This window comes from Takifugu flavidus, chromosome 18 (assembly GCF_003711565.1).
Source record: "Takifugu flavidus isolate HTHZ2018 chromosome 18, ASM371156v2, whole genome shotgun sequence".
NCBI classification, from domain to species: domain Eukaryota; kingdom Metazoa; phylum Chordata; class Actinopteri; order Tetraodontiformes; family Tetraodontidae; genus Takifugu; species Takifugu flavidus.
Genome location: NC_079537.1, coordinates 2126046 through 2269428, shown reverse-complemented (window position 1 = coordinate 2269428; position 143383 = coordinate 2126046). Strand labels below are relative to the sequence as shown.

The following is a 143383-nucleotide window of genomic DNA, read 5'->3' as shown; positions in this document are numbered from 1 at the left end:
GGTGAACTGTACCTTTAAATCAGGACTAGTCAACCCAGTCAGACTGCACTGGGATGGAAATAAATCAACACACAAAGCAATCACAAATCTGACAGGACGGTTTGAAGACCACTCTGAGGTCTATCTTTAGGATCTGCTGTGAGATCATCAGCAGTTATAGTCCCGATGATAAAGATGATGGAGAGAGACGCTCGGCTCCAACCTCTGGAGGTTCTGATGTGTTCTTGGTGTACTCACGACCTCAGAGGCCCTCCTGTTTTCTACTTGAGAAAGATTGATAAAGGCCGTGATGGAGAAACATCTGAGAACAATCAGAAGGTTGGCAGGAAGGAAAAGACACAACATTCATGTCAATGTTGTCCACGCTGAGAGCCGCTTCAGCCATACACCTACTGATTCTGTACTAACGACATCACTGATAACAGTAAAATAATAAGTTCTATATTGTCTGTGTTTACATCAAGACCATAATGGTCTGGGGAAAAGAAAATCAGTGACTTCTCTAACGTAACACACTATAAAACACTAACCGGTGGAATAAGTTATGTGATACACAAAGACACTTCAAGAAATATTAAGAAGAATTTTAATTGCCTCTAATGTGTTGAAAGTGCAGGTTACTTTACCATTTATTTATAATGATTCACCAGCCCAAATGGTTTAATTCTCAGGATTGCTAGTTAGATACACATATTATACACGTGTGAAATATTGACTTCTCAATTCTTTGAGTAAGCATAATTTAATTGGGCTCAGGTTATCTCAGAACACCTGCCAAACTGCAATATGTCTCAACTTTCTCATCTTTCTTTTGGGAATTAAAAAAAACAAATGCCTACACACACACACACACACACACACACACACACACTACTCTGGCTCTTCTGAAAACACCAAAACACAAACACATTACTCTATCCCACAATGCTGCGTACTCGACTTTCATTATGGTACTTGCACGTCCGTGGGTTCCAAATGGCACCAAAGCTGGTCTGTGTTCCTGAAAAGGCTCTTTAATGTCTGCCTAAAAGACTTAAGGAGTCAAGTGTCACTGTACAAAAATTTCTTTCTCCACTAAAATGCATTAAGAAAAGAGGGATCCAAAAAACAAGCACACTGTAGTCTGTCTCGCTCCAGGTGGAGTTAAACTCTTTGCACCAGGCGGCGGATGTTTATTGTCTCTCATCAACCAGCATCTGCTTTGTTATACATAAACACACATGCACACACACACACCACACACACACACACACACCACACACACACACAGACTCACAAATACTTTGCACAAACTACATCTCTACATCTCTGTTCCTGTCCCTGTCCCTGTGTCTATCTCTGTCTCTGTCTCTGTCTCTGTCCCTGTCTCTCTCTCTCTCTCTCTCTCTCTCTCTCTCTCCTCTCTCTCTCTCTCTCTCTCTCTCACACACACACACACACACACACACACACACAAACACAGATACAGATACACACAAAGGCCTAAATCATGTCAAAAGCCTCCAGCTGACTCGTACACAGGAAGTCAGTTGAATTCGGACACTCATCCGTCTTCCACACTTTCTGGCGTCACACGCCCCATACACACCCAGATTCATTCAAACGCAGACACATGCAGTCTCTACATGCTGCTGGCAGAACACAAGCCAAAGCATCTGCCTTTCCTCTTTGTTCCATGTGCCAATAATTTGAAAGCAGGAAGTAACCCACTTTCATCACTACTCCAACAGAACATTTTTTCATCAATCCCAAACCTCTGAACCAGAAGGAAGCTGTTAAGTGGGTTGGAAGGAGCACGATTTTGCTTAATTACACCTCTAGATCATTAGAAAAAAAATTAATCATGATTTTTGTAGCATGTTGAGAAAAATCTGCATCCTGATGCTAACATATTTTTGTTTAAACTGTTCTTGCCTCTATGTTCTAGTTTTATCGGAATGTTTACTGCTATCAAACAAGCTAATCAGGAGTCGGACTCATGGAAAAAAATGGGATTACTAAGAACAGGGCAAGATCTATTCTCTTTGGATTCACTGTGCTGTCTCACATCAGAGTGCCACACCAAGACTTACCTTGGAAGAGTAATGAAAAGTGTTTCACGTGAACCTGACGTTTGTAAAATATTACCCTGCAAATGTCATGTAATTAAATGTACCAGTTTCTTTCAAGATCTTCACCCAGGTACTTTGCTGCTGTGACTTTGTATTGTTCTTTTATTTTAAAACTGTGTGATGTGTCAACATCAGGTTGATTGGAGACTCCATACTGTCCTTAGGTGTCAGCGTGTAAGTGAACTGTGTGTTTGTCCTCTGGACTGATGGACTGATGACCTCTCCAAGGTGTATTCCTGCCTCTCTAGCCTGACTGCTGGGGAAACCTCCAGCACTTCTTGACCCTAATTCGGAAACAGCGCAGCAAAATGTTTGATTGGACTATTATTGCTGGTCATTCCTGGAAAATATAATGTAAATTTAAATGATTATGAAACTTGTGGACTGCTTCCTCTGCTGTGATTGACCACATCATGGAGAGACATGGAGAGACACAACCACCTTACATAAATTTGCTATGATTAGGCTGGTCTAGAAACAAGTAGACAAAACGGAAAATATCACTTTACAGTTAGAAAATAGCTGAAAACTTGATCGCCGTCATCCAAACTAGTATCTGTTTTTTACACTCTTCCAAATATCCAGTCTTCATGTAACGAGGACTTCGAGGAAACGTCCATATCGAGTCCATCAGTGCGTAACTTAATTGCAAATGGCAGCTTCTTACTTCATAGTCTTCATATATTCCAAGGAATTGTTTAAATTGCCGGGCACAGATGTAACCCCTGACCTCAGCCGTGGCACGAATGAAGATTCATTTTTCATGCAAGTAATATTTCAGCATGGGAATGTGAGGAAATAGCCACGTTTCATAATTGGAAAACCATCTATCTACTGAAAAACAACTGACATTGAATCTCAGCGTGCTTCACCTCCGGCTAGCAAACAGAATAGACTCTGTGTTCGGGGTGAGTAGCATTGTCAGTTTGACCGCATGGCCCTGTGTGGGAGTACAACAGCCTGCTGTGTGTATGCGAGCCTCAGGCAGACAGCAGGAATGTGTCAGCCCGTTGATGAATGACGCCGAGGATGCAGAGGCCTGTGGACACTCTGCATCGCAGGGCTCACCTGCACCACGGGGCTCACCTGCCTCCGGGCAAATTCAAACTCCTACAAGACGTTCATGTCCTGCCGGCAGGGGTACTTGGCTTTAATGAGGAAGAAGGCGGCCAGAGAGCTCCTGAACGCTGATGTTTCCTCCGGCATCCAGCATGCAGCGCTGAATGGCTCAGTGTGAGGAGCAGCAGGCTATATTTGTCTGTTATTCAGCTGGAGCAACTGCTGTGCAGACATTCTCCCTCCACGAGAAGTTTTAGCACTCTCTCCCTCATCTCTCCGTCACCGTCTATCTACACAACTTTTCCGCTGACACCCCTCCTTGAGCGGACTCCGCCTCCTCCTCTCATCTCAGATAACCCAGATCATGGGGATGACAAGCTGACCCCTGCCTCCCTCTATCTCCCTCGCTCTTCCGTCGTCTCTCTTCTCAGATTTCCCGCCATGCCGTGCCGCAGACAAGATGCGGCGTCACCTCTGCGTGTCCCCTGAGCAACCCCTAACATCTCTGACCTATACTCACGCACTTCTTAGCACCAAAACTAACTGTATTTTACAAGAATGTAAAGGGTAAATTTCACATCCCAAACATGAGCTGTCTAAAGGACACAGACATCAGCTGTAATGGGCCATCAAAGGAATTCAGGATCAACTTTAGAATACACTTGCAATTTCTATATTTCAGGGAGACAGGTGCACAGAATCTACTGGTGTCCCAAAACAGGTCTGAGTTAAAAGCAAAGCATGAGGATTTTCTACTTCACATCCTCAAATCTTCAAAGACAGTTTGAAGAAAAATTCCTTGGTTTTATGATACCTTTTATGAAGGAAGCTGTCCTGCCTTTCAACTGTACTCCAAATCTCTGTATTCAGTAAGCAGAAGAAGATACGATGGTCTGGTATTACACATAGATGATTGCCATTTTCAAAGGTACTAAAAATAACGAGGGAGCAGAGCACGACTTGTTTTCTGTAAAGGTCCCAGCTGGGTCTGATACATGAGAGTCTGATGATTGGTTGTGATGACAAGAGTATGTCTTACAGTGAGATGGAGATAGAGATGTTGCGACTTTAACTTTAGCATTAAAAGGTGAACAGCGGCGAGGACAGGTGGGACCTTGTGTTTGATTTCACGTGGCTTTTATGTGTTAATTAGTGTTTAAAAAAAGTCACACTGTAATTCTAAAGTGTGTTTTTAACTCTGACCGGTCTATATACCGTTATGTAATTTGAACAATCAACAGTTAGTGGTAAATTAACATGTAGGTCCTGTTTTCCCAGGATCTCCTTACAAGATTTCTGCCTTGAAGACATTTAATCACAGTAACAGCAGTCCGAATAGTTCAAATCACCCATTTTTCAACCATTCATCCTATCAAAATCTTTGGAGTCTTTGTACTTTTATGCTCAAGTATGTATAATGGCAGCTTGGTCTTTGAGGAAGTGTCAATGTGCTTGGAAGTTAGCAGCAGCGTTAAATCCCAATAGTCAATCATCCTGGTGTAAATGTTCGCTCTTTGCCGTCCGACCTACACTCCACATAAAACTGTCTCCGCTGTCATCGCCCACCTTGGGCTAAACCTAACCTGCACGGCGCAAATTACTCCGAAATGAAGACTCGGTGGCACAGTGGGACCCACATATATAAACACACACTCACTCACACACTCCTGGTTGTGCGCAGGGTCAGGTGTTGAAGAGAGAAATGTCAAGCATCTCTTAGCCCAGCCTCAGCGTGACCCCAGCGCAGGTCAATACAGGTCAGCGAAATCTGACTCTGAGTAGGATATCTCTCTCACCCATACACACGGAACAGGACTGCAGTGTGTGTCACATGAGTGCTGCTATGCAAAATAAACCTTTCACACATTTTTATGACTCAGGTTTCAATATAGCAGCAATTCCACATTCAAATCTTTTGTAGGCCCTGGAAAAAACAGGTGCTCCTCTATAGCAGAAAGAGTGGGGTCGTTTTTAACTGCTTCTGATATCTTATCACCTTATAATCTAGATATTATGTTGTTAAGTCATTTAGGTCTAATTTCTGTCCCAAGAGCACGCCAACTGCATGAGAAGAGCACACCGTGGGGGGGTCACCAGCCCATCAGATACAGATACATACAGATGACTCGACGTTTAGAGTCTCTAATCAAACTAACATCCATGTTTTCCACTGAGGGTGAAAACCCTGGTAGACACAAACATCAATGCGTGGTCACAAACAAGAACATAAAATACAAATTATTTGAGCAATCTCTGTCTACACAGAAATTTACACATGTGGAACCTGGACTGCTGCGGTGACCCCAGAGCTCTGCAGGAGAAAGAGGGAAACCGGGTTGAATCAACATGTCTGACCTTGCTGATGTCTCTGAACCGTGTCAGTGCTAACAGTGAGGCGAGGAACACACTAAAGACAGAGCTCAGTCACAGGCAGCCATACACAAGGATGGACTACCGCAAACCCGCAGTTAACCAGTGACCCGGTGGCTGCACGGAGACTAATGGAATATTTTGCAGTAAGCAATAACAAATAAAGAGTTGAAACATTGTGAACTTTAGTGTTGGAGATGACAAGATAAGAAGACAAAAGGAGAAGCTCAGCGGTGACTCACAAACCAGGAAAAAAGACCCTGGAACCTTTAAACTGACCTGGTCGAGATCGAGATGCTGAGAGTAATGACAAAAAGCCTCAGTTGCGTCTCAGCTGAAGTCGTAAGGGGAATGACCAGCCTCAAACCTCAAAGATATCAGTTATGGCTGCAATGAAGCCGTTAAAGAAGGAAAATGTCTTCTCATCTGGCAACCTCTGCTCCGATAATGGCACCCCCCCCGCCACCGGCCAGTCTCTGCCGGTTATCTGTGGGCGAAGGTTTGCTGATTGATGGGATCTCACGGTCTCGGCCCCGTCGCTTGGCTTCAGAACATGGCACGGATTTTCCTTTACACCATGCCAATGGATCACAGGAGGATGGCCTTAAATCAAACAGGAGCTGGAGTATTTCTAAATATTTACAATGAAACATTATAGATTGTGATGAGTCAGTGAAGAGTCAAAGCACCAACAAGAAATTCTCATTGCCTGTGATCGATAAAGACATGGGCTATGACTGTAGACTGCTATATTTATGAAATCAGGACCCCAGAAACTTAATTTATTACATTTACTCAACTGCAGTGACTCAATAAATGTCCATTTTTTTTGCATTCATACCGAATACTCCAATAGGAATCTTTAGCAATTAAGTTATGATTCTTATTGTTTGTACCATCAGAGTAATGAGACTCTGGACTGTCTGTAACCCTTTTCACCGTTGGCTCGCGTGTTAAGAAATCCACTTTTAGCCATAAGATGAAATCTTATCATTTATTCAAGGTTTTCAATTGGTAAAAGAGACATTTACATTTTAGTCATTGATCAGATGTTTGTATTCAAAAAGACATCTCAAAAGTACATAAATGTCGAGGTGCGTGATTGCTACTATATGAAGACTGTTTTGTTTGCTTGGCACACTTAAAGTTGGAGCTGATAATACAATTTAATACCTTATTTATCTTAATGTACTATTGATATTACAACTAAATAATACTTAAGCTAGTTTATGTCCTTAAATTTCTATGGGTAAAGAAAAATAAGATACATACCATTGATATTCCTCAGATTAATGTATGTCTGAAGGTCATGTGTGGTGCATGCGGATGGCAACACCAGGTCCTGTCTTGCTCTTGACACAAAGATGGAGTCCTGCTGACACACATGGAGGTGTTTTTTACTCTTTTTGCCAAGCCTGAGGAAAGTGATGACTGTCCTGAAGATGGGATGAAGACCTGGTTTGGTTATTTTCCCTCAAAAGCCATCAACCCAAAACCAAATGTATTCCAGCCAACATGCAGTAGTGTGTTTAATGCAAACATACAGACACATCACATGTTTTTACAGTGCTGTGTTTGAAATCTGAATGAATTCTTTAGACAGTTTGTACTCATACAACTGCTCCCAGGATTGATTGTACCCCTGTGCATTTTTATGAGTGTCCACCAGATGCTGGTCCTAACAAAACCCTCTTTGGGCGGCCGTAGGGACGTGATGACGATAACCTCTGCCTCCATTTCTGCCCTTTTTGTGATGTGCTAATGATAACAGGCCACTTTGCTGTTTACTCAAGTTCTTGGTCAACATCAGAGTTTGCCTTGAATCATTTGCCTTGGTTTGACATAAACATTGTTCTTTGTCGCGTAGTTATTGTGTGTGCGTGTGCATGTGTGTTTTGTCACTGATGGATGTCAACCTTTCTTTTGCTCCAGCATTGGGGATATTTGATGAACTTTAGGTGTTCCTGCTTTTCCATCTCTCCAAAACACACACACACACACACACCACACACACACACACACACACACACACTCTCTCTCTCTCTCTCTCTCTCTCTCTCTCTCTCTCTCTAAAGCCTGGATAATGTGTTAGCTTGAGATAAACAAACCATTGTGCCAATTTCTTTCAGCACCTTCTGTGTGTTTGTATCTGTGTGTGCTAGTTACACAGTGTGGGTTAAGGTCTGTCCGCCACATAAACACACTATCCTCAAGAGGGGTAATATGTTGTTTGAAAGCCGTTAATATCTGTAAAAGTTAAAGTGGGTGAATTCTGGATGATAAAATGATGCTGATGCAGCTTTTCTCTTCTGGACTTTCTCATTGCTAAACTGACAGGAATGTCTGTCCTGATAACCTCCTGCTCCCTGTCCCCCCTCCTGTGACCTGTGATCCCAACATCACAGCCTGCTGACGAACGCAAAATGAAAAATTATTTAATAACAGCCCACTTATGGAACACCAATGATGGATCTTGTGGAAAGAATAGACTTTGTGAGTTGCGACGGGCACTGCTAATGTTAAAATACATCAAAAAAAGTTGCTTTTTTTAAAAAGCAACCTCCAAAATAAACACTCGTTTCCACCCAAAAGAACTATCTTCAATTCTCCAGTTCTCTAAAAGTCTGTTTAGAGCCTATGGATGCTCAGCATTTGAAATTCACTCATCCGTTAATCTTTAGGTAACTCTCTTTTGACTGTTGAGACGATTGGGAGCAAGCGATAAGGCTGAGGTGCATGTTGTTTAACTTTTAGGCTCCAGAGTTTGCAATCTTACATCCACAGGAATTAAAACAGGGATTTATTGACAATCCAGTGACCCCCAAAAAACAATCCGCTGTGATGAAACTGAAATGCAAAATGAAAATGAAATGATGGAATTTGTTTACTACAGAGCCCACAACTACACGCACTGAAGACGAGGCACCCAACCTCATATGTCACGGTGTGACATTGTGTCAGGTTGATGTTAAAAATGACAGGATTATCAATCTTGCCTTAAAATACAGACTTAAAACACGGGCTGGTTCATGCTTCTTTATCGATTTGGTTCCTCTGTGCTGAATACACAGCAGATCATGTCGGTTTCTGAAATGAATATAATCAGAGAACGTGATGCTCACCTATCTCGATCTAGATTTGGGAGAGTGCTAAGAGGTTTCTTTTGTAATCGGGACCCAACAGATCTGTTTTCTCCAGAGCTGCAGGCCTGGGTCAGTGGGGCGTGGCAGCAACTCAGCAGGACTGCAGAGATGGAGAGCTGCTGAACCCTGAGTGACCTGGAGCAGATGAAAACCCCTGCTAACACACACACACACACACACACACACACACACACACACACACACACACGCACACACACACACACACACACACCAAGATGGATCAATGCATTTTTACATGGCAATCTATAAAAATGTTTATTTTTAAATTGTTTTTACCTTCAAAATATTTTTAATCATGCTGCAGTTTTTTAATAGTATTTAAAATCCACCATCTTTCTGGTGTTTATAGCTTAACACAATACAAGAATCTGATGTGCTATTAACCAGTCATTTCGCTGTACAGGATACATGCGTTCAAAATGCAATTAAGAACACTTGATTTGATCATTATTCTGTTCTGTTATGTGATTAAGACATCTTTTTGATTGGCTGTCCAGCCTGTGTTATCAAACAAGCCCACACAGCACATCCTGGAACAGCCTCTACTGGCGTCCTTCCAGTTGATCGGAGTTTATACTGGTTGGCTGGGCTTGATTAAAATGAAGTCCACCCAGCCTTGGTCCTTAACTTAAAGAATGTCAGGATATTGGTGCTTATGCAGCAAACATACACAGGTAACCAGAACAAGAGCAGAAATAATTGGCTCTGTTCTCAGTTGTGTGTGTGTGTTTGTGTGTGTTTGTGTTTGTGTGTGTGCATACATTCACAATAAGCAATGAAAGATTGGTGTGGCTGCAGTTCAACAGTTCAGAGTCTCAATCAAACAGATGAGACTCTACACACACACACACACACACACACACACACACACACACCACACACACCACACACACACACACTCACACAGGAGGCAGCCTTGTGTTGAGGTTGAGATGAGTTATGGAAATGAAAACAGAAGTTGGGGGTCACACTGTATGAGGTCACCCTGAAGAAATTCCCACTTTCCTAGTGTTCTCTTTCTGTTATCATCCATTACTCCATTTTGTGTTGTATTTTTTTCTTCTGTTATTGTTTTCATATTCAGGCTTTTAGTATACGATCATTAAAAAAATATGTAAAAAAGTTTCTATTCATAATGTTTATCTTGTTCATCAACTTAGTTTTAAATGTGCATCTACCTTTGCCAAGTCACTGTCAAACAGAGTGGCAAATAAATACATATAAGTGTTAAATTATACAGTTAATGGGATCATAAAATAAAAGACTTAATGGGATCACTGTTTCTGCAATATTTTTGTGCACCTTGATGTCATGGCCTGTCGTGGCTACCACCAGCTGCATGGAGGAAGGAGGTTATTTTAAAAGTGGATGTGCAGAAGATGTGAGTGTGTGTGTGTGTGTGTGTGTGTGTGTGTGTGTGTGTGTGTGTGTGTGTGTGTGTGTGTGTGTGTGTGTGAGGTGAGGTGATGACTGAGTTTGCCACCCAGGTTCCAGGACAGGCTTTTTGAGACCAGCAGAGAGGAGAGGAAGATGAGGATGAGGAGTGTGTTTACATGTTTAGATATCCTAGAGGCTCTCTAAAGGTCAGCAAGTCAGCAAGCCACCCAGAAAGGGCTGCTACATTCCTCACTGTAGCCTGATGTGTGTGTGTGTGTGTGTGTGTGTGCGTGTGTGCGCATGTGTGTGTGCGCGTGTGTGTGTGTGTTGTAGGTCAGCCAGAGGCCAACAGCCATGTGAATGTGAGGGGACTCAGGACTTATTTAATCTGTGACAACAACTAGTTGGATTTCTTAATTTTTCCCCCCATGTCAGTTGGAACGGAAACACACATTTATGTTTTACGTTGTGTGTCTTTGTTGTATTAGCGTTTGAGAATGTTGCACCTGTTTTGCTGCAGCAACTAGAGTTTAATTGACTCCCTCATTTAAAAAAAGGCCTTAGAAATGTCATCATTAAGGTTTGTCATGCACACTTGTGGTGCAGCCCCCTCTCAGAGTGCTGCTAAAGGCCCCTAAACCTGTTATGAGACAATTTTTCTTGTGAATCCCCACCTTGGATAAAGAGGAACAGCAAACATGCAAGAACGACTTTAATGATTTGACTAATTACAAATATTTGTTGCTAACTGTCCCGAATCAAAATCAAATCCCATGTTTTTGTCCAGTTCAGTTAAGTTTGGTTCCGTTCACGGGGAGAACGTGACTCACTTGCATTTTAACGAACCAAGGAGCTACGTTCTCTGCTCATCTGCTTATCGCCATGAGTATTTGGCATTATTGACGTGCCACCTGATTGCATACACGTCGTCCTCTGTGTTCACGTCTTTACAGATTAAAAATTGTGAACAGATGTGAACACAGAGGACACATCTGTTCCTTCAGGCATTGTTCTCAGCACTTTCATCTGTCTCTTCAGCATGATATAGCTGCAGGACCACAAACTTGATCCATGCCTTATGTTCTTATAGTACCTCCTGAGTTTTATTAGAAAGACAGCCCACACTCCCTCTTCACTCCTGCTGTGAGATTCCTTCGTGGGACCATTTAAAACATGAAACTGAACCCTGCTACATTTTATAACCTTCAGTTGATCAGGTAAGTGACACAATATGGACTTATAATGTGGTTCCTAAATTATTTTTGTGCAGAGACAGAATATAACCGTGGCTACAGTAACCTAATATCTAGCACGGGGGGGATGTTGTCCCACTGTTTTCTGTTTTTCTATCTCACTGACCTAAAAACACTTATCAGGACAAATTGGTAACATCGTGACTTGGTCTGTTATTCAAAGTCTGACCACTAGGGGCGCTAATGTAAGATTCATTTCTTCCATTCAACCTATGAAATTCTATTTAGATGTACATTTGGATGAAACAAGTTGGACCGTAGTCTTTCTGGTGGAAATGTGCCAAGTAAAATACCGTATATTTCTGTTGAGAAAAAAAGCATCACAGTTATAGTAGAAAACAAATTTGGTTTAAAAAGAATCACTGGAACACTGACTAGATGTACGAAACTTTAATTGAGGTAGTTGAAAGTAGAAAAAGGAGTGACAGAACAATGATTGGAAGCATGTCTAAGGCATCAATACTAACAGTCTCTTGTCATTTATTCACAGCAGACAACACTGTAAAAAAATCTTCAGCAGGAACTGATATTTAACCTAACATCATTACATTAGAGATGGTGTTTCCAAGATCTAAAACTTCAGCGTGTCAGTGATGTTTGCAGATAAGTGCACTAGAACCTTGGCTAACACCTCGAAACTCACAATGAAGTGTTAGCCGTAATAAACCGCTGAGTGAAAACAGCCCTTACATGTAGAGGTTTAGCTATCAGCGCCGTTAAAATGCATCTGTTAAGTTATTCTAAACATGACAAGATGAAGTGAAGATGAGATAGGCTGGAAAATATGAATTCACTCAGCAGCAAACATGTGCTTCAGCTTTTTCTTAACAGTAGTTTTCACACATAAAAGTACATTCAAATGACCCCCTGAGTCCATAACCTGTCCGATACAAAATCCTCTCAACTGACCATAAAAGTACAGCTTTTAAATCCGGCTATTCCAGCTCAGAGCGCCCCTGGAAATGTTACCCTGTAGTCACATAGTGCAAAAGCTATAAATCTTTTGGAAAACACACCGAGCAGTGACACTTTCAATGGTCCAAAAGAGAAATGTAAAACAGATAGGGCAAGTTTGTGGCTTTTTTTTGTTTATTTGTTGTTTTTTTATGCCAAGAATGGCTCCCTGTATTTCTGATTAAAAGGGTCATTTAGTTGGGCTCAGACTGGATCATACAGGCATTTATTCCATTATAATTAGCAGTTTTGAGCTCTATCATCAATTGTGGGTTTATGACAGCTGCATAATAGAAGTGACGTCCTGTAACTATGATATAAAGTTGATCAAGTGCACCAAATCCTCATCACCATTGCTGTGAAATCACTCATCACCCTGTACCCTATCAGATCCCAAAAAGTCTTCAAATTAAAATCAGCTCCCAATTTCACTTTGAGAGGAAATGCTCCGCTACGTTTGCTCATGCGTGGGTTCAAAATCGACATCATCAGATCTCTGATTACACCATCAACCTTTCCACTCCCTCCCTCTACCTGCGTCAGTACACCAGTACAGTTCTCAGTGGAAACAGATTTCCACCTGTGGTGCTTAAATGCCCTAAATCTGTGATGGTTATCCACGTCATTCCAAATAGCCTGAACCTGCCTTACAGTCTCTCGCAGTTTGATTGACAGGCCTAAAGTTATCCTCTGCAAAAAGGCAGCAAATCACAGGTGAGGAAGTCAGGTTGAAGCACAGCGCTGAGAATCCTGGGAAAACACCTATTGGTCTGCTCTTCTCTCAGGCGGCTCTTTCAGACGACGTTTCCGAGCTCGGGGACGCGCCCGGTGAAGTAGACGTGGAGGAGTGGTCGGTGTCCTCCAGCTCCTTGTTAAACCCGGATGATGAGGATGTGCGCGGCGTGGCGCAGCCGCCCTCGCGCTCGCGCTTTTTCTGCTTCATGCGCCTGTTCTGGAACCAGATCTTCACCTGTGTCTCATTGAGCTCCAGCGTGGCGGCGATCTCGACGCGCCGCGCCCGCGTCAGGTACTTGCTGAAGTGGAACTCCTTCTCCAGCTCCGTCAGCTGACGAGTGCTGAAGTTGGTGCGTATGGCGCTGTTGTGCGCGCCGGCGAGGCCGAAATCCGACACTTTGACTGCATAAAATGAAGAGAGACAAAAAGGCTCTTTTAATACCACCCGTCACCCAGAAATATTCAAGTTATGAACACATATTAGGACTGATTTAGCCCGTGATTAAATTATTTTCCTTGCACGTTATCATGTTTCCGGTCTTTCTTTATTTTTTTAAAAGGATTTGTAAATGATTTCTACATGCACATGTGTAGTAGCTTATACAACTACAAGAGGGGATCCAAAGAAGGACTGGTGGGAACGGGGTCTGAAGCAGAGTAGGGGTTGCTTTAAAAGATAACAGAGCAGGACTGACTTCCCAGGGTGAAATAACTCGTCTGTTAAACCCATTAAGGGAGAGAGCGAGAGCGAGGAGGAGGAGGGGGGTTAGGAAGCGAGCGAGAGAACATATCAGACGTCTGAGGCCATTGTCAGACCCCAGCCAGGCCTGGCAAGCTATCAGTCCTAAGATATAAATGCAGTGACTATATACTAAAAACATTTTTCTTCTCTCTGCTTTATACTCCATGATCGGATTAATACGCGATAAGTCACATCGAAAAAGGCTAGATGGTGTTTCAATGCGCAGCTACATTTATTTAGTTAAATTAAAGAGGAAAAATAATCATTAAAAATAAATGGCTTGAATCACAATGGCGATAAAATAGGCCCAGTTAATATAACATTGAAACAATAAATCCCTACCAACCTGGAAGGATCTGGGAAAAGAGCTAAAACTAAAAACATTACCCTACCACATAGCGTGTAGTCGACCTTCGTTAAAATGCAGTTTTTTCCCTTAATTTGTTTCTGGTTTCTTTGGTGAAAGGAATTTATTATTAGCTAATAAGAAACAAAAGTCAATGCCGCATTTTGTAACACGAAGAACTCTAGCAAATGTCAGAATAAAAAAAAAAAGCAATCCTTTGTTTGATTAAAACGCTTCAGGAAATGCTTAACATTGAGTGTGTATTTCCTTTTTCCGTGGTCAGAAACGATTCGTCGTTGGGAAAAATAAGCTACCGCTCTCCGCCTTCTTGCTGCGGGCCCAACATTTCTCTTGACAGCCTGAATGATGAATGAAGAGGCCGGTGCCATCTTACAGAAAACCCACAAATCACTCCTTGAACAAGCAAAAACGCACCATTTGACTAACCTTCGGCCCACCCCTGTTATCAGCAGGATAATCACCTGCCTTCCCATACCTGTTTTAGGCGGGTTCCTCTTCACCTTCATCCAGTCAAAGGTTTGTCCCTGTCCGGCCTGCTGACCTTCTTCACCGCCTCTCTCTCGTTCCTGCGTAGTCTGTGGTTCCCCGTACCCCCCCTGTGGAAGTCCCAGGTAGCCCGCTGCGTCTAACCCCCCGACAAGCTGCTGCGGGTACTGTGAACCGGCCAGAGCGCCCTGGGGCCCGCAGTAGGCCCCGGCAAGGGCCCCATAGCTGGGCCCGACGGTGGGCGCCGTGCTGGTGAAGCTTGATTGATGATAATATGTCGAGGCCGCAGGCTCCTCCATGTAATAGTGCGAGTGGATTGTGTTGGTGGAAGCATATTCCGAGTTTCTAGCGCACGACTGGCCCGCGTACGCGCTGCTCCCGTGGTTATAATGACTCAGGGTTCCGCTTTGTAGGGTCTGGGTTTGAAGATGAGGATGACTATAGCCGTTCTGTTCAGGTTGTTGCTCTGGGAAATGATGAGGATGTTGGTGATGATGCTGGCTCGTTCCCGTAGCCCCGTGAGCTCCTTCCTCTCCAGCGGTCCCGTAGAGTCGCCCATCCGGATTATAAACCGCTCCTGCGGCGCTGCTGTCAGTTCTGGACCCGTTAACGGCCGCTGGAGAGGCGGCTAGTCCCGTGTGGAAGGAGCCCGTGGTTACGGGGAAGCCTTGATTCTGATCCAAAGGGTGATGGTGGTGATGCAGATGATGATGACTGTGATATCCAGATTTAGGCACAGAGTAAGCGCCGGTCGCCGGTCGGTTACAGATACTGTATTCCACAAACGAGTTCATGTTGTCCATGCAGAAAGGCTGCTCAGGAGACTGCAAGAAAACTAAAAAAAAATCAGAAAATCTAGCAAAAAAAATTCAAAAGAAGAACTGTCACATTGATTTATTTCCCAACTGCGTGATACGATGAAACAGCAGACGATAAATTACAATAAAACTGACCAAAACTATCGTTCCAAGAAAATATATTGCCTAGTCAAATTGTCTAGTAAAACACGAGATAAAAAGGCAGAAATAAAGATCCAGTGAGAGAGAAAATCTCTGCACAACCTCCGACACACACATGAGTAATGTGCCCTGCCGTGGTGCGTGTGGGTGTGTGCGTGCGCGAACGGAGGCCTCGTCCTGTCAGTGGCACAGCGCAACGTGTGTTTCCCCAAACGCGACACCGGGAAAACACCGCGAGAACACAGAAACGCGTCCAGTCACCTCTGCACAGGTTACACTCGGTCTCCCTCCATTCCGCTCTCCGAAAACCCAAATTATCGGCTTTTTCCTCTTCTCTCTCTCTCTCCCTCTCTCTTTCTCCACTCTCTCCCTCTTTCTTCCCAATCAGTTCTTTTCCTACCTCTCGCCTCGTCACGTGGGGCGACGTTACGTCGCTTGGTGACCGGAGGCCATGAGTTTGTCAGCCGGTCACAGAAACGGGGGGATATAGTGTGTGTATATGTGTGTGTGTGTGTGCGTGTGTGTGCATCGAGGGAGGGGACCTATTCGGTTTTAAAGTTGGCTGTGTGCGCGCGGCTGCCCGGACGCACGCGCCTCATCCATCAATCGCCGTGACATTAGCACGACAAAGAGACTTCAATCAAACGGGGCCATCAATCTGATATCAGCGCGGATCTGTCAGAGCAAAGAGAGGCTGAGAATAAAAGAGGAGCTGTGAGGAGGCCTGCTGTTGCTGCCAAATGCTCCCCGAACCAAACCTTCAGCGCACCGCATCGCCTTTACGCTGCGTCTGGCTAACAGCTACGCGCACACTGCAGGTCCTCCACATTTACACGCCTTGGCCCAAATCCAAGATAAATTCATTCAGAAGAAGACTGTTTCCAGGAGCCAACAGCCACCGAAAACTCTGATTCCAAATATCAATAATGTTCTGAGGTTTCCTTCCATAGCATGAAGGAAGGGAAACCTCATCTGTAGCCCAACCTGAAGAAGCTTCTATTTCCCCCCTTTGTTCTGTCAACAGAGCTTAAACAAAATCGGTTTAAACTCTAAAAGAGAATAAAAAGTGATCCACATTAACATATATCAGACTTAAAGACACAGCTACTAATGATAATGACAATAATAATCTGCCCATACATCTCATTCCAGCCATTTCTTCTGTTTTAGGTTGCATTGATTGAAAAAGCTCACGTAACAGATATAGGTGCAGATGGGGCCCTTATCAAACATTTATTCTCAGAGAGATTTCAGGACTGAGAGATGTGCTGTGAAAAGGAATGGACTGAAGTGTCCTGATTCTGATATATATGGCCTGCATATGTTTGACATTACAATGTAACAGCCAGGCAATAAAAAATACTACTGACAAAAAGAAACATGAGCAGGCCGAGATCCAAGACTTTTGATTATTTCAGCAATTTTTCAAAGTGAGATCATAAAGGGAAGAAGTTTCCTCTGACAAACTGTCAGGAGAAGGTGAGCAGACAGTGGTGATGGATGTTTAACATAAATGCCTTTTTTTGGTCCCTTAAATTAGTTTCCTGTGTTTTGGAAAATCACCCCAATATCTGGAAAACAGTTTGGAATAAAGGACAAATGTAAGGTATGAAGCGGGAGCCTTTAAAAGCAGATTCATTTGTGTTCATATCAGAGTTTTTGGAACAATAATAATGCTAACGTAAATCTTAGTGTTCAAACCTTGAAGTAACAAGTCGTTTGTCAATAGCAGGATCAAATCAGTGAGGCTTCCTTTTTTATTTTCCTCAAATTGGCTTCAGGCTCAATTGGCTCCCACATGATGACGGAAACTGTACGCATGCTGCTAACATGTTGTTTTAATGCACGTGCCAGCTGCTCCACACTGACATTTAAAAGTGTCAGCGTGCGGCTGATTGACTGACCTCCACTGTACCGCCGGCAGCACTGACGCCACATCAGCCTCTCTCCTCTGGTCCCATCAACGGCGTCAGACTTCCTCACCGATCATCTCGTTTAAAAATCATCAATCCGGCTGTGTTTGTTTCCTAGTTTTCTTTTCCTTGCAGGACTGAGGAAATCGTTCTGTGGGTTGGTCGTTGTATCGATCCCAGCGGCCGATCGCGCGCACTTTTGGGAATCGGTTTACTTTTTCAGCAATTGGATTGGGAAGGCTGCGGATTCGGCTGAGTGTGCACGTGGGAGAGTGTGTGTTTGTTAATTGAATGAATGAGATGATCTGTTATGGAAATGAAGTTAAAGCAGACAGGAGGCCTTCTGGCCAGCTAAACCAGCTGAGCAGGAAGCGCCACACAATGCTCTGCTGCTAGATGTGCATGCAAGCCAGTCAAACGTGCACAGAGGGATTATTTCCATTTTAATGTCCTGACAACGGAAAACTCTTAAAACTTACTCTTAAAACTTCAAGTGTCTCAGAGTTCTGATTTCCTCTTATTACTAATTAACCCACCCACACACGCGTTAGTGTTGCCTCCAATGAACCCACCATCCATTTTTCTCCCCTCTCGGGGCTCTGTGAGGGGCCTGACAGCAGACGTACCGCTGTCCCCGCCACCAGAAACAAGTTCGTGACGAGCGGCGTGGGCGTGCGACAAGTAGGGAGGTTAATGATCAGCGAGAGGCTGAAAGGAAGGAGAGCAAGAACGAGTGGGAAGGAAGTTGGCAGGAACAGGCGCAGGACAAGAAGAGGAAGATTTAATGACGCCCACGCGGCTGGTCCGAAGAGTGACGCAAAGGGGTCAGAGGTCAGAGCAACACATTTTGGAAGTTCAAAAAGTCATGGCAATGAAATATATATAATGCAACTTCCTTAAGGCCAAGATGATGTCATTGCAGTTATTGTGTCCTTCAACCATTTTCAGTGAGATTGTAAGAAATAATGGAGAAAAGTCATTAATCACACTTTTGCTTTTTGATTATTGTGTTATCACTAATTCCTGTCAACCAAACAGTGGATAATCACTGATATGTGAATATGTTCCAAAGTTTGACAGACTTTCTCAGCCTTTAAACAAAGAAAGCCAGCATGATGAATGCTGACGATATGATTAATCAGCCTGTTGCTATAATCTAAATCTTGAAAGTGAGAAAGACAAATTCCAGATTTGTGGCAGCTCAGAAAGTACTTTGAGATGTTGGGCTGCTTAAGGAATCATGACCGACGAGCTGGTTTTACTGGCCGATAAACTCTGAAGTACAAGGCTAAAAGAAACCTGCCGCTCGTTGCGCTTGGACAACAAATATGAGAAGATATTTGAATCCCCAGGGGAGTTCTACTGTTGTTAAACTTAGAAAGGTTTTAAGAGCTATTTGTTTCCGCAGGGACACGTTGCTGTACTCCTTCAATTAATTGAGATAAAACATATAGTCCCTCCAAACGGGGCAGAAACAGTTTTGATTTATGGAACGATGACTGTATTAACTGCTGATTAGCAAGTATTTTAGCAACAGCTGATGCTGCGTGCTGTTTGAAATGTGGGTTTACGTTATGACGTTTACATTTCAGAATGAGATGATCTTATTCAGTATTAAAGACAAAAAAACGATTGAATTGAGACAAATTGCGCTTCTCTCTAGCTCTGAGTCACTCAGTATGGTTATATGACACTGTAAAAAATGAATTTCAGGCTCATATGGCAGCGTGGGGATTGTGGCACATGTGCATGTGTTGCCTAGTTTACCTCAGATTACTGCGCACATTGATTTTAAATTGGATTATCTGTGTGTCTTAGTCAGATGTAGAGAGCGCCGATATCAGTTAAAGTCAGGTTGGGGCAATATTTTGTTTCAAGTGTCATTAAAATGCCTTGAGTGTCCACAGGAAAGGCCATAAAGAGACATAGTAAAAAGGACATAAAGAGACAGTTCTGGACAGGATGCAGTGTGTTTTATTTCATGCCGTATGTAGACCTTGCAGTATGCGATCCTACATAATTCAGTTCTTACCCACAATTCTCTCCACAGCAGGAGAAATACCACGATGGAAGGTCAAACATTTGGCAGCAGACTGATAAAGAAACCTCAGAAGACAGGCCGCTTTAACAGAGGACTGGATGTTTCCATTGCATTCACTGCATTTCACGATTCCTGTACTTTTATAAATGAGCAGACGGTAAAAAGGCTGTGCACGTCCACAGAGATATAAACGTCCCAGCAGTACAAATACAGAAAGTTCAACTGTCAAACTTTCTCATGAGCATGATTAATTGATTTTTATCTTTTCTTTATTTTTGCCATGTTGCACTATAGCTCCAACAATATTATAGGAGCAGTAGTGTAAAATATTAGCGCGTCTCAGATGTGTTAATACGAAATACCGAATATAGATGACGAATCAAAGTTCTACTGTATTTTTACTGTACACATTTCTAAGATAGTGAACGTTTCCAATATTTGTTGGAGGAGATGCCATGTGTGTCATTGATAATGAAGATTGCAACAAAAACTGATAGAGAACTTGGCAGTGGTGCAGTGGTTAGCACTCCAGAACAAGTAAAGGGTTGCAGGTTTGATTCTAGCTGGGGCTGTTCTCTGTGGTGTTTGCACCTTCTGGATTCCTCCCATGTTCCTGAGATTTATGCACTCAAACATTCACTTGATTGGAGAAATAAAGTGAGTGAATGCTCTGTGTGCCCTGTGATGGGCTGGCAACCTGTCCACCGTGTCCTGGTGGAACAGGCTGCAGCGCCCCCTGTGACCCTGACCAAGAAGAAACGCAGGTAAACACATTATGATACACTGGGAACTGAACTTTGTGTTCTTGTTTTGTCCTTGTAAAGAGACGAGAACACGTTGTGAGCATCTCAGAAGTCCACTTGAACAAATATAGAGCAAAATCTAAGTTTTAGGCTGATGTTCTCCCAGGAAATCTGTCTTCTGAGCTCCTGTACAGCCATTGAAAATGCTTCTGCAGCTAGTCCTCTAGGTAAAAACCCTTCTCTCCCTCTTGTTAGAACCTCTTGGAGAATGTCCATCTGGGTCCTTTCCAAACATTGCACCCTGTTTGACCTAGAATCTTATGTAAATTAAAGCCATTTCTTCTAGAACCTTCATAGTTCCAATTTCAGTTCAAGCTGTTCCACCTTAGTATGCAGATACTTGGTTACTAATGCCAGAAATCAATAAGGTCCGCCTAGATCCACTCTAATGGCTCCAAATAAGGCCCTTTTTCTTTTTCAAGGGTTCGTAGCCAGAACACAATAATTTCAATAATGTTTATTCATTTTTCAGATGTTCATACTTGCTCAGATTGTTCATGAAGCTTCCACAAACAACGTTTTTCAAAGGAAAAATTCTTGAGGGAATCCAAGCCCATCGAGGGAAACTTTTTGGGAACACTCGTTTCTTAGAATGTGGGGTTATGACCTGCAGCTTGGCTCAGTCTGGTTTCTGTCTTGTCTCAAGTCAGGAGTGGAATTTGAGAATCAGCAACACCTCAGACAGCCTGTTCCTGTTTCTGACTGTTGATCCAGGATGATCTACAGTCCCAAGCCAGGGATAAATTAGAGGCAAAGTTAGGAAACTGCCCGCTGATCAGATTGGCAGCGTCTGTATGCCTTTTGGACTTTCTCTGAGTCTCCTTTAACAGTCCAGTCAGACAGCTCGAATTGCTCCAGAACCAGGAAGTGGTGCTCCAGTGTTCCTGGAAAACGGCGAGGACGTGCGTTACGGGAGAGTGTTGGCGTGTGAGATAATTGGCATTTTTTGTAAATCATGAAAGATGATACATGAGAGAAAGTGAGAGAGAGACACTGAGAGTGTGAAAGAAAGAGAGGAGTTGTGCATCCGGACCAATGATGGCTGTTGTATTAGCTGAGAAACCTGAACCACAGACATGCAGACACATAACAGCGTTTATTAATAAGATTTACATGCATCTTCGCTCACGGAGAGTCTGGAGAAACCCGAGGCAGGGCTTGGATTTTTTAAATTGTCTTTGATGTTTTTAAGTGTCATTTTAAATTGAATAAATAGTAACATTGAACCGCAAACCTCTGAACATTATTCACTGATATTTAACCATTTTCCTTGAGTTTAGCAGTGCTGCTTACGAACAGGAATAAAACTTCAGTCTGACTTCAGTCTGAACCTGTCATAGACTTCCTGATATACAACAATCAGCCCCAACATCACAACCACAGCGCTGGCCACTTTGTTTTGTTCTGTTTTCGTGGACATTATGCTGTCAATTGATAATAATAGCTACCACATTAAACTTCACTTGCCATTTCCCTCCCAAATTCATTTTCCCACAGTGTTCTGGGACTTTCTTCAGCCAAAAGGCCGCATCCTGATCCAACCCCGAGCTCAGAAATGTGCAGACATCCACAACAAACATCCCAGTTTGATAAAGTCTAAAATCTTTGGTTTTGGTTTCAGCACATTTATTGTTGTGATTGATGTTAAATACAGCAATGTGCACACAGTTTTTTTCTCCTTTTACCTCAGTGGTATTTCCCAGTTCAGATACTTGCACCTGATGCAACAGGCCTCCTCCAGTACAGCCCTGTCACTCTGAAGCTGTTTTCCCTCCGAAAGCTCCCCAAGGCTGTCAGCAGCTCGAGGAAGTGCATTCGTATCCAACTAACCAGAAGGCTTTGTGTGCTGAGCTTATTTTCTGGTGTTTGTTTGGCTGTGAGGTTGATGAACGATCTCTGGGCTGAATGGAGAGCCTCCGCTGTTTTTAGCAAACATCTCTCCACTCCAGCTGATTGGAGGTCATTGTGCCGAGTTCCTGACCGATTTAGGTCGAGTTGGTGCAGATCTGGGTCAAACCAAATGTGTCTTTTCAAAGAATTGAGTTCAAAGAGTTCAAATATCATTCCCCAAACTGACGTTAAGCATTGAAGATGCTTTTGTGGATGAGACAGTGCCTGGCTATCTCTCTTCTACTTTAAATAAGGACAGAATTATTATAAGATGGTCTGTGCATTAGAAGTGAGCCTTTCCGTTGACTGAAATGCTGAAAGGCAACCTCTGGTGCTTCTTCAGGGCAGCATGGGCAACATCATGAAATGGGTACAGCCATAGCCTGGAGGAAGATTAGCTGTCAAACAGAATCCAGAGGGGAAAAGTTGGTCGACAAATCAGCTACATATAGGTTATGAAAGAAGAGCACACAGCAGGAGAAACGAATGGACATTGGATAGACTTTTCCCACCGCTTTGCCGCTATCGGCCGTCTCTGATAAGAGGCTGTCAGCTAGGGCATTCTTATCCGCACAGCACATTTACACCCAGACGAGGGTGGAGAGGAAAGGGCAAGAGCGGACCGAAGCTCTGGTGGAGAATGAATCACAGAATCATGAAATACTGAAAGATCTAGATCTCATAACCAAGTTCCAACCCCCAAACCACTTCTCTCAATGTCAGAAGAGCCCACCAGAAGAGCAAATCAAACGAGTGAAATGTGATTGTGGTTTCTGTGACTTTTTCTCTCTTAACCAACAGTCATGACTCATAATTCTGCGCAACTAAACACATCAGAATCCAACAGTGTGGATTCTAGCATAAAATCACAGAAGACTTACGAATGGATGTGGCTTTTTACTAGGCTGAAAATGCCCTCATTATGCATGCATCATGACCACAAACAGATTTATTGAAAATTCTAGTAATGGTGATGGGCGTTTAGAGATAAAGCTACGTAGGGCCACTGGCGGGGAATTGAAAAAGAGGCAAGACAATGATTCATTTGAAATGTATAAAACTGGCTGTTTGAGATTCTCAAATTTGTTCTTCACAGTATTTTTTAGCAATTGAAAATATCCTCAAGCTATAGCAATAAAGTATCCAGTTTACATTTGTGAGCTGTTTCGGGTCATTTTAGAGTATTCTAGCATCTGACACCTAGTGGTTGGAATTAAGAACTGCAGATTGAAGAAGCACTGACTCTGATCCAGAACTGCTTATTAGTCCTGAATGTCTGTCTAACAGATATTACAGTAGGAAAATAAAAATCTCTGCTGGAAAGTAATTCATTCTTTTTTTTACAAATTAGATTCTGAACTAGTTAGTATAGCCACATTTATTGTGACTTAAACTATTCTACGATTTCTAATTAAATGGCCTCAGAAGCCATGAATCTGAGAGAGAGTTCACCCTATAATCAAACATGCAACTATATATTTTTTCGTTGAACCTGTAATAACACTTCCTTGAGTTAAATATCACTGAAGCTCGGACAATAGAGTGTAGTGGGTTATTTTGAATCACAAGGTTACAATTGATGGATAACTGACTTTGAGCACCCCTACAAACATTACTTAGGGGGTGGTCTAATTACTAGGCTAACATCTTAGTTATGCTGCTATAGGCCGAGGCTGCTGGGGTCCAGAAACATGATCACCTGACGGGCCTCTGTCACCCCATTGGGTCATGGTTTCCTTTCCTTTCCTCTCCTCTCTCTCTCCTCTCCTCTCCTCTCCTCTCCTCTCCTCTCCTCTCCTCTCCCCTTTTCTCCTCCCTCTCTACCCAGCTCCCCCATCAGCAGGAGGGTCTCCCTACATGAGCCTGGTCCTGCTCAAGGTTTCTTCCTGTTAAAGGGGAGTTTTTCCTTGCCACTGTTGCTTGTTGGGGGTTAGGCCCTGGAAAGCGCCTAGAAACAATTTTGATTGTAACAGACGCTATATAAATAAAGATTGATTGATTGATTGATTGATTGATTGATTCCTTTGTATTCAAATCTTTTATACTTTTATTATTCAGGAATTACCGGTAATGTATTATTTTGAGTTAGTCAAACATCCCATCTGTGAGACATCTACACCACCAGTTGTAATTTTGCCTGAATTGAATAACGAAGACATTAATGATACATCAAGAGAACGCAGCTCTCCCTTCAGTAGATAACAGATCAATTATTAAAATGCTTTAGACAAAAAGATAAAGCCACAAGTGCAGCACATAAAGCCTATTTGGCCATAACTATAAGAACCAGACAAAGTGTTGCCCGGGTGAAGCAGGTATGCACCAACATGAGTAACCGTCATTTTCCCTTCTCTGTATTGTGTTTTGTATGTTCTTGTCAGCACTGGGGGATTTCACTGAAGGGTGTTGAAAAGGTTTGTATCAACAATCTCTTTACACTTCTGAAGGAAAAGTCTGTGCCAGGGAAATTCTGTGACTCATATCTGGCATGTCTTGAATGTGCATGTTTGTTTGTATAGTACCATCTCATCATGTCTTCTTACACTTTCGCCTCGTTGTGCTTGAACGACTGAAGATGTGATCTTAGTCATCTTGAATAAGGCGCTTTTTTATTAGTGTCAAAAATGAACTCCATCTGTTTTTCTTAATCATCATTTTAATTCTTGTTGAATAAACTCAGATCTTGTGGTAACAAAAACAGCACCAGTGCCAGGAACCGTTAAGATGGCATATCTATATAAAGAGCGTGCAACTATATCGTGTCACAACTTTGCTCAATCTGTTTAAAACGCCAGAACTGACTTAGCATTTGGTTACACCACCATTTCTTTTTGATTAGCAGTCTTAGCTGAACACTCAGCATTTATTCCTTCGCCGTTAATTGCCATGATTGAATTGACTGATGATTGTCTGTGGTCCCCAGGTAGATACCAGTAAATCCTGTGGAATGGCTCTTTATCGACCCATTAAAGAGGACCAGCAGGAGGACTTTGGTCCATCAAGATGCTCTACGCAGTGATTTGTCTGATTTCTCTAGGGCTCCTTACCTGACAATTCAATACACAGTTGTATAGTATGGGTGAACGCACACCCACCCACACCAACACACACCCACACCCACACACATACACACATTGCATCTGTGTATCGATGTTAAAATCATTGATCAGCTGCCTGTTTCTCACTTAAAGAATAGAAGATGACTCAAGCTAAGTGTGATGCTAATACATGCACACAAACATGCACACGCACACTCTAACTGGAGGGTAGGTGTGGAAATAGCTGCATCTGTCTGTCTATCCTGCTTGTATGTGTACTGACACGTGTTGCATCATCTGTGTGGCTGAACTGTGAGTGACTGTTATTTTGGCCATGACCCTGTGCTGCTCTTCATTATGTTCTCTTTAAACATGATCTCTCTCACAGTGGGCGACCATTTTGGCTCAGAGGGATTCGGTGAAAGCGTGCTTACAAATTATTCAATGCCTAAACCACCTGCAACAAATTATACTCATGGATTCAAAGGAGAATATCTGAGGATAGATATTTTGAGGAGTTAAACTCTATTGAAAGTAGCAATAATCCTGTAACATTTTTTGCCATGTTACAAAAATAACATACATACATAGAAGATATTTTATAAATGTAACATTAAATTGAACTATATACTTAAGATACACACCCAGAATATCTTTGCTAATAGCATTGCTAATTGACTATTTTTGCTGGTCTCGTTGAGACCCCCTAGTGGTCTCGTCTGAGGAAGCCCTCCTGCTTATGAGGTGATTAGTATGAACTGAAAGGTCAGATCTTGAGAATAAAAAAAGGATAATACAAAATACTTGTACAGTTGAATATAGCAGTGACCTCCTGCATCACCTGTATATGCTAACCCAGCCGCAGCAAACTAAAACTGTACCATGAATTAGAATAACCTCACTATTAATCCCACCACATTGGGGACTGACTGTGAAGGAAAGAGTTGCCTCTCGACAGCCACAATGATAAAAATCTTCTTCTCACACATTTCACCACTGCAACTAAGTGGGTGATCTATCATGCCTGTGTTATGCAATATCATACGTATACACACACATACACACACACGCACAGGGGCAGGAATCATAACAGTGATGGTGACGGTGATGCAAGAGATAAAGGAACGGTCCGCGTATTACAGCACGGCAGCAGGTCGACAGGTGGTGACAGCCAGGAGAGAGAGATTACTGGAACACACATGCACGCATTCTCTCGCTCTCACACATATACAGACACTCGGAAGGTGAGATATGTCTCCTAGCTGCAAGACATTCTCTTTTGTAATCTCTTTGTCTACAAGATACACTTGGATGGATTGTTATGGGACAGCCAAAGACAGAAAGGCCGCACATTTTCTAATCTTTAGTTTTGCAAACATAGATTAACTTTATGTGGGTGTAAAACAGTGTGAAGGTGTTAACTGAGATCCATCATGTTGTCGCATGGGGAGGATAACTCTCTAAAGATGAAAACAGTACCCAACATAAAGACCAAAAATAGCACATAGGCCAGGTCAAATCCCTAATATCATGTAGATTATGTCAAAATCGATTTTGATTTTGTCAATTTAAGCTAAAAGTGATTCATATTTTTAATAAACTGGTGTATTTAATCATGCAGAGTGACGACCACGTATCTGTATTTCATAATTTCACATATTCATACGGACAGATCAAAGCATGTGTCATTTTTACTTGTCCAGCTGGAGTGTGACTATCTGTTATCACAGACCTCCAACTTTTTACAATAGATGTGCTGTTAGTCTTCAGTTCAGCGGTTCCTTAATTGGTTATTTCTTGAAATAAAAGTAATAGTGGATTCAATTTTTGATAAATTCATGTGGGAGACTTTTCTAAGTTCAATATACGCATGATTGGAACTCAAAGAGTGTTTAAACCTGTTGTTCTTGGTTGAGTATTATCCTAAATATCAGACTGGTTAACAGTTTTCATTAGTATTTAGAGATACGGTTGTGGCAGGAAACTGGAAACACGCATAACATTGAAATGCTAAAAAGTGAAATATCAGTAACAGTTGTTTTTCTTGAAATTAGGTGTTGTTTTAGATTAATACGTGTAATGGTGAAGTCTGATTTCATTGATAGTTTTATCTGTGGAACTGTTGCGGTGAAGCAGAATCTTTTTCTGTTGTTTCACCAACTGCTTTCCTCACCTGCAGAATTGAATACTGTAATTAAATAGTGCCGTTAATACTGCTGTTTTGGATCATGAGAAAATTTCAAAGAGTTTCAATAATAATAATAATAATAATAATAATAATAATAATAATAATAATAAACAAAGATTGGTATTTTTTATATATGATAAATATTATTAGCAGTCACAGTGCTTACTAAGCTCCATTTGAGAGTCCTTCCTATCTCTCTCTCTCTCTCTCTCTCTCTCTCACACCACACACACACACCAACACACACACACACACACACACACACACACACACACACACACACACACACAGAGTGTCTGTCACAGAGATGCAGTCATCCTGTAATGGCTGCCACTGCTCATTGTTCACATCCTGCTTTGTCTCCAGCGCCATTTTGACTCTGCTGGGGCAGCAGCTAGTTAACGTAGCATCCAAGCAGCTATCTGCGTTAACTCGCTGCTAAACGCAGACTGTGAGGAAGACTACGCAGTGCAAAGTTAAATTTAGCGCCTCACCAACACTAGACAGGGAGAATCTTGCTTACACCTACAGTTGAACCATGCTAAACAAGCCATTAACTTCTGCTCGTAGCCTGCGAGTTAGCTGCGCTAAGCTAATGTATGACAAAGAGCAAAGACACTGAGATGTTCCCCTCCTGGCTGCTTCAGTGGGGAGGATGACTCGCTCATTTATTCAGCCTGATCTTTATATAAAGGCTGAAGGTGGAACTAGATTTTATCATCGTCTTTAAATTGAGAAATTGTAAAACTTTGTTTATCCAAACGTATCCTGAATTGTTTTTCATACGACCCAACTTTAATTAGCCCAAGAAATTGCCGAAAAATTAATTTTTATAAAATTATACCAATGTGTTTCTTATACATATATTTGTGGGCCTACTTTAAAAGATGCTGCAGGTGGAATATAAAATAAACCCATTGTTGGGTTTTCATTAACTATTGGAATGCAATTCATTATTTTTGTTTCAGTTATATTATTTATCAAATATATATAATTTTGAATACAAATAAAAATCTATTGCCTATTATAGTTTATTAGCCTATTATATAACTGTTTTTAGTGCGTTGGCCAGTTTTGGAAATTCGCTTTTAAAAGAAAATGACAGCGGCTAATAAATTGTCGTGTGTGTGTGTTTTTATTATATTTTATTCCACTATGAAAATATATGTACAATAAATAATTTGGATTTGCACTATTAAAGAATCTGAATAAATAAACTAGGGTCTAAAAGTCGGGTGATCAGCAGTACTTCTCGTCTTCAGTGAATTCATTCCTCCGTTGAAAGGATGAGAACAGTCCAGCTCTCTGCACCTTCAGACCCCGAGAACAGTTCCTGAGAAGTTTTTAAGGATCCACGAAGCTGCACCAGAAACATATCCACAAATAGTGTTAAGGGTAAACAAAAAAAAATCTTTAAAAAGGCAAATACCTGAAATTTGGACAAGAGATGAAAAAAATCCACCACGTTTCGATCGTGGAAAAAAAAGAAAAACAACTTCCCCTTTAATTTTTTTTTTTAAATATGCGCTTCTAAGTCTACATTATAACCAGCAAGAAGACGAAAATATATTGAAAGGAACATAATTGTAAGTGAGAATTGTTTTCAGGAATGTTGCAGAGAGGCTTTTTCAACCCCAGAATCAACTCCGGTCCACGATCGTTCCTCTCAGTCCTCTCAGTTTAAAGCGCCGTTGCGCTCTCAGAAGTTGAGGTGCTGCAAGTCTATAGTGCACAGTGTGCTTGTGAATAGATCAAAATCCTCTTCGGAGAAATCCACCGGGCTGTCCAGGGAGCTCTGCAGGCTGGGTGACAGGCAGGCGTCTGTCGCGAACAACGTCAGGTCTGGAAGCGCCGCGGTCGCGGAGGGGATGGAGGAGTCCCGCTGCTCGCTGAACGACGGCTCGGGCCCGGTCCGGTTGAGCTGCAGGGGGGCCTGGTTGTCGCTGGAGTTCGTTGCGGTGAGCGGGTGGAGGTGAGCGGCGGAGGAGCCGGACACAGCAGAAAGCGATTGGCGATCGGGGCAGCCCAGGAGGCCTCCCTCCTCCGCTGTGGACTGCGCATTGTCCCCGCTGTCACTAGCGTAGGCGGCCGAAGATGGATTAGAGCTGCCCTGCTCGCTCTCCGACTCCCCGGTGCCAGATGCTTCCAAAGGCTGGCTCGAGTACGGAGAGGAAGCATCGGCGCCTTCGAGCGGCTCGAAGCCGCCCGGCTCGTTGGAGTCGTTGCCTCCGCCGCTGCCATCCCGGTGGTGCGTCTGGCGTTTATGTTTCATCCGCCGATTCTGGAACCAAACTTTGACCTGACGCTCGGTCAAATCCAAAAGGGCGGCGATCTCAACCCTCCTGGGCCGACAAAGGTACTTGTTGAAGTGGAACTCCTTCTCCAGCTCCAGCAGCTGCGTGTTGGTGTAGGCGGTGCGCAGCCGACGGGACCCGGCTCCTCCAGCATCCAGACCCGCCTGGCTCTGATCTGAGGCGGGAAAGGAACATAAAATTGACGACACGGTGAAATTTATGTGCAGGGTCTATTTTTCTAGATATCAAAAATACGTTATATTCTATTTATCTCTCTTTTTTATTTCTAATGGGAGAGCTTTGTGTATTTGTTTTATTGCTTTGAAGACTTTTCCGTCAGAAAATAATCCAGAAATCCCCTCGGCTCTTGCGGCTGTAATAAAGCAAGTAATAAAACACAAAACCTGCAATAAAACAACTCCTTCAAATTACACAAGCGAGGCAACACATAAGACTGAACATTCAGCACTTAGAGGGAAATTATAACAAAGATTTTCCAGAGCAGATAAAGACAGATGACTTTCAAAGTAGGTTCAGTCATGGAGCCTCAGTGAGCCAGGACTAGCAGAGGATGGAGCATGTGATCAGAAGGAAAAGGGGAAATATAAATGTATCATGGGACGTGTAAAAGGAAATGTTGACTTGAAGCGAAAGTGTCAGAAAGCACAATATTCTCAATGGATTTACGCACGCCATCAGAGAAGGCAGGAAATGATGCCAGACAGGGGAAAATGAGAATGAAGGTGTACTTTAAAAAAACGAGAAAAGGGAGGGAAATGGCTGCATGTAAGGACAGAAATAACGCAAAGCAAAAGCCTAAATGGTCTAAAACAAGACCATATGCACTTTGTAACCAGTGTGGTTATACTTTACACTCCCCAACCCCCACCCTACGTGTTTTTCCTCCTGCCATTACCTCCATCCAACATGGCTACCCTCTCAGTTGTGTTATGAATATATAACGTGGGGGAGGTGATGCTGCATTGGTATCAAATCACAGCAACCAAGCAGCCAAATTACACAGGTTGCACCACGGATTATCTGCAGGATGGAGGAAATGAAATAAATGCCATTTGTCTGTCTTGATGTACAACAATTAATTCCACATCAGCATGCTTTTAAAAAATAAAAAAAAATATGTGGAAAAAGTCTGATCTGGAGGAATGAACGTGATCTTGAAACGAAAGTTCCCACTCCCTTGATGTGCACATTTAAATTCCTGATGGAGAGTGTGCAAAGCACTGCAGCATAATGCGGTGGTCTCGATGTGACATGCACTGAGCACGCGCGCGCACTCGCGCACCCAAACACAGCGCAATAAATGGCACACCATGTCGCGTTTAATGAAATGTAAGTTACATTTCGGGGAGAGATTAAACGAAAATGCAGACAGAAATTGAAGCACATGCTGCACAGCCATCACGCGCTCTTACGCATGCCAGCAAAGACTGACCTGTGGGCGACTCGATGGACGCCGAAGCGTACCCGGAGGCGGTGGGCGACGGGGAGGCTGAAGAAGGGGGCAGAATGGGTGCGCCACCGCCGGAGCTACTTCCAGGCTTGGAGGACTTTTTTGACGACTTCTTCTCTTTCATCCAGGGGAACTCGGGGGCCATCGGGCCGGCCGCCGTCGCCGTGGCAGGGGCCTGGCCGGGCGGGCAGGGCTGCTGGGCGGCTCGCTGGTGCGTCTGGATGCCATTTGTGTTGGAGTTTCTCCGGTTCTGTTGGTTCCTTGCAGTCGGTCTCGGCTGGCTGGCTGCACAGGGGCTGAGACTGGGGATGGTGTGCTCGAAGGGAGGCGGAATTACTGTCGACTCCTTGATTGATGAAGTTTGAAATGACTCCAGGACGGCGGGGAAGGACGTCAGGCACTCTGCTAGAGACGGCTGGCTGTTTATAAAACCGATCTCCCTCTCAAATTCAAAATTCATAGCTCTCTCCAACCGATTTCCTCCTCAAACGCCAAGACCCCAGAACAATCCCTACCCCAAAATAAAAAAAAAGCAAAACACATAAGCGCACGCACGCTCACGCATTCACATACACATAGCTCGGCATGGCTTCGGAGAAAATAAATAAATAAATAAATACACGCACGATCATCTGTCTCCCGACCGCAATGGCGTAAATGCGGTGCCTATATAATAATTGTGTATATTGGTGATATAGCGTATGGGGACCTGGGTAGGCTAAAATGAAGAACTATGGGGCGAAATTGCAGCCAATTCCTGGTCACGTGATCCAAACTCACCAATCGCGGGGCCCGGGCCTGGCGGCGGCGATGGCTGTGGGAAGCGGCATTATTATTTTTTTTAACCAAATGCTGTGGCAAGAAGAGGCTCCATTACAGGGGTAGCTGCTTTTGTTTTGTCCGAACGGGGGGTAAATTCAGGGGAGGAAAAAACGAGAAGGCGACCGGTCGCCATGTGCGCTGTGTGGGCGGCGGGCTGGCGCATCCAGGTCCAGTGTTACGCACAAACAAAAGAGCATCTTTGGATCGTTTCTTCCCTCCTTTGGGTGCACTGGGTGATGTAATGACAATTAGCATTAGGTGAACGGAACTGGCCAGCGCCGTTTACAATATGGCACCCCTTAAAATAGTGTTTACAGCATGTAACACATTAATCTTGAAGCAGTGAGTATGACAGAAGCCGAAATGCCCCATCTCAGACACAGACAATGTATTTTAGATGGTACAGGAGCGCAGGAGGAGAGGATGAATTCTACACAACACAGCCAGGAGAGCGTAGTCAGACACTCAGATATAACTGGGAGGGTGAGCCTGGTGGACTGTAAGTGCATTTTTGTATTTCATAGACTCTAAATGTGTTTGGAATTGTTACTAATATTAGGCGTGGAAGAAAGCAGGAGATAATCCTGAATCAACCCCATAGTTCTTATCACCATGTTTCTCTCACCCCCTTTTCAGTGTAACGTGTGTGTGTGTGTGTTTTAAAATGTTTGCACACAGAGAGGGAGAGTTCACTGCGAGGTCTCTTGGAAAAAGGGGGTGGAAGAGCGCATGCCTCCAGTACTTTCTAATATTGGAAATAATAAAGCACTCGCTGCTTCTGCGACTGTAGTAGTGTGAGTGTGCTGAGTGATTTTCAGAGCTAACCAGACGCTTATGTAGATTTTAGGATAGATCTAAAGTAGTTTAATAGAGGATAGCCTATTTTTGGGGAGGGCCCGAGGAGACCGGGTTAAAAAAAAGAAGTGCGGTGATCAATCTTTCTCTCCCTGCAAAGAGCCTGACAGCAGCCCCTCTCGCTCCATAAATAACAAGCTAACCTCCGGTCGTGCTCTCCCAGTCTTCCTCTCAGCTCCATTATTTGCCATGTTTTGATATTTTCAGTGCTATACACGCATATCACGCAGCAATCTGCACGCAAAAAAAAAAAGACCGGCGGCAAATGGATGCAATATTTGTTCTACGTCTTCCCCCACCGTCTACATTTCTTTCCCATGCCATTTGGGTTCGGCCCCCCTGGCTCTGAAAGAGAGGCTGAAAAAGCAGAAATTTGTGTGGGAGTTCGGGCCATTGAGCGCAGGCTGAGTGTGTAGGCCGAGTTTGCACGAGAGTACACACACACACACACACACACACACACAACACACACACACACACACACACACACACACACACATTTATAGACCCCCAAAACAGCACACAATCTGCTGACGGAGCTCCAGCGTAACAACACTTTTTTCCATCCCATTTTTATTTAGTCAAATGCTTTTATTGATGTGGACCTGGAAGCTTTTCATTCACCATTCACCTAAAACATTGGCCATTTTGATTTTGAGGAATTATTTTACTTCATTTCTTTGGCCGTCCGTTTTCTTTTGTGGTATAAAATGGTAGGGTAAACGATTTTCTTTCGCCATATATCTGTGCTGTTTAAAATTATTTGTAATGTAAATCTATTCTAGAAAATTGTCTAGACAAATATCGTTTTTTACTATTAATAGTAGTAGAACTAGTGTTGTCTTCTCTGTATTTATAAATATTAGACTTTATCCTCAAATGTCGCTAACTTATATCTCAGCATGTATCTTTAACGTCAGTTTTCAGGGTGAGTTTTTGACTGCGCTGCTCCGCGCTCCGACTGACTTATTGAAGCCAAGCTGCAGCTCTGTGTCTGTTTTTATGAGGCAATAAATTAGATCCAATCTCTGCTTATTGGTGTTTTTATTGTCTGTTAGTCTAACGGAGATGTAAAGGGGAAGCACGACCATTATTTATGGGAGTCTGATTTATGCCCTAAGTTTTTTTTCTTTTTTCCCCTGCTCTCTTTGGTCTGGGAGCACATGTGTGCAAAAGAGGGAAATAAATGGAGGGGGGGGGGGGGGGGGGGGACACGTGACTGCATCATGGCGCAGGCCTCAGGCTTTTTTTAAGTCATAAACATCAACACAAGAAACGAAAAAAGAGCAAAGTTGATATCTCTACATCTACAACTTTGCCTCTTCTGCCTTTTGGGGCTTTGGAGCCTTAAAACACATGCTTTACTGCCTTGACAACAGTAAAACTATTCATCTGACAGTAAAATAACTCTTCATCTACAAGTGCAGTCAATTTTATTTTTAAATTGTCAAACAGAGTGAAATAAAGAAAGAACCAGAGACAACCCCTGTTATCTGCTGGAAGGTCTGAATGGTTCCTAGCACTCTGTTTTTGATCATCAATCATGCAATGAAATAACTCTGACGTCAGTAAATCACTTTAAACGTCTTGTTCAGAGTTTTAAAGGCTATGGGATGCTTTAAAAGTCAGGAGGAGTTTCTTTTTTTACACAACTGCACATTAGAGTCGTTGTTCTGTCTGGCACACAAATGAGAATAAACAGTGACCAATTTTGGCTCTCCAGATGTGTTATTTCAGCATGAAAAATGTTCCCTGATCAGACGTAAACATGAGTTAATCAGCAGTTGCCTCTCTCAGACCCTCCGTATCATTCTCAGCTATCACGTCTGAAAGGCGTTAGTGAAGCCTTCAGACCTTCAGAGAGAAGAATTATGACCATCATCTCTGTGCTTTGGTGAAAAAATCTCCAAAATAATAATTCCAAAAAGTTCCCTCTGTTATTCGCACAGCACACGAGACACGGGAAGCATGTTTCCAATAGTCAGGGCGGCATATGGTTTTCTTTGTGCTTCAGACATGTTTCATGTCTGTAGGATTCAGATACAGTGATTTGTCAGAGTTTTAGCCCGAGGCACTGACCTGTAACCCAACACTGGTGTCAGCCCGGTCACCGTGAGCAGACAGAACATTTGATCACACTAACATGCATCACCACACACCTCGCTTCACACATTCCGGGGCCTTACATACAGTATGTCTATTTTATTTGATGAACTTTACCACAACTGGCACTCTGGAGGAGACCAGCAGTACCCTGGGTAGTTTGCGTGTTACCGTGGCAATCATGCTGGTAGATTTCCATGTGGGGAAATCTTTCTGACCATGACTGGTTATTAAGTGGTAGGAAACTGACGATAGCTCTGAATAACATAACACTTTTATTAAAGAATTGTTCAACAGACAACTCTCTCAACAATGAAAAGAAAAAGGAGCTACAAAGGACAAAAAAGGTGTTTTTTTTCTTCAAAAAGTCTCATTCTTTTTTTTCTCCAGCTAATAGTTTTTCTAAATTTTCCGGCTAAGCTCAGATGGGTCACCAATCCCCACCTTTGCCTTATTTTTCCCTGTACAAGCCAAAATATTTATGTACAAGGATCATAAGAACCAAAAAAACCTACGTATTTTCTTCTAAAGTACAAGAACTAAAAAAATGTAACGTCAGTACAATGGACAAGAAGAATCAATGCTGTTTTTTCTTTCATTACAGGTAAATACTAAAAAAGTACAGTATTTTTTCTATATATAAATACATGAAGGATAAATAATAATACAAAACAGAAAGTCTTTTTAAACTGGCTATAACAAATAAATATTTATATATGAATGTTCACTCGAACACACATTGGCGAAAGACACTTTGATTGGAGGGCCTTCCGTCTTCAAAATAAGATTTCATTATCATTATTTTCTTAACTTTAACCATCAAAATGTAAACTCTAAGTGCAACAATGATGCCCAGATGTGAAAAGCATATGTGTCGATCTGCCGTTTTAAAAACCACACAACGGGTTCCTAGTTCCAGAACAGCCCAGAGAGGGTGGTGGGGGTCAGCCGTGGCCAGGGTCTCCCCTGCCAGCTGACCCGGACTCCCCTCACTAACACTTCCTGCACACGAACCCAGTTGTTTTCAAAATGTGCGATACACATCAGCTCCGATTTCTGGGACATGCATTTTTGTTCAAATATATACCCTGTATCCACGTTAAAAGTCAAGAAAGGCGAAAAACAAAATACAAGATTAAAAATGTGGACATTTATGCATTGAAGTCCGTAATTGAAGTGAACTCTTCGAGAGAGAGAGAGAGAAAGAGAGAGAGAGAGAGAGAGAGAGAGAGAGAGCAAAGACTTACCCAAACTTAAATAAATAGTTTTCTCTGCTCTTATTACCCTGTGTCGATGATGTGCTAAAATAATAATATAAAAATGTTTTTTCCATGTCCTCTCGTGTGTTTATTTGAACATGTCAACAACCAGATTCAGCCGGCTGCAGATGTGTCAACAAAAACGGAGGTTAGCTTAGCATCGCTGTGGACATGGGTGTGTATGAAGCAGTGGCTAGCTCACACTGCCTATGTCTACTGGAGCCACGTTAGCGCGTAGCTTCTTAAACCCTGTTTTCTTCTGTGATTAAAGGATAGGTGAGCATGCGTGCGGTGATCAGTGTATGTGCATATGCGTGTGAATGTTGGGGGGGGTATTGAGATATATTGAGACCTTGTGCCACTTCAGAAGACATGTGCTGCTGCCACAGGCAGGGGTCATGACTGATGGAGACAGGCACCAGGCAGAAGGACATGGCGAAGTGAAGAGAGCCCAGTGGTTTTTAAAGACAGGAGTAGAGGAGGACAAGCGCTGCTGCAGCTCCCAACATTCATTTCTGCTCTCCCTCGCTTTTTCTGGCTGATGGAGGGGGAGAGCCACCACATAGCTTAGCTAGGCTGACAACAACATGTGTTGCCTGGAGGGGGAGAGAGCTCGGTGTCATAAATCTAAGCACCTCGTTAACTGCCCATTAAAATCGCAACTATTTCATTTTCCAGGCAGCAGAGCTCTTTGCAAGTCTGTTAGTCTTAGGGAAAGATGTCATTATCAAAGTAAATTTTACACCGCATGCTAGGTCAGAGAACTGGTTTTGCAGACCAAGCCAGATCAGATACGGAGTTTCTATCTGCTCACCAAAACTATGTGGTCTAGAATGGTGAGACAACTGATTTGAAAATCAGTCTTCTGATTTGTGTTGTTTTTCTTTTGATTGCAGCAGAGTCCTGATGATTTGACCTCTGTGGTGCATTTATCAATGGTTTAGAGATTATTTGTCTCGTTTGATAATGGGCAGATTCTTCACTTCTTTTAAATGAACCTAAATATACATTTGCAGTAATAGTAGAAGCTTTGGCCCTAATCAGATCAGATGGAGTTATTGTCAAGACTGAGGAAACAAGGTAGGGCTTTACAACCAACACTGTGGGTGTAAGGCAAACCACTGACCGCCTTCGGTCTGTCTCATTCTGCCTGTCCTGCCATCGCATTGCAGCCGTCCCCATATGTTAGTATGTCTGTTAGTTGTCTGTGTCTTCACTATGTCCTACATGGTTATTTAGTTTCCAAACCTGCTACAGGTGAGTGAGCTTGGGTGCTTCCTGGATTCTGCCCTGAGACGAGGTGTGGTGCGCCGACAGCTCGGTGTATGTGGGGTGTGTGGGTGGGTCGCAGGGACCTGGTGGACCCCCGCCGCCAACATGGTGCTGGTTGGTGGCTGACATTGGCCCAGCACCGTTGTAGTCCATGGTCTGATGGTGGGTTGGCGTGGGGCCAAGGTGGTTCAGTCCATACATAGAGGGGCCCGAGCCGGGCATGGGTTCCAAATAGCTGCCACCCCCTACGTAAACTGGACTGCCTTGCATGTTGGTGGGAGTCCCATAGCCAGCACTGTTTGCTTGGACAAGGCTGTGGTGGGGATGTGGGTCACCATAGTCCGGGTCAGGAGGACCATACTTCTGCTGGGGAGGACAGCCCTTCACTGGGACATTGGAGTAGGCAGTAGACATGGCATAAGACACCCCCTGGTGGGGCTTACCAAAGGATGGCGGAGAAGGGACATCATAGCCTCCACCCCCTCCCATTGGGTGCATGGAGTTGAGATAGCTCGCAGAAGACTGCATGGTCAGGGGAGGGGAACCAGTGGGTGAGGGTCCTCCAGAACTGGAACTCAAGCCCTTGGACTTCTGGTCCTTCTTATACTTCATGCGCCGGTTCTGGAACCAGATCTTGATCTGGCGTTCGGAAAGGTTGAGCAGGTTGGCCATTTCCACGCGGCGTGGCCGGCACAGGTACCTGTTGAAATGGAACTCCTTCTCCAGCTCCACCAGCTGAGCACTGGTGTACGCCGTGCGAGCCCGTTTGGAAGATGCAGAGGAGCCTCCAGTCGGACTCTTTTCCCCACTACTGCCGCTCTCCGCCCCTCCTGAAGCTGCAAAGGGAAACAATACGTTTAAATAAAGGTAAACAAGGATTGACAAATAGAAATGAAAGAGAAAATGTGACAGAAATACAAAAGAACACAGTGAGCATAAATAATAAATAATAATAATAATAAAGCATAAATGATCCAACTGCATGCTGGTAGCAAAACAATGGGGGGGTGCGGGGGGAGGGTGTCTGGCCGTGCTGGTTGAATTATCCCTTGATATTAGTTGTCAGCACTTCATAACAGTGGCAGTTATTAAGAGCCGAAGCCCAGCACTGGCCAAGGGCGGCTAAATTGCATCTCCATGAGGACGACGACCCCCCCCTAAAGCAAGAACAGCTGCAGCACACATGAGTGTCACATGAGTCAGTCGAAGGAGTAAAAGTTCTCAACACATTTATACGATATTTAGCCCAAAACCTAACAGGATGTTAGCGGAGACGTCCTGCTTCAGCGTAAACCCGCCTCATCTAGCAGTGAAACAGAGGACGTGATGAATGGAGCACAGCAATGTTTACAGTGTGTTATTGTCAGCTGTGTCTTCAAGTCAGATTATGCTAAACCTTAAATCCACCACCTGCCAATATTTCAGCAGAAAGAACACAGGAACTGAAGAACGCCAGTGGCGTAATACTGCATGATCATGCTCATTAGGCTCATTTGTTTTTCTCCGCAGCATGTTAAAAATGTTCTAATTTTCCGTCCACCCAAATTTTTTTCTTTTTGCTAATTGAGTTGTTTCAGGGTTCAGGTGTTCAGGGGAATTGTTTTGAATCCACGTATTAAGCTTTTGTCCAAATAGGGCTAATCCCTTTATGCAGCAATAGATCCTACAAATCAGATAGTTTTTATCTATATGAACCAGCAGGGGCCATCTCTGACCTGTTATAATAGCGTTAGCATGTGTCACAGCACTAGCTGATGATGCTTTCATATTAAAAATGACTGCAGAGAAGGTCAAATTCAACTTGGATTCTATCGGCCATCAGAATAAACATCCATTATTATGAATATACCAGAAATATGAAGCAGCGTATACAAGATTGAAAATTCTCTTCAATAAACTCTTTCATGACTACACAATGTGCCACTGAAAGGTTTTGGACACGCGACCCACGTTGTCGCGAGACGTATTTGCCCTCATTGATAAATAAATTGAAATAATACTTTGATCTGTTATCACATACGGAGTTTATTTTGAAGTGTATAATCCAGCAGGGCTTTTTTTTTTGCCTTCGGTTAATCTCCTTCCATTTCAAATGTCTTCTTGTCAGCCTCCCTGGCTCTAAAAATTGGCTAATCTGTTATTGTGCATGACACTGAATAGTCCTGTTAATATCCTCCTCTTTACAGGAGGTTAAACGAGCTTCATGTTTGTGGTAATTAGCTATTATTGACATAATGAAGTTTTGGGAAAAGAAAATGACCACGACTCTGACTGTTTTCTCTACTTTTGGATGATATTTGACAATACGCATCCCATTCTTAATAATCTGTATTATGTCTTGTCACAAAGAGTAATGTTTGATGCATCTGTGATCCTTTGTATGATTGTTTTTCCATATCACGACTGCTCTGTAAATCATATTCTGATTTTAAATTGCAAAGCAAAGCTCTCTGAAGTGGTTAGTGACGACATCTCTGGCCTTGTTCGTTCAATTGCTTGTAAGCTTCTCTATTTATGTGCTTTAGTATGCATTAGGTGAGTGATAACACACTTTCTCTGGGGTGAAGATCGCTAATTATGTAATCACCAACTTTAGATAGCTTTAAGTTGGATCCAACTATCTACCAATGCAAATGCTAGTCAGAAAGACTATTTTTCTGCTGCTCATTTCCCTGTCTGCACCAGTGCCTCGCGGAGACTTGATTTAGCATAATAGTCGGAGAAAACCTTGGAAGCCTCTGGGGATACGTGTCTTGAAAGCAGACAGTGATAAGACCGGCGAGGAAAAAGTGATGCGGTGATAGGATCGAGAAGGTGAGATAATAGGAACAAAGACGCTAATGAAAAAGGGAAATGGAGAGAGAAATAACGAGGAAGCGAAGGAGAGATGGGTGAGGGAGGAACACACGTGTGGAGGTGCTGCAAGGTGGGGAGGGGGGGAGATGAAGAGACAGAGACGGGCGTAATCGAACACACCGTTGCCAGAGTTGTTGCTGGGTGAACAGGTTTTCTGCTTGGTTGTCTGCCGGCACTCTTTCATCCAGGGAAAGATCTGCTTGGCCAAGGTCGGGTTAGGGGGCAGGGAGGAGGAAGACGACGATGTGGATGAGGATATAGAGGAGGAAGAAGTGGATGACTTATTAGAGCCTGACTTAGAGGAGGTCCCAGCACTGCCACCCGGCTGCTGAGCCCCGCTATTACCATTAGTGGGATTGGGGGGCAGTGGAGGGGACACTTGGGAGCTGGGGTGGTGCTCAGGCGGCAGGCTGGACCGCATGCAGCTGCCATTCAGCTCCTTGGTCTTGGCTAACTGCTGCTGCTGCTGGTGGCTGTTGGTGCTGCCCAGTGACTGTAACGAGCATGCAGAACGCTGATAGGAATCCACATCCAGATGGGTCGCCGACTGGAAGGCCGGCTGGTGGTGGGACACTGGGACTGGGGCATCATACCCCCCAAACCCATTGGCGGCTGCCGCTGCCGCTCCCTGCACCTGGTAGGATGAGTAGCCACCGAAAAGCGTCGAGGAGTTGTCGTAGTATGTTGTCTTCTGCATTTCTGAGAGAAGTGGCGGCGTCTTCTTGTGCTCCGGTCCTTGCTGAGAGCCACTGCCGGAAGACCATTTGGTACCGGGTGTCACGTGACTGTATCTCTCCAACGGTCCCCTGCAATCTGACCTGAAAGGTTAGGAGATGTAGAATAAAGAAATGAGAGAGATAAATCCATCTTCCAGCACTGAAAGGCAGCATGACATGAAAAGAAACCAGTGCTTTTCTTTTCTCCCTCTCCTCCCCTCCCCCTCGCTTCTGAGCCCATCCTGCAGATGCTCTCGTGAAGGGGGCACAAGGAGGGCAAACTGTGCTCCCTCACTACTGACGCACACTAAAACACATGTATCATTATTATTATAAACTTATATTGGAGGTATTTTCATATTACACTGCTATTATTTATATATTTGAAACTAAGTTTTCTCTAGAAAAACTGAAATGTAATGTGCAGGTGAATGCCTGTTCAAAACATATGTTGTTTAATATAGGTCGTTTTTTAGTATTAATTATAAATGTGTTTAAAGCTTTATTTTATTATTCATATTATTACTATTATTTATTATATGATCTCCACAAAAATACACTATTATGAGACACTTGCCTGCTATGAAAAACCGGCACTTTTATCATGTTATTGTGGCATGACACATTTTAATCCTAAAATAAAATGTTTAAATCCCGCTACTATTTTATTGCAACGTCAAATTTAATTATTGTTTTGGCTGTCCTATTTTGCGTGGTGTCATTCGGCCTGAACGTCACCGTTCCTGGTGTAACGGCGCTGCAGCCATGTGATATATATATATATATATATATATTTTGTCTGCAGCTGACTGATGTAGGTAGCCCATTTCTGTCAACCCACGCCTTCCAACTATGATTTACTGTCTGCGCGGCTGTTGCCTCAGTCATCCTCACTCATCGGAGTACAGCCATCACTGCGTGGGACTCTTACATCACAGTGCAGCGTGAAAAACAGGCAGTGGTCCATAAATACCTATTATTAAAACTAGTGTAGCTTTCCTTTTAACAGTAGGAAATGATCACCTCATAAAACACAGATGGTTGATTCTAACAAAATAAATAAATAAAGAATAATTACATTTTTTGCTGTGATTACATCCTGAACTTGTTCATTTTTTCAAAATGTTAAACTTGAAATTAAAGATACTACTGGCACGCGCGGGGATGGAAGGTTACTGAGGAAGAAGCTTTACGAGTCAGTGATTCATTAGGGCCCCGTGGCCACGGTGCTCTATCGTGGCCCCTTCAGGGAACCATGTGAGCTGGAGGAATCAGAGGAGCGGGTGTCCCCCTGGACTCCCTATCTAGCGCTCCTCGCTGGGGTGGGCGAGAGAGCACCTGGCATTCATTTGTCCTCTGGAGATAAAAGCTTTAACGGTGGAGACGTGACGGTGAGGCTGCGGGTGCGAAAGCTGCAGCTCCAAATCGCTGCCAATAAGCATTGCTCAAGGTTCAGATCCAAACACACGCGCGCGGATTATGGTCTCTTCTACGAATTCGTTGAGACGAAAATTATAGACAAAGATTCAATGACATTAGCCACCACCGAAAGACAAATACAGCTCAATTAGCAGGTTTCATGTGGGAAATGGGCCGTTTTAATTCCTGTTTACAGTACAGTTTATTTAAGCACATTAATTTTAAATGGTAAAACGAGCTAAATGTTAAAACGTGTTCTACCCATTATTCTGTTTTGCATAAATATTTCCTCAACGTGACCAAAGAGTGCTTAAAATACACACGAGGCCCCATTGGTCTCAGAATATTACCAAACTGTTCTACCATTCTTCTTTTTGGTGCTCCAGTCCAGCCCCACTTCTGCTCTCAGCACGTCACACATGTCACCCATTTATCTTTCTCGTAGACAAGCTGGAATCCTAATTATTTACTCTGAGGAATAGTCCCAAGGAGAGGGGGCAGCGGGAGTGGCGTCGGTGAGTGTAGGAGGAATATGTTATTAAATCATATCGCTGTTTCGCCATTAAACGGGACACGTAATGTCTCTGCCCCTGGCTTGTAGGGCCACATCTTAATACAATCACCAACTTCACTGTGACGCCTCCCTGAATAATCTACTTACACCGACCGAGAAACAGCCACCCCAACAAAAACAACAGAGAAGGAGGGAGAGAGAGAAAGAGTCGAGAGAGAAAGAGAGGTTGGCCTTGGTGTCCAGTGTGTCTGTGTTTTATCTTGGGATATAAAATTACAAATGGCGCCTGCCATAAGGAGCAATGCGGACAGGGAAGCACTGAGAGTGCATTAACTTGGACAATCCACGTATCCTCATCCCATTAACAGAGACATGGGGAGGGGGGGGGGCAATTATAGCTGAGCTCCGAAACAATAAAGGCCTGCTCTAAGCCATTGTTGCCACGATCGTAACCGGTGAAGTCTGCATGTGTGAATAACTAAGAGCTGGATCGTCCCATAGTTGTGAAATATAATTGCATTCATAATAATAATAAAAAAAAAGAAGATCCGCGGTGCAAGGATGTCTGGGACAGAACGAGCGGTTCACCCTCTGCTTTGTAAATAAATAAGAGTGAGGGTAAGGCATGGCAGAGGAAAAAAGGAAAAGAAAGAGGGAACAGAGATGGAAGGCCAAAAAGAAGGGGGCTGGTTGAGCAGCTCCGGCAGCATAGTGAACTCTTCTTGAACCGGGATGGGAGTCATACGGCCCATAAATCACTGAGCCAGCCACTCCGCCGCTCTCAAGCTGCACGCTGCGCTATCCTGCTTTTCCTGCTGGAGCTCGGAGGTGATGCTCCTTACCTTCTCTAGCACCGGTGGTCCCGGTCCAGCCCGGCACGGTCCAAACAGCAGCGCCGCATCGCGGTTTAATCCCCGCACGCGTCCACCGGTTAATCAATAACGGGGAGAAATAATTAAATAAAGAACGAATCCTCCACCTTCCACGCTCGGTTCCACCGTCCTTCTCCTCCTCCGCGTCCCCCCTCCTGGTGCGGCGCTGAGGCGTGCACGGCGACGCACCGCCACCACAACAACAACACCTCCGGGAGCCAGCGGCGGCGGCGGCGGCGGGGGCGCAGCGGCGGACCGGACACCGTGTGGCATGAACGGCCTGGAAGGAGAGCCGGACGGACTCAAGATGGTGGCTCGAAGTATCACCCAGGCAGGCTTGGTGTTAGGTGGCTGCGGGCATGTTAGCTAGCCGACGAGCTGGATGAGCCTTACCGGGAGCCTGCCTGCTGCTTGCTTGGCGCCCCCACCCCCTCCACCTCCACCCTCCGCCCCAGCACCAGCGCTGCCTGCACCGCTGCTTACCGTTAACAATGGCCTTAAAATTCTAGCTTCCACCGCGGCCACACGACAGAGGCAGAATGCGTTCGAGGAGAGAAAAATGAACTCCAACAAAATATTACCCCATCTTCTTAATATGGCTGCGAATCATCCATGATCATAATCCCATTCTCCCGTCCTCTCCGGCTCTCCTCCGCCTGCGATGGCGCTCTGTCTTGGGACTGGGGTTTGCGCTTGGCTACAGCTTCTGGAAGCCGATGTGTCCTAGGCTCAGTCCACAGGGCAGGCGGCCGCAGCAGCGGGCTAATATTTGGTTGAAGTTGTGATGATGGTATTCTGGTACTCCCCTTCTGTTGTTGACAGCCACAGCGGGCACCATGGAGCCAGGCAGGGGTGTAGCGGAGGAAATAGCGGGTCTTGATTTGCGGACGCGTTGATTCCCCCATCAAACAGTTCAGCGTCACTCACAAATTATGCTAATTTGAGAGGCTGGAAGTCCAAAACAGGCAGGGAGATGTGTTTTCCCTGCCAGGCAGATAGGTTGCTTTCATCCGTCCCTCATATTTATATTAAAGAGTTCCGAAGTCAACAGTGACTAATTAAAACAACTTGTTCATGTGGACTTATTAAAACAGCCCATTATTAAAGCAAATCTCGAAAAAAAGCGCCTTGGACGTCTGAAATCCGACTCTTAATAATAATATCAATAATATCTATAGCCATAACTTCGTAGTCAGAGTATATTTACGCACGCCTGTCACTGCGTAAAGGTACTGGCACATACTCGCAAATACATCAATGCTAAAAATCCCAAATGGATTGAGGTGCTAATACTTCAGTAATGTCCAAAAATGTTTTTTATTTATTTATTTATTTAAAAATTATGTTAAACGGAGAACATAGAACGGATCTATTTCACGTCACTTACATTAATTTATGTCAAATCAGCTGATTCTGAAGGTTTCGTGACATTTTGGGCACAAAATATATAAAGTTACAAAGTTTACTGCCCCCCCCCAGTCGTCTATTTCTGCAGAGACCCGGTTGTTGCTCTTTCAATGTCTGTGCAGAAACTGGACACTTAGTCTGTATTGTTGAGGTTTCAACACCTCACCCCCCGCTGCTGCTGCTGTTTATGCAAGGAAGAAAACGTTATAAACCAAGAAAATTCCTGACTGTGGAAGACAAGAGTATCACACACGCGCACCAAGGAAACTGATCGCAAAGTCTCATGACAGCAGTTGCTATAACATGAAGTAATTGTGTGTGTGTGTGTGGGGGGGGGGGGGGGTTGTGGAGGAAGGAAATAAGACTCAATAAAAGATGGTCGGAAGGAAGACCAAACTGTTCGGGTTATAGAGCAAAACCAGCTAAAAGCGGAAAAAACATTGATGAGAAATCTCAGGAGGGAACTTCAAACAGAGAGGTGAGACCAAAATGGAAATGAAAATATGGAGGTGTCCTCTACAGGTTTCACGCCCCCGCCAGCACCACACGCACACCTCCACATTCTCTCTCTGCCTCCTTCTATTTTTATTATTCAGGATGCTATACCCCTGTCGTTTATGGCTACGTAAGATTTATGAGATTTCTCGCACCCAGCAGCGTGCGTGCGTGCGTGTGTGTGTGTGTGTGTGTGTGTGTGTGTGTGTGTGTATGTGTGTGTGTGTGTGTGTGTGTGTGTGTGTGTGTAAACAGAGCAACTTTAAAACAGATAGCACTGGCTGTGGGCTGCTTAACTAAGAGGATGAGCTCGGTGTAGGTGGAAGGTGGGAGCCGAAGAATGTGTCCGTGTGCAGGTTTTCCTTCACTGCAGCCTTTGTGCGGAAGAAAAGGAGCCTCATTACACATTAACCTCTAAAACAGCTCATCAGCGCTTTTTTTGTTCGTCGTGCTTCTTTTTTCGGAGCTGTACAACGTGGGAATTGAAATGCAGGAACGAGCAGAGTGGATTATGCGTGCCTGACTTGTAAAAGCACGCCGGTGCTTGTAAAGGATGGCAGATATTCTCTATTTCCCTTGGATGGCAGACGCGCATGGATGGCTCCGTGTTTGGGATTGAGTCACGGATATTGGGTTTCACAACTGAAACTCTGCGCCTCGCGGCGCCATGGAAACCCTCTTTTCCATATTTTCTTTCCTTTCCCTCCAGGACCTCAGGCATAAAGTCCATAGAAACAAAAGACTTTTCTCTATTTTGAAGATAATGATTTACCTGTAAATGTGAGGATGGACTAAAAGTGTGACGAATCATTTAACTATATTGTTTTTTTCCTTTAGTGATCTCGACGATAACGAAAAAAACAAAACGGTGGCTTCTTGTGTGGACTTTCATAGTCACTGAGGTGATAACTTATTATCGGTGGTTTTAATAAGTGCCTTATTAAATGATAACCTGAAATATTTCCGGCTACATCTGTAACCCGCGGCCATTACACTGACCTTTACTCGCCCGGATTATATTACATTAGCACAAGTCATTATATTACAAAGTGTGCGCACTAAACATGCAGTCACCTGCACCTACTCATCAGTTTAGAAAATATATATATATTTATTCCTACTACTACTACTACTACTACTACTACTACTACTACTACTACTAATAATAATAATAATAATAATAATAATCGAAATAGACCTGTGGTCCAGATTATTTTTCAATATGTCCCGAATATTAAAACTCGAATTTTCAATGCGTCAATGATTTTATGTTAGAGCAGAAATTTAAATATTCTCAGTTGTGTTTTATCACAATTCGTAAAATCTGTTAACAAACAAATAAATAACAAACCAAACTGTTCAAAGATGTCACAATATAAAATAAAAGTTGCACTCACCGAGAGATTTCTCTTATTTTCTGATGTTTGGGTGGAAGAAAACAGCTCCCAGAAAGCTCCTAAGAACTGTTGGATACAAGAGGAAAGGGAGGGAGGGTAGATGGAGAGATAGAGAGGGACAGAAAGAGGGAAAAGAGATATACAATCAGAGAGGTCTTGGTAAAAATCCGATAAAGAGCGCAGACCTCTTGTAGGCTGATCGAACGCACGAGACAGCGGCGACCACTGACAACTAATGCTGATGGTAAAATATTCCAGGCCAAATCTCGGAATAAAAGTAGGCTAATAAGAGCAGGAAGAAGGATGAAGGCTGGGGTTAAAGTGACTCAGAAGTTATTGATTCCGCTTATCGCATTACACACTCTACTTTATTCCCCGGGTCTCTTTGCTGGGGTTTGTGCGCCGCTTCCAAGCAGCGAACTGCCGCGTTGAGCAGCTGAAATCTGCACCAAATAATTACACTTGAACGCAATTAAACACAATCTTTCATAAAAAAGAAGAAATAAATGAAATGCAACGAACAAGCCGAGAAGTAAATAGCCTAATTATATCAAATATGATTTATATAAATACCCCGAGAGCAAATTGTTGGTTCATTTTGAAGGAGACGGAGCTGGGACGGGACATCCTTGGAAAAAACAAAAAACTCCAAACAAAATAAAAAATCCCAAGACTCAAATAATAAAATAAGGATGCTTTTCAGCGAATCTGTAATTGTTGATGGACACCAAACGGCCCGACATGGAAACTAATGAAACGAATAAAAGGCAAACGGGAAGCAGGCCCCAGGGCGACCAGCTGCCTTTAAACGACTCTACATCCAAGAACGTTTCAAGAGAGGATTTCACGATCTTGCCCTCTTAGTCTTCATGTGGCTTCACAACATTCTGCGCGTGTATAATCGCGTAATAACATCCATGAATGCGGGACGAGAAGCTGTCCCGGGCTCTTCCGCGGCGGCTGTTGTGTGTTATTAAAGTGCTGGAATAAAATCCGTGGCCCGCGTTGCCTCTCTTTCTGCTCTTGACAGCTTTCTCCAAACACATAAATCAAAAGCGAGGATTCCCCCCGACCTCCAAATACCAGCCTGGGCGCCACCATCACCACCACTACGATACTACTACTACTACTACCACAACTGCTATAAAGTTTTTGTTGTTTTTGTTTTCCTAATCTTTTGGGTCCGTGCACTCACGCATAGTTCTGTCTGCCGTCCATCTGAGCACCAGCCGCCGTCTCCCAATATGCGCTCCCCCCACTTCAGCTCAGCGGGTCAGCAAGGAAATTAGGATCCACAGAACAGGAGTGGACTAGTCTAAAGTTACCCAGAAAGTGATGTAGGGGCCGACTAGCTTAGCCAGCTAGCCCATAGGCCGAGACAAAGGGAGGAGGCCGCCTCCAGACCCCACAAAACAGCTGATGAGCCAAATTTTAAGTATAGAGAGGAGGCAGAGGGACAGGGGGGATTTTCAACATGAAATCGGTGCCCTTCCATAGACCATATATCCAAATAAAAGTGAACACGGGTGTTGTTTCCTCAGGATGGATTCAGATTTTGAGGATGGGGCCAATGGAAGAGAGACACTGGCAGGAGCAACAAAAGGGCCTGCAGGCCTGCGCATAATTAAAAAGAAGACAGATTAAGTGAGTGAACATAAGGTTCAGACTCCTGGGAGCTGAAGGGACGCACAAAAAACTCTTGAATTTGGAATATTAGATGGTGCATATACTTCCTATGGTGCTTTGGTGGGGGTGGTTAAAGTGGGGTGAGGGTGCACGGTGCTGAGAGATGGATGGATGCTGTTGCTTTCTGCTTCACCTTCAGTCTAAAGTCTCACATGATTCGAACATTCTTTATCAGTCCATTCTTATCAGTGCCTGGTGCCGTCACCGCCCTGCCCCAGCCCACACACACACACACAGACACACACACACACATACACACTGACAAACAGTCACATACACATGCATAAAATCTAATTAAAGTATACATTATTTGCAGGAAATAAATAAGCACACTATTTCTTCCTTTATTTAAACACATCAAGGGGCTGAAAGACCCTCTACTTCCAGTGATAAACTGGTGGACTGCAGTGCGCCAAACGTGACCTTTGACCTGAAACAGCAATAGCTGGCTTCTGTAATGATCAATGCACTGGCAGAGGATTCCCAGAATTCCCCTTTTTTGTCCAAACCAAGTGTGTATTTTAACTGAAACTTCTTTGTTCCATATTACTAAACAGTGAAAACAGTGGCAGATGTTTGGGGCCGACAGGATGGGACCAGCTAGCTCTACAATGCTTAGACTCGCCTCTTAGACTGAGCTGAATGTTGCAGCTCGTGACCACTGAAGTTGGTTTCATTAACTATAAAATCAACTACATGTATCCGATTTCTTTATTTAAATTGTATTAATATACTGAAACCTTATATATTAGACTTCTTACTTTCCTCGCAAGTAATCTAGTTTAATTTATTTAATTACTGATTATCAGTATTTTTACAATTTAGCTTCATTTAAATGGACAAAAAGTCAAATTTATATTTTACTTTAATACTTCAGTCATTGTATATAATGAAATTCCTTTCAATTTATATTTAGGTGTGTTATAATATACCAACATGTTAGCCATGCTTTAAACTATCTACTTAAATCACACACAGTTGTGGTTCTTTCTACAATTTTCAACCTTTTTGGGCCACCAGAGCAGAGCATTACCAATAACCTCCCCACAAATCCATCAATATCGATACTTCCGTTGCCAAAAGGGCACTTTTCATCAAGTTCGTTTGACGCTTTTCTTAAAAGGTAATGAGGTTGAACGGTTGTGTAGCATCCTCGCTGACACTACAACAAAGCCACACCTAATGGACAAGTGATGACAAATGTGGGCTGCTATGCTTTTCGTCTCGTCTCTTTAAAAGTTTCGACACTGTTTAAGGTGAGAACGTTGACAGTTCTAACAAATGGAACGAAAACTCTGCACAGGTTTATCTAAACTCGGCTAACATTTAGTTATTCCCGTACAGTCACCTCAAATCAAACCTCTTCTAGTCACGCATCTCTTTGAAGCAGCACATACCCACAGAGTATCACAGGCTATTTGTGTCACAGACAGTATATGTTACGCTGCCGCCATGGATGTCCACGAGCAAATTGAAAAAGACCGACACGTCTCAGTTACATCTAATAGCTCTACATCTGTTGTACACCAGTGTGGGAATGGAGGCACGGGCATCGAATGATGTGCGGAGCTTCTTTTCATTCAGACCGGTAAAATCAGAACAAATCAGCTACTTACGAAGTGTGTTGCTCCTGGCTGCAGACATATTGCCAAAACACTGCGCTCATCCTGTTTACAAGAGGCCTATTTAAAGCCTTTTTAAGTCACGTGCGTCCGCTACAGTGAACCAATTTCCCAATTCGCGGTCTCCGAAGACTTTGCATAGATCACGCACGAATTTGCCCACATTTACAAACAGTGGAATATTACTGAGGCCGCAGATGCTGAAAATGGGTTTAAGCTTCATCCGCTTTGGAATTGAATTTGCTATTCAGTCACCTTTTTCCTAAAGCAGTGTTTGCTATTAGAGGCGCAACCAAAAGCAAACCTGCATCACAACTTTTCCCAAATCCACATTAGCCATGCTTTAGTCTCACATTATGACACTGCAGCCTGTCTTTTCCTCTCAGCCAACATGTTAGCCTAGCTTTGACCCTCCTCTGTTGCTGCAGGCCACACTTCTCTCTGAACAGCTTGCCCCCGTGTCACCAACCATCCTGCACCAGAAACTCCTGCCATCAGCGCCTTTCTTTGACTGAGAGTTAATCTTTATCAGAGATGGTAATCTTTAACCTCCAACTCAAAAAAAGCTCTGACGCAGAGAGAGAGAGAGAGAGGGAGGGAAGGAAAGAGAGAAGTGTGTTCACAGGATGATGGGTGTGGGGGTCAGATCGCCCTTTCTGCTTCTGGGCCATGAAAAGTGCCAAGCTCACCATCCTGGACAAGCAGGGTTGTGTGTGTGCTCAGAGACAGACACATGAAAGGAAAAGATTGTAAAAGATTCTTTCTTCCATGCACAAAAACAGAAAAAGGGTGATATTTTGGAGGACAAGAGGTGTGTAAAATCTCTAGAGTGTCAGCAGGATTTGTTATGAAATGCTGAAGCGTTGCAGAGCCGAATGCAAAATGGCGGCGTTGCCTTGGTCACACTTTCTGAACGTTGAGGCAACGTTTTCACGTTTGATACTGAAGCATATACTGTTCCTCGTTTGTACTTTAACTTCCTGTAATTACAGGAGGCCTTTCTGTTCCAAACAATAATTGGATTGAGGTATTTTTAGAATCTCCAGCCGCGGCTACCTTCTGGAACATTTCAGCCCAGTAGCTGAGTGTCCCTTCCAGGATTTTGTTATCACGACACGTGGCCTCAGGAAGCAGACGACTCCCTGCAGTCTGGGCTAACGATACATCAAGTCTTTAGGGACTGATACTTTTCTTAAAGATGGATTTTAACAAGCAGTTTACTTTGATGCCTTAATACACACAAGGCAACTGCACCGGTGCCGCAAGACTGCAGTCGTTTTTTCTGACATCAGGATCTTGGAGTGACACGGGACACGGTGAGAGAGTCAGCGACTGTAATACAATCAGGCCACTTGCTGTAGTAGCAAATAGGCCTGCTTTTAAGCCCGTTACAGTAGAAGAAAGTGCTCGTATGGATCTCAGCCAGCTCTGTCAGCCTTTATACACTGCGACAGCTTGCCCCCGCTGTTCTACTCTGATTGCTGTTTTGCCCATGCTTGTCAGTGATGTATGAAAAAATCAATTAAATAATGTTGGTATTGCAGCTACTGCGGGTTCTTCATTACCTTAACGTCTCTCTACCCGGAAGTGAATACAAACCACCAAGGTCAGCTGGGTACCAGCAGAGCTGTTCAGATATGATGGGATGTGACACACAGCAGAAGGTCTCACCAAACTGATCTGAGGGGTGTTACAGGTAAAGGTTGGTTGGGTTTTTTTTTACATCAACTGAATGACATCGTTGATGATTTGATGCATCTATGTTTTACTTTCCCGAATATAGACATAAAAACTCATTTTTGTATAAACCATCCACTGGGCTCACCCACTTTCATTTCCGCCAGGTTGCATAGATAGATATGGATAAACGGCACACGTTCACTGCAGCATTTGTGGTTTAAAATGGCAAAACAAATATACTTTTTTGGAGGGGGGGGAGGAATTAGCTCTCCTGGCCACATATAAATAACCACCCAAGCCTCCTGGAGACCAAATTAGTGAGAAAATAGATCTGCAATGAAAGAGAAGTGTTTCTTCCTTTATATCAAACACGTGATCCATGTGAACATCCTAACCTTGTTGTTTTTCTACAGAAATAAATTCCTCAAGTTACTTCCTCATAATCTCAAACAGTAAAACACAGAGTAAAAGTCAATTGGAACGGTGATGGGGAAGCAGATGAATATTCAGAACACACTGACAGGGAATATATCTGCTTTAGGAATCTTCCACTTGCCATTTATGGTTGTTTTGTTTTGGGTGAGAGGTGCTGGATGGTGGTGGTCATTGTGGTGGTGGTGGTGATGGGGGGGGGGGGGGGGGGTCTGGGAAGGACACAAAGAGATGACAATTTGTGGACAGGAGAGAAGGAAAGACAGAAAGGTGGTGGCTTCTTGAGTAAGCAATCTTTCACACCCCCATAAATCACAATGAGGCTCACATGCGTCTTTTTCTTCTTCTCACCTATCTGCCACCTACTATTCATTACACACACACACACACACACACACACACACACACAAACAGAGAGCGAGAGAGTATATGTGTGTGAGAGAGATAGCATGGCAAAGCGTCCTCTCGTCCCCAGCGATGTGGCGCCTGCACACACGCACAAACACACGCGCGCGCACTCATCACACACACACACACACACACACACACACCACACACACACACACACAACACACACACACACAAAAGTTTTTGGCTACCATGAGAGCATTCACGCGGGCACACCCCGAACCCGGACGCCTAAGTGACTCGGAGGAGACCCCATCACAGAAGAGATAATTAATGGCATGTCGGGAGAGGGAACGCGTGGGACGGGGATGCCTCCAGAGCGCACACCGGGACGCTGACCGAGAACCATCCCTGCAGACCTTACCTGCCACCACTGGATTTCTTCCTCCTTGGATCTCCCTCTGGCGATGTGAGTTATTTTCCCCTCTCCTGGATGCAGACGCGTTTTGGACACAGACGGAGACAACAGCTGGAGTAACCCAAGATTCCCTCCTCGGAAAAGAGAAATCGAACCCAATTTTTCACCGCCTGCTAATGCGTAATTGCGCACAGCTTTCTGAGAGTCTAGCCTTATTTTTCTAAGAAAGGTTGACACGCAAAATAGCCCTGTTACAACATTTACGGCAGTCTAACCAGTGGGCTAGTGTAGACTCTCGCATGCTGGTTGAATTTGGGTCAGGTAGAATCCTTTTAGGACCAAAACACGCGCTACACGTGTCCGTTTTATGGATGGCGTAAATATTGAGCCAGCGCGGCCATAAATCTCCAACAATGAAGCAACAGCACACAGGCTAGCAGGGTCTGTTCAGTCTGGGGATGGCGGTGCTATACTTTACCCGTCAGAAACACGCCGCGTGAACGCGCTCACCCCCCCACCCCCCTCCGCCTGTGCTGCAAAATTCCCTGTGTAGTTGATCTGTGCGTGCCTGGCCAGCGCCACGGTCTATTCCAAAGATATCCAACAGTACAAGAGAAAGAACGCTCGGCCAGCGCTGAGCTAGTTTCCAAAATAAATCAGTGCCCTCTGCCAGAGCTTTCCTGAACCGAGCGTGACGCCGCGTTCCCTCGACTCCCCTCCTCTGTCTCTCTCAAACTCTGTTATTCTCCCAATTTTCAGCAGACATGAGGGGATCCTTGCATACCCCTCACTTTCTCTGGCCTTAGCTCATCAGAACACACACCAGGTTGCATTTGCTGTCCATGATGACTTGCAGGATATTCTAGCTTGATATCAAAATGTGCAATAGCTTAGAAGCTACAGTTAACACCTCTCGCTCTTTATAAATACCGCGTTTGTCCCCTTTGTTGAACCTCGGGCTTGGTCCCCCTTCCTGGCTTTTTTGCGTGTGCGTTAAAGGTCAGAACCGACCTATGCAGGCTGACAGCCTCTCGGGCCACGGGGGGAACCGGGGAATCGTGCGGGAGAAGGTGGAGGTGAAAGGGGGGGTTCTGGTTCTTGTTCTTGTCCAATAGGGGGGAATGGCTGAGGTGCACCAAAGGGGAGAGCGGGGTTCAGCTTGACCTGGCTGTCCGTTCTGCTTGGCGAGGACCAGATGTTGGTTATTACATGGAGTCAAACTGAGAGCGATCAGAAGAGAGGAAAACTGGGAAAAGAGGGTGAGAGAGAAAGAGAGAGAGAGGAAGAGACGAAATTCCGCTGTGATTTGACCTGCACGGCCAGGCAGGGAAGTGTTTCCGCAGCGGTGTTTGGCTTGTCTTCACATCCAGTCGTAAAATAAAGTCTGGGCCTCGGTCAATTGTGTACAGTCACGATATCCTCTGAATTAACTGTGTGAACGCCTCGCCTTTAGGAATTGTTTTGCTGGCAGTGAATCAAACGTAATTTAAACGTATATGATCCAACTCCGGAAATAATTTGTCCGAATGAGCTTAACCGTTTTCTATAAAACGCTTTTTTTAGCCTGTATTACTGTTATTTAACTCTAGATCAGATCTACTCGGATTTGCTTTACAGCAATTCTCTGTTCTAGGTGAGTGTATGGATTGTTTGAATGGTTCTACCCACATATATACCTTCACTGACGCGCGCATCCCCGCACGCACGCAAGGAGCGAGAGAGATAAAGCGAGGGAGAGGCTGAAGATAGTGAGCGAGAAGTTCAAATTCGCCAAAGCGAACGCGTTTATTTTTAGTCTACAGCCGCCGTCATAAAAGCGAGGGGGGAATATGTGGAGGGGAACCCGCGGATGGTGCTCTCCCGGTGGGAGCGCTCTCTTATCACACCGGCATGCGCGTCTGGGTCGAGCGGGCGGGAGAGGCACCGCTCGCGGGCTCTGGATGTGGTTTCAGTCGCTCATTTTTCACGCGCTTTGAATCACTGCCCGTGTGCTGACTATTATAAATTAGAGGGAGAGTTTCTTATTGATTTATTTCCGAGACGGTAATCATCTCCACGCCAGGAAGAATCCCGGAATTACTCTGAAGCGCGAGATGGGAGATCTACTTTTTTTAACAGCTAAGGCATTTCTGGCAATAAAAAAAAAAAAATAAAATAATAATAATAATAATAATAATAATAATAATAATAATAATAATAATAATGAAATACTTTGGTGATTTGTTTCTGATAAGAAATCGCGATCTTTCCGTTATAAATATTCCCTCGTTAAGACAGATTTAAACACATGTTAGCTGTTGTGTTAACATTATTTTCGCCACACTTAAATCTTTTCGCTCGTTAACGTCCAGTGGCTCCAGATTTATGAGCCTGAGCGGACGTCTGATTTATGTCCGACTGTTTTAGAAGCAACTCCGCTCCGTTCCAATTTAAAAGAAACAGCCGATTCCTTTAGCGACCCAATTTCACTTAAAACGCTTTTGCGCCTTTCTGCAGTTGTAGAAATCACCGCAAAAATGTGAACAGTTTTGAATCATTTTGTCAATTTTGCTCCGTTTTGAAATTGCGGGAAATTCATCGGGACAACGGAAAACGATGATTTTTAAATGTTTCTTGCATCAATTGTATTGCGCTGTCCGTGTGTATGCTTTTCATGTTGTTCTTTCTGTTTTTCTTATTTTCCAGTAGCTTATTTGGCGCAATTTTCCGAATTTTCTTGAAGACAATTATCAGCTAAAGCTAATTTGTATTTATTTAAGTTACACGTGGCGCCCAAACGCTCACTGTCGGTTTAAATGTGTGATGAGTTCAGATAAAGGGCATTTTCCTCCATGGTGGAATGGTGGCTGGCCGCTGTATTTGCGTGGGATCAAGAGAAGAAGACAATATGGCTGCCAGTGAGTGGGAAGATGCGTCTTGTCTACAGCCGTGTCCACGTTCTTTCTGTCAAGCGTGGGTGTTTGTCTGACGCTGGGGCTTGTTCTGACCTTGCCTTTGACCATATTAATAAAAAAAAAAAAACAGAAAAAAATCCCAAATAGGAATATTTAGGGTTTCAATATTTTTGCTCCTTGGCGTCATATATGGACTTATAAATCGGACTTCTTTTGTTTAGGCGTTTTCAATTTTAGATTTAGTTTTAATTAAATAAAGCAAAACGTACTAAGCAGCCGTTTAGGAAGAAACCCTGACTTTTTCTATAGAATTTGCAGCTTTCGACAGGGAATCATTTAATGTGCATTACTTCTTTTCTGCTCATTGGAGGCTGCTACTATGCATCCGTGATCCGCAGAAATCATTGTCCACAGCAGATCCCGGCGTACAAATTCATCTCAAATGTTTGGGACTTAACAACAGGCTGCTGGTCGATTTGAAAGAGCACTAGAGATCACACATTAACGCACCACCAACGTTTGATCGGAACCGAGGATCGAGTCTCCGTTCGGATTAACATTCACCCGGATGCAGGGATAACAGAAGCAGAATTAAGGGGTAGTAATATTTTTTGTAAATATTTAAACACTGTGTTATGAGGGGGGAAAGACACGTGCAGGAGCAGACTCGAGGCATGGCAGAGATAGGATGGAGCCACCGCAGCTGCAGCAGCATTCACTTTACTCTCTTCATTTGTACGAGCCATCTAATGCAACAATGTCACACATTTCTAATCTGTTCATTTTAAATTTGAGTGTTTGCCCTCCACACAGGACTATCCAGACGGTTCGAAGGCAGGCGCCGTGAAAGGCGTCTCGAAATGTATCTTTAAACCTCTCCTGTCACATAAATCAGATATGTGGTTCGGATGCTCGGGAAAATATTTAAATATATATGAAAAAAGGAGGGAAAAAATGCTGTCACTGCCCCCCCCCCCCCCCCCCCCCCTTTCCGTCCAATGAAATGAGGCAGTTTATTGTTTTTGACACGGTGGCGGATGGCAGGAATACACATTTTGAAAATCGCTGCCTCTTGCTGCTACTGCCATTATTACGTGATGGGAAACCGTGGAGCCGCTCTAATTTGGTTACACTAAGGTTTACACTGTAGTGATGGCCGAGCTGGGAGGGAGACGAGGGAGAGGGGGAGTTACTTTGAAAATGTAATTGTAAAGCGATTCCATCCATCCATCCATCCATCCATCCATCCATCCATCCATCCATCCATGAGCTTTATACGTCAATTGGTGTGTAACAGCCTGTTAATCATTACCACACCACCTATTGTTACCACATTTTCCAAACTTCGCGTGCGACCAATAAAACATATTAAATGCTGAGTTCAGTGTTCTTTGTATTTACGGCACTTTACACACACCATTCTCTGTCCTAACAGCCAAACAACAACAGCGTTGTTTACTGCTGTGATTTATGGGATTATCCGATAGAATTATGTTACCACCCACCCCTTTTAATTTAATCTCACTTGCTGGATGCAATTAGATTGTCTTAAAATGGCACCACAGCTAACTGCGCTTGATTTTCCAGAGGCACGAGAAAATCTAAAACGTGAATCGAGCCACGTCATCGAAACTAACGAGTGTTGGCCCACGTGAATAAAACACACGGAAGGGGCAGCGCGCCGCTCCATTTCCAAAGGCACATTTAAAGAACAGGGCTTTTCAGTGAGGACTCTGAGCAAAGGCAGAGACTCTGAGTGCTGACATGAGTGATGGCGCTCCAGCAGACATTCAAATAAAACATATTGGGGGGGGGGGGGGTGCATGAAGAGGGAGAAGGAAAAGTCTGACCCGTCTACAGGCTGGTGGACAATTACTGCTGAGTGACCAATTCTGTGCTGAAAAGCACCCCGATACATTCGACGTGGTTTCCCGTTTTCTTCTTATTGTTTACTTTTAATGATGCATAAAAAGTTTCCAAAACGTGCTCATCCTGGAGCCGAGAGGCTAACTCTGCAAGCCGGTGTCATAAGCGTTCAGCGCTATACCGGGAGACTTGGTTTCACTCGCACCTCCCGGCCAGTCAGATAAGCTGTTCCTGGCAGGTATGTCCTTTTTATGAGCGTTCATGGCGGCAGAGGCGTGCCCCGTACACGATTTTTTTTTTTTTTTTACAAATCTCCCGTTAAGTGATCACCACAGTCATTCAAGACCTGGACCTACAGCCAGCCGCTGAGCACACGGAAAAAGAACCGGTAGAAATCAAATATAAATGGTGGCAGAGGGTGTGTTTGCGGGCATGAAAGTGAAGCGTATGGAGGAGGAGATAGATGAAAACCGGAACAGAAAGAGGAGAACTCTGAGTAGATCCTGCAGCGGCCGCAGCCAGATCCTGTTCCTCGTTCTGGTGTATCATCGGTACATCGGCCGTCATTTCTCCCCTCACCACCGTCTTCCCACGGCGGAGAAAAACATGATTTATCGTGGGCAGCATCATAAACAACAGCACTCCTTCACAAACACACAATGGCAGCCGCGGCCGCACGCTGACACACTGCCTCACCATAAATCAAGAGAAGTAGCTGGTCGGGGAGAAAAGAGGGGGAGTGAGAGGGAGAGAGAGAGAGGGATGGACAGAGAGTGTGGCAGATAGAGAGAGATGTAGAGGCAGACAGGAGGTGATGGGAGAAAGATAGAGGAGAATATCCAAGTGCTTCTTAAAATATAAACAGCCATCGGCTAACGTTGTGGTGATCCTTCTTTCCTCCCTCTCTCCCTCCCTCTCTCTCTGGCCGCTTTACAGGCTGCATCCGCTTCACCTATAAACAATGGCTGATGATGATGATGAGTAGGGGGCGATGTGTAAACAACGCCGCAGCAACATGCACGATGAGAGGGTAAAAGATGGGTATTGTTGGGGCATATTTACCACGCTGTTAAAATAGCCTGTAATTCACTGAGAGGATGCAGGCGAAGGCGGCGCAGCGGCGTACGAGATGACGAGGAAGAAGAAGCAGAAGAAGAGTGGTTTCCCCCCATGCAGTCCCCTTCCTTCCGCAATACTCACAGTGTCCACAGCGACAAGACGCACAAACGTCCAAATTTGTTTTATTGCAGCCTCCTTCACTCTTTTCTTTTTCCCTCTCTCTCTACCCCTCTCTCTCTCTCTCTTCGTGGCGTTCTTCGGTGTCTCCTCTTCTCCCCCTATCTTCCTCTCTCACTTTTTTCTATCTCACTCCCCCTCTCTTTCCTGCTATAGGGGGCTTGTAGTTGTTCTTTTTTAAAGGACAGTTGGATTTTCGACGTCAGACACACTGAAGCAGCACCATGTCTTACCGATATATTTCTGACGATAGACATCCATTCTGCAACCTCTGCATTAATTATTTAATGAATCACGTGACCATCTTGTCGGGGGGTGTGGTGTACGTGTGTTGTGGGGACGGGGTGGGAGTGGTGGTGGTGGTGAGTGTGGGGGTGATCCATGCGCCTCTCCGTTGGTGGGACCCATTCAAATCAGTGCGTGTGCGCAAAAGTGCTGTGTGATGGTTTAAAATAAATGAACATTTAAACAATGGGGAGCAACTTGTGTTCACCTCTCAGTTAAATATTTCAGTGACAGGAAACGTGCTCGCGTGCGTGCTGTAACGTAAAGCAGGTGCGGGCAGATGATAGATGCGCAGTGAAAACGATAAAATATGATTGTCACCAGCTATGTTCGTTTTTCAAAAATAGAAAAAAATGAGCGCACGCCTCAGACCTCTGTGTATTCCTCACTGTCACGTCTTTCTCAGGTCAGGAAAGAGGGGAAACTCCTTTTTGTCTTGTCTTATATCCTCGTGAATCAGTTTTCAGGCTATTTCAATATTGGCGGTGGGAAATTGCGGTCAGGCCGCGTGCGTATCATGAACGGCGCTTCATTTTCCACAAAATAACAAAACAATATTTAATATTTAGGTTGTAAATTTTTACATTGTACTGACTGATAGATGGTAAAATACAGGCTCAAGTGATCTATTTTCTGAGAATATGAATTACATCCAAATAATGAACCGTCCGAAGGCACATATTTTATTTTCATCACATTAACAAGTCTGTGGGCGAAGGGATTTATTCAGTGAGGTTTTTGGAAATTAATATCTTAGAATGTTGAGTATAAGAGACAGGTAGCAAAGAGGTGACACAAAGAGACAAAGATGCTTCTAGCAAGTGGACAGAGACAGACAATCGAAAAACCACTGGAGAGACAGAAGCCCCCGTTGCGAGGCCATGAAGGGCACCAACAATAGGGACGTTGGAATACTTTGGTGCTCGGTCTCCGGGTTTCTCTCAGCCAGGGTTCTATCTGAAAAAAGAACAATGGCCTTGGAGTCTGAAACAGCGTTTTGTCTGAGAGGCGAACCCTCTAGCTTCTCGTTGTTAACAAGTAAAAAAATACTTCAAGGTCAAACAATGACCTACAGGAGCTCGCTGTTCCGCCTGCCTTATACTAAAAAATAAACATACAAATATATTTTATGTACTTACAACAGGATTATCCATTAAAACTATTTGATTTAAATGTGTTTTAAATGGCCTGCTAATAACGTTTCATATAAATAGCAACTAGCCAAAACTGGTTGCTGAGATCAGGAGGGAGAGACAATTTCATAAAAACACACAATATGTCGAAGTCATCAAAAGACTAAGCAATAGCAAACACTTTATCAAACAGTTGGTGGTAATTTATTTATTCTGATTTGGTGTGGTGCAAATGCGCCCTTAAACTTCAAAATCCCAGCTCGGCGGCTATTCTCACAGATTTCTGCCCACAAGAAGATTGAAATCAAACATTTGCGGTGGTGATGATGGCGTCTGTAATGACGGCCATAAATTATAGTAGTCACAGTGTGAAACAACAGCAAAGATAAGTAGCATCAGAGACCTGCGCCGGCCGACAACAGAAGTGGAGAAAAACAGCTCTGTAAAACTGGCACAGCTGGAAGAGAAATGATTTCACTCTGAACCATTTCCATAGTCTAAACATCCGATTTCTGATGGCTGTGCGACGTAGAGCCGGTCAGGAAGAGACAGTTTTAACAGCAAGGATGTAAGGGTGAAGGTAAATCATTAGCGGGCTTTCTGCTTTAGCTCCCGCTGACAAAGGAAAGCAAATTATGCTGCGAAAATATTTTTTTGCAGTAATTTTCTTACCCAGAAAGGTCTGGTTTAATGTAAAATGCCTTATGACGAAGCATCATCGGAAATAAAAAACATATTTTTTACCCCATATTTACCCCATATTCAGACGTGGTATTTTAAAACAGTATAAAACTGTGATTTATGGCCCAGCCATAGTCTGCAGCGAGTCTAACGTTTAATAATGCGGGATAAAACTAACGCTGTCCGCTGAATAAAAGCCAATAATTGGAGAGATGTTGGAGTTCTATGAGATCTTGTGGGAATCTTGGGCCGTGATGGATTAAGACAGGTAGATTCTTCTTCCTCCGTAATGATTAACTAGACTCGGAATAAAAAGAACTAAACCTTAAATGCGCTTCTGTTACAATTGACAAGTTAACGTCCACGCCATTATTATTATTATTATTATTATTATTATTATTATTATATTATTATTATTATATAAGCATTGGAATTGCAACTCCAAAAAGAGTTGGAGAGCACATAGAGAGAAATGAGAGATTGATTTACTAAGCCTCGACATTTCGCCTTTTACTAACGCTCGTAAATCTGTCTCGCAGGCAGCGAGCGCACATTTTTTTCTCTTTTGAAATATATTCTTCCTCCGCCGAGGTCTTCCCTCTGTTGGATCTAGAACGGAGACATCCCCGACCGGTATCACAAGCTACATTCCTGAAAGAGAAGCTTGACTCCCCCCCGCTGCGGGCTCCAGTCATCTATTATATAGTTTTCATTGTTTTGATGTCTCAATCGGAATCGATATCTAATTAAACACGAGTCGTTTATTTAATTATACATCATTTGGACACTCGTGGGTTGGGAGGTAATATTTGTTGCTGGAATTAGGGTAAAGGATTAAGATATCTGAACCAGCGTAACTCCAACAATAGAGGTACAGTTCAATTGAATGAGCTGCTGTGACATGTTCTGTTGTCAGACATGACAGGATCAGTGACACTTGAACCGCTTCACTATTGTTGACTTTTTATAGTCTAACAGAGAGCCTTCCATTAGAGATCCGTTACATTTAATACGTCTAACATTTCAGCTCTTACTGCTGACCCTCTCAAGCACTGATTTTCTGCTTCATGTCCCAAATTGCAAACAATCTCAAGAACCTCTTGGACGTGCTCCAACACAAACTTAATCCTGATTAAAATTTTATTTGCGCTCTTGTTGTTTTTTTCTTTATCGCGTTGATGTTTTTTTATTTAGATTTAATTTTTATTCTTGCCCTCTCTCTTTATAATAACATTTCCTGATGCGACCCGCGACACATGGCGGCTACTTTGCGTCCTTGTCATTAGGATATTGATAAGTATAAAAGCTAAAGAGGGGCCAGCAGCGGCAGAAGGGTTGTTTGAGTATCAATATGCTCGCAGCAGCTTAATGTTCCGCCATTAGTCACACAGGCCACAGACGCCTATTTATCACTCACATCTAACGGATATGAGGGCTGCTGCAACAAACAACTGCCTGATCGCTGCACGGTGAGGGCTGTGTTGACACTAAATGTAGCATCAAAAAGCACCATCGCTACAGTAAAGAAAACTATATTTACAGTAATATTTGTATTCATAGGTGACGCTCAAAATAATGTCGAGATGGCGCTTCGGTGGTCGCTTAAAGCAGAATTTAGCAGGATGCCTAAGAGTTTACAGTTTCCAAGGATACTGCTTTGATGTAGGATTTGAACGATGGTAATTTCAAACACGCTGATAACCTTATGCAGATTGCTACTAAATTACACCAGATGAGGCTGAATTATGGAAATAAAGTGCATGAACATCTTGGCAGCCATTATCTGGCTTCCTCTTTTTAATACTCAATCCATGTCTACTTTTAAATGGCCCGCACGCTCTCTTTACAGCGCACACGCGTGCACAGTGCAGTGCAGTAGTAAAAGCCTGGCAGCCATATATCTCTCGTGACGACCTCCTCCTGCAGCTCGCGCGCCTGCACCGTGACCTCCTCTGCTCCTCGCGCTCTCCGGAATAATAAATTTTTCGGGCAGCGTTCCCATAACCAGCGCAAAAGCGAGGGAAGAAAATATTAGCGCGCAGGAGATTTGTCTGGTAATTAGTAAACCGCAGCGAGACTGTAGAAGCCAGAGAAGGCGAGGGAATTCATTGCTGCCTTCGTGCCAGACTGTTACGCGCGTTTGCAGATCATGTTCGCGAGTTATCTCGAAATTCTTGTTTGGAAGTCTGCAGCGTCCATTGCGAACTGCTGCTGAAACATCAGATGGAAAGTCTCCCCAAACCCCTGCAAAGACCATCATCTGCGCACACGCGCACGCACACACACACACACACACACACACACACACACACTGGAGGTCAGGGTGAAAGCTGGCTCACATCTGGCTGCCTGACCCTTCCTTAATGGTTTCATGCTTTTATTTCACTGTTATTTAACTACAACCCCCAGTGAGATTACAGAAAGACAATCTGGGGAGAGATACAACCAGAAAGGCTATGGGAGCTACTGATAAAGTAAAAACAATCCAGACGAAGATGCAGAAGCAACCTGGGCAGAAAGTCTGGGAAAAAACCTGAAAGTGGAGTTCAGCACAGACAGCAATGGGTCCTCTAATTTACTATATATATATATATTTATTAAAAATAGAATTTGTGAAAGAAATTTAGTCATTTTCCAGATATTCAGAGTAGTATATTCAAGTATTTTTTGTTAAACCCACCACAGCCGGTTATATAGTGACATTTTGACCACCTAGTGTATTCAGTATATAATTAATGAGATTTAAAAAACACACATCAGTTCTATTTTTCATATGCATCAGGTGGTGTGCACATCGATCTCAGTCATCGGATCTTCCGTCTCCCTTCACAAAGGTCAGGTCGCACCTGAATGAGAGTTATCACTGTTCACAGGATGTTAAATGTGAAGCAAATGGAGTATTATCATGTAGAACCAACTGTTTCTATTGGGCCATTCATAAAAGCAAGGAAACCTTTATTATTTTAGAGGTGCCGGAGATTCTGCCACACTTTTTATACAAATCTTTAAAAAGTGAGTTAATCTCTCTGCTAAACATATGGGGGGTTACACCTATTTGATGTGGAACCTCGAGGAAACAAAACAAAAGTATCACACAGGTACAGTAGGCTTTATATTAGGGACCATTATGATAAAAGGTTGTGTGACCACTGGCCAGATTTAAACACAACTCAGAAGCACTTCCTTCCTGTAGCATTCAGTGGAAGAAATATGGTTATTAATGGCCACAGGTGTGGCGTTCCATCAGCATGTAGTGAAAGATCTGAGACTATCAATGTGACCTGGACAATGACGAGAAACCCCAAAGCTTTTCAAGGAAACGTTTTGAAGGCATAAGCACAAGAACACTGTCCAATAGCATTTCCCCTTATCTCATTGTCCCTTTGAGTAATCAGCACACTCACATGCCCACACACACATGCACACACACAGGTCAGATTACCAGGCTGAAAAATGATCGCCAGCAAATAATGGTAGCAGCAGTTCGCTGAATTGCACACAATCCCTCTTCCACTGAAACAAGCAGTGTTGTATTTCATTTGATGCCCTGCATGGTGTGAATCCTTCCTTCCTAATGAATATGATCACATCAAATCATTCTCTTCATTGTACCATGCAAACTTGCCTGGAGTGGGCTAGCAGTCACTTTTTAGCAGCTTTTCATCCAGGCCATCATGAGGGGCAGGCTCTGTTTAGACTGGGGCTGTGCTGTCAACAACATGTCCATCATCAGGATACATATTTTGGGTGCCTCAGCCAGTTCGAGAGGCTCGGCTGACCCTCTAATCAAATCATGCCGTGTCTCAAGGCGCATTGTTAAACAACAGAAGTGTGTGACTCTTTGTTTGGTAGATAAATTGGTTAGTACAGTACAGTTAGCTTTGTTAAGTGACCTGCATCTGACCTCCTGGACCAGGTGGTTACCTTGTTTGTCTCATTGTCTGTCTGTCTGGGAGTAGAAAACCGAGATATCGCCACCATGTCCCCGGGTTACAGTGCCCTGAACTAGTTTGTTATGACTAAGTGCCCCGGAGGCTCCGGAGGTCTGGGAATGTCCGAGGGAGCGAAGAGTCCAGCAGCACTGCGAGGTCAAGGGGGACCAGTGCATGCTTGTGTGTATGTGTGTGCGGGAGGGGGTAACCACGGGTCAGCCTCTGGCTTCAGAGCCAGTGGACCTCATCGGTCAAAAAAAACATGTCCCCTAGTTGAACCCTCTCTGGCCGCAGCTTGGCCATTCTGCCCCTGTAGACCATCGATTTTTTTCCGCTTTTTTCTCCAATCTCTTTACATTTTCAATACCCACAGCTTATATTTTCCTCATCTGATTCTCTTACTTCTCCATGCATGGCATCACGCCGTGGCCTGCATCCCCCACGAGAGGCCGGAGCTCTTACAGCAGAACGGCTGCCCTTTTGTTTTTAATTGCGGCTAGATTGATTTCTGAAGGGGTCAAACAGGAGTGAGTGCGCTTCCTGAGGCCACTGCTGCTCGCCTCAGCAGATACCAGAGGCCTGGGCACGTATATGGCCATCGGCGATCGTTTCTCAGTTCATTTGGAAAGCTTCGTCGATCGTTTGTGACTGAGGCAAATTGTTTTGGAGAGCAACAGTGAGAATATTCATTAACCAGAGCTCTGCTGGTTCTTTTAATTTTTCTTCTTCACCCCTGCACTCCTCCCCCCTGTATCCTCCTCTCGGAGCGCGGACCATATAATCCATATTCATAGTGCGGTCTCGGTTGCCTCGTTGCACCTGGCCGACCAAAACGCGCACACAGAACAATATCTCATTAAATTCTGCAGCTCTTTATAACCACAGACCCAACAAGCACAACGGACTCAATGTGAAGTGGGAATTATTCGTAAGATCTACTCTGTCAAAAATTCCACAGCTTCTGAATTTCTGAGTTCTGTAATGTCTCGCCAGCCTGCCTATTATGTTAGCGAGGAAGAAAGTTGCAATATACAGGGTGATAAATCCCCCCCAAAAACCAAGACACACAACAGACATTTTACAAACTCCAGTACACATATTGCTCCTCACCCTAGTGACACGCTTCAAATGCGTAAAGCACATTTTGTGCACAGCGACAGATGCTGAGGAGCGGCAGGCCTCGTGAGTGGCATCCAGGCGCTGAAGTGACACCAGCATGGCAAAGAGGAATGGAAACAGTTGCACAAACGCAGCCCAGAGACACTCCAAAAAGACACTCTCCGTACTCTCCGCAGCAAACAAACACCTTCACAGACATACCTTTGGAAATCAAAGCCCGCAGATGCCCCCTTTGTCTGACCTCACCAAATGCACGGGGGCAATAAAACCATAAAAACGCCAGAGAGCCTGCAGGCAAATGTTACTTCAAGGTGGAGGGGGGAAAAGAAAGAAAAATCCAGAGCCTTTTACCTTAGATTGCAGGGACTGCAGAGCCATCTTGTTCACTGTCAGACTCTGGCGCAGTGCTGAGTTACCAAATTTCTTAGCGTGGACTTTCTTCTTCTTTCAAATGAGGAAGAAAAGTTTTTTTTCCCAAAGGGTTGGATACTTCTGGGTTGGAAAATATCTGATGGGTGGGAATTGGAGGTGCACCATGGGTGTGAGTGTGTAGATGTGCGCGCGCGCGTGCGTGAGACGAGCGGTGACAGCGGTGGCGGCGATGGTGTCAGAAGGGCGGGGGGTGTTCTTCCAAGTGTCTTCCAAGACGTCTTCCTTTTCTCCTGCTGTCTGTCGCTGTGCTCCTTGCCCTCTCTCCATCTCCTGGCAGAAGGGGTCTTGTGTGAGGCTGCCGGACAACAATAGAGAAGGAGAAGAAGTGTTTAAAGGAGTACACGTGATTAATGATTGGTCTTGTATAATTCTCGCATTTTTCTTGCGGTGCCTTCCCCCACTGTGAACTTTTTCAGGCGTGTGGAGGTGGCAATGGTGGAGGGGCGTCCTGACTAAAATCTGCTCCCATTCACATTAAAAGAAGCAGCAGAAGGCCCCACTGATAAAGGAGGCTAAAAAAAGAATAAAGATTCCTCAGTAGATTTTATTGTGTGCGGTGTCACCCTGCACGCAAATTCATTTATTTCAACCCAGGCTGCGAGTGCTCAGGGGGCTTTAGGGGTTATTGTGGAGGCACATATGTTTGTGCATGTGTGTGGATATTGTGGTGGGGGGTGTGCGCGGGTAGATGTTCCAATATAGGACAATTGGTGTGCAGTGAAAATTACAGCATTCTGACAAAAAAAATATTATCTTATGTGGGGAGAGGAATAGAGCCTGGGGGCCTGTGTGTGTGCAGAGGAAAGGGTAGGCTATTAAACCATAAGGTGTTCACCACAAAAGAAAGACACAACATATGGTTGGTCGGGAGCAACTGGAACAAATTAATACACAGGAAATGCGCCGGAGAAGTAGTCACCTTAGAGCGAAGCAGGATGATGTGCAAAATTAAAATAAAGGGATTTTTGGAAATTATTAATGTCAATGAAATGCTTTAAATGTAGCTTTACAAGCTTACACAAGTCACAGCTCGGTGCTACCGTTTTGGAGTCTATAGGTGTGCAGTTTGATAGCAGGGGAGCCCTTCATAAACAGGAAGAAAACAGATAAATGGGCAGTGGGAGACTCTGTGGCAAGGGGCCCAGGGAGAAATCAGCCAACGAGTAATAGAGAATCTTCTCTGGGCCGAGGAATACGAGCAGACCAATTTGGGGGGGCACACTTTTTTTGTTTAAAGTTCATCGGCAGAAATGCTATTTTCTCGCTCTCTCCCCTCTTGCTCTATATTTTTCGATACCTGCTCTAAGAAAAGAAAATGAAAATTAATACAGGAGCCGCGCCTTACAAAAGAAGCCATTCGTCTTGTTGATTATCTATTTGGTTGTCAGAGTTTGAGCTATGGCGCCGGCACGCTCCCTTTTTGTAATATATAAAAAAATAAAACACACATGCGCGCTCAACAGCGGTCCAGAAAACACCGATAGCAAGGGGAAAATCGTACGAAAATTAGTCATTAAAGCATTAAAAGAACATGAACCAAGAAACTATTTAATGCTTTTTCAGATATAAGGAACAGAGGAGGAAGGTGGGGGTTGTCCCATACTTTCTCTGACCGGTGGAGGCAAGTCTGAGCAGCCGTTAAATTAACAGGAGAACGAGAGTGAAACGGAGGGACGGTCTGTGATTTAAAACGAGATTACAGGACGTAATGTACCAAGATCACTCACGGCCGGCACAGATTAATCATCGCAGGGTGCTGATTTCTCAAGACGGGCTATAGACAAAACCAACATTGAAATTTAATGAAAATATTTGTGCGCACACGAAGGGGAGCCGGAGCGGACGATTTAAATGCCATTAAACCTCAACGAGAGAAGACATTCGCGCCATTGTCCAGTTCCAAAGTTGCAAACCATTCCGGATATTGCGTAGATCTTATTATGAAGTCCATAAATGAACTGAATCCGGATGACCGGGTGTTTTTTTTTTTAACCCGAAAAACTAGCGATAACCAAAGCAAAGCTTTTTGCCTTTTTAGCCGTTTATTTACATGTCTATGAAGTATTTACAAATAATAGGTAGACATTGTGGAGGCATAAGCAGACAGGAGTAACTCACAAACCGGAGGAACATATGGTCAACACTGTTTTTTTTTTTTTTTTTTATCATATTCATCTTCTAGAACGACAGAGACGCATCTTTGGAATGTACATAAAACAGCAATCAGTTTTAAGCCAAGTCACTTACAGAAAAGAATATCTAAGAAAGTGGCACAAAATGACAAAATAGAGAGAACAATAAAAGAAGTGCGCGCGATTCCATGGGCGAAAAATGAGGCGAGGAAAAAAAAACTGAAAATATATATATATAAAAAATAAATCAACACATTTCAGACATGCAATTAAAATGCTCCTTTTCACAATGTCCCAGCCCAGAACAACTATTTATAATTAAATTATTATATTTTCCACATTAAAAACGGATGACACTTTAGGTACGCAATAATTATTATCATAACTCATCACACAACTATAAAATATAAAACGCTTGGAAAGCTGTCACTTCATTGAACGTGAGGGAAATTATTAAGAGGATCAAAATAAAAATATATATATATCAGATATCAGTACAACTGAGGTAATAGGTAGTACATTGTGTAGTGCGGAGTTTATATTTGTGTTCACGAGATACTGGTAGCGGAATTTTGGTTTGAATATTAGAACCCTTTGTTTAGGCAGCTTTATAAACCCTTTTGGGACGCAAAAGAAAAATAGTTCATTTTTTTCACCCTGTCAGTCTGGTTCCCTGTATACAACATAAAAAAATAAAACTCAAACGGTCGACAAAAGAAAAAAAAAAAAAAGCTTCCTGCATTTTCAATAATAGCGTCATTTCTACAATCAATTCTGGATGAAAAATGAAAATGATTCATTTTAAAGACCTGTTTTACCATGAAACAATACCAAAATGGCATAAAAGACAATTGTTACATTAAAAGTGTCGTGACGGATCTGGAGGTTATATATATGAAAGGCGAACAGAGATAACAGCGCCTGTAGAGTCTGAAACTGAAAGAATACTTCTCTGCACAAAACCGAGCCTTCCATTTGCTTCATGTGCATGCGTGCCGGAGCAGGGTGGGAGGATGATGGCTCGGGGTTTGGGGAGAGGTAAGGGGCGAGGGGTAATGGGCAGAGCCGCGGTTCACCCCTCTGCTTTGTACCCGCAGAGTAAACATGACAAATGGGAGTCGAGTTTGGCATGATTAAAGATGAAAACGAGGATCCATCTTCACCCAAAAAGTCTGGCACAGGGGGGGGAGAAAAGGCTGATGGAAAGAAACATGCGCACGGGGGCACATTACCTTCGGCCTAGCGTTTTATGCGCTGTCATATATATAAGTGAGGGTGGGGTGTAAAAAGCCAGAAATATAAAAAAAAGAGACAGCGAGGGAGACACAGTGAGAGGCAGAAAGAGAGGGAGTCCAAGGAAAGAAGCTGCCGCAATATTTTCTTTCAGTTTCTGTCTTCTCTTTTGTTCATGTTGTTTTTTTTATGAGCGGGAAATCCCCTACCCCCACGCGCATTTCATATTGTGATATGGTATAGTCTGCAGTCTCAGCACAGATCGAGACCAAAGAGGCGGCCATGACATCCATCTTTTCCTCCAGAGCAAAGGCGTTATTCCGGTCCAAAGTGCAGGCTCGGGTGGTCAGAAGCATGGCTGCCGCTGCGGCGTTCGGTCTCGCAATCAGGGACCGCAAGGGACGGGGCATAAATCATACAAGTGTCACGGCCGGCTATAGGGGTCCAGTGCGGTTTTGGGAACCAGTCAGAACCTGGGAGTTTGTGTTGGTTGACCCGGAGCGGACCTTGGTGTTGGGGAGCTTGTGATCCTTCTTCCATTTCATCCTCCGGTTCTGGAACCAGATTTTGATCTGGCGCTCTGACAGACAGAGCGTGTGCGCGATCTCCACCCTGCGCCTGCGTGTCAGGTAGCGGTTGTAGTGGAACTCCTTCTCCAGCTCCAGGACCTGCTGGCGGGTGTAGGCCGTCCGCGAACGCTTGGGCTCGCCGCCTGTGTAGTTGGAGCTCACTGTGTGAGAACAATGAGAACAGATGTTCATCAGACCTTCCTTAAACACAACAGTGCACACAATAAAATCGAATTTGCTTCACCTGACTGTGCTAATTCTTGCATGTAAAGAATACGAAAATGCATAATAACGATGTTTTTATATTTATGAATCGGAGCCCGGGAACATCGTCTCGCGCTAAATTTACACTAACCCTGAATTATATTTTATTCAGCTATTTACAATGAAACCATTAAGCTATAAATCCAATGTCACAGCAGGAATAAAAAGAAAGAAATGATCACTTTATCTACTATAATGAAAATAACGTTGCGTCACGATGATAACGCTCTTTTATGACGCGGCGTATCTGAAAACAGGATTTTTTTTTGTTTTCATTGCGGTGTTTGTCATAAATACATTGTCAAAAGTCATTTTTAGGCCTGGTGGCGGTGGAAATCCCCGCAGTGCTGCCGGTGTGACCCCGGTGTCCTAATGTTGTGATATAAGAGGAAACCGAGTCCGCGTTTGCGCTTCAAGGCGTAAAACTGCAGCTGTTCTGACACGTCCGCGCACGCAAGAGGAATCCCGGAAAATATCAACAGACGACAGTAGCAACGAGACAGCAATACATAGAAAAGTGCAGGTCGTTTTCCCTGATAGTGATCTTATGCCGGCTTGTCACGGTCTAAAAATCAGGGTGGGAGAATTGTCTATCTTGCATAAACTGCTTGTGGGGGTGCAGCTGTTGCACGACGGAGCCGAATTGCCGAATGGGTAATGATTCAAACGCAGAATACAGCAAGAGAACTGCACCTCGGCTGCAGGGTAGCTCAAACAGAGGAACGTATAAAATTGAAGTCGATTGCTCGGTATAGAGACGTACATGTTGGCTGCTAACGTGCTGCTCGCTCGCTGCGCGAAAATGCGCTTCGGTTACGCCAGAGCGCAATAGGCTGCGCGTCCGCAGCACTACAGAGGAGCCATAACAAACTTGAGCTTTACGGTTTCACATTAGTATTTTACGACTGCCTCTATAAACATGAATATTTCAGCTGCCATAAAACTTCGCCTCTGCTGGAACCACGAAGGCTCCGCAAAGTAAAGTACACCGTTTATACAACCCGACCACTTAAAATCAAATTACCAGAGCATAAAAGCTAACTTATGGGTTCGGTTGGAGTTGTCATAAGGCGAGGAATTAAGAGTAGATGAGCCCGAGATAGGACTTCAAAAGGCACCTCAGCGAAGAGGTGTAATAAAAATTTATGGAGGGTGTAATTATATTGGCCTTGCAAACAGACGATCGTAAATCTTGACCCACAGGCTACTCATCTACTTGTAAGAGAAAACAGGGAGGTTAAGCCGTAGATTTTAACGGTGGACACCTTGAAGAGTGCATGGCGAACAGCAGCATGCAGTACAAAGGCGCAGCGAACGAGAGAGAGAGGGGAGAGAGAGGAAGAAGTTTGCCTGTGGCACTTACCGATGTTCACATGGACTTTCTTCATCCACGGATAAACCACGGGGTCTTTACGGGTGCTGGCGGGAGACGACGCGCCCTGACTGTGGGGCGTTTGGCCGCAAGACGGCGGCGGAGGCGGGCTGGGTGTCACCGACTCGCAGCGGTGACTTTGCTCCGGCACTGGAGTGGTCTGGAGTCCGGACGGGGGTAGGACATGACCCCGCGGGGACATGACTACGGAGGCGGGCTGCCCTGCGCGCTGGCACTGCGTGTAAGGCGGCTCGGCTCGCTGCTGGTGCTGTGGGTGGTGTGGGTGGTGGTGGTAGAGAGAGTCCGGCTGGAAAGCAGCAGGCTCCTGCCTCTGGGAGCTGTAATAGTCCGGAGAGTGGTTGGGCAGATAGTCGCTCTGTGAGTATTCCTCGCACGGTGGGAACTTCGGGTCCACATAGTTGGAGTTGATCAAATAGGAGCTCATGGCCATTAATTTCAGTCTTTTTGTGGAATTGCACCTACTCGGAAAATATATAACTAAAATTTATATCTCATCCCTTTACTCTTCGCTTATTCCTGTTCCGTTGAACCCTCCTACTTTTCTGTCAAGTGAACAAAGTTAAGAAGCCACGTGACGAGGACTAGCCAATGGCGTGGCTCCTAAACGGTCCCCGGATAAGGAAATGGGATTAAGCGTATACACACGGCCCCCGCACGCGCATCATCATATGGCCACAGTCTGAGGGTGTTCATGGTTTTACAATACACTTCCCCCTACACACACACACACACACACACACACACACACACACACACACACACACACACACACACACACACACACACACATACATGCACACACAAATGACCACTCCCTCTATCTTTACTATTTGGATACACATGTATTCTGCGATAGAAACAGGTAAAACTAGAACAAAGTTACAAGAACGCGCTCAGACACGCACGAGCAGCAGAGTACAGTGCAGATGACAAGTGCTCTTTCATTGCTAACGAACCCTTTACCGTGACTGGAACTTCAAATAAAAAAGTCGAGATACAAGAACAAGAGAAAACGGTGCTCGGGGGGATTTAAAGTGGCGCCTGCGCCACCCTTTGCGTATATATTTGGGTGTGTGCGCAGACGTGCTTGCCAAAGCCCTCTTTCTTTTTTCTTTTTCTTAAATCGCTAATAACGGGGAGTGGAGAAGTGGCCTGTTGGGCTGCCACCCAGCAGCAGCAGCAGCAGCAGCATGTCAGAGATAAATCTGCCTTGTTTAGGATCGATAGAAAATTCATCAACTAATTCAGGTTGCACGGCCTCCTAAATCACCAGCAGGTCTTTGCATTAAAATCCCAGCACCACTTCTCCTTCTCCTCGCTAAACCCTGTTGCTCCGACACGCGCCTGTTCCATATTCAGCTCGTTTTGCATAGTAATACACCCTCAGGTAGACCTTCATTTGCTGTGCATGAACAAACAGGCTATGCCTGGTTTTGCCATTATTTAGCCATGGTGGGACCATATGTCCGATCCATATTGCGTGACTGGTTTTGCCCTTGAGCTGTACATTACTGCACCGAGTGACGCTCTTTGTTTTCTACCAACAGAGGCTTCTTCACCTTTATGCAGCCCCCACATATGTAAAGGCTGCTTTTTTTGCTTTGTTTTTTCCCCAAATATCGACATAATAGTACAGTTTCCATATATTCCAATATTTTATCTTTTTAAATAAACATAACAAAAACGAATTTCTATAGCACACATGAATGTTTATAATAATCCCTTAAATAATACGCTTATACAGCAGTTTTTCAATTTTAATTTAGGCCCCAAACCCCACAAACGTGCAAACATGTGCACGTCCCTGCATTAAAGGTGCGCGCACACGGACCAGACAAGTTGATGGAGATATCCGAGGCCTTTGTTTCCAGAAAATTGACCGTCTATAAATCGACCTTCCACCCCCCCCTCTCCTCCCCACCCCCCAGTGCGCCTTCTTGGATGAAGAGTAAAGTCGGCCGCATCATTTTTCATCAAGACAAATAATAAATAAAAGACTCCAATTCAACCTGGGCTTGGCCTTTAAAACTGCTGCGACTGTGACGATCGAAAAAATAAATTGCAGCAAACTTGAAATGAGTTTCCTTCACTTCAGCGATGAAACACACACCAGCAGTATTTTTTTCCCTTTCAAACATGAGCCGCGGCATCGAATAACCATCAATAAAGTGCACAAATAGACGCCATTTGTTCTATGTTTAAGAAAAAAACAATTATTTTCTTTGATGAATCACATTTTTTTTACCTACTATTAATAAATTTATAACAAAAACTACAACAAATAAAGGTGTGACGTAGAGGAAATTAAAAAAAATTCCCTTCTACCTTGGTTCCATCGCTGCCGTCGTGTATAAATCCACTATATACTCCCCTAGAAGCGAATTTGTGATTGCTTTAATGATTTTTACACAAATCCGGATCTACAGGGTAGATATAGAAGACAGTGGCTCTCTGGAGGGACGCGTTTACACCGTCGATGGATATTATTGCCACCATAAACTCCCCGCGGCAGCCACACTGGAATATCCATCTTTACAGTCTCTGACCCCTCACCTCTGCACTGCAGGTGGGGGATCTGGGAAATAAAGTTAAAATGCGGTGACACTTCCGGGAAGTCAGGGGCGACTGTTGCGTTGATTTCACGTAAACAAAATAACGGTATTGAATTATTAAATATTATTACATTTTTATTTCTTAAAAGTGATGCAATCCCTAAAACGACGACGTGCTGGTGGAGCTGAAGCGGCAACAAACTGCGCGAGAAGAAAAGAGAAAGGAATAAATTCCAATAAATCATATTTGTAAAAATAAGGCCTAATTAAATGGCTGTGTGCATTAAACTGGTAATTCTTTATTTGACCGGTAAACGTGATTTAAATAAACTAGCGATTCCGAAATGTGATAATTTGTTCGATAATATTTGATCTAATCTTTTCAACTATAACAAGTGTTTCATTTCTGTAATTCGTTTTAAGAAGCATGGAAATAAATGCTACTATTTTATTTCATAAATTCAAAACGAAATATTATTAAAGTTTTTTTTATATGCCAAATAAGCACACGAATTTGAACTTCAATTATAGAAGTAATACAATTAAAAAGAAAAAAACAAAAGGGGGGAACTTGGCAAGACCAAGCGTATACCTTTCTGAGAGAACGAGCAGAATTTAATGAAAGAAAAGACAAATGGTTTGGCAGGAGAAACACGGTCCTATTAAAATGTTCTGAATGATTGGAGTGAAAAATGGATGGAGCAATGAATAAATGAATAAGCGTCCCTTCACTGTGGCAAATGACTCAAAGTCTCTCCTAAAACTCTGGTTTAAGTTCATTTTTAAAAAGTCTTTCTCAGAGATGCATACACACATACTTGAAATTTTTTTTTAACAATAAATATTCTACACATTTCTCTGCCTGAGCTTGTTACAACAAACAAACACGTAAAGTACAAATTTGTGTGTGTGTTTTATATATATTCATCTTGGGGATTTTTAGACACTAATTGTATTTTGTTGTTTTAGATATTGTCCCTTTTTTCCTGTGTTTAGCTGCAAGAATCATCCCAAAACGGTCTGACTCCTGCAACATTCTATGCACAAGTCTGGGCGTATACGTGTCACCTTGACCTATGCTTTGCCACAGGTCACCCAGGTATCGATCAAGGTGTGTTGAGTCTGACTGCTGCACTTCCCCTCCCTCTGTCAAGTTTGTCAGCAGCAGCCATTCACGGCACCCTCAGCTCATTGTGTTTCTGGCTGCCGTAAAGGTCAACGCGCCAAACAAAGAGCTGCGCAAACTCAGGTGTAATCAGATAAAAGCAGACTAAATTATCCCCTCCAATGTGTGCTGAAATATAATATCGACAAAGCTAAAAAGGCATCTGAAAAGACCTATTTAAAAAAAGATATTTTTACCAACGGAATCCCTTTCTACGGCACGGTGTTCATTTAGTCAAACATCATGAATTCTCGCCTCTCAGGAGGCGAAGGACCACTGTGGTAACTGTAGAACACACACACACACACACACATACACACACAGTCTAAAGAATGCAATCTGATACTGATGTGGATGTAAACATATGGTTTTTATTACGGGTCAATTTGGTTTACAGCACAAACACTAACGAGCTCAAGCTTCCCTGCCAGGCTGAAAGGTTTGCTTTTAAAACAGAGCAGGGTGGGAGAAAGTAAGTAAAGCAATAAAATATTCAGAGGGGCAGAGGGATGAGTAAATAAATAACTTCACAGTAGCTTCACTATTTAACAGGTTTGGCTCATCTGAGGCCCACAAATTTAGTTTGTTGTTCAAACTGCTGAAATTAACTGCATAAGTGTCTCTCTCTCTGCTTGGGATTACTTCTGAAATGTATCTCTCAAGTGGATTCATTAAAATATAACTAAAAAAGGACGGTGAGATTTCAGATTGCATCCGAAGACATTTAGAATCAAATTTAATGCAAAAAAGATGTGAAACATCATGTATTAGGAATAACCATCTGTCAGGTTGTCCTGGCTGCCTTTTGTGTTCATCATTTTAAAAGAACTGTATGTTATAATAGATATTTTAATAGCACCCTTATAGCCACAATAAGAAAATTAAAATGAACACGAAGGGTTAAACGGCCTCATTATCTGCAGCGACCGCACTTGTCATCGTCCTGAAATATGACCGAGGTGAAAAAGCCAATGTAGGACGAGATGAAAAATGTGGTTTTGCCCCTTTGTGCAGTTTGAAAAATACGTCAAGATCTATTCTCCTGGTGATTGTCATGCAAAGTGTGTAAGCGAGGGGGTGCAAATGAAGTGCTGCACAGGCCTCTCTCTCCGTGTGGCAAGCACTAGCCTAAATGTGTTTTCTGGAATACATTTTGTGGGGTTGTTGCTCTAACTATAGGACTGGTAGAACCATCTCGGTATGCAGGAGGCAGACTAGCAGCCTGCAGCTTGTCACGGTGCCCAGAAATAGAAGCAGCAGGGAGGTAACAGTTGAATAAAAAAGCTTTAGCTTTATGGCCAAAGCAATGTAAGTCAGGAATTTGATCTTCAAATGAAGGAAAAAGAGGTCAATTGTATTTTGCTTGTGACCAAATGTTTCAATTCTATTTGCTGAAATGAATTAGATCTTTATAGCCTATTTCAACAGGCCTCTGATCATAATCTGCGAAAAGATTAGCATGTGTTGAGCAGAGGAGCTGGACCCCGCAGCCACGCAAAGATGCTACATGCTCCCTGTGGAATGGAGCCTTTATTCTACAGCCATTTTTATTGGCAGACATGGGACACTGACAAAAGCAGAGAAAAAGAAACAGCCAAAATTACCGTGGCTCACGGTGACTCGTGTGTGTGTGTGTGGCCAACGAAAAGAAAATAAAGAAAAAAGGAAGCTGCATGAGGACGCAAACCACAACAAACACGCCCAAATTCTGATTTTAGTATGTGTTGAAAATCTTAGACAGACATTGAAACTTTAAAATAAAATATGGCAAAGCAATGGTTCTTTTTCCTAAGATATGAATATTGGTCTGAAATAGCTTAAAGGGTCTTGGGAGAAAGTTCTACAGCATGACCTTTAACCTTCCACAAGCTACAACCTTGCCTTCACCCACAACAGCAGCTCAAACATGTAGCTTTTGAATATAGCCCCCCTAAAAGTGATCAAAAATGGATTGAATGCACCAATTTCTATATAACAATAGTTTAATACACTATTTCGAATTGATAGGGGGAGAATTTTCAGCATTAAAATGAGAAGGGGTTACAAACACGACGGAAATAGCCCTTGAACAATAACATTTAAAACGTATTTAGCTATTATAAAAACGAAAACGTCAGAAATTGAGCAGGGAAGGAGGAGTGGGCTCTGCCGCAGCTCCTTTAACACGTGACTGTCTTCTTGCTCCCAGTATGGCCAAAGCACCTGCCACATACACACACGGTGCGCTGGGGAACGCGCACATACACACCACCAAACGCAAATCACCCATCTTCTTCCTCTACAAAGCCGTTTCAAGCTTCTTGAAAAAAAATTCAACTCACTTCTCTGTAGCTCGCGGATCCCTCATTTTTTGGCGTTACCGTAGTAACGACGACTCAGCCTTATTTTTTTCCTCCCCGCAGTTAGGCATTTTCTTCTCCGTTGATCTTCTCCTTCAGCTGTCGAACAAACCAACTGCTACTTTCCATTAGTCTCCGCAAAGGCAAGTCTCAGTTCATTCTGCGCCTTCAACGCCACAGGTTTTTTTTTTTTTTGAATTTGGTGACTTCTTCGTGACTCTTCGTGATATCTTGAGGGGAGAAAAAAAGTGTAGCTGTCATTTCCGCGGACGGCACGACTCACGTGCACACGCAGATGGACGCACACGCTCGCCGACGGTGCCAAAACTACTGGAGCAACAACCGGGTCGGGTTTGGAGAGAGGATCCAGCGAAAACACGCGTCATGTTCGCAGAGCTGCGGCGGCGGCGGCGGCGGCGGCGCGCTCCGTGCGTTCACCGCGTCCTCGACGTTACGCGTTTTAGGAACCCTTCGCCTGCGTCCCGGTGGTGTTTCCCGGGTGTTACAGCGAGTGGTTTGGGGCTTCTGGGAGACCGAGCAGGGCTGCTGGAGAGACTGTGGTCTCTTTAAGGCATTAAGTGTTGTGTGTGTATGTGTGTGTCTGTGTCTGCGTGTCTGTGTGTGTGTGCGTGGACTCAAGTTTTCAAATTAATCTGCCAGTTTGGCACACTCTTTGTTTAACGGGCGAGGCGTGTCACCCCCGCGTCCCCGGTACACATTTTAATATTGGTGAGACGCGCTGACCTCTCGTTCACCCCGCACACAGCCAAGCCCACCCCACCCCACCGTCCCCTCTCTTCCTCACCCACACCCCCTCCCTTCTCCACACCCTTTCATTCGGCCATTTCCACCTCTCCCGCACTGCCTTCTCTCACCATTCCCCCCCTTCTGTCATTTCTGTTGCTTTACCTCCCCTCTCTCTCTCTTTCTCTCCCTCCCTGTCATCCCAAATTGAGTTGGAGTCATTACTTTGAAGAAAAATGGTCAGTCGAATTCAGAGGAGGGGGGATTCTTCTATCTCTTGCTCGCTTGCTCTCATTTTTAACCTTTTCTTTCAGGATCATTTCTCTTTTTCTTTTTGTTGGATAAACACAAATGGCGTTGCTGTGCGCGCTGACGTGCAAACCCCTAACACGAACCATCGTTTTAAGGGGGAATATTTTATCACTGTGTGTTTTAACCGAACGTATCGTTTAACACGTAGAGATCACAAACAGGGAGACACAAACCTACCAGGTGCATTTGTGCTCACGATTTTCTGTCTGTGTCTTTGCTAATCGATTTTTGGGCCATCTGTCCACACTTAAAGCTCCCTCTTTTCTTACAATTAAGTTCAGAACACGTGAAACAGTTCGAGGATATTTATTTCCTTGACCGGAACAAAATGAACGTGCCTGACGTTTTACAACGGGCACGCACGTCTACAACACTCACGACCAATTAGAAACCAGGAGCCACGACTTGCAGGTCGCCAACAAAGATTGAATTAATATGGTGAACTGAAAATGAACCTTTGGAGGAAATCTTTAACGTCGTTATTTGCCCATCAGCTTTTCAGACAAATTCTCTAAGGATTCATTTATTATTATTATTGTTGTTTTATTTTTATTTTTTTTAAATGTATACTGCGCTTGCCATTACTCCTGCAGTGGACAAAATCAGATAAGGGGTCTATTATTTCACTGATGGTGAACGAGATATGAGTTTATTTTTGATGGAGTTAGTCATAAGTTTGTTGTTTTAAGAAGGCCTATAAATAGCAACCTGTTGTGGCTCTGAGCCACTAATGTCTGCACAGATTCCTTTAAAAATGCTTGCATTAGTGTGTTTACATCCATTGAGTTTATTGATGTATGTTGGTTTAACTATTTATGCTAATGTAGGATCACATTTCTTAAATAAGTTTTTTTACACTGTTTTGTGTATTGTTAAAAACCCATTATTTTGTCTACTATCTTCTAAATCTTTTCATTTGATTCGAGATTTCAAGTATAAATGAGTGTTTTTTCTTCCTCTATATCCTATTAAAACAAAAAAAAACATAAGCCAGTGTGAACAAAGCTGCCAAACACCTGCGCCCCACACAGGCCTCAGTCTCAATGTCACCAAATACCTTACGCCCTCCCACATTCACCTTCAACCCTTCCATTTTTCCTCTTTCTTCTTCCTTCATCCCTCACTCTGTACATGGCGGCGGCGGGAGGAGCTTTGCTTTTTGTTACCGTGGCAGGGAAGGGAAGGTCAGGCCTTCACCTCTCCTTTGCCTCCTGCTATCATTTCTCTCATCTATGCCCCCCTCCCTCCCTACCTCTGCTCCTATTTACTCCCCCACCTCTGTCTTCCTCCCTCTTTTTGCCTTTGACATACAGCAATCGGTCTGGAGCGGAGTGAAGTGAGGAAAGGCGAGGGCGGAACTCACGCACGACACTGAACTTCTGACCCTTCAACTCGGTGAACTTTCAGCTGCAGGCTGCCTATTAGCTCGGACACTCTTTTCCCTATATAACCCTGGTTTCTTTGCCTTTTCTCAGACAGGAACACAAGGGTTAAAGAAACAACGGTGAACCAGTTTTAATCGTTTGTCAATGCAGAAATCTGTCAAGTTTATGGTAGTGACACTTTAGCTGGTCACAGCTCCTCACTGTTAGCCTCCGCAAATAAAGATGCAGCTTCGTTGGCTCCCTTTGGCTCTCCGGAGCCTGCTTTACACGGAGCAACCTGGTTCTTTTTTTATCTGCTCTCTGGATATTAATCATGGAGAAAAGGACGGGGACAGCTATGACGCACTTGTATATTTTAAAAGGGAGGCAGACGCAGGAGCTTGTTAGAGGTTATCGCCAGTTTAGGCGGAAAAAAACATGTATCAGGGCAGCGCGTGCTGGTGGGAAGGTCGAGCAGTGGCGCAGGTCTCGTGGGCTGCTGCTCTTCCTATTGGTCTGAAGCGGGCTCTGGTGGTGGCACGAGAGAGCTGCATTCTCGGGGAAATAAAATGGCGCAAACCGAGACCACAGCTATAAACCATTTTTCTCTTTCGCCTCTATTAAGGGTGGCTTTACAAGAACAATATAAATAATTATCAATAAAAACTTCGACAGACTAAGCTATGGATGCTTGTACAAGCATAAAACCTGGAGCACCCATGGTATTATATCATTAAACCAGTCTGCGAAAAAATGATCCTCAAAAGACCTTTTTAATTTTTTCTAGCATTTAATTTGTAAATTACTTCATAATCACGGTGTTTATGGCATTTTCTTTTCCATCCCGTGGGAAATGCTATAATTTATCTATATCTACTTACAGATTTGGTTGTTTAGTCTTCCTTATATGTTTTTCTTTTGTTTCTTTATATGACATGTATACAGGTAACCATATACTATACAATATTTCCGGCAGATATTCTGTTTAAGTGTGCTTGTATTCTTTTGACAAAACAGTAGCGAGCTTATTTTTTCTTGAACAAACGCCTAACTATAGACTGCATATTTAAATGTGTTACGCAGTTTCACATAGCATGAGCCAGGGAGCTTGTAAAAACACCGCAGTCAGGTTCGTACAGGTATTTCATAATCATTGAACTACTAGTTGTATAACTTCATATAAGAATCATTGATAAGAATCATGTGCAATCGTGTGCATGAAACTGGTGACGCACACTGATTTAAAATACGCCTCTGCTGTTTTGACCTCGCATCCTGCTGACCAGCAGTTGCCTAACTAGTAGGTCAACAGATCTGTAAAAACAGATAGTTGTTAAGTACGTTTTCCCCGGATGTCAATACTAACAGGCAAACACGCAGTCACCTCGGGGGCCGTGTGCTGCTTGGATCCCCTCTGGTGCGCAGTCTCCTTGTTCAGTGCGTGTCTGCTGACCTCCCGATGACTCTTACTCCTGCATTATTCATGAGGCGTGCCGGTGCGGTTTACCCCTATCAGTATGCAGAAGACATTAGGGCTTTTCAAATGCCAGCTTAAATCTAAGGCCATCGCAGGAGATGCCTCGTGGAAAAAGAGGTGGAGAATATTGTAGTAACAGACACTGAGTGCGCGTATGGGCGACTTCGGTGCGATTTTTCTTTTTAAAATAGCCAATAGCTCAATTCGCTCCCCACAGTTGCTCTAATCAACGAAATGAGCCCACCAAATTGTCTAAAATGGACAAAATCTCATTCAAATGCGAAAGTTGAATTCCACGCTGATAAAGTAAGCGTACATATAAAATATTCCCATGCCCGGGTCAGTCACCTTTCTCTCTCCCTGTGCTTTCTCATGCCCTGCCAATAAACCCAACAAAACACACCCCACGCACTCCCACACAAAGCCAGCGACTCTCTCTCTCTTTCTCTCTCTCTCTCTCTCTCTCTCTCTCACACACACACCTTTGCAATGCAGTGACAGAAGAAAGACCAGTCGTATTATTTACTCACCCCACTCATCATCACCAACACACAGACTGTAAAGTCAAGCGCAGCGCCGTGTGACAGCCTCGACAGGTTCAAAGGAGCAGCAAGCCCGTGCACATAATGCATATAATGCACATAATGCACATAATACAGCGGGAGAAGCGGCTCTGCAGGCTGGAGCTGCCCTCTGTACATAAACGGGAAACAGATGACACACATAGGGCAAAAACAAAGGAGCCCATACAGAACTACTGCTGTGCCTTCCCATGTAGAAACCTCTTCCACTTATCCCTACAAGAAAAGGAACTATGTGTCACGCGTGTCATGTCACGTCCCTGTATTTAGGCCTGGATGTGTGTTGTGATGGTGGCGGTTCTGGTCCCGGCGGGGGAGTTCCCGTATCATCATTAAAAGCAGGAAGTTGATGAAAAATGATTTTTTTTTTCCGTTTTCCTGTTTACTGCATTGGAACTTCCTCTCATCCACGCACATATCCACCATTATCTTAAACCGGAAACACAAAAAGATATTTTTTAAGAGTATGGCGGAAAAAACCCACAGTGTTAAAAACGTATTTTTCGACAACATTCATTTTGGAAAATTGCATTTACATGCTAATCCCATCAAGCACATCGCACAGTAATAAAGAAAACTCCGGATTAAGAGCATATATATTTAATTGCGATAGCCGTGATTAACAAATGTGGCGTATTGCCTTTAAATTTGAATACATTTTAAACTATAATTAATCAAACATTCCAAAGTTCATAATATTCCCGTATATTTTTTTGTCGTTGATGTTGTTAATGTTGTCCATTAAAGTCGAAAGAATTTATGACAGGCATGATTACACAACAAGCTTGTGAATAATTATTGCAATGGCGGAGGGGAGCTTCAGGAGGCTCAATATGGGGGGAGGCCGGTTCCACATTTAAAGTAGAGATAATAAATGAGAGTTTAAGAGCATATAGAGGGACTTCCGAAAGCAGAATCCTCCTCTCCTATTAGCGGAGTGCGGAGGATACGGGATTCACTAGTGCGTGTGGTCTTGTCCGGTGTTACACGCTCACGCGTAAAGCGTCTGTAATCATTGGATGAGCGGTTTCAGTTTATCTGAAATAAATAAATGAAGATGCGGTGGCATTGAACCAAACAGACAGATAAGAAAGAAGGTTGACTCATAGGAGTTGGGCCTACTTTTAAAACCACTGAGCAGAGATTTGCATGCTTGTAAATGATGTGACAAGAAAAAGATTGATCCCAAACGTAGGAAAATATTCTAACATTTATTCAATATTTCAATTCAGTTAAAAGGTCTGTAAATGTGGACGTTTTTGTGGACAGTTTATCCAATGTTTGAGCGACACTCACGTTCGTGGCGTTCTGATTGCTCATTTTAGAAAAGTTTGTGCGTCTGAAAGAGACGTCACGGGTGGAAATCCGTGACACGCATCGTTAAGCTATTTGCATGAAGGGTAAAGTCAGTAAGAGCCAGCGTGGAGAAGATGTCGCTGCGCGACACGGTAGCGGCTCTGTTTGACAGTTTTAGACATCAGACGCTGACAGTGGGGATGTAGTAGCCGAAAGATTTACTGGGTGAGATGATACGGTGCAGATACCGACGACATCTCCACCTTCTCTGGTTTTATCTACGGCGGAGTCTTTACAACTTTCATTATTATTTTATAACGTTACATTAAACTGCTGGTTTCTTAAACAGCTTGGATTTATTGATCCAACCTGTGTGTGTGTGCGCGCGCGCGTGAGTGTAACTGTGTTACTATTGACAGAAAACGATAATCTTATTTGAAATAAGGTTTCTCATAGTGCCACAAACTCGGACTTTCTTTAGCCCCGAGGCCATTAAGACGTCACAGAATTTCTATATCAGATAACTTGATATAATACGAAGAACCTAACCTTGATCTAAACTTCTGTGTTTAGTCTGAATGTGTTTCATTTGCTAAGATGTAAATATTTATTGCCTCAAATGGTTTCTATGGCAATATACACCGATTGTATAAAGATGGCACAGTAGCAGTTTCGCACCTTAGCGTTAAAACAATATTACCATGAACTATACATATGTATATATACTCTCTCTCTCTCTGTCTCTCTCTCTCTCCTGGGTCTGTTATACTACCACCCACATCCATTTTCCGACTCTATCATATACTTAAAGCAGTTCGCACATTCCACAGTTTGAATTTAGGCACAATACAGTGATTGAAAATTCAGCATAGCTGTCGCCCGATATTTAGCTTAGCCAAAGATCTCAATTTTCTAAAATCTGTTTTCCTGGACCTTATATCACTTCTGTGAATCCACCAAGTTCAATCCGCTGTATAAACCGGGCAAATGTCAGCCATTCGCTGTCAGCTTCCAGCAGGGAGAACCGCGTCAGCTTCCTATCTTTAGGTGCCTGCGCGCTGTCGTTGCGCATGTATTATCCAAATTTACAGGGGGCTACAGAAATGTCCGCGCAGCTGCGCGCCTTAGCTCACATTCCATCTGTGACGCCAACATCATCGGACCAGCCGAACTAGCCACAACAACCAATCTCAAGTATATAGAATACAGCAGAGCTTAGCAGCACAGCGACAGGGCGATTAGAGACACACTACAGAGTGAGTGAGTGACATGATAATTACACAGCTCCCTCCCCCACCGAATTCAGACACTACTTACTGTGCGCATGAGTTTCCTTCCCTCGGCTTGCTTTTCCCAGTATCCGGAGCCGCACGGCCAGGAGCTCGCCGGGCTCTTTGTGTAAACCGGAGTAGGAAAAGTGGCCGGTATAGTGGCCTGCGCTCTCTCACTAACAAAAACGCACATTCCCTCCCTCTGCTGCTCTGTCTCTACTTTACTGACCCCTTTAGGATCCCCGCGAAGCCGTTAAACCGTCACTTGCTTTCTAGAATGTGAAATATATAGTACATTGTCAACTCCCCAAAACCATAAAACTAACTTTATGGACCCCACGTGACAAGCGGAGAGCCAGTGAGAGGTATCATTTTGAGGCCTTGGCTGATCTTTACGAGCCAACTTGGAGATAAAAAAAAAAAAAAAAACCTTCATCCGTTTGACATGTAAATGTCAAAGCTCCCTTCTTTTTTATATAATGGCTCAAAGCAGAAGGGGTTCACTTTAAAAAAATATCTCAACACACATACACACACAGGAGACAGGAGACTTCGTGTCCAGATGAAGCTCGGAGCAAGACCTCTTGTCCCCCCCTCATCATGTCCTTTATTAAGCGGGAGCTGCTAGCGTATTGACCGGTGAGTTGGAAACTTCACTAGGTTGGTAACTAGGAAATGGTAACCTAATTTTGCAGGGCTTGGCCTCCGAAAAATAACTGTTGCTCAGTAAAAAGCCAACAGTTTGTCTGCTGCCATGAGGTTTTTGTCGTGTCAGACAGCAGATATGAAAATTGTCCTGTGTATGGGTGTGTGCATGCGTGTGCGTGTGTGGTTATTGTTTCGCTGTGACAGGAGAATTAGGAGGCTGTCGCCTTGGAAATGTGGCGTTCAGGGTTAGATGAAGGCCTGGAAGACAGAAACACAGGCCTCCAGAGCGTAGACGACGCAGTTTGGCTGCGTTAATTTCAATCGTTCGCGGGGACGAAAATGGACCATTCCATAACAAAATATCACTTCAAAAATGTCAGACAAACTTGATGTTTGCCACGATGATAAAAGAAAATCAAAAAGCTTATGAAATTTGTCCAATAAGGGAGTTCAAGCAAATGCGTTTCTTTTTTTTCTTTTCTTTTTTTTTAGAAAAATCCATCATCCAGGTTAATTGGAATCCACCCTTATACAACAGCAGTGTTCCGTTGTGCGCATCCAATGATAGCGTGGGAAATCAGTTGGCATTTTAGATACATGCTTTATATGAAAGCAATAATCGAATTGGGGAAAAATGACGGTCTATCGGTGCCATCGCTGTCTGAGCAATAACGCTGAGTCCTATAAAACTTTTTTGGCTTGTCGTGGTTTGGAAAACTCAGTATGCCCGTTTGAGCGCCAAATTGGAACTCCCCCAACAGCAGCTGGGTTTGATGAGTATGAGAGACTTTATTGTTGCTTTTTTTCTTACTCCAAGATACAAACAAATATAAAAAGCTTAACGCTGACGGGCCTCACACAAGGAGCCGTTTCCTCTTTACACATGGCAAGCGCGCACACGAACACGCTCACACCACAGGTAGCCAAATGGTCACATTGAAAAATGACATTATATATATATATATATCTATATACATCATTTCTAAACAACGAATTCAAATATTACAATAATAATAAAAAACAATAACAATTATTTTGAATAGTAGCGCTATACACGAGTGAATACGCAGATGAGAAGCAGTGCACACGCACACGTGCACTCATATACACCACACACATACTGTACACACAAACACACACATACACACAAACACACACTACTCATAGAGCTACAAGGATATACACATATTATTGGCTGTAAATAACTTATCATAAGAGCTCACATGCTAACTTCTCTAGAAAGCACTTGGTCACTTACAAAACATCGCATTACTTGACACAAACGATATTTAGACAATAACAAGTAGGTAGTACGGTTGTAAATCTAGGTAGAAAGGTAGGTAGGTAGGTAGTATTATCCATACTCTCCTTGTTTGAACTGCCCTCTTTACAGAAAGACTACAGCATACAGGAACATGACGTTTTTTGATTGTGTTTTCTATACAAGAAGCAAGTACCACTGTCAATATCTTATAGGCTACACTGCTTTTAAAACATCGAACATGCCGAACAAAAGTGCTGCGCTGCTGTCTCTAAACTTGGAATTGTGTGTGTTTTTCTTCATCTCCGTTTGTCCACGTCTTCGGTCTACTTTTTTCAAGTTTTCAGTAGGTCTTCCCCACTCTTTACTTTCCTTCCGGGCCGCCTTCACGTGTACTTGACAGCTTTACAAAGAGATGGACGGATATTTTCGAATAGTTTACTCTTTTTTACGGTTGGAAGGCGCTGCCAGGGGTGGCGAGGCTCATGCTTTTCAGTTTGTTGTCTTTCTTCCACTTCATCCTCCGGTTCTGGAACCAGATTTTGATCTGGCGCTCCGTGAGGCAGAGAGCGTGCGCGATTTCGATCCGCCGCCTCCGCGTCAGGTACCGGTTGAAGTGGAACTCCTTCTCCAGTTCAAGCGTCTGGTAACGCGTGTACGCCGTGCGCGCACGTTTCCCATCCGGACCTGTCATATCTACATATTTGGAACCAACAGAACGGGTGTTAGGAGTCGTGACTGAACACACAACATGTAAAATAATTGTGTGGTGTTTTACGCACAATCAGTAAAAGCCCAAGACGTGAAATCAAGTCCCTAGTGGATTATTAGCAACATTATTTACCATAAAAAGTGCCATCTTTATTCCGTTATTGTCTATATACCTATGACTTTAGCTTCGAATGACTGTTCCCAGTTCCTTTCCACCTCACGCACTACAAACGTAGACACCTTCCATCCTGCATGGCGTTACCAAAATAGCCCTATGTACAGACATAGCTGCATGGATCAAGCTCCTTTTTTCTGACAGCAGTCCTACATGACACATTTGATTTCTGCCATTTCCACAGCCTGTTCTTAAAGATCTGCTTTTATTTGTCACATTACTGTTTTTTTAACCAGCTCTCCTCAGCAGCACGCACTTTATCGCACCCCTTTTCATTCCCTCTTGCTCCCTTCAGGGTTTTATTGCCCCGTCCTCTCTCTCACCTCCCTAATAAAGTTCCCACACGTAATAAAGCTTCACTTTCAAAGGCGCAACAGCCTGCAAAGCCTCCCCGACCTTTTCCTTTTTTCCTCTCTCCTTTTTTTCTTTTCCCACCCGGCTCTGTCTGCGCTCATCAGCCTGTTGGGCTTTGCTTCAGGGCTTGCCTCTGCCTTGACAGATTTATGAAGCTTTGTGGAATTTACCAAAATAAAAAAAAAGGGGGAGATAGACGGGGGAGGCAAGTGTCCGGCGTCACTGGACTCTACGGGAGGGAAATGCAAAACGAATTACGTTCAGAAAATGCGCAATCTCGGTCTATGTACAACATCGTTACCTGCCCTTCGACTGAGTTCATGTTGAATAAATTCGCTCACAGGCACAGAGCCTCCCAAATTATGCGTGGAAGAGACATAATCAAGATTCAGAAATGTCGACATAGACTGTCCCTACGTCAGTCAGTGGGATTTTTTTAATTGACCAGGAATAGTGTTTTTAGGTGTTGCAGAACCCCCCCAACACACACACACACACACACACACACACACACACACACACACACACACACACACACACACGAGGAACACTGTCTAAATGATATTATCCGGCTATCGTCATAAGCTCGAATATAGGAATTTATGATTCAGTGGAGCCTATAGCATATATTTAAAGAGACGCACCGCAGCGTGGTTCCCTTATCCGTTTGTAAAATCACTAAATTGTCACCAATCCCATGTGCCCAAACAATCTATCTGATCGGCACGATGACTATTGTAGCACTATGAATATTGGCGCTCTAGAACTTGCACGATACAGAGCTAATAAGCTATAAAGACATGAGCAGCAGAATGTACCATGGCTAATGTGCAGCTTTCTCATCCAGGGGAATATCTGAGGCGGCTGTCCCTCGCTGCCAACGGTGTTGCCCGCGGCTGCCCCCGCCGGGCCGCCCTCCTGTTTCTGCACGCCGTGTGAGTGACCTGTCCTGGGAACCGGGTTGCCGCCATGGCCGTTGTCTCGTCGCAATTCCTCGCTTTCGGTAGACGCGTCATCCAACTCCGTGAAGCGTTGCACCGTGCCGCCGCCACCGCCGCCGCCGCCGCCGGAGGAGGAAATGTTGGTGCCGGACGACAGGTTTGTGGAGCTGAGATTACCGCTTCCTGATTGCTCCGAACGCGGAGACGAGCTCCGTGCGCCTAGGCTGGTGTCTCCACTGCCGGGCGACAACAGTGATTCTGCTGCAGAAGCAAGGGAGCAACTGGAGGGTTGTCTGAAACTCCTTTCCGTTGTTGGAGAGCCGAATCCCAAAGCGTCCCCGACGAGCGAGCCGCCCCCGAAGTGTCCGCTGGTTACCGCGTCGTCACCGCTCCCCCCTCTCCGGTTGTTGACGGTCAGGTCCATACCATTGTAGGTGTACCCGTAAGAACCCGTCGCATGGTGCATGGTGGCGGTGGAGGAGTCCCTGTACGTCCCGCCGTTCAGAGCGCCGCTGCTGGCTCCATAATTTAGCAGTTGATAGTCGGGGCCATTTGGGTAGCGCCCCGAGAACGAGTTTACAAAGTAAGAGCTCATTTAGGTTGTTTTAGAGAGTTGCAGGCTTACAGTTGAGTACTAAGGGGCGCTTGATTTGTTAGATTTCTCTCGGTCGTTACAACGCTGGTACTTTCAACGATTTATGATGTATTAGTGAATTATGGCGTTGCACTGTACTTCGTTTTTAGCTTTGTATGCGCCCTCCAAATATGGGGGTGGGGTGGTGTGTGTGAGTTTGTCGGACCGAGGCGTGTGTGTATGTGTGTGTGCGTGTGTGTGTCGTGGGGGAGGTGAGGGGGTGAGGTGAGGGAGGAGAGACAGAGAGAGGGAGGAGGTGGTCACGTGCTTTTGTTGACCAGTCGTAAATTCTCGCCGATGGCTTCGGAGAGGTAATTCATGCTCTGAGGTTTAATGATGAAGGGGTGGGCGGAGGAAACTCTCTCTCTCTTTCTCTTTCTCTCTCTCTCTCCCTCACACACACACGCACACCATTTGCCTGTCGTTTGGAGATGCCGGTGAGCTCTGAGCGCCACCTACTGCAGATATGACTTATTGCACAAAAAAAACGTGAAATTGAGTGAGAACAACTAGACACGTCCTTTAAATATAGATATTAAAATCTGGCAGCTGTATTTTTTACTCTTCCCTCCTCCCTGTTAGTAGTTGCTTCCATCATCATTCAGGCCTGTTAATTGACCTTTACTGTGGCAGAAATGGGAAGATGCTGACCATAAACCATAAATAATACCCTTCCTTCCATACAATTACTGAAGTCCACTGAATCTACAGCCTCTTCTTTTTCTTTGGAGTAGCACTAGTAATAGTAGTAGCAGTGGTGGTAAACAATTATAACAAAAAAAGCAAAATGCAAAACTCTGAACAGCCATAACAGAGATTATAGTGATACATTCACTGATCACATTTATTAGAGGGAAAAATGATCACTTTTGATGCAATCACTATTAATATGCTATTAATATGCTATTATGCTCAGTATTTATCACATTTATCACAAACATTTAAATGCAACAGTTGCAGCTGCAGAGCACAAATGTTCTTTCTTTCTTTCTTCTTTCTTTCTTTCTTTCTTTCTTTCTTTTTTCTTTCTTTCTTTCTTTCTTTCTTTCTTTCTTTCTTTCTTTCTTTCTTTCTACACTTCTAAACTTCTAAACTTCTAAACTTCTACACTTCTACACTTCTACACTTCTTCACTGCCCTACATCCAGCTGCAAGAGAGGAATGTTAAACCTGATCTGTGGATGGAAATCTGCTGATTTATGATTTGTTGATTCCCAGGATGGGATGCATTTCAGCCCCGTGTGTCAGTGTATGTGTTTGCAGAAGGCCTCAGTGCGAGCTGCATGCTTCACTGTAACTCTGACACACACACACACACAACACACACACACACACACACAACACACACACACACACACCACACACACACACACACACACACACACACACACACACACACACACACACACACACACACACAGCCGACATGCCAACATGGGACAGATGAAGTACTCCAGATTTTCGTGTGTGAAATGATACAAATGATTTGATTGTGTGGGGGAGTGTTTGTACGAATCTGTGCCTGCATTTGTGCGTATGTGTGAGCAGCTTTAGTCCACATTTTCCACAAGCAGCTGCTTACACACTGAGCATCGCTGCTGCTTGCTCAGAAAAACACTCTGAATATTATAAAAGTTAACCAGCAGACTGAAACAGCTGTAGGAACCCACGGGGGCTAGAACGTATAAAACAGATACTGTCCACCCATCAACATGAATTCTCTATATTTTTGTCTGGAAAACAAAACAGGGAGTTTTAAAAAAATACAGTCCAGAACTTAGAGTGCGCCAGGAATGGCCAGTCTTTAACAGGGCGGAGGATGAAGAGGCACTGACCCAGTTGGCACACACTTCTGAACACACTCCCCCTGGATTTGCACAGTCACGTTTGATATTTGAACTGCTGAAGAGCTCAGTATGGCCTTTTTGGGAAGAAAAAAAAATACAGTTAGTGAAGACAAAAAATTGGTTTTGTTTCCTATAGCTGGTTGCCTTATATGTATTTAGTGTTCCTTTTCTTCACCATTCTTTCTTGTGTATTTGTTACACCAAAAGTTCTGGAAATAGAACATTTCATGACTATTTCTTATTCATTCAATATAAATGTAATTCTACAAATTGCCGGAGGAAAAGTGTAATAGTATTCAATGAGTTGCTGCAAATGCACATGCAGTGGGCTATAAATAAGAATTGATATGGAATTGTTGCATGGCTGCTATAATAACCACAGCATTATCATATATGTCATTTTATACGTTCAGAGCATTTGTTTTGGAAAATATACATTATTTTCATACGCTACTGTATGCATTTTTGTATAACACAAGAGCAAGGTATTGATGATACTGTTGTTGGAAACGCGCCTTTTGCATTTCGGTACGAATCACGCGATTTATTTAAATCAGAGGCGTGAATGAAAAGTTAAGTTAATCGGAATGAGGTGCCGATGCTCGTGCATGACCGCAAACCAAGCTCCCGAGAGATGGGACCCGCGCGCCGGTCATTCAGGGGACACACAGAGTTCATGGGGTCATAAGGACATTGTCCACTTTGTCTGGTTGAAGTGCGTGTGTGTGTATGTGACGTGTCGGGCCGGCTGGCTTGAGGACAGGTCAACTTTCTCTCACTCCAACTGGTCATTAATTAGTTGCAGCTCGCCATCGGCAGAGCTGGGTCCTGTCCCCACAAACCTCCCGCAGGCCAGGGCTAGGGTGCGTGCACGTTTCAAACACGCAGGTTTGGGAACAGTGGCTAAATTGTTTTGCGTCAAAGCCGCGTTGTTTGTCCAAAATCCAAGTGTGATCCAACATTAATTTGAAAATAAAATAAAAAAAACGTTCGCTTGTTAACAGTTTATTGAACATTTCTTATAGGTAGTATGCGTAATTACTTGACAAAAAGACACATAACATAAACACTGTAAAAAGTCATAAAATATACACTTTTCCTGAACGTTTTAGGTAGTTTGGAGAATAATTCAGTAGGTTAACAACCCCTCCCATGCGTCCCAATCCTATCAAAAAATTAAAAGAGCTGGAAATCTTAAATTACCCCCCACACGCACGCACGCACACCTACCCGCAAACACAATATTCGCACCATGCAAGGTGTTTTTTTAGCCAGCTCATTTCTATACAGTTTAAATATGGACAAAGTGTGACTTATATACACATTCAAACATCTTTCCTTCCCAGCTTGGTTGCGTTTGAAGGTAACGCACAACAAGAAGACGGAAAATAAAACAGACTACCAGGAGCAGAAAACAGCCCCAGTCGAGTTTTTATACTTCATCAACACGCCTGCTGGGAAATGATACAAATAAAAGACAAAAGCCGTGGAAAAATAAGTACTTTATGATTGGAATGCAACAGGAAGTCGTGTCTTCAAAATGCGTCACCGTCCTCCCATCGTTTCTATTACTTGCTATTTATTTGTTGCATTACATTGTTTTTCTTCAATCTTCTTCCTTCCGAGGGTCACACCTTTTTTTAGACCACAAACGGAGAATTTAATGTGGTGGGATGCATTTGTTTGTGGCTGGCGATGATTGAAGCATCAAACAATGAGCGACCCCTGATCCTGGTTTTAAAACAGTTCCAGAGCCTTCACATCGGACCCGTGTCTGGACCGCTGGAGACAAATCCACGTCTCTCTTAATATTACACCATCAGTTTGTATCTTCCCTTTCACTCCGTCTGCTTCTCCTCTTCCTCTGTGCCGTTCACGGTGGACGAAGAGGAGGAGGACGAAGAGGAGTTAATCAACTTGTTCTCTTTCTTCCACTTCATCCTCCGGTTCTGGAACCAGATCTTGATTTGCCGCTCGGTGAGGCAGAGCGCGTGCGCGATTTCGATCCGCCGTCTTCGCGTCAGGTACCGGTTAAAGTGGAACTCCTTCTCCAGTTCCAGAGTCTGGTAACGCGTGTAGGTCTGACGGCCGCGTCTCCCGGGGCTGCCGAAAGTCCCTGAGAAAGAAGCAAAACACAGGGAAAGTTACAGTTTAACCAGAGTCATGCGCGTAAACGCCAGGAAGAGTAAGTCAGAAAGGGCTGAAATTATTCCTGACATTTAAAAACCTTGAGAGGGTGCATAATAATATGATTCAGGTCTGATACTAGACTTATTCTGCCTCCTAATCAAAGAGTTTATTATGTCCTGGCTCAGCTGATAAATGCTGCTTAGGCAATATCAACCAACTTGCTTCATAGACCTGTTTAGTAGCAGCTGAAATGTTATTAGTTATCCTTTAAATTATCACATAGGACAATTTCGGGATAGTAACTACCTATGTAGTTGTGACTATATTAGCTTAAGCTTTAGAATGATTAGGCGTTAATTATTTTCAAACGATACATTTTAATCTATAGCGTATAGCATGGTCCAAAAAACGGGTCAACAAAAATAACACTTATATTAATATTAATACTACTAACGTGTTTCGTTAATGGGCCCAAAATAATAATAATAATAATAATAATAATAATAATAATATAATAATAATAATAGGTTAAAAGTCTTCGTGTGGAGTCAGTGGATCAGGTGTCTAAGCTCTAGACCTGTATTTTGGTAAACAACAGGCCATGTTGTCAGTCCAGCAGCTACTGCTTCTGTATCGATCCACAGAGCAGAGCATTGATGAAAACCCGCACGCCGCTCAGGGCACTAAATATCCATAAATAAAAACGCATTCAAGGCGGATTACGGAGGAACAGTCATTGGTCTTGGGTAATTCTTTACTCTCTATCTCTCTCCGCCTCCTCTCTTTCAGTCCAGCCGTCATTTACATCACCGATTGTCATTAAAAGCCCGAGTTGCCTTTTCTTCCCTATATAATTCTTTGCAGCAGTGCCTGTTCCCACCTCATTTGTCATAACTCGGCGAGTCCTGCGGGGTTTTGCACAACAGACGCAGCATCTATAACTCAATATCAACAGGCTTCTTTTCTTCCCTGTTGAAAAAAGACGCTTTTGCTTAATGTTACAAGTGAAGTTGCAAAAGGAGGCGTGCTGCGGAATATTTATGTAATAAAAACATGCGTAGATTCTTCAAACTGACTTTCAAAGGCAACGTGGCCATTTAAATAAATCCTACATGAAAGGATTATCTAATCTGTTCAGATAGGTTAACACTACAATAAGATGATATAGAACAAGGTTGCTGAGGACAGAAGCGAGAGGTTTCTATTAGGGAAACACGAAAAAGTAAAACTAATGAATTTTAAAATTATTTTATCTAAAGGCAAAAATAGAATATATATATAAAGAACAATACAGCGGGGTAGATAATCGATCTAACTCGTGTTTCCTGTCTTTCTGTCACGGTTATCTTACTATCTGTGACTTGTTTTCACCCACAACACTGTCTGACAGGCTTTTCCTCTCGACTCCCCGGTAGCAGCGTCGGTCAGCAGGTCACATACAGTAACTGGAGCTACAGCCCAAACAAACCCGGTTTATGACGGACAATAAAAGCGCGCACGGCTGACTGACAGCCCAACAAACGGGGATCATAAAGCAGCTACTGGGAGAGGTGGAGGAGGAGGAAAAGAGCAGGGAGAAGACAGCGGAGGGGCTGACAGAGGAAACAAACGTCAGTTTTATGACGGGGATCATAAAATATGCAAGAGAGCAGCAGGAAAAGGAAGAAGACGACACTCACCGTTGCACGCGTTCATCCGCTGCATCCACGGATAAATTGGCACCGAAGACTGCTTGTCGTCCATCGGATCACCGAACAGACCCTTCCCGCCTAGCCCCGCGCACTCCGCTTTACGGTGCATGCCGTCCTGACCTAACGCCAGCTGATGCTCCTCCAGGCTACACTGGTGCTCCTTGTCCCGGTAGAAGCTCGTAGCCGCCGCCGCCGCGGCCGCTGCGGCCGCCGCAGTGGCGTAGTCACAGGGGCCAGCCCCGGTGGTGCCCCCGACACCGACCCCCGCCGCCCGGTGACCGCCGTACGCGCCGTTCGCCGTCTGCTGGTAATATGACGCTGTGTAGGGTTTGTCCTGGTGCACTCCGGTGGTGCCGGCGCCGTACGCCACGGCTGCGGCGGTCGGGTAGTGCCTGAGCGGGTGGTCCGCCGCGTAACCGGACGAGTAGAGCGGGATCTGACCCAAGAACGACTCCGCCGCCGCCTGCCCACCTCCTCCACCCGGTCCCGGCAGCGTCACCGGGAAAGAGGAGTTGACAAAATAGGAACTCATTTGGGGAAAGCCGGTGAAAAGGATGAGGAGAAAAGAGGAAAAGGAGAGGGGAAGGACAGGAGGACACAAACACAACAACAACGATGAAAAAGAAGGAGGAGTAGAAGGAGGCTAACGGCTAATGGCTAACGGTTCTCCCTCCCGTCCTCCTTCCTCTGCCTTCCCTTGCCTGCACTTTATGATTTGTTGTGTTTTATAGCCGACAGTCCGACGGGCTGCTGCTGCTGCCGCTATCACTTAGTTTATCGCAGATTGGAAGGAGGAGGGGTGAGGAGGGTGAGAGGAGGGTGAGAGAGGGGAAGGGGTATCTGGGTGGCTGAGTGCCAGTGTTGGACTTAGAGAGAGAGAGAGAGAGAAAGCGGTGGGGGGGCAAGAGAATCTGTGTGTGCGCGTTAATGGAACCGGGTGAAGAAGGGGAAGGCAGAGACCAGCTGACCCCAGGTTGCCCAATGAGAAGCTTCCGTGCTTTTCCTTTTCTTGGAGGGAGGAAAAAGATGAGGAAGGGGGAGATGGGGAGACGGGGCTGCTGAAAGCTGTACGGTGACCCCCCCCCCCCCACACACACACACACACACAGTATTTCTTCTTTGCCTTTTTCTACCTTCGACACCGCGCCCCCCCCCCCCCCCTTCTTTTTTTAATCTCTCCGTCTAATTGTCATTCAGCCTCGACACGATCTCGCCCCGGTTCCCCGGTGAGGATTGCGCAATCACACCGGAATCCTCGACGCGTTAAATTGACTCGCTCTCTTTCCACGTGCGTGGCCCTCCGTCTGTTACTGGATCTATAAAAAGCGCGTGCGCAAGCACACACACGCACGCACACACGCGCGCGCACTGCCCCATCAGAGGCAAGCAAATAATAAAACATATTCCCGGCGCTTCCCTGATAATAACACCGAGCGCAATTGAATGCGTTTAGCGTGCGTAAATCACAAGTGCGCGCGCGTAGGCCCAGAATTCTAATTGAGCTGTCGGTACATTCATAATTGGCGTGTTTGCCTCCATCCCGGTGGATGTGAGCCGGTTATTTTGTAACAGCCACTGAATGATAATCTGGGAGGGATTTCTGGATCTAATCTGAGAGCCGCTGCGTCGGTGATGAAATCCATCGTCTCCCCGAATGTATGTCTCTTGTTCTGCTGTTTAAAGTGTTCCAGGTGTGTTGTGTAGCAGTCGGTTTGATCTATGAGCGCAATGATTTCTTATTTTCTTCGGCGGCGACACTGATTAGGTCGACATGTACAAGTAGAAGAAGGAAGAAAGCAGGCCCTTCGGCTGTTTTGTGGTATGTTAACACCCGGTACAACATCGGGCAGGCGGTCAGACACAGCATATACAAAATACATTTAGCTACATGTAAACATAACCATATTTGTTGTTTTCCTGAGCAAATAGAAGAGTGACTGGAAATAAATTAATCAGATTTAAGTTGCTTGTCTTTTAAATACACTAAATTCAAAGTAAAAACCAACATTAACGATATTAGGCAGTAATTAGCTGTAATCATTTTAAGTGATTTCGGCATTTGTACGTCAATTAGGGGTCTTTATTTATGTAAACACAAGTTGTGATGTTTGTGATTGCATTTGCTGATAACCTTAGCAAGAACAGCAAAAACAATCAGTCATAATATGTTAACAAAGACGCATTTAGTAAAGATAAGTACAATCGTGTTTACTTCCTCCTTTCAGAGTTATGTCTCGTTTTTCCTCTATAAAGGAAGATAAAAAAAGAGGAAAACCCGCTTTTCAGTGCTTTTCATTCGCGCTTCAAAACGGAATATGTGTCGCTGAGGTCGTAAAATAGCCACAGCCATAAATAAGTCCGTGCGCGCGCACGCGTGTGTTTCTCTGTGCGTTACAGGCTGAGGCTTGCCTGTAGACAGTCTACTGACAAATAGAGACAAAGAATCTATTTTTACTTTTTTCTCTAGCCTCCTATCCTTGCTAGTTCCCCGCACGTCCCCGGGCCTGTTTCAGCCCCTGCTCTGAGACGCATGAACGCGCTCCCTCGGACCTTTTCTTCCTGGACAGGATCACGCAGACACACAGATAATCTCGCTCATTTTCTAAACTTTCTTCTTGGCCTCCCACTCACGCCCTTCTCCACTCTCTCTCCTGGCAGGACGCTGCATTTCCTTCTGCTTTGTGGGAACGGGAAGCAGCGGCATTGTGTTGTGGCTGACTGTGGTTTAATCATTAATGAGCAGCGGAGACTTAACCCGGGACACACAACACGGTAATGTTATTAACGCCCACGAATGCGTCTGTTGGTGTTTTCTGTCGGTGCATGTTGTCGCTGCGGGTTTAGTTCTAACTCCTCCTCAGGATCGGGAGTAATTATGACTTCCTAAGGATACAGTGACATGTTTGGACTCATCCAATGTGGCAGTAAAACCCGAGCTCGGTGTGGAAAAGCATTGATAAGCGCATTTACCATGTGTGGAATTAAATGGTATCACACAGAGTAAATTAATGACAGCCCAGGGCGGCTGGGTTTTATCACTATGCCATATTATGAAGTTTTGTCAGCACTTAATTCGAGGCCGCTTGCTTCCTGGTAGCTTGTCCATTGTAACCCAAGCGCCAATATGAGTGTGTTTACAGCTTTCCATTCTGGAATTAGTTTGCAAACTCGTATTAATTCATTACTAAGGCAGCGGCCATTAAAAAGGTCTTTAAAGTCTTCATATGGGGTGTAATTGTTGAATTGTATAGGAAATAAGCTGTCGGACAAAGATTTCATGACCCTAGCTTTAGCTTGAGAGCTAATGGAAATATATTGGAGTGTAAGTGTCCTAAAATTTGACTTCATTAAAACTCGAAGCAACAATGTGATTGTTATAGGAGGCACATTTGAAACACACATTTAGCTATAATTTGCAATTATATTGTCTGCGAATTTATAGAGCGACGTTGTTTGTCATTGCAGGTGGTTGGTGGTTGAAGATGGTTGAAGAGAATAGTAAGAGAAAGTCAACCCAAAGGTTTTGATGTTTTTATTTTATTTCCACATCCATTTTGTGGCAACTGGGAGCAACTCTTCAGGAAAGAGAAATGCATGGATCAGGATTTCTACATTTACGAGAAGTCCTTAAGTATATGAACTGTGTGCTTTTACGTTTTCCTTTAAAGTTTTTTGCTTTTAAATTAATGAGCAATATGATGGTCCGTGTTAATGTACGTCATTTTATAATGTATGCACAACATCATTTAAATTTACGTGATCCGAAGTTTCACTAAATACTGTCAAACGTACAATTATAGTTTAAAATCTCTGGAATTCGGGAAATCAACAAATGTTATTGTATTTAAAGCACATGTTTTAACACATTCTTAATTTTTTCCCGTAATTGATACGCTGCGTTATGGGCTCTCTGTTCCAAAATCAGATTGGTGCAGCTGTGATTGAACGGTGGCGTGAACAGATAGGAGCTGTTGGAACTCCAGGAATCTGAGTCATTTCAGAGATTATCGACAATTAAAGCTGACGGAGTCACACTGCTGCTTTTTATAGCTTTATTACTTTATTTTCACCACGTGTGCCGTGTGTGTGCGTACGTGCGTGTGTGTGCGTGCGTGCGTGTGTGTGTAGAAGAAAGCCAGAGACATCGGGACTTTTATGACTTTATGACCGTTTATGACTCCTTGTAAAAGTCCAAGGAATGGCGGCGAACTAAACAAAACAGCCCACAGCAAAGAGGAGAAATGTGCTGCGCTGCACATAAGAAACGCGCGCTCACACACACACACACACACACACACACACACACACACACACACACACACACACACACACACACACACACATGCACACACAGCAGGCTATTATTAACAGGGCTCATGAAATAATTAACAGTCTATAAAATTAAATATTTTCTACTTCTTTTATTTATTAGTATTTTATTTTTACCAAATAGTTTATATATATATAATACGTTACTATGACTTTATATGTATGTTTTTTAAAACCTGGCCATTTCAAATTCACGAATTAATCCACTATAAACCCTCTCAATATTTGCTGATATGGCTGTAAAGTGGCATCAGTAGTTAATAAATATGGACTGTAAGCCAGGACCAGAGCAGAGATCGGCCTCCACCGGCACCGAGACCCACTCACGGTCTGCAACTTCAGTGAAAACGAAAAAGAAGCAGCGACCCCTCACACACGAGTTAATGACAAACTGAAATGAAGTACCTCACTTGGCTTTTTTCCTTGCAACGCATTCATCGTTTCCAAGCAGCGCCACTGCGCCCTTCACGGCACCGTGATTCTGTGCTGGGTCACTTCCCCGGACCTGCCGTCGACGAGAGAACCGGGCGAGTTAAAGAGTAACGGGCACGAAGGCGGCATGACTGAGAGGGACGCGAGCTTCTCTCCTTATATAATAATAATAATAATAATAATAATATAATAATAATAATAATAATAATAATAATAATAATAATAATAATGCTTATTCACATTCTGGTTGTTAAATTCATGATTTCTAACAGCAAGAATCTATGTGAAACCGTCAGATTGACGAGTAAATAGTAACCTCAATGCAATAGAATTGGCTGTAAATTCATTCTGAATGCTGGATTAATGCTGTGCGTGCGTGCGTGCGTGTGTGTGTGCGTGTGTGTGTGGTTGGGGGAGGGTCAGGATTTTAATGGCGGGTACATGATACATTTGTAGATGATCAATCAGACAAATAGATAAAATCGTACACGAGGGCCAGTTCCCTTCAGCTCCCTCTGACATGGTTGCTTCAAAAAGCCAGATCTGGTTCTCCCGCACGCACAGGCTTTAGTGCGTGCACTCCCTCCCCCCTTCCCCCCACGCTACGTTCGCTGCAGCAACAGCAGTCAGGACTGACCAATGGTCTCGCCACAAACCTGTCTTTGTCTTCACATTAACATCGAATCCGTAAGTAAAGAAGCAGCCAGTAAGGAGTGTGAGGCAATAAGACAAATGATCTATGTTTGCATGTTCTCTGATTTCCATGTGTTCAAAGAATGTAAAAAAAAGGGGAGGAAAAAGTCACAAACACATCATCAGTTTGTCAAGAGCCAATAAGACAGACCACCAACACACACTCACACACACACACAGATGTTAGCGGCGGCATATCACACCTTTCAGCGAGGACAGAAACACCTTCAGGCTCGGAGCCAGAGGGGAAGGAGGGGTGGGGATTTACCCAGAGAGATGGGACGTGTTTTGTGCCTGCCTGGTGCTGTTTCCTGCGCACCGCTAGATGGCACTAGAGCGTTTAGCTGCGGGCTGAAGGGGTCTGAAAGCGCGACGCTAAACAGGAGCCGGCGAGCAACAGCTTTCAGCCGTGCGTCACTGAGTCGTCCGCTCCTGCACTTGCACAGATCTTTGGCACTTTTAATTGATCATTGGTTCATTTTCAAGAAAAAGAAGTGTTACATTTAAGCAAAAAAATCTAATTTTACCGCATCTACCATATTTTGGTGTCAAAACGGGGAAGCAACGCACGTCTGCTCCAATTCCTCTTGTATTCAATCGTACACGAAATCTAGGTATAGTGACAATGATGTTTTTGGGTTTATCTTGGTTAAACCGTCATACTTGGTTTGAACCCACAACCCATCTTGCAAATACACAGATATTGATAATTGGTTGACTGTTCCTTTATTTTGAACAAGTGCAAATAAAGACAAATAAATCTGAGATGATAAATAAGAAAGGATCAATAGCTCCACGTGCATTTTTGCACTTAATATACATGTTCAAAAAGGAGAGGGAAGAAGTAAATACACATCAGATAATAAATATAAATAAATATAGTCATAGCTCCATGTTCAAAGAAGCTGAACTTACGTTAGCCCAATAAGTGAAATAAGAACGATTATTTACGGAGAAATGAAATATTAACACATTATGACAGGATCAATAAATCGAGGTACTAGTGGCTCAAATTGAAAGGTTCGAAATCAGATAATATACGATCCAAAGTATTGTCATTTGAAAGATAGATTATTGTGTATTAATATTTATATAATTCTAAACGAATTATACTATGAGGGGAAATTCCGTTAAAGAGACCCGATCCTAAAATAGTAAAGCCACTATTGTTTCATTTTCACCAATACTCTGTAATAATAGTAACTAAAATATCAAAATTTAGATTACACTTCATTATTTTTACGCAGTATATTTAAGGGATATATTTTACAAACAAAGGCAATATTTCGGGGGAGGGCATGGAAAGAAAGCTGCAGAAATGAACTTCTGCATGGTGTGTGTGTGTGTGTGTGTGTGTGTGTGTGTGTGTGTGTGTGTGTGTGTGTGTGTGATCAGTTGTTTGATATTTGAGACAGCAACAAATTGGAGACCAAAAACAAGCCAGACGGACGGACGGACACACAAGAACTAAAAAAGTATGTGCGTGTGTGTGTGTGTGTGTGTGTGTGTGTGTGTGGTGTGTGTGTGTTGGGGGTAGCTGCGAGAAAAAACAACAGACAGGCTGCCGCAGGGAGGAAACGAGAAGGGAAATAAAGTCATAAAACAGGCTGGACAGACCGACAGAAAAACATTCCTTCGGCCCAACAGACGCAGACGCACAAACAGGCTGTCAGTCAGCTGAAGAACCTGGAAGCTCTTTCACCGACCTCTGGAAGTGAAACAATGACAAGAAGCAGAAACGCAGAGGGAATAAAATGAAAGATAGCAACACATAGTTCTCTTTCATTTCTTCAAAGAAAACACAAATTACGTGACTTTAAACTGGCTCTTTGATTAATCCAGCACACCTGCCCTCACTATTGGCCAAACATCTGCACCCTTTCATCCACACACTCACAAGGTGCAAAATGGAGCAGCAAAAAAAGTCTGCTAATCTTTCAGGTCTCAAATGGCCGACTTTTAACCGATGGAAGAGCTCTTGCAGCGGGTAATCCCAGCACTTAAGAGAGCTCATTCATCTGGATAACCTATCGTGGAGTCTAATCCAGCAGCAAAGAAAGGCTCTTTAATCTCAGCCTGGAAAGCAGCACCTCATTTATTACAGTAATGCATGGAGCAGACGCAGCAGAACCACGCGCAGCAGCTCTGCGGCTCCCATCAGCGTGCGCGCAAATCTGACCCAGTGAATGCAGCAGCGAGAGAGTAGGAGCAGGAGCAGCTCTTACCGGTTGTTGATAATCCGTCACGATCTCCGCACACCTGCTGCGGTTCACGTTAGTCGGGTCCCGTGTGCGCGCAGCCCCGCATCCCTGGAATGGTGCGAGACGGTCGCGTCTTGCACGGGCCATACCGGATTGATGATAATTGGATGGAAGGGCGGCGGCACCAGGAGGTGAGGATGAGGAGGAGGAATTGGAAAGGGGGTGTAGAGTGAGGGGGCGAGAGTCTTCAAAACAACTCCGTCCTCTTCATCCCAGCCTATATCTTCTTCATCATCAGCCACCACCACTCCCCAGGAGGGGAGAGGTTATCGGAAAGACAAGAGCGTACAATTAAAAAATATATGACGGTGTCCTGGATGGTTGTTCCGGGTCGCCTCATCCCTGCCCCCATATTAGTCCAACGATTCAGCCAAGACCAGACGGAGCAAGGAGCCATCACAGAAGAAGAAGAGCAGGAGGAGGAGGAAGAGAGGGAGAGAGGGAGAGACTGGAGGGGGTGGCGGGTTGGTTGGTAGCAACGCGTCCTCGTGCCGTTTTCCTCAGTTAAATCAAGCAAGCTCTTCTCATTAACTAGTCCGCTTAATTGTTGCCAAGGCGTTAATGCGCTCGGTGTCTCTGCGTTCGGCGCCGCGCGGAAACAGGACAGGAGAGACGGGGCTGCTCGAACCGGAGCGCGGCGCAGCAGCAATATAGCCACTTGGGAAATCATAAAAAGTTCATGTTCACGTTAAGCGCATCCACATGACCAAGCAGCCGGCCAATCCCCGCGCGCGGCCACTCATAAACTTGTATCACAAAGTTGTAAATTTTCATAAAACAACAAGGAATTTATTGCGTTTCTTCGTGGAGCGCCGACAGAGCGGGGCTGCTCAGTCTCTCCCTCTCTGCTGCGCCGCCATTTTCTTCAGCTCCTCTTTAAAACAACAAGCCAGCAGCTAACAAACCTCAGAGCAAAAATGGAGAATTGAGCTTATCGCCCAATCAGATAACAGTCCGGGATGGAACGCGTCCACAGGCGCAATTTCCCTTCAGAAAAAAACGCACTCTAGGTCAAAAATACACATATTTTTACAACTTTGTAAAATTTAATTTTAGGGACACCGTTTAGATTAAAACGTTTAAAAACAAAACACTGATACACACAATAGTCTGGACACCTATCTAGACTCGATCAAAGCCCGGTCAAAGACAAAGGTGTGCAGGGAGGAAGGCTTCTCAAAATTAAACAGTAAATGACCATAGCAAAACTTTAGGTAACATACTTTGACCTTTCTTAAAACCCATAAACAGGATAGGGCTGAAATTAGGTGTAAATTTCAAACACAACCAAATGTTTGTGGGGTACAACCGATGCTTGAAAATCCGTGCGTAAACGAGGTTTCGCAATGCGGCAACACGTATCAAATATGACGGCCTTCAGACCCACGCAGAGCCGCGGGATGTTGTACAACGGACGGCGATCTTTTCATTCCAATATTCTATATGGGACCCCATTTGTTGCGTTAGGCGATGACAAACAGCCCGACAATCAGTTGGATTATGTGGCGCACGCACCACATACACAATCTGTTTTCTGCTAACGCGTTTTTACTCTGTAGGCAGCATTAATGCCATATCATTTTAAAAGGATGTACTTCGCCCTTTGAATGGTTGGATTTCTTAAATCAACTGCAAACTACGTTTAACGAGACGCTTGAAAATTCCAGAAAAGCACAAATGTGGCAACGCACCATACCTCTTAAGGATTTTTTTTAGTTTTTTTTTTTAGCTTTAATCGTAAAAACTTGAAAGTAAACCATCAGTAACCGACAAATGACCTTTCCAAAGATGAGTCTGTCTGGTTTAAAAGAGACGTGGATCCCGCACTTCCTCCGTGTCGATGTTTTGAGTTAAAAATTAACAGAAAAAAGAGCAGCTATACAGAGGAGGCTCGTTCTTGTCCTGTTGCTGTCTTTGTGTGTTTGCTGCTTTTATTGGGGTTTTCCGGCCTTTTCATTGAGGCCATAAAAGCATTAGGACCTGCAATATCACCCTGCAACAGACACATGGCATACTATTAACGTGGTTTTGTCTTTTCTAGCAGTCGCTAGACTTCAGACTTCGACCAGCAACTGAGCCTGGATTTGTTTCGGATTTTGATGAAAGTTCGAGATCTGGGTTGAATTTGACCCACAAAAACAGCCAACGAGATCAGGTGCAGGTGAGGAAACTATCTGGAACCTTTTTTTTAAAAGTAGTGTATCAAAGGTGTGGTAAAACGTGAAATATTTTAAGCAGAAGATGATTCTGTACACAACCATTTAATTTGTCAATAAGAATACAGACCAATGTCTAACGCGCGTAGCGTGAATATATTCTGTTCTTGTTTTAATCTGACTTTAGAACGGTTCGAGGTAAAATCGTATATCCATGATGAGAATAGAAAGATAAAATCAAAACAGAAATATTTGCTATTGCTCTGGGCCGATCACTCGTCCATTCAAAAATCGGTTAAAAGGACTGTTAAACATTTCATGTACGAAACAGTCTGAGAATTTCTAAGATAAAAAAAACAGTTAACAAGGGTTAACTCATCTTTCCATATGGGAAAGATGACCTAAATTAGTTAATAAACAAGTCTGCCATTTACTTCGGTAGTTCTATATTTTATTTAATTTGTGGTTTATGAATATTGTTTTCTGGGGCGAAGGAGGAAGCTCAGTGTCAAGTAAAAACGAATAACAATAATTAATTTGAATAATTATGGTTCTAACTTGTTTCTTACAGTGTCAATATATTTGAAAATCAAAAATAATTAGAACTCTACTTCCGACTTTTTCCATCCAATAGATAAGTTCGGTCAAATAGGAAAGAGCTTCATGAGAATCACATCGTCACTTATATTTAAAATTACAATTAAAAGTAATAATTTTACTTCCGTGGATTTGCAGTAATCATTCATGTCAAAACATTCAATTGCTGTTTTTTTTTTTTGACATTTTAAGAAAGCTGGGGTTAGATTAACAGTTTACTCCTAAAAAAAAACAAACCCAAAAGACACTACTTTACTAAAGAAATCCTTTAATCTAAACCTGTTACTGGCATTTAATCTGACACAAATATAGCTACGATCTTCTAGACGTCCAAAATACACTGTTGAGTATTACTAACGAAATATATATATATATATATATATATATATAATATATATATATATATACACACACACACACACACATATACACATACATCAATATACAAATATATATACAAAAATATATGTATGTATATATACATATATTATGTATATGGAATATATATATTCTATGTACATTAAAATACAAATGTATTTATTGTGGATGTTAAGTAAATCGTACCCCAATATTTCACTCATGATCTCAGTTTGAGCTCTGAAATCAAATTCTTTAAATTGTCGCTAACTTTAAAGCAATTATTTGTAGTTTAAAGCAAACTTTTAGCTGAGTAAGCTAGCATTGGATAAATGTATTTCTGACGGGAAGGAAATTATAGTTATTTACTCAGAATATTTTTCAGTAAAATTATTCATATCAGTCATCTTCATCCTCCTCAGCAGGTCTCCAGCAGATCTGTTCTTTTTTTCTCCTCAACCTTTGGACCTGGTGGTACCGCATGGTTGGACCTCCTTCAGCCAGGGAGCCTACTACTGTACCGCTGCTGTTGCCTGTCCACATTCACTCTCTCTCTCTCGCTCTCTCTCTCTCACACACACACACACACACACACACACACCAGATTTTATTTCCCATGGATTTGCATTTATTGTTAAAATTGTCAGTTAAAACAGAGTTTAATGGAAAAATAAAGAAGAGAAATGTCACTAAAACTAACAATCAAAAGAAAATGTGAATAGATAATTAAATTTAACACACAAATAATAAAGGTATATGTACCATCTAACAGCAGCGTATCTATCATGGAACTGCATATAGAAATATTGACTCTGCACTTCAAAGCTCTTATTTAATGCCCAAAAAGAACTAGGTAAGCATGTTTGTTTTATAATAAATACTGCAACATCACCATTTTTACAGAAAAATAGTCTCACATTCTTGGCCTCTACTGTGAATTTGTTTATGTTCATAACACAGATAAACTTTTGACATATCTTGGTAAAGTACATGAAAATTGTAATATTAAGATGTGTAAGATGTACTCAACCTAATTATATAGACAGGGACTTACTCGTTTACCTTGTATATAAATGACCACATCATCCTAATTGTGTTGCTTGGTCTCAAGAGAGTCAGTAAACCTTGTAATCACAGTCCGAACCTTCACTCCCTGGCAAACATATTTGACTTGTGGCTTTGCAAACACTGCAAAGGAGTAACTCAATGATGTGGTTAAACTGTGGCTATGGCTCTTGCCTGCCTGGGCTGGGGTTCAATATTTACAGTCTACAATATCACTACATTAAAAACCTGCTTCAAAAATCCTTGCTGCCATACACTCTGTTGCAAGGTCCCTGGACACATGTCAGAATCAGATCCCTGATCTGATCAGTGCATATTGTGGGCTCATGTCACAGCATTGCTAATTTGATTAAAAAACAAAAGAGAAAAAGAAAGCAAGATCTATAGCTGCTCATGTGAAATGTGCATGAGTCAGTGCTGACTAAGGGCACAGAAAACGCCCTGACCTTCTGTCTTCATGGGGTCATGCAGAGCCTGAAGGTGAAAGAGAAAATGGGTCACATTTTTACAGCTCAGGGGTCGTTTGTGGGCCACGAAAACATGCGCAAAAACCGTATTTTGTCTTCTGATTTCTCCAAATCAAGGGGAAATTAATCTGGTTTCATTGGTAAATGTCAGGAAAAAAAGGTTTGGGATTGAGGTGTTAAAACTGCTTAATATTCCATGTTGGAAAGATCGAACCAAAGCCTTTGCTCTCCAAACGGACACACAGACTGTCGGTCATTTGAGAAGCAATAAAAGGCGGTAAGACTGTAAAGAATCAGCCTGGCTTTGCGACTGCCGTTCAGTCACGGCATTAGCTGGTGTTTGGTGAGGGCTCATAAACACTTGAGGGCAGGTCTTCTGTTAAAATTCTCACAGGATTGAGGAGCTCACAAGAGCAACAGTGATACAAACAGAGGAAATAGACAGGGTCAGCTGGACAATACAGTGTAAACACTGAGTAGTCACTGCAAGAAGAAATGCATTCTTTGAAATCACTTTTTCAAGATGGCGGGGGTGGGGGGGGGTCACTATCTTTGCACAACAGACAAATGATCTAAGATTTTGCAACATTAATCTCCACCCCAAGATTGTCTTTTTTCTGGATCTAAATGAGGTGGAGAGAGAAAATGCGTTTACTTTGATTTGATATTGATTTTTGAGCCATGTCGTGCAAGGAAGACAAGTTGTCCGTACAGGGGCTCTTCTTCTACACTAGATGCTGCAGGTAAGAGCTTTATTGCCACTGGGCTCCACAATAACAACACTGATCTCACAACATTTGGTTTATGAATTTGTCATTTACCATATTTAACATATTTATCCTCAGCATCAATCACTGCTTTTGATTGACAGCACCGATGCTGGATTTAAGTACAGTTTCTTATGTATTATTGTAACTGATGGAAACAGCTTGGAAATCAATGGATAATATGTCAAAATCATATTTACTCTAAATGCTAATTGGGAAAATTGTCTATTGTTGCAGTCAAGAGCTTTTAGGTGTACGCCTCTCCTCAGGTCATCAGGTTACTTCCAATGTCTGAGCACTATACTGTTCATTGAAGACAGCAGACAGCACGTGTGTGTGACTAAGTAACTGCCAGAGCTGTGGAAGTGTGTGTGATTAAATGGGTGCGTGGGAGATAAAGAGAGAGCTTAATCTGAGTTGTTAATATTTTTCCTCTTCGGTTCTGTGGGTCATTTTTTTTCCGTGACCACACACATTGACTGAAATGGCGAGCATGGCTATACATTTATAAAACGAATGTCAATGCGTTCGCACGTGAACAAAAGCACATCTGAGGATCTGCAACACCTTCTGTGAGGCGAGCTCAGGGCTTTGAGGCAAACAACCGGTGCCCCTCCCTCCAACTAAGCCCAGAGCCTGGACTGGAATAGAATTTAAATTAAAATCTATAAATTCATCAAAGAACAGACTAGCTGCTGTATCTTTCTACCTCTCTCTCTCTCTCACACACACACACACACACACGCACGCACACGCACGCACGCACACACACACACACACACACAATCCATACAGGGGCTGGACCATGTTCAGAACTTAATAAAGAGACGAGCGGCATTGACGAAACTGTCCCGTACCAGACAGAGCTAATGAGGAGAGACCTGACCCCTCCAAAGGTACTTCAGGAGGCCCTCGTTTATGTGTAGGTTTCAACAGTAAAGGTGAAATACAGATAAATATACATATTGTCTTTAGTAAGACCATCACGTTTTCCGCATTAACATTCCAAATCAATTCTTCACGTCCCACCATTTGCCTTTCAATATTTGAAGGCACAAAATAAAACGCTCTTTGTGTTATGTGTTTGTTGTAGTTCAAATCTCTGAGGCCCATTATCATTCAATATTCAGCCAGCTTGGAGGTGCACAATACCACTTTTACAATCGGGGGAAAGGCCAGGCATTCACAGATCAATCTCATCTCCTTATTTATAGTGTTGTTGGCATTGGCGGTTTGAAATGACAACAATGGAACAATGACCATGCAGTGATTGAACTATGCTCGGAGAAACACAAATATCGGTTTGTGCTGTCTGAGCCAAGCTGATTTTAGGCAGAGTGAGAAGACTCATTCCGGAGAGTTTCTTAATTTTCAAACTAAATTGGGAGAATTCTCCAGCTACACTGCGCTCCACTTCCCCTTCCATAAACAAACTGCTGCCTAATGAATATTCATGAAGCTTTAAATTGTGGTTTTATGGATATCCATAAAAGTTCTGTAAAGTAAAAAGGAGAAGAAAATAAAGAAATGTTGTAAAATGTGACAGACAAGCATAGTTCTGCTGCCAACCGTGGCCGCTGCGCAACGGGAGCGACGGTTTAAAGCCCGTTTAACGTATTTCACTTTGCCTCTCTCTCTCACACACACACACACACACGCACACGCACACGCACACACACGCACTTGCCACAGATATAACGACTCTCTTCTCTCACCTGAGCTTTTCATCCGAGGAGAGAGAAGCCTCTACTCCTACACCTGCTCATCGTTCGTCCTCTCCGTTTTGGCACCGAAAGGCCGGTTCAGGGAGCTCGGCAGTCACCAGACAGTAGCGCTGCTGCTCCAAAGCACATCCCCTCCCGACGCTAGGTGTGCGGTAAGCCTCTCCTGTGAACACTTCAGCGCTCTGGATGAATAGTCTCGCTTCTTGGTTTCAAAGCCGCGGCACAGCAGCCAGACTACGAGAAGGAGGGGGGGTGAGGTTCTCGTTGTAATCATGGAGTTCATATCCACAGGTATACACTTCAGGAGCAACGCATGAAGAGGAAACAGGAGAAGTTAGAGAGCCCTTGTGGTTCAGAGCTTTGGAACCAGTTTATGGAGACACCTTCGGGAACTCATATCTTAGCTGCAGTGATGTGAAGGTCCAGGGCTCTTTGCGACAACTTTTTTTTTTTTTTTTTTTTACGAGCCACATTATTTCGGTTTTACTGTCAACATTACATTAAAAAACAACTAACACACTGTTCTCCCATTGTCAAACCACGTGATCTTAAAAAACCATGTGACTTCTTTACCCAATAGATAATGCTTTTTATCATCCGAACGGTTATAGTAGAATAAAACCTCTGCAGCTCACACGCACTTGCAGCTTTAAATATAATGTATATCATACAATCAATATGTAGAGGTCAGCAGCAGCAGCAGCGCTCGGAGATTGAAGACATCAGGACGAAGGCTGACAAACAACCTGCTCGGGCTTCAATCTTTACTGTCCGACGTAGGGAGCTACAACTGGATCAAGAAGTGGAAAACTGTCAGATATTGATCGGATTCGGGATGGGATGGAGCTGGAAGTGTGTAAATTGTGCAAGCCTGAAAGAACAGATAGATTTCTCTCGTTTTCACAGACCAATCTCATATTTTGCAGAGACCACACATGCAGAAAAAAAATAAATGCATGCACAAAGAGAACAAAAAGAGCTGTTGTGCACACACACACACACACGCACGCACACACACACACACACAACACACACACACACACAACACACACACACACAATCATACACACACCGCTGTTGAGTGGTCACTACAGCCGGGAGGGATGTAGCACACAGACGTGAAAATTATTCGCACCAATAAGAGAGGTGTGTCAGTTCATGTTAGACGTTAATTTAACTGATAATCCAAACATAAAGGATCATAGGTTGATATTTCTTCGCACTGCGTCACAGTAGACCAGTAAGTAAACAGAAACCGGCGAGCTATGTGAGTTTATGTGTCAGCAGAAGAGGCATAACGACGTGCCCATTATAAATTTATACAAACAGACGGTGGAACTGATGAATGTGAGTGCGCTTGTCCAGCACTGCAGGCCAGTAAGATAAAAGACATTTCTCACCTTTGAATTCGGCTCCGATGACCGCTGCAAGGGAGAGGGGCCAGAACTTACCGGTGTGCAGGTCCCCATGGCCATAATGATAATGATCTTTCCTTGAAACGCAGCGCTGAGTTCCTTTGAGATAAAATCCCGTATTGAGTGCAATATTTAACAGAGAAAAGAAAGGTAGGTTTCCAGACTACGTGATTATGGTTCGACTAAAACATAACTAGTAGTAGAATTTACTGCTAAACTCTTACACTCTGCATTCCATGTTATTCATGCAGAAGAGACAAAAAGTTATTTGCTGTTGTCCCAGTGTCCTCAGGTTTTCATTTCCAAAGGGCAGTTCCATGTCCATGTGCTTGACTACTTCGAAAAGCAAGAACTGAGTGGCTTTTTCAAGTAACAGACATTATTTCACAGGCCACTAAGCAGGTGAGTTCAATAGAAGTGCGCACTTTGCCTAGTATTCTGACAAATGGACCTAGACCAAGAATAAGAATAAGAATAACCACCACCAAGGATGTTATGAGACAGCTGCCATCTGGCCGTTAGCAAAATAACTCACAAAGTTATCAAAGGATTTTAATGAAGTTTTCAGGAAATGTTGACAATGGGCCAGGTAAGTGAAGATTCAATTTTGGTGAATGTTCTGGTTGGTGGAGGAACCTTACTTTTGATCTTCCATTGATCTAGCCAAGGGGCTTTCATCATAGAGCATCAATTAACTGTTCTGTCAAAAATGGGGTCAACATGTAAGGAAATGTCCTGCTTGGCAAAGGTCTTCACTTTGACACGTTATTCCCAGGGCCTGAGCACTGAGCAAAATTACAGCTCGTATTACCACGTGTGCTTATTTCCATTGGGGAACAACCCTCCCAAAAGAGAATCTTCTAGAGTAAGGGAATGAAAATGTCTATGGTTATAGGTGTCCAAAAAAATTCCCTGGCACCCTTGCTGTAAAAGAAACAGATGGGCAATAATTTGATGGATATATTTTGATGCATTTTAATGTAATGAGTCCAATCGCTGTCATATGTTTACCATCTGACCTTTGCGACAGTTATCTAAAGCTTCACTGTGAAAAATTAACAGTTCTCAAAGTCCCCGCCCCCCCTTTTTTTTATTGAGTAGGCAGATGAAAATTGGTATTGTTAGAAAAGGTCCACACACAAAAAGCTCTCAATATCAAAGCATTAAAGATGTTGTGAAATTTCACTTATCACAGATCAAAGGAGCTTTGATTCAAAATAAAAAACTATATCCAAACTACGTCGTGTTGTCTAATACGCACGTTAACTACCGATAATCATGACTAAAGAACAAAATATAAAATACTACACGGTAAGAGTTGAAAATGTTCATATTTTGAAGACTTTGAAAATTAACACAGAAATGAAAGCGCAGCCAATGTGGAAAGCAACATTGGCATAGGTATCTGAAAATTGGTACGCATATGAATCCCACCAAGATCTATGAAAAATTGTAAACAATCTCAACAGGAAGTCAGCCATTTTGGCTTGAATGGTCATTTGGAGGACATTTTAGGTCTATTTTTGGCCTTTTCCAGACTTGATATTTAACCAAGCTAGGGTTTTTTCAGATCATGCTGAAATTCAGCACACATCAACTAGACGAGTAACAGCTAGAATGATGTGGCCAAAGTGGAACCACCAACTGCAGAGAAAACATTCTAAAGCAAAAATCAGTTTTATCAGTGGTCATTAACATATGTAATGCGCTTAACTCAATTCCATCTGATGGGGTCCTTTGCATGCTGGGTATCTCAGAAGCATGGAAGCAGGAACAGAAGATCAATCATTTTGTTTTAATGTTGTCATGTTTTGTCATGTTTACCTGTACTTCCCTTGATATTCAGGGAAGTACAGGGAAGTTCTAAATATCACAAACCATGTGGTTTTTAAAGGCTTCACTTTAAAGTAGTTAGACAAAATCGATGTATAAATCTTCAGTTAAATTTACGTTTGGTGAATGTTTTGTATCTAAATCCTCACCTATTTTTTACTTTCTCCCTCTCGATACTCAAACTCAGGTTTGACTGAGCTATGACTTTGCTGAGCAGTATGAGAAGCATTCAAGAATGGGCAGAGGTTTTGGCAGAGTGGGCCAAGAAGGACCCCTGTGGCTTCCACATTGCTCTCGTCCTGGCTGTCACACCCTTCTTCATTGCCATTGCGCTAATTTCCAGGAAATTGGCCAGAATGGTTGAAGCATATGAGCGAAAGAGCAGAATCTCCAGGAAAATATACCCAAGCAGCAAGAAAGCCTAATGCTGTGAAACCACATGCACGCGTCCCACAAAATCGGAATAAATGGTCTTTGAGTTTCAGGCCTGGGATTTAGTGGATGGACACTGTATACACAGGCCTAATGGACAAGGACAGTACTGCCTGGAGAAGGCGCCGATTGGAGCTTTGACAACAAGAGTGCAGCAGTCATCGTCAAGATGCTTTGTACTTGGATCCAATGATTATTTGTCAGCTTCAAGTAAATCTTGTGTTCCATTAATATTTCTAGCAGTTGGATCATAGCAATTGGACTGTGTGAGTCTCTCGAGTTCTTCAAGAAAATCAAGCTATGATTGAATTACCTGAACGACCCTGATCTTGATAACTGTGACCCTTCAAAAAGATTCCATTAAGATCCATTTTCTGCCAAAACAATGATGTAATGCAAATATGTATACTTATCCCAATGTACTGGCATCCTGCTTTGTAAACAGCTTTAAAGGTTGATAAGGAAATGTCATGGTGTCATTTTGTTATAGCGTGTCCAAGTGTATTGAAATAAATCTGCAGGGACTCAGTTTTCTTTTCCATGTAAACGCTGAGTTCCTGCATTAATTTGACTACATAAATTGCAACCAGTTTCTCTTTTGTCAACAAAACCTGAGGAAATATCATTTTTTCACATGACAAAAACGAGAAGAGACAAAAATTGGATTTTCGTACAATAACTATAACAAAATACATAATGCAATATTCTTGAATAAAAATGAGACCAAATGTAATTTACAAAATAAATCTGCCAAAAGAAACAAATGAAACAAGAGAAATCCTCAAAAGATCAAAATACGACAGGTGATGAAATCGTGTTTTGTTTTGCAGTTTGCAGTTTTTATTTTGTAAACCACATTGAATCTGGTTTTTATTCAACAATATTGCATCATTGATTTTAATATATCTCTTGTCTTGTTTTTATCATGTGATAAAGGTTTATTGACGATTTTCCATAATTTTCATTGACGAAAGTAAGACTGAAATACACGTGAATGTCCTAGCTCTTTTAAAAATCAGCACAGGCAACTCCAAAAGAAGTCGAACTAATATCCCAGATGGCTTGCTTGGAGGTTTATGAGAGTATGGTGAGGGTGAGCTAGCATACTCAATCAGTGCATACGCTACAACTTGTTCAACCATGCACAAAAATTCAAGAAAATGTGCACAGGCATCAGTTCAGGTGAAAAATGTGATATTGTGAAGACTTTTGAAATGGTCACAGACAAATACAGCAATTAAATTTAGCTGAATCTTACCTCTCCAAGACAAATTTAGCAACTGTGGTGTCGGTCTTTCAAATTTCTCTCCACTCTTAGCCATCTCCATCTTTCAAAGGCATCTCCCTTACAGATCCTTTTATTTGATTCTGAGTTAGTCGTGATGTTACTGTGAACTATAACAGGGCTTTGTAACCTTAGTCCTTTATGATTCAAAATGTTCATTGCAGAAGCAAAGTGGTAACAGGCAACCTGGATGTCAAAACATTGCTGACTTCATGATTAATAGATAGTTGGAGGGTGTTGCAACAGGCCAAAATACAAAATGTAAACATTAAAATTCTTTATGGGCATAACATATTTTATGAATGTCTGTTGACATATCAGGGCCATTTTGTAATTATTTTGTATACATTTCTTATATTATGCTCCGTTAAGTTATCAAAACATTCAAATGGATATAAAGTCGTGGTCACAGTGATCCCACCAAATGCAGAAAAAACATTTTGATGGACAAAATCATTTTGAACAGCTCTAATTACCAAACACACATGCACTGACGCACTTTTGCTCTGAAACAAACAGGAAGTCAGCCATTTTGATATGTGTTAGATTTTGGTTCACTTTTTATTATAAGACTTTTTGTCCATCCTTGGGTGTAGCTGCTATGGTGGCTGGTTTTAATGCTTCACCGTGAACAGTGTAACTCTATTTAAAGACCCCTACCCATAGTGTTTTTTTAGAGTAGACAAACAGAAGTTGGCGGTAGAGTCTGTCTGGAACTGGGCTGAGAAGTAAGGGTTTCTTGGTTCAAGCCCCTGTGCAGCCAAAACTAGAGGAAGGTGCCAAAACACCTTAAGAGCACTACTAAGGTACCCTTGAGCAAGGTACCAAACCTGCAAATGCTCATATTTGACCCTGCAATGAATTGGTGACTCATCCAGAGGTGGACCCTGCCTTCACCCATTGTGTACCCTCCCCATGACCACAGAAAGGGCTAAAGTGGATAAGAAGACGAGACAAGAGAAGAGATTCAAGTTGGTAGGCTTTTACAACATGTCCAGATGCTCATTTTTGCCCAAAGAAGAAAAGACAAAGAATATCACTTGCTTTTTTTGGTTGTTTGAATGAACTTCTAGGGGTTACGTGTGATTGCTTTTCATGTGAGAAGACAGCTGCAAATTGGTAGGCATCTAGATCAGGATCATACAGCGTTCCCGTTCCCTAAAACATTAAGAAGCCCAGTATTTTGTTTAAGTGGTCAATGTCCGCATTTGTTCTGCAGGTGTAGAACTACGGAACAAATGCTGACATTCCTCCTAGGGATTTCATAATATTTGGCTCAACTTTGGCAGAACTGATTGTATTGGCTTGATGAATAAACCTTTTTCAAAATAATTAGTTTTGACAAAATTGAAAGGTTTGGTATCATTTGATCATATCAAGGTATCATCAAGGTATCATTTGATCATATCATGAAAGATCTGGTCATATTTTAATTAGAGGAAACTGTTACATAGCTCAATAGAACCTCATAGAACATGATTTTTGGTCAGCTTTGCATGGCATTTGTTTAAAATATATGGAACCTCACCTTGAAGAGCTATCTAAGAACAACAATAAGGAGTCTTGGAACGTCTGGCTGGAACTCCGAGGATTTTTCAAAAAGTTGATGTAAATCAATAAATGATGGTGCTTCCTCTTATCAGTAAAGAAATCTTCTGTAGGGACCTACACAACTCCACCACACAGTGGCACACTGATGTTGGCACAGCAACACCAGCAGGACCATAAGAACACAAGTGCAAAGGCAGTAACTATGCACAAGAGCGCTGGAGCTCTGGGGCCAGAGGTCACTGGTGCGGGTGGGCTCAAAGGATTGCAAGGGCCCATTCAGGGCTGCTTATAGCTTTAATTATAGTTATTATTGTTGCTTTTAGTATTAGTACTGTTAGTAGTAGTAGTTTCAAGTTCAGAAAATCAAAAATCATTGCTTTGTTTCAAGATGAGCCGTATGCACCACCAAATATTCATTTAATTTTTTAAACAAACATTCCAGTAATAGGTTATTTGAATCATTTAATAATTCAACAAAGCTAACAGCAACATGAATGTGCAGGGCAATAGATAAAGGCCCATTAACATAATTTTAATAATTCCATGTTTATGGGTTCATCATTTTGAAATATATTTTTTTTAATTCTTCCCTTTCTCCCCTGTCCTATTTAGTATGTATCTATAAAGTTGCAATAGCACAGTTCACTCTATGATGATATACAGACTGCTTTACATGCCAGTGTAAATATGAATCCCCTGGCTGTTTGATCCTCCCATGTGGAAACAATCCGCTCTCCTCCGGTGGATGATGGAGAGCTGCGTAATGGTGAAAAAAGTGGCCCGTAATATTGTAAGTGGACGATGAGGACCAGGCCATAAATAACTGCATGTTATGATGTAGCTTGTGTGTGTGAGTGTGTGTGTGTGTGTGTGTGTGTGTGTCTGTGGGGAGGGGGAAGGGTGTGTACGTGTTGTTTTTTTAAGTGGAAATTTCCGAGTAGAGATTTGAATGTTTGCCCTCGTGACCTGTACAGTTTAATCAGTCTAGCTTATGACAAAGTCTATAGAGAAAAGAAAGGTAGGAGATCAATTTGACATGTTTTAAAGAAGAAAGGGTTTAACTCGCAGGAAACAGAACTTCATTTTTTTCTCTCTTTATTTTTATGAATGTTCTCTTTTTTGATTTGCACTGTGCGCATGCTTTTTTACCCAAAAAGAGGAAAAAAATGAGGACAACATAAAACACCATCAATCAAAAAGAATAAAAAAACAGAACTAAACAACAATTAAGAGTGTGTAAAAAGACCGACCTATACTAAAACGGCATAAATAGGCAGTTTCATGTTGTTGGAAATTTCATTAATTGCTACGTCGTCGCCATCCATCATCATTATCAATCATTGCCATAACAACAACAACAACATATAGAAGTGAGAAGTACAGTAAAAAGTGCACCATCATCATTTTAACTTAAAAACTATACAGCTGCCAAAGATAAACTTGTTAATGATAAACTTCTAACAATATAGAAATGTTTCCACAATAATTGTTCCACAAAGAAAGGATGCTATCATTTTCTTTTTTCGCTCTTTTAAGCACTATAGGTGACTATGTTTGCTTGAGTTGGATCGATCCAAACACCCCCGCGCTCACGTCGTTGCTTCTTCACTGATTTCTTTTTTTTGTTTGTTTCCCAGTTATAACTGTACAATCAGCTCCATGAGTCAGTTTTTTGTTTTTTTATTTGTTTTTTTGTGGTTTTCTTTTTGGTGGAAGAGCCAGTCCCTTTTCCTTCGATTGAATCGTGGCAAATGCAGAGCAGTTCAGTGGCCAGCATTAGAATAAAAACAGTGCTCCCCTCCACCCTCCCCTTGACCACCCAAACCACCCCACCACCCCGATCCTGTCCTACATTTACAGCCCCTGCATCAGCCTCTTCTGCTTTCTCGTATTCACCCCCACCTACATCTGCTTGTGGGTTTTCTCGCAGCAGTCCCCATTCACGGGGGGCTGTGACCCCGCTGTGGTGGCCGCCACTGAGCCTCCTCCACTGCCACCTTCACCTCCTCCACCACCTCCTCCACCACCTGCCGCGCCGCCGCTTCCACTACTCTCCCGCAGCTCCCTCTCCCTCCTCTCCCTCTCCACGGCCTCCTGCTCGCTCTTGCTGCTGGGAAACTTGTCCTTGTTGTTCTCCTTCTTCCACTTCATTCTACGGTTCTGGAACCAGATCTTGACCTGTCGCTCTGTCAGCGCCAGGGCGTGCGACACTTCAATGCGTCGTTTCCGGGTCAGGTAGGGGTTAAACAGGAATTCTTTCTCCAGCTCCAGGGTCTGGTAGCGGCTGTAGGTCTGCCTGCCGCGCCTCCTGCCCGCAGCTACTGGGGGAGGAGTGAGGGGAGGGGAGAGGTGGAAGACAGCAGTATTATTAGAGGCAGAATTATTTTCAATCTAAAGTGATGGCTAAAATGAGTTAGCAACACTGCACTGCTCTCAAAAACATGATGATTATAAAGAACATTTCATACAATCAATATATTCTGAAAAAATACAAAAGTACATTTCTCAAATAAAAGTATCTGATATAAAAGTACAATTGACCTTTTAACATCCTTTAGTTACAGCACATGCACATTTAATCAGGGTTACGCCACCTCAGTGTTTCATCCAAATTTGTTGTATTTACCTACAGTAATTTTAGTCACAAGCCCTTCGTATGAATTCAGACTGTTTTGGTTTTGTTTTTGCATCCCACCAGTGGCGCTCATTGAAAGCTGCTATAAACTATGGGATATGTTGAATGCTCATCATCCATCTAATGTGGTTAAAAATCAATACCTTGGCTCAGCATATAGTCTGCATAATAGCTAGAGTTATTAAGTAAGATAAATGTGTTTTAAAAATGCTTCCAATAAAAAGACAACCCCAGAGTTGTACTACACAAATCTATGTTTTTAAAAAGCTGATAGTCACTAAATGTAGGTGTTTCACACTGATGTCACCAAAGGATCGGGATGGTTGGAATTTAACTACTGCTTGTAAAAATTCCTGAAAATTCCTTTGTTCATCATTCAGAGTCGACATTAATCTGAATTCCCACAGTCATCCCTGAACTCACAAGAAACCCTCTTTATGCTATTTATACACTATGTACGTGCATATATTTCCTTTATGGAAATCAATAGCACAGTGTAATCTCTCTTTCACGCACTTACACAAACGCGCACAAACACACTAGACTTATCTACTGAGCACTTACAGTGCGCATGAATATTTGATACAGCAATATATCGTAAACACTTCTAAAAGGAAGAAGTGGATCCCGCGCTGCAGGTTCGGGGAAAAAAAGGAAAAACTTGTGGCCAAGAAAGGTTTTTAACTTAAAACGTGTGCAAACTGCAATCGTAAAAGGCAAGCTTTCTTTAACAGAGCGTTGCCTTTGCTGTGGCTCCGTTGCCTTAATTGAGCGCAGCCCAGGTAGACCCGAGACGCAGACGCAATATAAAATTCATAAATACTTAATAGAGATCAGATATTTCTGCGCGCTCACTGAACGAGCATGGGAGTGCAAAGGCGTGTGTGTTTTATAATGAATAACCCTAGAGGTCGTTTCACTTCTGCTGCGACTCATAGGCCAAGTCATTTTCGTGCAGAGATGTCTGAAATAATGGAAATTCAAAAAAGAAGAAAAAAATCCTTTGTTCTTACAGTGATCCGCTTTTATTATTCTAAAGCAAAGCGAAAATCCCTAAATTCCAAAGAAGAAAACATAGATAGAAATAAATGATTCTTTACAGCAGCACAGAGGGGGAAAAAATCTGGATATCAAACTCCTGTTCTCTCGTCTTTATGTAGCTATAATCACAAATAGAGTTATTGCCAGCAGGCAACATGCAGAGAGACGGAGAGAAAGAATGAAGTGTCTGGACTACGTTAAGATAGAGGACGATGAGTTGGGTGGAAGTATATATCTTTTATCAGGCCTCCTTCGCATTATAGAAGGTCTGCAGGCTCACATTTTCTCTAATATACATATATAACTGGAACAAAAGTTCAGCACGAAGTGTTTGACTCCGGGCAATGCGCTGGGAACCTCATTTCCACATAGAGTGAGTGTTCATGCGGGCACGGCGCTGCTGTCTAAGGCAAAAACAGCCAGGGGAACACAAGGGAGTCTTTATTGAAATGCGCCAACTTGTAAGAGATGTAAATATCCTGTATGTATTATCTGTCAGGGCTGGCGCCGTGATTTCGTGCCGTGGGGACTGAAGGGAAGTGGGCGCCACATTCAGTGCTGTCACCAGTCGTGAATGAAGGGGGCGCAGAAACACCTTACTTGATAAAATGACAGCTGGGACGCTTTGATCCTCGCGGTTTTGGACTGCACGGCGAGCAGGTGGAATTTAAGCCCGAACCCCGGCTGCGTAAAAACGTTACTTTTGCATTACAGGAATAAATCCACACATGTGTGTCCGTTATTTAATAGCTGGCTATTTACTCCAAATTATGTATTACATAAAAACTCCGAGGGAATAATACAAGCCTTGGGACTAAGGTATTTCCAGAATTTATTATCTTGGCCATGACAATTAAATAAGATCCAAAAAATATGGCAGATGACATTTGGAGGGAGAAAAAACGAGGTTGGTTTGGCCTTGGCAATAAGATTCTCCTAATATCACTGATCAAATTCATTCTTTGACCTAATCCGATTTCGCTCATTTAATTTTATATCAAAGTCATACAGCTAAAGCGATTTATCAAAATGTTCAATAAAGTCATAACAAGGTCCATATCACGAGCTCGACATTTAACTCGAATACTAAATCCCCATATTTGGATTCTGGAGAATTTTGGGAGTCTCCTTTAACATACAGAGAATGGGGTGTGGGTGTGGGCCATACCTTAAGGGAGCAAGTTGGTAAAGGATGGTTAACGCAAAACACGGCCAGACAACCCGCTTCATCACTTTGCCTTTTACCCCCGAAACTATAACTAATAAATCCTCTCCCTGAACAACGCCTGTGCGCCTGCACTGACATCGCGTGCGCGTGAAGCATTCTCTTTAGCCGTGCGCCTGAAAACGTCTGGTTTGGACTGTTCCAAGCACGTCCACCGTTATACGCAAACTCATTCTTTGTAAATAACGGCACCAGTGGCATAAGGACCGTAGTAAAGTGGCAGGAGAGGTTAAACCTGGGACAGGGCGCAGAGAATCAGCATGAAAATTATATAATATAACAATTTGAAGCTGCAGTATTGTCAGGTTAAGGACGATAGAAAGCTTCACGGGTAGCATCAGGCATACCTAAGAGGAAACCATGTGACCGTGAATCCTCAGTGTGTTACTTTGCGACAGTTATTGCTGTTCTCCAGTGGAAGGTGGGTGAAAGACATAACACTCCTGCACAGACCTGTGTAATTATTGTCGTTATTGTGTTGTGAAGCCTTTCCTATTTTAATGAACCTAATCTGAAGCCACAAATGTCCTATAAGGCTGAAGTTCCACTTAAATATACTACCATCAACACATAAGCAATAAACATGGCTCCCTCGGTCTCTCTCTCTCTCTCTCACACACACACTCACATACAGACACACGCACACACACACACACAAGAAATACGGGTTGAAACAAAATGGGCTACTATACATGTCAATCCATTCACGCTCCATCTCTTTCTGCCTTTAACCGTGTCGCTCTAACACAAAAATGCCTTCTTGCATAATCAGTTTGATTGTGGTCATCAATTATAGGCTCGTCTCCTCCGCACTGTCAACCTCCTCCTAATCACAATTCTGCTTCCAGTGAAACGCGTGAGGGCTGATCGGTTTTGAAGCGAGCTGAGCTGATCTCCAGCCACAAAACGCACACAGAAAATAGACACCCGCACCAAGTATTGGTGCTATAGCTGGACACACGCAGGGCGCAAAGGCGACACACTCGGGCGCGGGACCCGAAATCGGGGGCGAAATACTCTCCCGAGGCCAGAGGCGGGACGCGAAATGGCAGGAGAGGTTAAACCTGGGTCAGGGCTCTCTCATTTTCATAATTTGAAAGCAAATACTTTTAAGATCTATTCTTCATCTGTTCTAGAGTTCACGACGAGAGGTCCTTGACTTCCATCCCTCTCCCTCCACCATTTTTAAATTATTTTCACACATTTACTTTCTCTATCGCCCTTTATAAAGCCAATTCTCTCAAGTCATTCACAAATCTTGGGCGCGCCAATAAAACCATAAACGCACTTTTGTCTCGCAGGAAGTGTTAATTGCCCCACATAAACTCTCCCTTTTAAAGCCGCATCCCCAACTTTCTTGCACATTTCCTCCTGCCTGGACTGATTGACCGGTTGGAGGAGCTGCTCGTTTTATTTAGAATAGGCACAACCTCTCAACACCGGGGAAATGTCTAAAACCTCCGTTTCCTCACCTTGCGGCCTCATCCATGGGAACAGCTGCGTCGGTGAGGGGCTCTGCTCGGTTCCCTCCGCATCCTCACCGCCGAGCCCTTGTGCTCCTCCCAGTTTACAGTCGCTGTACTGGACCAAATCCGCGTCTTGGGCACCGAAAAGTGTCTGCCGCTGCAGGGCGTCGTATCCGTAGAAGTTTCCTGGCTCGCCGTGGCATGTGACCGCGCAGGGGCTCTGTTGGTACGGGTTGCTGGGTAGCGTTGAGGCGCTGTGGTGGTAGAAGTCCTGGATCTGCGGAGCGTGCTGGAAGGTAGCTCCGGAGCCCGGACCGTATACTACGGTAGGCCGGCTGCTGGCCAGGTCCTGCGCGAAGCCACACTCGTAGTAGTTCGGACGTAACGAGTCTCCACTTTTATATTTGGAAAAGAGCGAGTTGACGAAATAAGAGCTCATCTTTTGTGTTGGTTTGGTTTATTGTGACAGTTTATATTCGTCTCGCCAGAGTCACGGTGGAAGTGAAGGAAGCGGTTGTTGGAGGCAGAGAGACTCGGACACGGAAAGAGGGAGACGGAGGGGAGGGAGGAAGAGAAAGTGGAGCAGGTCTACCGCCGGTGTTGTGGTGTTTCCCCCCACGGCCACAACAGATGAGCGGTGCGCGTAAAGGTGACGGCTGCCGGCAAGAGTAACGACCACAAACACCACCGCAACGGCAACGACGATCACATCGAGTCCATAGAATTTCCAGTGGAGGAAAAAAAGACGGAAAACGAGGCGAAGGAGAAGAGAAAGTGGGATAAGAAGAGGGATAAGCAGATGAGGAAGAGCTCGTGCGCATCACAATTCCGGTGTTCGCGCTGTAAGCGGGAGCCTGTCGAGCTCTCAAACGCCTTTTCCGTGATTTACTCCTCTGCAAATGAGTTGTTTCATATTTTCTCCCTCCCTCCCTCTCTTTCTCTCTCTCTCGCTCTCTCGCTTGCTCTTTCTCTCTGTCTTTCTCAGTCTTGCTCCCCCCCATCCTCCGGCCCCAGCGTGTGTGTGTGTGTGTGTGTGTGTGTGTGTGTGTGTTTCAGGGACAATTTGCATCTATTATCCGCTTTTCTGCCACTGGCTTTTCCGCACATACACACTCGCGCACGACAAGGCGAGCGCGTCCACGGTGCACAGTCAAACACACACGGAAGGGCTTTTTTTTTTTGCTTTTGTGTTTTACGCCTGAGCTCAGTCGTAGACAAAATTAGAATTCTGTCGCCTTGCATTGGCTCTAACACAGACATAAGTACTCCCATCATCCAAATGAGATGAACGTTCCTGCTTCAGCGATGAGACGGAGATTGGGTGGTGGGTGTGGGCGTAGAGGAAGATTGGAGTGTGTGGGCTGGTGTATTAGAAAGCAGCCCTCATTAATTGTCCTTTTTCATTTCTTCCCCTGAATCCTGAACGGACTATGCGCGCGTCGGCTGCATCCGGGCGGAGTGAATTAGGCCTGAAAATGTCAGCGAGGGTGAGCGACAGAGGTTGACAGAGAGAGAGAGAGAAGGGGGGGGGGGGGGAGCGTGGAATGGCAGCTCTTGCTAATTGGTATTGGTTTTAACAAGTGCTGGCCTATAAATGTAATTGAGGTTTTAAAAAACAGTAGAGACGGAGCCTATCTCGTCTTCTATTCCAATCTAGTGCGTCTGGTAATCAGGTTTTGCGTGCCCCCCCGACGTATGATCATCGTGCAGGCCCCTACTTTTAAAAATATGATCCCTATAAACACATAAGGACGACTGGGAGAGTGGAGATAGACTGGGAGAAAAGTGGTTGTAAACGTTTTAACCAACTATAAAGTGCGTGTATGTGTGTATGCGCGCGCGCGTTGAAGCTTTAGTGTTGTTTATGGATGTCGTGCAGAAAACAAAAAGGGTTTAACGATCCTTTACGTCCCTTTACGCAAACGAAGGCCGGGAACACCCCACCGTTGCACTATTTAATCATTCTACATCCGCAGGTTTTCCACGAGGTGTTGTAGTGTCAGAAGATCTGTTCTTACAAGGGATAAGTTGTAGAATTCTAGCCCCAGTCCAAACAACGCGACCCAAGTGAGAAGTGTACTGCACAAAGGCTACGGTTATCTTGTTTTGGGCCCAGTTTACATGGACCTTGCAGTTTTAGTGTAAATAATGGATTCCCATGGATTGTTCGAAAAAAATCAAGTTGTCCTACTTCTGACACACACTTACTTTTAATGTGTAAACGCCACAAACATGTAAACTTAATTTTAAAAAATCCGACAGATCTAAGGGCCAATGGACGTTAAACAAATACGCATTATCTTAAATTAATCCCATAGTACCTAACAGTTCAGAGCATCAAAGGAACGCCACACGCATATGTGTGGATATTTAGTAATGTTCCTTTTATCAAACCAGTTTTATTCCCGGATCATACAGTGTTTACACTCATGCACCCTATAGGCTTCCTAAACACACGGCACCTATGTCAAATCTATAGGTTTATGTAGCCTATTCAGACATTCTACATACCACATTAATGTGTCCGTATCACCTAACTACTGGTTATACAGGACCGTTACAATGGGGAATTTCACCCTAAATCCAGTAAAAACAATTTCGATACATCGAAATTTAGCCTCAAAATGCCGTTTCTCGACCCACTTCTGACATGACTTTCAGGGGCAGCCGTTTCATTGGTGGAGCACGAGCGCCATCAAGTGTTGTTTTACCATATGGCGTGTACTATAGAGGGTATCATTCTGTTTATGAAGTCTTTATTGTTTTAGTGCTGACTTCATATTTAATAACAATGAATAACCACATGTGTTCCTGGTGTCAAATCGTAAAACAATTGAAAAGCAGTGTGACCATTGCGGCCAGGTCCACTCCACAACCCCATTTATTACCTCTCTTTCGCTCCCTCTGTGCGCGCGTGCGTGCGTACGTGTGAGCCTTCCTAAATTACAGGCTGTGAACAGTGTGTAAAAGCAGCTGTTATTTGAGGAGTGTGCAGCGGATCAGACTGGAAAAAGTAAATCGCAGCGGTGGAACACATTAAGGGAGGAATAACAGACCCTAAATTTGTGAGACGCATCTCAGCGCCACTAACCCCGAAGTATTGACCCGCAATAGAGGCGCTGAAGCCGGCCTCAGTACAAGCCGCCCGCTGGGGTATGCAGGCCGGGTGTGGGGAGACACACACACACACACACGCACACGCACACACACACACACACACGGAGCTCAATAAGACCAAACGGCTACAAAACCATAAAACTGACCACGTTGCAGGAGGAAAGGGTTTTTTTTTTTGGGGGGGGGGGGGGTCTGTAATTGCATGGCTCCCCAAAACAAACGCAACATAAAAACAGGATTGAAGGATTTCACTTTTTTCCTTCAGATTTACGCCAATCCTCATCACGCCTGTCTTTTATAAACCTACCGGCCCAAAAGCAAACATTTGATTCCCCTCTGCCTTTAATCCATTAGATAACTAAAACATATTATCATACCGAGATTTTGTAACTCCCTTTCGCCACTGTGCGCCTCTTTCCGACCCCCCTTGGCTTTCTTTCAGCGTGTTTGCTTTACAGCCGTTTAGTTCTTAACCTTCAGAAATTTATACGCTATAAACTTTTATTGCCGTCATATTCTTTTATTGCACCGCACACCACACGGGCTCCTTTTTTCTCCCCTCTCCTCTCCTCTTCTATCCGGTCCTCGCCGCTGCGCAACATCAGTTGGTGGCGGTTTCTCCCAAGCCGCATCCGCTCCCGCATTCCTCATCACGCCATGCTCATTTTTTTTTAAACCCCTGAGCACGAGACCCCTGGTGCGCGCGGCACATCCTGCTCCTCTCGTGCTGTTAGTTTCCGCGTTTGAAAATAGGAAGTGCGCATAACAACTGACGTGAGAACGGAGCAGAGGGGGAGCGGAAGCCGCCGGCGTTTTATTGGACCAAAGGGAGAAATATTATCAGACTTTTTTTGATAGGAAATAAAACAAACAGCACCAACAGTGTCGGCGCGCTCTGACCGGCGGAGTTTGAGGTTTTACTGGCACAGAAGAGGCAAACGCGTGGAGATTCTCCACCGGAAGAACGCAGCTCGCGGAGATCCGTGGCGGCGGAACATCGCAGATGGATGGACTGCACGCGCGCGCGCGCGCACACACACACAAACACACTGCAAACAAAAGAGCCCAACAAACAAATAACGGGACCTTCAGGTAAGACATTTTTCACTTTAATGGCAATACAGGAACATTTAATACGCTATTGCTACTGTTGCGCGCGCCTCGACGACAATGATGACATCTAATTGGTAATTTAAAAAATGGAAAGAGTGTGGGCGACTATAGATTTGTTTAAAAAATATATATACTGTCATAGATTTCGAAATAAAGATAGCAACCTATAAATGGCGTTTGGCTTTTTGTTATGATCATTTTCATTTTATTTTACTCTGCTTAATTTCACATGTGTAATCACGCGTAATCACATGTTCCTTTTTATAACTTTACTCTAAAAGGGAAATAATAAAAAAGAAAATATAAATATACAAATATAAAATATAAAATAAAATATTTGGAATATAAAACGACCGTTATTATTATTATTATTATTATTATTATTATTATTATTATTATTATTATTGTTATTATTATTGCAAGAGGTATAATAGAGCATAATAAGATATTTTCTCTTTAATCTGCACTTTGGGTGGGTGAAACATGTGCAAATACAGATATTCAGGACCGTATTTGATGCTATTATTACTTCTTTCTGCCCTCTTGGAGGCAGCTGGAACATGTGCGGGCCAGCCAGCAGCATTTGGCTTTGCATCCCACTGTTAATGAGTCCAGAATGGCTGATGTGATCTGATCCATACAGCCGTTTGTATCAGCGGGACCATAACTCTCTTGGAGAGAATTGATGAATATGAATAGTCTTCTCTGCTGCTTGATGAATTATATGAGCTGTGCTGTGTAAAACAGCTCATTCTGAGCAAGGGAGGGGGGATTAGTTGCTCTGTGCCTGCTGCGCTCTGACTTTCTCCTGGACTGTAAAAGTAAAGCCACTTATTATCTGTAGACTTTTTTCATTTAATGAGAGGTTGAAGTGAAGACACGTTGGGCTGGTCACATTTGCCCAGAATTAAATATAATTTTTTCCATCGGCACCATGTAGTTTGTCTCAGTGCATTCAGTTTGGAGCAATACTACAGAAATCATGAGTCGCACAATCGTTTTAGCCCCACAGCATTTTATAATAAACCAACCGGCAGTTTTCCATTGGCTTACACTTGTCATGCAGAGACAATGAGACCTGTGTGATGGGATGACATTGTGTAAAGATTAGTTAAAGATTTGGATTTGGGACAAAACTGTCATTTGAATCTATAATATGTCTTTTCTCATCACATTCTCCCCTTCTTTCAGATGTAGCCCGCACGCTTCCCTGGTGCTCTCTGCAGGCCTGGAGGCTCGTCTGTGCATGAGCTTCACATGTGTTTGTTGTGTTCTGAGGCTCCTGCCTGCTGCATTCTCTTGGATTTACAGTTTGTCAAAGAATACCCTCAGCGTGCCACCCCTCCTCTTTCTGTTTCTTTCTCTCTGAGCCTCTTTCATAGGTCGCTGAGGTGGTTTGTCGCTGCCTGGGACTGCAGGCTGCGGGCTGAAAGGAGGCCTGCGGCGGAGACTCTGGATTTAATGAAGCTCCGACCCTGCCTAGACCTCAGAGAAGTATCACAATCATCCGTCGCCAAGTCTACAGATGGTTTATGGGATTGCTTTGTGTTGGGGCCTGAGCCTAAAATGGCTCAAATCCTGAAGTCTCATTGGCTGGTCCAATGCAGCGGTACAAGATGAAGAAGACAGGCTGAGGACATGCTCACCATTCTATATCCAGCTCTTCCCAGAAAGAAATGCAGGCGTTGGTTAATAGTAATAACATACATATTAACCCCTTATTTCATCATGCAGCTTTACCTTCAACTCATTTTTCAGATGAATATTTAATATTCATTCCATGATCACAACAGCTGAGGAAGTGGGCTTCATTTAAATGTTGTACACATTTTTTTTTAATAACATGTTGGTTTTAAAAGTGCTATATCAATAAAAGTCATTACCATATATATATATTTGAAGATTTATTTTAAAAGGGACTTGGCTGCACAACAAGGCATCAGATGTGCAGTTCTCTGCTGAATTATTCCCAAGCCTTCATTAGATGCATCGGTTTTTTCCGGGCAGACGGCTGTCCGCCCTGCACAAGGGTCTTCTCTGAGGTTTACCTCGCTGCCATTACTTGCTGGCCACTGATGGGTGCCTCTCCTAATTAATAACCAAATTAATTGGCAGTGAAAGTGTGATGGTGACCTGCAGGTCACTTGCTCTGAATTAATGTTTTGTAAATAAGATTCAATTAGAAATAAATTGATTTATGGAGGCTGGCTGTGATATATATATATATATATAATATATATATATATATATATATATATATAATATATATATATATATATTATATATATATATATATATATATATCAATGATATTTGGACGGGTGTAACATTGAAGAACATTTCAGTGTTTGAATATAGCGTGACCTTGTAAAATCCCGGGTGTAACCATAGCAACTGCTTCAGGTTTTGAGGTTTGCAATATGTGGAAAGTGCTGGAACTCCGCATTTAGTGTTTTGCACCACCCCGCCGTTGACTAAGTTTGAAGTGTGCATGAAGAGCAACACACGACAGCTTTTGAACACAACGCGCACTCCGCCTTGTGATGATGGTGCTGGTGCGGTGGGACGCCAGCCAGTGTAGACTCGCTGTCTTTCAGGCTTTTGGTGCAGAGGCAAACAGGGGAACCGCAGCGGCTTCACAGGCTACTAATGGAGGGATGACGACTCTCCTAATGAATGCACTCATCATCTGCGTGGGTGGGGAGGTGGGAGCGGGGGTGGTGTTTATGGGTTTATGACAGTCTTTTGGTGTTGCAGCCAAACAGACGCCCCATCTCCTTTTCGGTGTGTACAACTGAAGAGACACATATTTTAAACACATGCTGGCTCATCCTCCTCTTTCTCTCCCTCGGCACTCCCCCCACCTCAAACCCCCTCACTCCTCGCCTGCGTCTCTTTCTTTCTCCCCACTGAGAGCGAATTTAATCCGGGGAAGCAAAAAAGAATACGAGAGGAAAGCTGATTGCTCGCTCTCAACTTTCCCATCATTCGCACCCGCAGGACAGGATGAACGCTCTCTCACACGGAAATTAGATAAATGTTCGATTTGAGCTTTAAATCAGTGCCGCTCCCCCACATTGTCTCCCAGATATTTAATTGTCTGCGGGAACGTGCAGAAACGCAGTGCAATGACGCATGGCAGCGTGTACTGTAAAGTCTTTAATTGGAATCCAACATGAGCAGTGCCACCTCACAGAGGAACGGGAGACAATACGCAGAAGGCAGTTCAACAAACAAAGATTTGGAACATTTCACACGGCTGAGAGGGAGAGAGCTGCCGAGGCCTTCCTTCTCTGCGGTGATCACGGCTTGGGTTTGAGTCAGTTAATATAGGAAAACAAAACTAAAAAAGCAAGCACTTCACAAGCTTCATCCGCCAGTTAGAAGTGTGAATACAGACGCTGATGAATTATGAAAAAGGCTGAAAGCATTAAGTATAATAGAAACGATCATTTAGATACAGGAAACCATTTTAATCAATTCTTTTTCTTCCTCTGTATCCCAGAGATACCATTCAACATAAAAAGCTCGTCAGACTGACATCAGAACAGGTCATTCAGACAGTCGGCACAAGGACATGAAAAACAGAATCTAAAGAACATGACATATAGTAGAAAAACACATCTATATTACAGTAAGATGCCATGTTCCGATACGACAAAACAGCTTTCAGCATATCGAACTCATTCCAAATACGAAAGACGAGGTTACTCACTTTATATACAATAAATTAGAAATATTTCACATAGGGAAAAAACAACTCTATTTTGACTGGTTTAGTTATTCAGCAAGCATTACCCTCTGATAGACTGAACACACAAAGAGCTAAACGACTAAAAGACGACTTCAGTTAAGTCGAGGCATGCGCAAAATCTTGTAAACATGTTTACTTAGAAAATTTCAACGCTGTTTGTCGGGAAAAGCAGAGATTTTAGGAGAAGAATTAACATCTTACCAAATTAAAGAGAAGGAGCTTATATGTAGTTCTTTAACTGTTGTTACGTGTATGTGTGCGTATTATTTTTTTATTATTATTTTTCCAAAAACGCTAACCAATTATTTACGCAATCATGTGAACTGTTTTTAATCCGGCGTTTTCACTATCTCTCTCTCAGTCAAGCACACACACACACACACACACACACACACACACACACACACACACACACACACACACACACACACACACACACACAGCTGTAAACTTTAAAACACGTTGGCGTGTTTATGATCCGTCCATAAAGCTGCCACCGGACGCCGACACTTTAATTCAACGCCTCCTTTACAATACCACTTCATATTTAAACACTGTGATCAATAAAATTCTGCATAAACTTGAGTGTAACGCGCATCACACTGTCACTATTGCTCAAGCATTTTTCTAGCTAGAGTAAATTTGTAGTGCTTTGTTAAATCTGATTATAAGGAGCTCCTAAATAATTTCCACGGATTCTATTTCCGGGACCTTTCCAGGCCTTAAAATAAACGTTTAAAAATGTGTCAGTAAAAATGTGAGTCTGTCGTGGCTCCATTATTTTTTCGTTCAGTATAACCTGCATTGCATAGCAGATACTAACCGAAACCACATACCGTATGTATAAAAATAGAGCAGATTCTTTCTTAAAATGCAATGGAATTGACACTTTACATGCACAATGGAAAAAGAAAGCGGAGGTGTGCGAAAGACTGTGTGTTTTACACGCCTGAAAAGCTTTCTCCACGGTATCGGGAAATAAGATGAACGATTTGCACCGGTAAGAAAAGGCGTCCATGTGTGATATACGTTCCAGACGATCCGTTCATACCTTTATGAGTGGTCACAAAAAGCGCCTCGTTTGAGGATGGTTCATTATTATCTTTTGGATGGAATGATTTTTGGATGCGCTTGAAGACATGTTGTGAGTTCAGAAGTGACCCATTGTGCCCTCTGTGGCTTTAGGTGAACCCTGTTTACATCAGGGTGATAAGACAAGGATATAGCAACAGAGGATCGATGGAAACCGACGCTAGAGCGTTTAAAACGCGTGAAGAGGTAGCGGAAAGGTTTGTGTATTTGCGTATTTTTGTTATTAAGGGAGTTTTGACCTCATCGACAGCAGACGCTACTGAGCTCCCTTGTTTTTAAAACGGGCAGAGCTCCCATTGTGGAGGTTTTCCTCAGCCAAGACAACGGGGGAATTAACGGCGCTCCTTCATGGACCAGGCAGGATGTCTATGAAACGAATATAAGAGCTTAAAATAGATATAAGATGCGCTGTGTGTCTGTGTGTGTAATTGATGATAGCAATAATCCTTCGTTTCGTAACTGCAACTCTCAGAAAGTGAACAATAAATAACCAAATAAGAAAAGCAGTTTTTGAGAAAATAAAACCATGTGTTTTTGCATATCTTTCTACGGCACAACTGAAGTTTTCCTTCTTCTCCGTCAGGAAGCTTGCGCAATATCAAGCTGGAAGCATTATATAAAGACGAAGAGGAGCTAGAAATATCACAACCAGCCCGCCGTTCCAACATCAAATCTGAATTAGATAAGGGAGGATTTGGGAGGAAGAGCTGTAAGTCTTTGAGGTTGGACCCATCACCCGGAATCCAACCTCAAATGGGTGCACGGTTCTGTTAATAGGCAGCCTTCCCAACACAGCGGTGTCCTTTCTTCTGTCGCTGATCAGTAATGCCATTGATCAGTAAAGTGAGTGGAAACTTTCAGCATTCACTTCCACAATGACGCCCCTGTGCGTGCGTGTGTGCGTGCGTGTGTGTGTATGTGTGTATAAGAGAGAGAACGAGAGAGAGAGATGGTGGATTGTGTGCTAGTCCTTTGGTTGGTCCTTGCTCTGTTTCTTCATTTTCATCCTACGGTTCTGGAACCAGATCTTGACCTGCCGCTCCGTCAGGTTGAGCGCGCGCGCCACCTCGTGCCTCCGGTCCCGCGTGAGGTACATGTTAAAGAGGAACTCCTTCTCCAGCTCGAGCGTCTGATATTTGGTGTACGGACATCGCTTCTTCCGGGAGGAGCGCGCATGTAACCAATTTGCAGACGGGTCATCTGAAGGAGAGAGAAGCAAAAGAAAGCCAACTTTTAAAATTAATCCAAAAAGAAATTACTTATCGATTTATTCCCTTGTCGTGCGTAAAAGTTACATATTTTGCGTAAAAGCGTTTAATGTTTTGTCCAACCTACTGTTGTCATCTCACATCTGACGACACCACAATAAACTTATCCAATGATCAAAATAATCTAACTAACTAACTAAATTTATATCTCCTTTTCCAGGCCGCCAATCAAGAAAAGTTGTCTGTGTGTGTGTGTGTGTGTGTGTGGTGTGGTGTGTGTGTGTGTATGTGTGTGTGTGTGTGTGGTAGGGTTTTTTTTGGGGGGGGGGGGGGGCAAAAGGAAAAATTACCATTATCTATCTTTTTCTATCTTATCTTTTAGTTGACCAAATTATTATGTTATCCTTTAATGAGAAAATAATATGAAATATTTAATCTGTACTTGTCATCGTGAAAATTCCCACATATTGAATTGATTTAAATCTGTCGGTATCTCCATGCACGCAGACATAAGCCTAATTACATTCACGCAGTAAACAATGCTGCAAACATTTAACATTTTTGAAATGAATCTTCTGCTTTGAATCAAATATTTATTCCATCTGTTTTATTTGCAGGCCACCATGTCTTCCCTACCCCCTACCACTGCCAGAACACTCTTTATAGCTTTCACACTGATGCAATTAGCAAGGACTCCTTGTTTAGGACTTGAGTTTCTAGTTTCAGGTCGACTATTTGCTCTTGCTCTCTACAAAGCCCTGAGGAATCCCAACTATGAAGCTCCCAGCATAACTTCACGGTCACAAAGAGCTACCTGTAAGTGTTATATTAGTTACGACATGTAAAGCCTCTACATTTTATTCAAGTTGTGCCAAACCTAACAAGCAGGATTATTTTTAACTGATTAAAACATAAAGAACAAGTACAACCCAAATCTTTGGACTTAAATCGATTGTTATTTATTAATTTCCTGGCAGTCAGAAGCATAAAAGCTCCACCGAGACAAGCGGTTGTAAAGGAGACCGTCCTGTCCTGTCCTGTCTGAAGACACGGCCATATTCGTCTGTCATAAAATGGCAGGAAGGGCGACAGAAGCACTCAAATGCTTTGGAGTCAGACAGAATCTGTGTGTCCCTCACTGAGGAGTCGCCCTTTTCCCCAACTGATGTATTCACCGTCTGTCTTCAATTTCACTGGGACTATTTTACCACTGTGACAAATAGATTGCATTGATGCCAAGGCGATTCACGCAATGGCATATGACATTCATAATGATTTTTTTTCCCTCTTGCCCAACTCCGAACAAAAGATGGCCTGTGTGACAACACTAACAGTGTTTTTCGATTTGAATCATTTCTATTTAAAAACTTCATAGTCTAATGTTGTGTTACAACCATTACTGTCAACTGGGAGAATAAAAATGAACTAAAACTGCACTAAATCCTAGAGTTCACTTCAGGTTTTACACATGATCACTAAAATAATGGACTGGGAGTGATCTTATTGCAGCATAAATTTTGCAGACACTGGTAAATATCCTGACTTAAGTTTACAAAAACATTGCCTAAGTTTAAGGAACATTTTAGACTTTTGTAACTGCTTATTTGGGTGTATTTTTCCTCGGAATAAGCATGAATTGAATGAACATGAATTAGCACTAATAACTCACTGTTTTAGACATCTATTGCAGATTGACATTTCAAATGTAACCCAAAAGTCGGCTTGGAAGCCATTTTGTAAAAGATGTCATATTTTGCACATCATGCCTTCATCTTCCTTCCTGTCTGCGTCTCATCTATTTTCTAGGTCTAAATAAGGAGCACTGCATCAACACATCATGGCCACTACAAAGGAACTGCCTGATGGTTCATCATTGGCATCAAACCAGCGGATCAGACATGTGTCCCTTGATTGAGGGTTCGTGCAGCCAACCGAATTAAAACATACTAGGCAGAAGAATAATGTCCTAATCACAACAACATTTCATTCTCAGATCAAACATATGAAGAAGTAATATCTATTGCTGAAAACAAGCCTCCCTATACTTCTCACCAGACAGGTTGGTTAGTGGCCTTCATCAGTAAATATGTCCCTAATACCCTCTAGAGTCAATTTTCTCCAACATGATCAGCATGTAGAGGATCGATTTCATCTCAGAGAAAAATAATGCCTGGTAAAGAGGTGAAGAGAGGCTGGAGGGTGAGGTGGGGGCTCTTTTGTCGCATGGCAAATTGGTTGCTTTGCATTCCCCGGATGTATAATCACCTCCAGGACCATCCATTACGCTCAGAGGTCTGCCAAGTCCGTGGCTGTCATCCAGGATGACAAACCGGCCTAGGAGAAGAGGAGGAGGATGGTGAGCTGGGGTGCTGCTGGTGGACGTTATGGATTTTATTTCCCAAGGAGTCTGAAGACATTAGGATGGTGCAGATAAAAAGAAACAATATGGGCGCGAGGTTAGAGGTGTTTTCTCTTGAGGCTCTGTTCCTGTATCTGCAGAGGTGAGAGGCTTCACTGACAGCTGTACGGATGAGGAGACTGGCAAATCTGTGGCCCCGGAGCAGAATATGTTCGATTGGAGGTGAATGTGTGTCTTTTCCTTTGCCTGGGAGAGTGCGTGCACTGTGATGAATGTCACTAGCTTCGGAGCAGTGATCAAAATTGTTGCACTACAACCATCGCCCCGTCGCCTTCTCCCTCCCCTTTACAATTTCACCTTCAGTCGTCCCAGAAATTGACCTCTCATATATCCCACAGGCATGTTATTACTTTTCCAGAAATCATATTTTATATCCCTCTGGAAACGCTGCCGTCCAGCCAGCCCTTGCACACACTCACTCGGCCACCAATAGGAACGCGACAATTAATGGGGTTGTTTGGACGGTGTTATAAGTTAATAACTTTTGTTCTCTGCCCAGCAGCAGTGGCAGTGCAACGATAGAGAGTAGTTCACTGGAGATGTCCAAGATCTCTAACATAAGCAGAATCTGTGGTTGCACGGAAACTTTAACTGGATACAAGTTTGAATATCTATTTGGCGACATCACTTTCATTGTCAATAAAAGTCAATAAGTAGGCCTTTTCCAGACAAGACTGGAGCCAGTTGCCTGCTCAAAATATACAAATAAGAGCAAATAAACAACACATACTCAAATAAAAAGCTGACTACCAAATAAATGTGTTTACGTGCTCAAATAATGATTTGCAGCCTTATTGGGTAATAAATGAATAAGAAAAACCTTGTTTTCATCCATGTAACAAGTCATTTTAACTATTATATATTTGTGGGTATGTGGAATCTGTGTACTATTTGATCTGTTTTTGGATCTCTTTAAATCAGATTTACAATAATTACCATAAATCATGTAGACAAAGACATATATTCATCTAGCTAATTAGCAGAACTGTAACCTTTATACAACAGAAGTGAAAATGTTCCAAGAACTACCCAATATGTCAAAATTGAAGCTGTAAGTAGGAAAAACCTCCAAACTCAACTAAACACCATACCGTTTTTTTTTTCATGATAAAAAAACAGTTGGAGCCATGAAAAATACCACATAAGTCAACTTTTCTCTCTCCCAGCCCCAGTGCAGCTGGCTGAAGACAAACTGATAGAAAGAAAAACGTGGTTCTTGTTTCACAACAAAGTTTCGTACAGTATTTCGACTAAAATTACAGAGAAAGAGAATGGTTCCACTCGCCAACTTTCAAGTGGTTTCCCTGGGAATCATTTGCCATTCTGTGTTTTTCTGTGACCTTAAGCTCAGAATAGTTGCGTTTACCAGTAAAAAACGCAGATTTTTGCACTAATGCTCAATGTTCAGTAGTTGCTGTGTGAGCAACGGGGCGTGTGGTAAACAAGCTTTGCTGCCATCTACTGGTGGGAGTGGAACTGCTCTCAACACTGAAACGCAGCAACATCCAAAATCAAACCGGAACAATAAACTGAGATTCTAATGGGAAATGTATCTTTTTCTGCAACGGGCTGAACCTCCACGGCTATAAAGAAGGGAATACGTGAAGCCACGACGGTCAGATGTCGTAATGATATGTGTGTGTGTGTGTGTGTGTGTGTGTGTGTGTGTGTGTGTGTGTGTGTGTGTGTGTGTGTCTCCGCGGTTGTGTTTGTTTAAGACAGAGAAAAAACGAGATGGTGACAGACCTTATAGGCGCGCCAGCGTGCGCACTATCAAAATATGCGTAACACTGGTGATATTACGTTCTTTATCTGAAAAGTCATCACTGTTGCACAGGCATCTCATCTTCTCGTTTCTCACGGTCGTGCACGCGGAATGCACGCGCTAATATCGCACGGTCACACGCTCTGACGGGCCGCTCTTAACTGGGAGCGATTTAATTTATCCGTCGGGGTTTGCGGGGAGAGAAGATTCCCTCTGCATTCAACTTGGATTAAACTTAAAAGGATCTCTGAAATAAATAAGTTGGAGAGGAAATAGACACCCTACATGTCTTTTTAGGGTATTTTTGTACATCTGGCAAAGTCAGGACGCGCTGTAAAAGATTTGGGTATGATGGATGAATTGCGAGTGTGGCCTGATGAGGCAAAGCAGAACAAACCCGCTCGGTATCATGACCGAACGCTCGGCGGCTTTACATCAACACGATGCGATTCTACGACAGGTAGAATATCATTATTGCAACCAGAGCACATCTAAAATACGACAGTCACAGGCTACAGCACTGCGCGCTGGCAAAGACTGTAATAAGCAAAACATTTGCGCCTTTGTGACTTTTATGGCGCAAACAGAAGCTTCATGTCCTTCATGACCGGAGTATTTGATCGAGAGCCTTTACCTGACTATTGGACAGGATGTAGCTAAATATTTGCTGTGATCTCTAAACTTTACGCTTCATATTTCATTAAAACTCACGCCCGCGTCGCTATTTGCGTCGCCTTTCAAAATGATGAGCAAAGGTGTTTCTCACGATTTAAGTCGGGGATTGTTTGCCTCGCCTTTAATGAAATTATGATCAGATGTAGGCCCAAGTGTGATTCTAGAGCTCCCGGAGATTTATAGAGTGCAGAGCTCTTCTCTGTCTCGACCGCGCACTGAGACCAGCCCCTGCTGCAGGCTGAGTTATGAGGCCTCTGCTGCTCTCTTGCAGCCCCGAGCCGCCGGGTCAGTGATGGACGACCTGGCCTCTTTCATGATTCCTTTTTTTGATTCCATAAAAGCAGACGAGGCAAGCACAGCCAAAGGTTGACGACATCTGAGAGAAACATTTTGCTCTCATGTTCGGAGCTCCGTGCACCTGACTCTGCAGTGGAAAGAGAGAAATAGAGGCCCTGACAGAGTGCGTGTCAATGTCAAAGTGAAACCGCGGCCCCCTTATCTACCATGAGATATAAAACTAACGCTTCTATTTCCTGGCCCGCAAGTAAGAGGCAGGGTGATATGACCGAACGTGAAATCGGTGTGCACGCAGCGGGAGGACGAGGCCTGCACGTCTGCGGGTGCTGACATTGCTTCAGATTGTGAGTTCTCAGTTTGAACTGTTAGAACTCAAACTCATGCGTCTGTGGGCAGCCGCTCATGCACAAACTCAACCACCACAACTGCTGAAATGGATTTAGATCAATTTCGATCTGAATATAAGAGCACATACGGCCAATGAACCTATTAAAACGTTCTTTATTATTTAGAATTTTTAGAAAGGGACACCCGGTATGAATTTTTTTCTTATCAGGGTTAGAGGTTTTAGCACTATTTGAATTTACGCAATGAAACACTCAAGTTCGATACACAGCCTGCGTAGATCACATATACAAGTATTGAATTCGTCTTTTTTAGAGTTGAATTCAAGTCCGTAGAATTCCTCATCTAATCGCCTTTCACCACTTACACGTCTTAGATTGTGTCCTTTAAAATAAAAGCCCTTTAATTAAAGTGATTTTCGCTATTGAGTCTTGTTGACGTGGAGTTAATTACACTGCAAACGGTCTATGTGATTAGGAACACTGGGAATGGGAAGCGCGACTAGGAACACTGGGAATGGGAAGCGCTACTTGGAGAAAGAGAACTCGACGCTGGAGTTTCGAGATTATTCGGAACGTTTCCAATGGCGGACGCGAAAGGAGCTGGATGATAGTGGACAAATAGAACAGTAAACACAGCAGAAAGTAGAAGGTGGGGGCTTTTTGGCTCTCCGGCTCTTTGTTCTTGTTTTATGGCGGCATTAAAAGCGTTTACAATCTCCCTCTCTCACTCTCTCTCCCTTACTCTCCAGCTCGCTATTTCCTGTTCTAATAACTTACTTTGATCCAGGCCGTCTTTGTCCTCGCTCCCGTCACAAATGTCCTTATTTTCCTCGAACCCTGCTCCCGGGATGGCCGCCGGATGGTGGCTCAGGTCTCGCGAAGCCGTGGTCGTCGACTCCAGCATGTACGCGGGGTTGTCGTGCGGGTGCTGTCCGCTGAGCTTGGCTGGAATCTCGCCTCCGAGATGACCGAGCTGCGGTTCCAGCTTGACCTGACCCGTGTGGCCCTGGACGGACTCGGAGCCGCGCGGCGCGCAGTCCAGCCATGAGCGGAGGTAGCGTGTGTCCGCGGAGGGGACGTGCTGCGCGGGGAGATACGGGTGGTAGACGGCCGGCAGGCTGCTGGCACCGTGGTGCGGACTGAAGGGGCTCCACGAAGACGAGAAGACCGGAGGCTTCGGCTGGAAGCTGCAGGACGGGTACGGCTCCGGGTGAGGATGCTCGGCGTGCACCGCGCCCCCGGGCTGCCTTCCGTTAGCGGCCGCGGCGGAGCTCGAGCCGGAATACTGAACGCTGGGAAACCGAGTGGACGCTGAGAGGTCGTCACTCTCGTGACTTATAATGGAGTCCACGTAATAGTTGCTCAAAGTCCCAGAAATGGACATTCTCGGACATTATCTGCGACGCAACGCGATTTTAATAGATGGAGAACAAGAAGAGAGACATTACGAGATTTTACTCTTCCCTTCTGTCTATTTCTCTTTCTCTCTTCTGCCCTTTGCTAACTCGCCCCCTCCCTTCGCTTCCCGTCTCTCTCTCTCTCTCTCTCTCTCTCTCTCTCTCTCTCTCTCTCTCTCCCTCAAATAACTTGGTCACAATAGCGAAACAAAGTGTTTCAGCTTCGCAGTTGTGCGCGGGGGTGTGCGCTTGGCGCAAAATGATTGGCCGGACCTTTTCTTCGAGCCCGATGAAGCGTCAGTGAAGCGTAAATCAATCCTGCATGCGGGAGTCTCTCTCTCTTCCAGTTAAATACATTCCTCTCTCCCAAATGAATGGTCTTATTTATATGCAATATGCAGAATGAGCGGCTCGTCCGTATATTCAACCCGCGCGTATATGACTGCTGTTAAACCGGAGTGATTTAAAACCAGCCTCGTCTGGACAGCTTGAGGCGCGAGGCTGAGACAAATAAGTGGCGCAATTACATTTATTTGCATGTTTATTCTCTCTTCTTCACTGGGTATAGCAAAATGCAAATATCTGAAAAACGAGCGCGTCCAAGTTGAAACCATCATCCGTCCAAACGTCACTTGAAGCAGAGATATTTTCTATCCCATCAAGTAAAATTCACACCTAGGTATGTTTAATTATTCACCCTCTCTCTAAATCTAGCTTTTCCCTCGGAGCTGCAGGGTCTGGCTGTTTTATTGGTAGATTAACAGTCATTTTTTGTTAACGAGCGTCATTAAATCGCGCCCTACGTGGGCACTGCCCCTTGTCTTTACAACGCAAACTACTAGAACTACTTTTTTGGGGGGGTCACTTTAATGCCACAATAAAAAGCCCATATTAAGGCGGTTACTTTGGTTTTATGGAGCTGATATATGGCTTGTGGTTGCGAGGACTGTAAAAGCGAACCTGGGCTGTTGCAACCTTCCTGCAGGACCAGGGTTCTCAGAGACTCCGTCACCAAGCGAAGCGCAGCTCGGATCCTCACAGGCCAGGACATCTCTGGAGCTGCAGTTCTCATCTGGAGCGTAATTTGATTATTTTTTTATGTTCTGCGTTACGGTAATTGGAGCTTCGATCTTTTTTGCTTTTTTTTTTTGTGTGCATATTTTATGGGATACAATCATCGCTTGGCTCCCAGAGAGAGACTGCTGAGAAACAGACAGGCCAAGCAGAGACGTTCAACTTGCAGCTGACCTTTATAAAAGTTCTTTGATTCTAATGTTGATTTCTTTACAATTATCGGAACCGATTCTTAACATCAAGCTGGCTGCTGCAGGAGCCATAAATCCGACTATGGCCTCTCGCATACGGGCAACACGGTTATTTACGGTGATTAAATATGAACTTATCCTGGTCATTCGTCCGGATACTAACATGGTTATTTATGAGGATTACGGTAGGCCTAATGTTCAGCTTTAATGTTGGGATGTGATGAGCTGGGGCTTAGATCGGATGACCCGATGGCTCTTTTTTTCAGGGAAAAGGCCACAAAACAAGACAATTTTAAGCCTCGGTAACGATTTTGGCGCACAATCCTGATATTCGCCATTTCAGCAGCTTCAGTGAAGGACCATTCATCTACCTCCCCAGGCCTGAATCCTTCGGACTGCAACCAGCCAGTGGGGATCAAACCTAAGGACCTTCATCACATCAGTTAAGTCAAAGAGCTCAGTGGGTTCGCGCTGAATCCGGCGTTCGGAGCAGAACCCCAAGTTGTTTTCCAGTCACAGATGCTCTGGATATTTTCTCTTCAAATGTCCCCTCCACAGACCACAGGCTGTGGGAATTTTAATCTTTGGAGGGCCTCCACCCTGCAGACCGGGCTGCCAACCAGACAGCGCCTTAATTGAAGACACTGGCGTTGAAAAAGCTCGCAGATATTACTCGCAAGGGGCCTTCAATTCTCACACGTTGCTTCATTTCTATACAGCGGAAGGCGATTGTTTAACCCCATAGTGGCCTGCTGAAGATCATGAATGCGCCTAGTTTACTGGAAGAATAGCGCGTAAGGGGTTTTGTTGCGTCACTTTGGCTATTTTCCAACTGCACTTGCAAATATTTAATATATTGTGATGTTTTTAGCCTCTAGCAGCAGAGAATATACGGACTCGGATGTAGCAGGATTTTTTTTTTTGTGGATAAACAGCAGTAAAATTCAGCACTACATCGATTTCAAATTTTGGAGGTCACTTTTGAGGGTAATTCACACACGAAGAAGCTTTATACTATCAGATAAATACTCTTATTGGACTCTTATTTTTCAGGTTTTGCTTTAAGTCGTCTCATGAGCTTTATAACAAGGTTTGAGCACATTAAATATTGACCTACGAGCTCAACTTTCGTCCTTGCAGTTTGCGCTTTGTC

The 143383-nt window shown here is 43.5% G+C and overlaps 8 protein-coding genes and 3 long non-coding RNA genes across 29 annotated transcripts; 2 read left to right on the top strand and 9 right to left on the bottom strand.

The window, feature by feature from the left end:
- Positions 1–11709: 11709 nt before the first annotated feature.
- hoxb1a (homeobox B1a) lies at positions 11710–15422 on the bottom strand. Its single transcript, XM_057014523.1, has 2 exons — positions 14608–15422; positions 11710–13425 (listed from the first exon to the last, which is right to left on the bottom strand). Exons 1-2 carry the CDS (start codon positions 15419–15421, stop codon positions 13070–13072), a joined length of 1170 nt encoding a protein of 389 aa, XP_056870503.1. The 5' UTR covers position 15422; the 3' UTR covers positions 11710–13069.
- Positions 15423–28566: 13144 nt separating this feature from the next.
- On the bottom strand, positions 28567–32874 carry hoxb2a (homeobox B2a). Of its 2 annotated transcripts, XR_008947169.1 has the most exons (3): positions 31198–32874; positions 28880–29919; positions 28567–28810 (listed from the first exon to the last, which is right to left on the bottom strand). XR_008947169.1 is itself a non-coding variant. In XM_057015340.1 (2 exons), exons 1-2 carry the CDS (start codon positions 31673–31675, stop codon positions 29150–29152), a joined length of 1248 nt encoding a protein of 415 aa, XP_056871320.1. In that variant the 5' UTR covers positions 31676–32874; the 3' UTR covers positions 28567–29149. The 2 variants fall into 2 exon arrangements, 1 of the variants encoding a protein (XP_056871320.1); XM_057015340.1 differs by having other exon boundaries at positions 28567–29919.
- A 2377-nt stretch (positions 32875–35251) lies between these two features.
- Positions 35252–104393, bottom strand: hoxb3a (homeobox B3a). Of its 14 annotated transcripts, none has more exons than XM_057014313.1 (5): positions 103730–104391; positions 66886–67261; positions 47203–47268; positions 40503–41200; positions 35252–38362 (listed from the first exon to the last, which is right to left on the bottom strand). In XM_057014313.1, exons 4-5 carry the CDS (start codon positions 41077–41079, stop codon positions 37506–37508), a joined length of 1434 nt encoding a protein of 477 aa, XP_056870293.1. In that variant the 5' UTR covers positions 41080–41200; positions 47203–47268; positions 66886–67261; positions 103730–104391; the 3' UTR covers positions 35252–37505. The 14 variants fall into 14 exon arrangements, with proteins under 14 accessions (XP_056870293.1, XP_056870295.1, XP_056870294.1 ...); XM_057014315.1 differs by lacking the exon at positions 103730–104391 and adding an exon at positions 85705–85912; XM_057014314.1 differs by lacking the exon at positions 103730–104391 and adding an exon at positions 78596–79305.
- hoxb4a (homeobox B4a) lies at positions 68984–73427 on the bottom strand. Its single transcript, XM_057014329.1, has 3 exons — positions 73316–73427; positions 72528–73271; positions 68984–71061 (listed from the first exon to the last, which is right to left on the bottom strand). Exons 2-3 carry the CDS (start codon positions 72985–72987, stop codon positions 70766–70768), a joined length of 756 nt encoding a protein of 251 aa, XP_056870309.1. The 5' UTR covers positions 72988–73271; positions 73316–73427; the 3' UTR covers positions 68984–70765.
- LOC130514640 (homeobox protein Hox-B5a) lies at positions 87072–90611 on the bottom strand. Its single transcript, XM_057014327.1, has 2 exons — positions 89626–90611; positions 87072–88263 (listed from the first exon to the last, which is right to left on the bottom strand). The coding sequence occupies exons 1-2, from the start codon at positions 90341–90343 to the stop codon at positions 88016–88018; spliced, it is 966 nt and encodes a 321-aa protein (XP_056870307.1). The 5' UTR covers positions 90344–90611; the 3' UTR covers positions 87072–88015.
- On the top strand, positions 89765–100088 carry LOC130514644 (uncharacterized). Of its 2 annotated transcripts, none has more exons than XR_008947032.1 (3): positions 89765–89905; positions 98709–98822; positions 99516–100088. It is a non-coding gene; the product is annotated as an uncharacterized LOC130514644 (long non-coding RNA). The 2 variants fall into 2 exon arrangements; XR_008947031.1 differs by lacking the exon at positions 89765–89905 and adding an exon at positions 97196–97869.
- Positions 93219–96771, bottom strand: LOC130514641 (homeobox protein Hox-B6a). Its single transcript, XM_057014328.1, has 2 exons — positions 96039–96771; positions 93219–94345 (listed from the first exon to the last, which is right to left on the bottom strand). The coding sequence occupies exons 1-2, from the start codon at positions 96580–96582 to the stop codon at positions 94068–94070; spliced, it is 822 nt and encodes a 273-aa protein (XP_056870308.1). The 5' UTR covers positions 96583–96771; the 3' UTR covers positions 93219–94067.
- A 1539-nt stretch (positions 104394–105932) lies between the features above and the next one.
- Positions 105933–115238, bottom strand: LOC130514643 (uncharacterized). Of its 3 annotated transcripts, none has more exons than XR_008947028.1 (4): positions 112538–115238; positions 112299–112412; positions 111570–111688; positions 105933–111196 (listed from the first exon to the last, which is right to left on the bottom strand). It is a non-coding gene; the product is annotated as an uncharacterized LOC130514643 (long non-coding RNA). The 3 variants fall into 3 exon arrangements; XR_008947030.1 differs by having other exon boundaries at positions 105933–111132; XR_008947029.1 differs by lacking the exon at positions 111570–111688.
- Positions 115239–118021: 2783 nt separating this feature from the next.
- On the bottom strand, positions 118022–124732 carry LOC130515214 (homeobox protein Hox-B8a). 2 transcript variants are annotated; one of them, XM_057015360.1, is made up of 2 exons: positions 123788–124732; positions 118022–119735 (listed from the first exon to the last, which is right to left on the bottom strand). In XM_057015360.1, exons 1-2 carry the CDS (start codon positions 124218–124220, stop codon positions 119317–119319), a joined length of 852 nt encoding a protein of 283 aa, XP_056871340.1. In that variant the 5' UTR covers positions 124221–124732; the 3' UTR covers positions 118022–119316. The 2 variants fall into 2 exon arrangements, with proteins under 2 accessions (XP_056871340.1, XP_056871341.1); XM_057015361.1 differs by having other exon boundaries at positions 118023–119732; positions 123788–124730.
- A 2392-nt stretch (positions 124733–127124) lies between these two features.
- On the top strand, positions 127125–129902 carry LOC130515141 (uncharacterized). Its single transcript, XR_008947157.1, has 2 exons — positions 127125–127990; positions 129203–129902. It is a non-coding gene; the product is annotated as an uncharacterized LOC130515141 (long non-coding RNA).
- Positions 129903–131150: 1248 nt separating this feature from the next.
- Positions 131151–141111, bottom strand: hoxb9a (homeobox B9a). Its single transcript, XM_057015193.1, has 2 exons — positions 140346–141111; positions 131151–134057 (listed from the first exon to the last, which is right to left on the bottom strand). The coding sequence occupies exons 1-2, from the start codon at positions 140950–140952 to the stop codon at positions 133822–133824; spliced, it is 843 nt and encodes a 280-aa protein (XP_056871173.1). The 5' UTR covers positions 140953–141111; the 3' UTR covers positions 131151–133821.
- Positions 141112–143383: the final 2272 nt, after the last annotated feature.

Coding starts and splice junctions, on each gene's coding strand:
- LOC130515214 (XM_057015360.1), bottom strand. CDS start 124,220: ATGAGCTCTTATTTCGTCAACTCGCTCTTTTCCAAATATAAAAGTGGA. Junction 119,736..123,787: donor CCCATGGATGAGGCCGCAAG/GTGAGGAAACGG, acceptor CTCCTCCCCCAG/TAGCTGCGGGCAGGAGGCGC.
- LOC130514641 (XM_057014328.1), bottom strand. CDS start 96,582: ATGAGTTCCTATTTTGTCAACTCCTCTTTCCCGGTGACGCTGCCGGGA. Junction 94,346..96,038: donor GCGGATGAACGCGTGCAACG/GTGAGTGTCGTC, acceptor CTTCTTTCTCAG/GGACTTTCGGCAGCCCCGGG.
- LOC130514640 (XM_057014327.1), bottom strand. CDS start 90,343: ATGAGCTCTTACTTTGTAAACTCGTTCTCGGGGCGCTACCCAAATGGC. Junction 88,264..89,625: donor AAAGCTGCACATTAGCCATG/GTACATTCTGCT, acceptor CCAAATATGTAG/ATATGACAGGTCCGGATGGG.
- hoxb4a (XM_057014329.1), bottom strand. CDS start 72,987: ATGGCCATGAGCTCCTATTTGATCAACTCCAACTATGTGGACCCGAAG. Junction 71,062..72,527: donor GAAAGTCCATGTGAACATCG/GTAAGTGCCACA, acceptor GTTCTCACACAG/TGAGCTCCAACTACACAGGC.
- hoxb9a (XM_057015193.1), bottom strand. CDS start 140,952: ATGTCCATTTCTGGGACTTTGAGCAACTATTACGTGGACTCCATTATA. Junction 134,058..140,345: donor CAAAGACGGCCTGGATCAAA/GTAAGTTATTAG, acceptor TCTCTCCTTCAG/ATGACCCGTCTGCAAATTGG.
- hoxb3a (XM_057014312.1), bottom strand. CDS start 44,513: ATGATTCGCAGCCATATTAAGAAGATGGG. Junction 41,201..44,484: donor AGCCATATTAAGAAGATGGG/GTAATATTTTGT, acceptor CTAACCTTTCAG/GTCAGATTGCAGGGGACCGT. Junction 38,363..40,502: donor CAGCAACAACTCTGGCAACG/GTGTGTTCGATT, acceptor TTCCCTTTGCAG/CTTCAGGAGGGGCGGAGAGC.
- hoxb2a (XM_057015340.1), bottom strand. CDS start 31,675: ATGAATTTTGAATTTGAGAGGGAGATCGGTTTTATAAACAGCCAGCCG. Junction 29,920..31,197: donor GTCCATCGAGTCGCCCACAG/GTCAGTCTTTGC, acceptor TTCCCGCCTCAG/ATCAGAGCCAGGCGGGTCTG.
- hoxb1a (XM_057014523.1), bottom strand. CDS start 15,421: ATGGACAACATGAACTCGTTTGTGGAATACAGTATCTGTAACCGACCG. Junction 13,426..14,607: donor GAGGAACCCGCCTAAAACAG/GTATGGGAAGGC, acceptor CATTTTATGCAG/TCAAAGTGTCGGATTTCGGC.